The sequence below is a fragment of the Lycorma delicatula genome, chromosome 8 (assembly GCF_047948215.1).
Source record: "Lycorma delicatula isolate Av1 chromosome 8, ASM4794821v1, whole genome shotgun sequence".
NCBI classification, from domain to species: Eukaryota; Metazoa; Arthropoda; class Insecta; order Hemiptera; family Fulgoridae; genus Lycorma; species Lycorma delicatula.
In genome coordinates, this window is record NC_134462.1 from 89,365,435 (window position 1) to 89,478,291 (window position 112,857).

Here is a 112,857-nt window from a genome sequence, read left to right on the forward strand (position 1 = left end):
AAAATTTTTGACAAAATTTCCGTAATTTGGGATGTTAGTAAGTCCCACCACCAACAGCATTCATTTGTTAAAATATAAAAATATTTAAAAATGATATGAAAAAATTACCATAATATAAGATGTTAGTATGTCCCACCACCGATAGCATTCATTTGTTAAAACATAAAAATACTTTATATTGTTATGAAAAATTTCCATAATATGGGATGTTAGTAGGTCCCCTCACCACCAACAGCATTCATTTGCTAAAACACAAAAATATTTAAAAATGATATGAAAAAATTCCTATAATTTGGGATGTTAGTAAATCCCACCACCGACAGCATTCATTTGCTAATACATAAAAATATTAAAAATGATATGAAAAAATTTCCATATAAGGCATGGTAGTAAGTCCTACACTTCCAACAGAATTCATTTGTATAAAAATATTTTAAAATTATTGACAATATTTCCGTAATTTGGGATGTTAGTAAGTCCCACCACCAACAGCATTCATTTGTTAAAATATTTAAAAATGATATGAAAAGATTCCCATCATTTGGGATGTTGGTAAGTCACACAACCAAGAGCATTTGTTAAAAAAGAAAAATATTTGATATTGTTATTAAAAAAATTCCCATAATTTGGGATGGTAGTAAGTCCTACCACCAACAACATTCATTTGTTAAAACACAAAAATTATAAAAAATGATATGAAAAAATTCCCATAATTTGGGATGTTAGTAAGTCCCCCCACTTCCAACAGTATTCATTTGCTAAAACACAAAATAATTTTAAAATGATATGAAAAAATTCCCATATTAGGGATGGTAGTAAGTCCCAATACCGACAGCATTCATTTGCTAATACATAAAAATATTAAAAAACGATATGAAAAAATTACCATAATATAAGATGTTAGTAAGTCTCACCACCGATAGCATTCATTTGTTAAAACATAAAAATACTTTGTATTGTTATAAAAAATTTCCATAATATGGGATGTTAGTAGGTCCCCTCACCACCAACAGCATTCATTTGCTAAAACACAAAAATATTTAAAAATGATATGAAAAAATATCCTATAATTTGGGATGTTAGTAAATCCCACCACCGACAGCATTCATTGGCTAATAAATAAAAATATTAAAAATGATATGAAAAAATTCCCATAATTTGGGATGTTACTAAGTACCAACACCGACAGCATTCATTTAAAAATGATATGACAGAATTCCCATAATTGAGGATGTTAGTAGGTCCCCCCACCACCAACAGCATTCATTTGCTAAAACACAAAAATATTTTAAAATGATATGAAACAATTCCCATAATTTGGGATGGTAGTAAGTCTTCCCACTTCCAACAGCATGCATTTGTTAAAACATAAAAATATTTAAATATGATATGAAAAAATTTGCATTTGGGATGTTAGTATGTCCCCCCACTACCAACAGCACTCATTTGTTAAAACATTAATATATTTTTAAAATATAGAAAAGATTCCCACAATTTTGGATGTTAGTAAGTCCTACCACAGACAGCATTAATTTTTTAAAACATAAAAATATTTAAAAATGATATGAAAAAATTACCATAATTTGGGATGTACATTTGAGCATGATTTAGTCCTTCCACTTCCAACAGCATTCATTTGCTAAAACACAAAAATATTTAAAAATGATATGAAACAATTCCCATAATTTGGGATGTTAGTAAGTCCCACCACTGACAGCACACATTTGTTAATACATAAAAATATTTAAGAATGATATTTATGATTCCCATAATTTGGCATGTTAGCATGTCCAACCACGAGCAACAGCACTCATTTGTTAAAACATTAACATATTTAAAAAATATATGAAAAAATTACCATAATTTTAGGATGTTAGTAAGTCCCACCACCGACAGCATTCATTTGCTAATACATAAAAATATTAAAAAAAGATATGAAAACATTGTGTTTTAAATTGCTTTAATATTGGAAGGACAGGTGGAAGGAAAGAATTGTGTAGGCAGGCCACGTTTGGAATATGTAAAACAAATTGTTAGGGATGTAGGATGTAGAGGGTATACTGAAATGAAACGACTAGCACTAGATAGGGAATCTTGGAGAGCTGCATCAAACCAGTCAAATGACTGAAGACAAAAAAAAAAAATTCATTATAGCATTTATTATATACATATATATACAACATACAATAAATATGTGTTATACTACATATTCTACTCATGAAAATAATGTAAACAGTTCATATAAACATATGTCCTAAAATGCTTTGTTTGCAAGTTATACTTAGTGAAAGATTTTGCTCTGATTTAATCTACCCCTGTGAAATGAGGTCGTACTGAGATTTTTTGGACGTTAACTAAGGACCAGAATTAGTGATTTTTTAAATGGTTTTTGATCTGAAAAATGGAATTTTCACATCCAAAAAATAAATTACTTTTGTTTACATTAAAATACATTAAAAACTTTTGTTTACTTTGCTGACAAATGTAGTACAGTAATGTTTCTAAACAAAAATTCAGAATTAAATTCTCTAAAATCTTTATATGTTTATTACTCATTTAACAAAGTTATTTATGACAAATATAATAAACCAGGGTTTTTTACCTCAATTTATTGGCTTTCACCCCAGATTTCTTAAAAACTACTGCAGATACTTTTTGGGAAACTGTTATATTCAATTTTTCAGGTCAAAGACCACAAGAAATCACTAGTTATGCTCCTTAATTAACGTCCTAAAATTTCCTACCATACTGCTAGATATGAACTCAGTTTCAAAACATCCAACTCCACATTTAAACTGGTTTAAAAGTTATATGGTCCAAAATTTTCATCTTCTAGAACCAAAACTTATGCAATTACTGTTAAAATTATTTTGCCATTTATATTTGATAGTCTTGCGTTCTTTGGAAAACATTAATTATGTAATGGTAATGATAGCTCACAAAAGTGAAGTAAAATTTTTTCTGATTGTTGTAAGATATTTCAGTCAGGAGGAGATAATTCAAGTTAAACTTTTAAATTTCAATAAAGTGTCAGGTGAAACTGCTCAAATTTTGACTCAGTATCTTTGCAGTGTGTGAAAAAATACAAACTAGAAAAGTTGATTTATTATATTGCTGATAACACTAACAATAATTTTGGTGGTAAGAAGAGAAAATGAAGATGTGCTCAGAAAAGTGATTTAGATAGACCTATTTTAGGAGTTGGTTGTTCAGCCCACAATTCAGTACACAATTTGGTACAAACAGCATGTGATTCTCTACCCCTGGACATATAAGTTACTGTTATAAAAATTTATAAATATTTCACATATATACAGATGTAATGAAACTTAAAGTCTCATAGCAGCACAAGGTTCCTTAGTCTGTTACCTGCAGTAGAAAGAATTCTTTTCATTTTTGATGGCCTAAAATTACACTTCTTATCTTGTGACAAATGCCCAAAATTATTATTTGAGTTTTTGAAAATCTAGAAAGTGAACTATTTTTGAAATCTTTATATGGTACTTTACATTTATTTAATAATGTAGTTCTGAAATTGTTAGCTAATTTTATCGCAGCAACAGAAGCATTTCAGCCATATTCTGAATTAATTTGTTAACTTCAGGAAAGAAAAACCCACAAGTTTATACCATCTTCTACCACAGAATTGCTATGGACTTTAAAATAAAATAAGATTGTTCAGGAACAAAAATCCTTCTCAAGCGTAGACAATTTTTATAATTCTAGCATCCAGTACTTAAGAGTTGTGGAGAACCAGTTTTGATATTAAGTTTCAGTGGATAAATTTACAAACTAAAATTGCCTGATCTGATTTAGAAGGGAGTGCACAAATTATTAATGAAATTATAAAAGATTTCATAAATATTGATGACCTATTTGATGAACATACATTGTAGAACCAGGTAATTAAAGATCAAAGGGTTGGTTCAAGTTCTGAAAAGTACCAGATACTATTGAAGAGAAGTGGAAAGCAATTTTTAAGGTGTTTCAAAGACTGATATTTCATATTGCAATATTTCTAAAATAGCTGAGTTCACGATGTCTTTGCCTAGGACATCTGCTCCAGTTGAGAGAGTTTTTTCAATTATGGGGAACATTTGGTCTGCGGAATGGAGTAGACTTTCAGTATCTACTGTTAAACACCTGCTAAATGTTAAAATTAATTCTGAACTTACTTGTGAATTTTATGATGTAATTAAAACAAACAAACCATTTCTGAAAAAAAATCATTCTAGTGAAAAATACAACTTAATATAAGTTTAATGTAGACTTTTAAGTAATTTCAAAAATATGTTCTGGACTGGACCCAAAAAATATGGTAAGCCTATATATTGCAATGTTTTAAGTCGAAATGTTATGTAATATCAGTGTACTTATACATATGAATGATTCTAATCAACGTCTAGACAAATTTTAGTCTTGTTTTATTTTGCCACCGAAATTTTAATAGTGATAATAATAAGCAGTTTGAGTAACCTTAACGTTTAATCTTCAGAGCTGGTATTTTTTTATTGTTTTGTTGGATGCAGTGGTTTACTTGTCAAACTGAAGTGCTTAAACTTCGTCGGCGTTTATTTATAAAAATGGCGTCAATGAGGTATACTCACGGAATCGTGTGTAGAGTTCCGCTTTCATTTAGATCGCAAGGAGAAATTAATTTGGAAGAAGCTAAAAGACAACATGAAGCATATGTACGTCTTTTGCGCGATATAGGGCTCGATGTTATCGAACTTCCGCCTGATGAAACGTTACCCGAGTGTATTTATGTGGAAGATACGGCAGTTGTGTGTAATGGAATCGCCCTGATTACGCGCCCTGGTAATCCGTCACGTCTGAAAGAGGTAATTTTGAACCTTAAAATTGTACGTTTTAAGAATGTTGAATTTAATTCTGAAAAGGAGTCTGTTTTTGCAAAAGCTATTGTATTATGACCTAACCTTACAATGAGTTCGTTGGTTTTCCATAATCATATCATACAATTTTAATTTTTGAGTTACTTTCGTTACATCTCTTGTGTTAAAAAGTTCATTCTTTAGTATAGTATATAATTCAGTGAAATGTTATCGGTTATGATAAATAATTATAAGTATTATTTCGAGGTTGAGAATTCTAAGGTTCAAATTATAGTAAAGGCAGTTAGTTACTTTTATACCGATTTGAATAATAGATCGTGGATACCGGTGTTTGGCGGTTGGGTTTCAATTAACCACACGTCTCAGGAACGGTCAACCTGAGACTTTACAATCTTCTGAAGTAAGCTATTTAGGATACTGGTCGCTAAACTGTTCGAGGCTCCTAGCCGTTTGTGACATAGACATTTGGTCTTATGTTTTAGGGCGATCGAATGGGGTGGTGACGGGAGAAATGCCAAGCAAACCAATCCTCCGAAGTAATACCATACGGTGGTTTCGTAGGCAAAACAGAAAAAGAAAGTATAAAGTATGTTCTTGGTAGACTTATTACTGCCGAGTGTGAATGCAGATTAATTATTAAAATTTACTTTATGTTGAAGTTTGTATTTTCATAATTTTCCACCATTGGATAGGTTTCTGTTTTCCCCTATTAACTCTGAACATTGAACAACAAAGTGGTGGTGCTGAATGTTATTTATAGAGTTCTTGTAATTTTAGTCATTTTTTGAGATTTTGTGTCTTGAAAGAACTAAATTTTTCTTATGCTATTTCTGTCTCCTAGTTTTAATTGTAGCAGTTACCTCAGCTATAAACTTTTCTTTTTTTTTATAATGTCATACTTGCCTTCATTAAGGCTGATCAATGATCAGATTTTTAATGTTTAGATTATATTGATATGATGAGATAGTTAAACGTTTAAAATCTATTTAATGTTTAAAAAAGAAATGTTTTTCTGTTATTAGAATGCTGCTACTATTTTTTTTTATCTTGATATAATTGTTTTTATTTCATGTTTTTCAGTGAATTTCTTCAAAGTGAAAAATAACATATTCAAATAATTGTTGCTACTATTTGTAAATTTCTAGTTACTGAAAAAGTGCAATTTTATCTATTATAATTAAATTTAATATTCAAGGAAAAATAGCAGTTAGATAATGAAGAACATTTGTTTTGTCTTTTTAGTAATTACAAATATTAATCATAATCATTACATTAATGCTTTTTTCCTGTTGCGGTTTGTATTAAATTTATTCAGTAGATATAATTTTTTCAGATTTAATTAAAAAGTTTTCTTACTGAAATACAATGTTGAAAAATGTTTAGCTCGATTACCCTTAGTTTTTGCTTGAGATGGTATTAACCTTAACTTACATGCACTGTTATCTAGCTCATTGTTTTAAGAAAGAATCATGAAAATATGGTTAAAGTACATTGGATCATTCAAAATGAACCAAGAAATGTTTCAAATACCCTAACCCTGAAAATACGGAAGACAGAAGTTAAATACAGAATATTTTTATGTTTCCTGAGGCATAGGGATTATGTGTTAATGTAGCACTTTTAAAAGTCAAAATAAAAAAAATATAATTATTTCTTAGTTTAAGCTGGTTTTTTATTTTTAAAAACTTAATTTTATTGTCATTAATGTAAATATGCTGACTTAATGTTAAATAAGGCCGGTAAATCTTTTGGAAGATCTAATCTACATGATATTATTTTTGTGGTTTAATAGAAAGATGTGAGTGAGGGTGGTTTTTGAAAATGGAAAAATATCCTTAAAATTAAGTCGCATAATGAAACTCAAAAATCAAAGAGTGAATGTATTTTGTATAAAACTGGACTGTATAAGTGTATTAAGCTGGATAATACTATTTGTTAGTGAACTGAAAAAAAAAATTATTTTGCCTGAGAGAGAGCTATCGCCCATAAATAATTTATAGTAAATAAATTAATTATACATAAATAATTTACTAGTTGTTTTATTATTGTATGTCTGTAATTGAAACTGTTAAATTAAACTGAAGAGGAATATTTTTCTATATTTTACAAAAAGGTTTTCTCTATAAAATAAATGTATTGTAGGTTATTAAATTACTTTAAAATATTTTCCAGACTTAACATCCTATATAAAAATAGGGTATATTTCAGATTAAAACAAAATAATTTTCTTTAAATTAATTTTTAATTGAAATTATATTTTCCATATTACAGGAAACATGATTTCCAGATCTTAATTGTTAAGAACATCTGTATGTACGTTGAAGGTTATGATGGGATTCAAATCAGGCATGATTTGAAGCATGATTTCCAGCATTCACATGCTGGAAAGATTTTGCATTTCATTCCCACTGAAAGTTTTCATCAGGAAATACATTTGGATATAAAAATCCTATCAGATCACTTCCGACTATCTCTAGAAAAAGTAGTGAAAAAAGATTAAAAAGAAGTATATTTATAATGATTTGTAATTTTATTTAATTTTTATAGAATTAATATTTTAATTTTTTCTTTTTATTGAATTACCTTGGTTATATATTTTTAAGAATATATGGTAAAATTTATTAAATACAGTTTTTGATAAAAATGTAGGATTTTGGGTGTGTTTCTTGCTATATAATCAGGAAGTGAAAAATAATGTAAATAAAGAGAAAAATTACATTCATCCAAATAATGTTTAGAATGAAGGGTAATCTAATATATGGTATTTTATTTAATTGGAGTATGCAAATAAAATTTATAGTTTTTTGAGTAAAAATGGCTAGCGATTATTTTCTTTGCAAATTATTGTCACAGTTAGTTTTCTGATGTATCAGTGGCTTTATGCTTCAAGCCGGCATATAAAGATTTTCTTGGAAGGTGTTTTTGCAGGTGGGGAAGTGGGAAAAATAAAAATTTTTTTGAATTTTTAAAATTTTTTTTGGTTTATATAAACATATAATGATTATTTTACTATAAAACTTCATCATAAATTATCTCCACCCCAAAAATAAATCTTAGGTTTTTTTTTCATGTACAATTATTTCTCTACTATTTAAGAATAAATAACCAATGACAGGAAAGTATTACAACTTTGTTTTCAGATTTTAAAATTAAAAACCAAAGAGATTCATGTTTAAAACCTTTAAAATTTTGAGTTTAAGAGTAAAAAAATTAGGAAATTATATTATCACACTTTTTGTTATAAATACCTTTTAACTAGCTAAGAGTTGTGCTTTGATGCAGATTTGACGTGTTAGATGTTATGCATAAATGCAGATTTTGCATAAATTTTAATAAGTCAGTACAGGAACAGCTGCTGTTGTCTTTAAAAAGCAATATTTATTAATAAACATTAAATATTTATTATTAAACAGTAAACATTTTATTTAGTAATTAAACATTAAATATTTATTAATAAATATTTTGACATGTATTGACTATAAATAGAATGAATAATCTAATTAAATAAAATTTAAATTTTCTTTAGATACTGTTCCTGCAGCAATTTCTGCTCATTAATTGTATAACACAATTTAATCTTATTCCTTGAAAAAGAAATAACTTGAAAAAGAATAAATTAACTATGTTTATAAAAAAATATTATGTTTACTTTTTTGTGTGTAATTGCATCCCTTTAATTTTATATGATCAGACATTAAGTTTGATACCAAGGGTTAGTTAGTTTAACTAACTAATTAAATTAAATTTGTTACTATGTTGAACGTTAATTAATTTTAACATTGAAATTTTAATTTTTACTTTTGTTAAAAATTTAATTTGATTTTTATTAATAATAGAATAATATATTCTAAACATTTTCTTCTTATGAATTTGTTTATTCCCAAGCTAATACAAACTCATACTCTAATGTAAATATAACTTATATTAACATAAAACCTTTTTTTTATGGAATGCATTGTTGGTTTACTAGAAATTCATTCATTAATCATTTGTATTGTTAGTATTAAAAATTTCATAACAGGAATAAAATGAAAAATCTATAACAGAAAAATTATAAACTGCTTTTATCATAATTGATTCCTTGATAATTGAATCGGGTCTGAATCAGGAAAAATTAGTGCACGTTTAATCTTTAATAGTAAAATCTTAATAAAAAAGTGTGTCATTTGTCTTAATTATAATTATTGTAGCCAGTTCGAAATGAAATGCTACTTCTTCAGAAAATTATATAGGTGTTTTTAGTAATAATAAGTATTTCATGCCAGGGGACAGCAGAATGAGCAATGTATTGCAACAGATTATGCATGCTTGATGAACTAAACTCTGTAATAACAGCATACGTATGAGACATTCCAGTACATAAGCTGGTTAAAGTGTTTGAAAACAGATTGAAACATGTATGGTGTTGTATTTATGTTGGAAGAGAACATTTCAACACCTTTTATAAACTATTCCACTTATTGTAATATCCGTTTCTATAAAATAATGAAATAAAAATACAAATAATTAAGGAGGTTTTGTCATTACACTTCCATGATTCCAGTGTACAGCAACTTACTGCTTTCTGGCTGGAAAATGTATACCAAATAAGTTGATTTGAGTGTTATTTTCTGCCCTTCTTATCACCCTAACATTTGTAGTTAATATATTACAAAGTACCTCCATTCTCAAAACTACTTTTATCATCATAGCAGAAAATAACACTCAAATCATTATAATAATCCTATCAGAAATATAAAATTATGAAAATTTTATGTCAAATAAAAAAAAATATATATATATATATATATATATATAGTTCTAAGAGTATTAGCTGGTGTAAACTTTTCTGGGTCTATTGTTAAAATTGGGTTTGTGTTAATTATTATTATGAATAATATTATTGTTATTGTTATTCCTATAATGTCTTCAGTGAAAAAAGGGTGAAATGGGATTTTATCAATGTTATTTTTCTATATATATATGTTGAATTATGAACTTGAGAAAACAAAATTTTATGATTTTTTTTATTTATAATTTAATTAAATTTAATGATGGGTAAAATAATATATTTAACAAAAATTTATTTTATTTAATATTTTTTTATTAAATCAGGTTTCTTCATTCATGTGATACAAGTTACAGGTGTTTTTAAGTTAATTTGGATAGTCATATATGGTATTCATATTTAGTGTTTGCACTGTTTATATTCAGTTTATAATTAAAATAAGTGGAATAAATTATTTTAAGATTGTTACTTTCATAGTTTAAAATAGTTTATAACATAAATGTTGTTAAAGCTCATGTGCAGTTTAGGTACAAATATAAATGTAAATAAAGGTACTGGTAAGAAACATGTTTTGCTGACGTCATTTATAAAACAGTATGTGATGTCATAAGAATATTTTCATGTATGATGTCATGAAGTAAACTGCTTTACAATACTTGTTTTATGTAGGTTAACATCTTTTTCTTACATTCACATTCTTAAATGCATTATACACGGAAAATAATACAATAAATAGTTTTAAATAATTGTATTTTCTTAAATATATACCACCCACAGCTATTAAACAGTACCACATATTTGGTATTAGTATTTTGTTATCATTTTTTTTTTCTTTATTAAAATTATTTGTTACTTTGTATTACTGTTAAAACAGTTTTGTTGGTTAATGTTATGCAGTTTTTCTTAAGTTTGATACACTTCCCAATTTTTTTTCTATTATGCATCTTAAAATATTTTTTCATGTTATACAACTTTAACTATTTCTGTAATTTATTTTAAGTTTATATTTCTTAACTGCTTTAATCTTGAGTAGTTTCTTACATTACTAAATTTACTATCACTAGATGGTTTATTTTATATCTACCCATTTATTTCTTCTTTTAAGAATTCACTATAGTCTTCTTTTTTCTTCAAGTTTGAACTTGTCATTTGAATGTACAAATAATGTAGTAGTAACAAATAAACTAATTCTCTGCTTAGCTTTGATAATTTTTTCCATTGCCTGTTTAAAAAAAAGAGTATTTTTGTTTTAAAATCAAATCAAAGTTGTTTTACTGTTTGGCAAACTGGTAGCATCTCTGTGTTTCATCTGTAAGTAGCCCTGGATTTGAATCCTGCTCGTTGGGCATTTTTTTGTAAGCAGCAAAATATCGTATCATAATAAAAATATTAGGATAACTAGATATTTTACTTATTATTGCTTATTGTATATACAGTTGGCTTTCAATAATCCGACATTCTTTAGTACAACACTTACAGTATTCTGACACTTTTCATCTTAACTGCTGATTGGGTAAAAATAGAAAAAATTGTAAAAGATAATGTCAATGGTAAAAGTGATCGGAAAACATAAAAATTTGGCACATTCTTGCTAATGGAAGATGATGTGCTTTTCCTTGATTTATCCAGAAACGCTCTTTCTGGTTATTTTACTTCTCTTTCGGGTGAAATCATCAAAGAAAACGCTAAGTTTTTCTATAAAGAAATGATGAAGTAAGAAGAATTCTGTGCAAGTGACGGGTGGTTCGACAAATTTAAGAAGTGCTGTGGAATCCGTTTACTAACCACCACAGATGAGAAACTTTCTTGTAATTTTACTGCTGTCAAGTCTATAAAGAAAAATTTATAAAGACAGTCCAAGAGTTGGATCTTGGTCATGACCAGGTTTATAATACTGATGAGATGGATTATTTTGGAGGCTGCTACTGAAAAAACATTTGTCCATTTAGTTGAAAAGAGTGCTCCAGGTCACAAAATTTTGAAAAACAGAATTACATTTATGCCTTGTTCAAATGCGATTGGTACCCGTAAACTTGAATCGTATGTTATAGGCAAGTCCAAAATTCTTAGGGCTTTTAAAAACATAAGAATTCCTGTTAAATACAAAAATCAAAGTTGGGTGTGGACAATGGAAGTATTTTTTGAGTAGTTTAATGAGCAGTTTGTGTCATCAGTAAAAAAAATTCCTTAAAAACAGTTACCAGAAAAGTTTTGTTACTTTTAGACAACTGTACAGGGCACCCAGATGAGGAAGACTTAATAAAGATGGGTTAATCTGTATCTTATTTCTTCCGCCAAATGTTACGGCTATCATTCAGCCGATGGATCAAACTGTAATCCTGATGGTTAAAATAAATTACAAAAAAAGTGTAGTCTGTAGTGTAATGAGTAAATTGGAAAATACACCTATTTAATTGTTTAATAGAAATAAATCATAAAGACATTGTGTTTGATCTCACACAAGCATGGGAAAAGATTCCTGCCAAAACAATAGTGTGCTCTTGGAAAAATTTGTGGCCGACTCATCCGCTATCACATTTTTACAAAAAACTGGGGGGAAGTCCCAGTGGAAAATGAACAAATACTGATACCGAAAGTAGTGATTTCAGTCCTGATACTTAAATAAACAACATTAGGGAATTGCTATCCCAACTGTATAGTCAGGACGACTCAGAAGAACTGACAAGATAACATAAATGAATGGTTGACTGGAATTGTAGATGAAAATTATCTATTGATGATTGACTGGGAGATAATTGAAGACATACTAGATCACAATGAAGACAATAATGACAGCGACACTGTGAAACTTCGCCATCGATTGATTAGTACCGCAGGTCACAAAAGTGCTTTGAGTACGTTTAACGTGTGTATCAAGTGGGCTGAAGAAAATGAAGTGGCAGCTGCCAATATTTTAACATTAAAACGTTGGCTAGAAAATAATTTCAAACTATCCATTAAAGCAAAAAAAAAACCCAAAAAACTATTGTTAAGTAGGTGTTTAATTATGTTATTATTATTTTCTTAATCAAATTACATCAGTTACTCAAATTAATAAATGCATATGGAAAATACGTTTTCTATTGGTTATTTTATTGAAATTTGGGTAATTTCAGTAATCTGACACCAGGGCTGCTCGATATGTGTAAGATTATTGAGAGCCTACTACATAATATTTATTTAAAATCTGTTAAAATAATTTTTATTAAAATTATAAAACTAATCATAATGTTCATTTTACTTCTTTTTTATGATTTAACAGATGTCTTATGTTAGTATTTTTTTTATTATGTTTTTCAAAATAAATATGATTAAAATCTGCTTTGAATGGCTTCATCTTTGTTAATTAAATTAATAGATAAAAAATAAATAAACATTTTTTAAATGTGTAGTTTTATTTATACATATGTACATATGCATATCTAAAAGTTAATATAATAAATAAGTGTCTTGTCTGTTTAGTGTCTCTCCTGAACAGATGATCCAGGGGGGTCATTATTTGGTTTTTACCCCGATTTAAAATTAAGATATTTGTATTTGGGAATAGATTAGGAGTTCTGTCTTACCCAATAGGCATTTCAGTCATAGGCTTATTGTGCAGGTACTGGACATGAGACAGATTTCCTGGTAAATCTTATTTTCAAATATAAAAATTCTTTATGTGATGTCATATAAAGTGTTTACGTATTATGTAAACACCGATTTAAGATTTTTCTCTTAATCCTTTTCAACTGTTTATTTCATAAAATTAATTTTATTTATTACCGAGGTTAAAAATCGTGTTAGTAATTTTATTTTAAGTGTCAGATGCACCCCCTTCCCATCACAGATTTGACTTCAAAGATTAACAACTTGAAGCCCAAAATGACATACGTTTTCTTCTTTCATAATATTAATAATGCTATTAAAAACATATAAATGCATTTTAAATGTGTGTAAAACAGACATGTCTTGTTACCAATTTTAATATTAAGCAAGTACACATTTAAAATCTTTCTTCAATAAAAATTATGATTCATTTTAAATATTTGTTTGCAAAACTGTATCTTGTAAACATTTTATCTTGTCTGTGTATGTTAGATTATACGATAATTATCGTACTCTTCATTCTGTATACAGACTGCATAATGCATACATATATAAACACTTGCCCTTGACACATCCCCACTGTATAACTGCCATTGTAGATGTGTGTTTGTCTAATGTGTATTTAACTTTATAACACAACATTATTTCTCCTTGTGAGAACTACGCTTAGGAATAATCCCCACAATTGGGGTCAGTATAAAAACCAAAAGAACTCTTTTCAGTCGTTTAGTAGAGGTGATTTACATATTGCATTGTTTCTTAACAAAAGTGGTTCATTCATTTTTTACCTTATATTATCTATCCCAGTTTTTCTTATAGTTGTAATCTATAAGCACCTGTGATGCAATAAGCATTTGTCAGAATATTAATGTTCATTGTACAACCAGCCACTCTGATGAACAGAGTGAAAATCTCACTTTTAAAGCTGATCATCTCCTGCGTTTTGGTAGGCTTGGGATGTCGGTTTGCAACAGTACATTTGGTTGAGTGAAGAAGGCAACAGGAAACTTCTTTACATCTGACTTTCCTTAGTAGTATGGCATGAGATTCTTGTCATCTTGAAAATGGATATGCGAGTTTCAGAAATGTCTTAATTCATTAAGCAAAACTTATTTGATATAAAGGCATGTATAACAATTAATATTATTTCTCCTTGTCAGAACTACTATTGAGAGAAATTTCGGTAGTTTGGGGGGGGTGATGAGGCGGAGGAGGTGGGGGTGGTCATGATAAACCCCCTAAAGAACTTGTTTTCTGCTTTTAGGTAGAGACAATGTACAAACTGCATTGTTTCCTTTTTGATTAAGATTTTTAACACTTTACATATTTTTTAGTAATATTGGTAAAATGAATGAATAAATGCCAGACAGTTACTGTAAGTAGGATTCAATTTTACATTAATGAGAAATCAACATGCTACCTTTGAATGGAGATGGAGTGGCTAGAAATCATTGTTTAGGAGAAAAATTAATGCGGTTAAAAAGTTGTAGTAAAGCGGTTTGTGGCTTTGAGATGAAAATCAATGAATTGAGATGAGTTGTGTAAATAATATAATCTGTTAGAAGAACAAGATGACATTAGTGTCCTTCATTTCAATTTATGTTTGTATTTATTTCTAAAGTTATTTCTGTTGGTTGAAATAGAGAAAAGACATTGAAGATGATGTATAAATGCTGGATAGGTGGGGAGGAGTGGTTGAGTTGCACCTGAATAATGGAATGGATTAAGAGGTCAGTCATTTCAGGTGGAGCTTGTTAGTATTTGAGGGAGTCAAAAGCCCTTCAATCTCCCCTTGTTTTGTTTGTTATTGTTGTTTTTGAAGTAATAAGTGTCATCTGCCATAATTCTGTGTTTTTAAGGATGTTTCAAGATGTTCAGTGAATTATTGTGGAGTAAAAACCAAATGAGAGATGTTTTAAGTATTATATTTACACCAAAATATCCTTCATCAATAAATATTCTCAATAGTATATTTTTTTATTTATAAATTTTTATTTTTAGATAATACCTTACAACTCATCAATTCAGTAAGTACCATTTCCAGATGAAATTGAACTAGTTCCAAATCAGTGTTAACCAAATCCCAATAACCAAATTAAATCACTGAGATTTTTTTTGTCTTCAGTCATTGGACTGGTTTGATGCAGCTCTCGAAGATTCTCTATCTAGTGCCAGTCATTTCATTTTGAAATACCCCCTACATCCTACATCCCTAACAATTTATCTTACATATTCCAAACGTTGCCTGCCTGCACAATTTTTCCCATCTACCTGTACTTCCAATATCAAAGCAACTATTCCAGGATGCCTTAAGATGTAGCCTGTAAGTCTGTCTCTTCTTTTAGCTATATTTTTGCAAATTCTTCTTTCTTCATCAATTTGCTGTAACAACTCTTCATTTGTCACTATCCATCCATCTGATTTTTAACATTCTCCTATAACACCGCATTTCAAAAACTTGTTATCTTTTCTTCTTAGGTACCAGGTATTGTCCAAGTTTCACTAAAATATAAAGCTATGCTCCAAACATATACTTTCAAAAATGTTTTTCTGATGTTTAAATTAATTTTTGATGTAAGCAAATTATATTTCTGACTGTAAGCTTGTTTCACCTGTGCTATTAGGCATTTTATATCGCTCCTGCTTTGTCCATCTTTAGTTGTTCTACTTCTCAAATAACAAAATTCTTTTACCTACCTCCATAGTATTTTCTTGTTGTATTTTTGTATTCATTGGTTCATCTACTTTATTTCTCCTACCTTTCATTTCTTTTGTTTTGTTCTTGTTTATTTTCATGTGGTAGTTCCTGCATAGGACTTCATCCATGCCATTCATTATTTCATTAAATTTTTTTTACTCTCAGCTATGTTACGATGTCGATAGGATGCCCGTGTACAACAGTGTTGTGGTAGATTTTAGAGCGAGGGTGGACTGTATGTGTTCATAGGTGATAAATGAAGACAACACCTTGTTGATTACTGAAGGATTGTTTAATTGTATGCCGTCTTGGCGGTTTAAAATAATTTTGCAACATATAACTTAGCAAACATAAGCTAAATAAAACTTAAAATAATGTTCATCCGAACAAGAATTGAGAGAGTCCATCCGGAAACGACCGCCTTGGGTCAGGTATGAGTGTAGACTGGTTTAAGATGCTACATACTGTGCTGGAGGGAACAGCTAGTGATGTAGAGTAATGATGCTCTGATGACCATAGTTTGCTGTAGGCACCCTAGCCACTGCTAGGCTTCAGCACCTGATGGCAAGAGGGGTGAAACATAACATGCTAAAATTACAATACATGCTTCCAGTTGCACAGTACTCAGAAGATTGAGTGATGTTGATGTGGCCGTTTAAGTCTTCCTAACCTATGCTGTTAACAGCTACTGAAAGAGCTGCTGCTCTCTTTCAGGAATCATTCCTTAGTCAGGCTGTCAACATAATATCTAGCAATAAATCTAGATGTAATTTATCTGATACCTTGCAGTATCGCTCAGCTTTTTCCATGTCTACATTCTTCTATTATGATTTTTAAATTGGGTGTTGGCAAGAACTAAATTATTCATTGTGCAGAACTCAGTAAGTCGGTCCCTTCTTTCATTTCTTTTGCCCAGTCCATATGCATCCACAATATTTCCTTCCTTGCCTTTTTTGATGCTTGCATTCCAATCTCCAACTATGATTAAATTTTCATCCCCTTTTATGTATTTAATAGCTTTGTCAATTTCTTCATTACACACTCTCCCTCATCATCATCATTGGCACTTTTAGGCATATAGACCGTTAACAATCGTCAGCTTAGGTTTTAATTTTATCCAGATTACTATAATACTATCACTGTGCTTTTTGAAATACTTTACTCTCTTCCCTATCTTGTTCATTACAAAACCTACTCCTGTGTGTCATTTATTTGATGCTGAGTTAATTATTCTAAAATTACCTGACTAAATGTTGTTTTGCTCTTCTAACCAAACCTTACTAATTCCTAATACATCTACATTTAACGTCCCATTTCCCTCTTTATATTTTACAACCTATCAATCTTTCTTAGACTTCTAACATTCTGTGCTTTTACTCATAGAATGTTATTTTTTAATTTTCTGGTGACCTCTTCCTTAGCAGTCCCCACCTGGAAATCTGAACAGGGTACTAGTTTACCTCTGGAATATTTTACAATGGAAGGCGTCCATCTTTTTTACATGAAAATGCAGAGAGCTACGTTTTCTTGGAAAAAAAACAACTAATGGAATAGTTTTTCATTGCTTTCAGCTACTCAGTACTCAGAAGATCGAGTGATGTTATATGACTGTTATAAGTCTTCCTGACCTATGCCCTTAATAGCTACTGAAAGAGCTGCTGCCCTTTTTCAGGAATTATTTCTTAGTCAGGCTCTTAACAGATACCACTATGATATTGTTACACCTTCGGGCCAGCTACTCTGTATCACTAAGCACTCAACAAGCCCTCTCACCATCGGCAAGGTCTCATGATTCATAGAGGGGGACCACTAACTAATAGAATTCAAATTTATTTTAAATTAACCCTCACAGAAATTGTTATCTGAATTCGAGATTATCACCGAATTTAATTAGATGTACAGTGACTTAATGTTTAAATTAATCTTTTAATTTGTAGTAAACATCTTTTTTCTGTAATAAATAAGCCAAGTTTCTTCTTCGTAGAGAAGCTATGATATTTTGTTTTATAATGAAAAGCAGTAGTCAGTAGTTAATTTGTTACTGAATACTGTGCGGTCCAGTAAAAAAAAATATTGAGTTTTATAAAAAAGATTTTGGTTCCCAAATCTAGGGGCAATAATCTCCTAAATTGACTTCTTATTAATCCACCGTGTGACTTTAGTCTCCCTACAATTTCTGAAAAGTTTCCATATCTTTGGACTTCTGTTTTTTAAATTATGTATAATTATTCCATAGTATCTTGTTTTATCTCTTCTACATCTTTGAAATGATGATCCTTGAGAACCAATTTCATCTTTGGGAAATAAGTAAATCTATTGCACAAAGCTAGATCTTATGAGTATGGAGCTTGCCCTGGGATGCTATGTTTGGCTAAAAATACTGTGCTGGCCAAAAAATACTGGAGTGTTGTTATGAAAAACCAATTTTTTTCTGCATATAGCATTTCACAAATGGCAAAAAATGTACATTTTTATTATGGTTTGTTCCCATTTACCTTATTCATCATGAAAAATGCTCTCTTAATAGAAAAAAATATATTCACCATTGCCTTCATTTGGTTGTGAAATTGCTGAACATTTTCATTTTGGAATTTCAAGTAGAGAGTTGGCTATCTTTACTACAAAGATTGGGGTTTTGTCTCTGTAAGACTTTGAACCACAAAATTCTCATCTATTTTTTCCAAGTATTTAATGTAATTTGATGACCACTCATTTTTTTTTTTTAACAGTCGACTGAGGTAAGTTAGCTCCAGTCTGTGACTAGTCCCTCCATCATCATAATACTTCAAGATCAAGAGCTTTGTTACTCCCATTTCCTTACTTTAACTAGTTTGCTTAAGAGTCCTTGTACTTTTTAAACAGGAACAGATTTTATTATAGCTATAACGCATATACAATAGGCCAAAGTCAGATTTGCCTTTTTCTTTGAGAGTTATCATCTATATCTATACTGTTTTTTGTTTTTTTTTAATGAGATGTGCGGAAATCGACTGCTGTGATCATTTAGCCGAATAAAAATTTGTAGCGTATGAAAAATGCCATGCCTGACCGGGATTCGAATCCCGATCTTCCGCGTGAAAGTCTAAGACGCTACCACTCGCGCCACGGAGATCGGTATCTATTTTATTATATAAAGAGGAACAGGGTTTTTGTTTGTTCGGGATAAACAAAAAACTACTCGATCAATCGTAATAAAATTTTTACCCATGATTGCGTAACTGAGAAGGTGTTTAGATATATTTCATTTCGAAAAATTTCAGGGGGTTAAATGTATATATATATATATATATATATATATGTCTTTTCCGTCGTAATTGTAATGTTGAACGTCTAGGTAAAGTATGGTGAAACACCATACTCCGATGAGTTGAGGCGTTTAGTACTGAACAAAATACCACCTGCCCTTCCTCTTTCAGTCCGAACTCCGGAAAACGTAGACAGAGTGAGAAGGGCAGTTCTTTCTATCCGAAACGATCCGCTAGGCGATAGGCTGTAGCGCTGGATATGTCGCGTCGTTCGCTTCATCGCATCTTATACGGTGATCTCAAATTTCACCCGTACAATATAATAATCGTTCAGCAGCTAACTGAAAGAGATTTTGTGCAACGCAAAGAATTTTATGACATAATGAACGCCATTCTTACGGAAATTGCAAACGACCTAATAATGATGAGTGATGAAGCGCATTTGAATCTGGACGGCTAGTTCTGTACATTTAACCGAAAATAAATTATTCTCGAAAGACCTAGATGTAATAACAAAAGAAGAAATAGAATAAAGAAAAGAATATAAAAAAAGCAATACACTTTCCCGCTTTAAACCACAGTTACCGTTATTTACCAACTGAAATAAATAAATGGGATTTATTAATACCGGGTACACAAGGGGTATGCAAAAAATATCAGGTTATTAAACATAATACAGAAATGTTAGTAGATAATATAGTAGGGACACATTTTAATTCAGCTGGAACTGTAATACAAGACAGAAAAACATATCCGGGTATTATATTAGGACAGCTATATGCAGAAGACGAAACAGGTACCATGAAATTTAAATATTTTGTTAGAATAAGCACTTAACTACACTTAATACATCACATGAAGCCAGATTACCACAATACAGAAACAAAGGACATATTACATATTACAAAGGACAAGTTTTTCCATTACCAAATATTACAACAACTAAAAAGGATGACATATTTCATCACGTTTGTGTTCCATTTGAAATAGATACAGATAATTAATTGAAAAATAAATGTATATATTGTAAATATTTTATTTAATAGTTATAAATAATTATGAATATATTGTAAAAAAATATTATGTAACTTAAAATATTATATTAACTGTAATTAATTATATAGATTATCAAGACATGGAAAATAACAGACTAAATGTCAAGGACAATAAATGTTTAATATGGTAATCCGAGTTATTTATTTGCTTATTTTCCTACTCCTGTCATCCTACTGATGTAATCAATGTCTGTTATGAACCACGTGTTTATCACTAACACGATGTCCTAATGGAGGTTGCTTATTGTCAGTAATCCGTCTGTGACTCTGTCGGATGATGGCCAAGAGGAGGAGTGATAGTAGTCGACTCTCATCGGGTCTTCCACTATCACTTCTTTTTTGGGTTCTTCGTAACTGTACTACAGATGTTTCTAATAGACACACGAAGAACCCCAAAAAAAGAAGTGACAGTGGAACGAGAGGGTGATCCCGATCGGCGTGCGGCCCTAACTGCAGATTACCGCAGAGCGAGGGCTCGGTACTTTCATAGCATTAGGTCCTCCAAGCGTAACACCTAGCGCTCCATCGTTCAGGGCGTTGTTTATAGAGCCCTTGGACATAAGCGCAGTAAAGATATCCTCTTGTCAGCCTTGACAACCCGCGAGGGTTTGGTAATTGATAAGGACCGTGTCCTTAATATTTTGTTGAATGATTTGCTCCCGGATGACACTATGATGGGGAGGTTTCGTACCACCGGCGTGTCAGGCGGGAAGTCACGATTTTCGAGACCGACTTACCATCTTCTGGGATCACAGAGATGGAAGTGCGCCAGTTGATCTATAGTATGGCACGGCACAAGGCCCCCGGATATGAGTGTATCACAGTGGAACTCCTTGTCCGAGCGCTTTCAGTAATCCTTGATCCTCCTTGGTTACTCTTCGCCGGCCACTTTCCTGCGTGTTGGAAGGAAGCGTGGAAACTTGGTGTTCAAAGGTGGTGACAAAGATCCCCTACTGTTAGTTCTTCTTACCGTCCACTAACGCTCTTTTCTTGGCAAGGTTTTTGAGAAGGTCCTATTTTTGCGTATTAATGTTAGATCGGCCACTGATCGTTTGCTAATGGACAACCAGTATGGTTTCCGACCGGGCAAGAGCACTAAGGATGCCATACTAAAGGTGATGTATATAGCTTCCTCTAGTCCATGTAAATATGTATTGGAGATTTTTCTGGACATATCCGGGGGATTTAAGAACTTATGGTGGCCCTCTGCCGTTTCAGATGCAGAAGCGTAAGTGTACACGAAATGAACTAGAAGTGCTCTCAAGTTATTTCAGCAATCGGATAGTTTCCCTGCGTGACGGCGGCTCGGAGGTTCGTAAGGCCTTAACTAAAGATGCCCTCAGGGCAGTCTTCTGAGTGCCCCTCTTTGGATCATAGAATTCGATTCGATATTGCGTTTAAGGTTACCATGTGGCTGTTGTGTCATCACGTATGCTGACGTCGCGCTGCTACTGATTGAAGGGGACTCGCGTAACGAAGTAGAGTTCAGAGCTGCTTGTACTTGTGAGACACTTCGACTGTGGATTCTCCAACATAAGATGATTTTCTGCCCAGAGAATACCACAGTGATGTTGCTTAAGGGCCGATTGGCTGCTATCCGACGAATCCGGGTCCGGATGGCTGGGCTCCCCATTCGGTACGTTACGACCCAAATATATCTGGGTGTTATCCTTGATGAGAATTTTCGGTTCAAGGAACATCTACAGTATTTAGCAAAAAAGGCCGCTGACGCTTTTTGTGGAATTCGTAGTCATTCAATCCGATTGGGGGTTGAATTACCGTACCATGCATATCCTTTAAAAAGATGTCAGCGAAGCTATTATGCTGTATGCTACGCCTGTCTGGGCTTACCATATGGCTTTTAGGTATTGCGCGGACATTTTGCTGCGGACCCAGCGACTCCTCTTGCTGGTTGTTAAGAGGCTGTTATAGAACAGTCTTGCGTGAAGCAGTCTGTGTTATAACTGGAGTCAAACCAACAGCAATCTTGGCTAATGAGCGTAAGGAACGCTAAATTCCAAGGTAAATAACCTATCGACGTCAGAACGAAAGCAGGAGATTGAAGACCAGGGCCTTGCGTCTTGGCAGATCAGGTGGGACGAATCCCCCACAGGGGTACACTCATGGTATATTTCCTATAGTGTCTGATTTAGGTACCATTGGATGGGTCTCCCCCAATCGGTATATCATACAGTTTCTTTCCGGGCATGGTGCCTTTCGGGCAAGTTTGGCTAGGTTTCGTTTGGTGGAATCGAGTCAATGCCCGGGTTGTAGAACTGATAATACAGTGGGCCACGTCCTCTACGTCTGTCCCCGATACAAGCCAGTTCACGAGCTGTTAGGGAACTTGAGAGAATACATTCCTTTCTGGATCTCCGTATAACTAGATGATCCGCGAGGAGTGGTCTATAGTGGCTGGTTTTCTTCGCGCCCTTGCGATGTGTAGGTCTGCAGAGGGAGTTTAATCGAGGTACTCGATCGTGGTAGGATCCCGTGTAGTTAGGGTTCCGGCTTAGGCGTTGGATTGATTGGAAGTAGGCGCCAACCAATATTGGTATTCGTGATTCGCTTTGAGGCTTCCGCTGGTGGGGGTGGCCGCGCCGCCGGAGTATGTTAACCCTTGCGACCTGGGGCATGGCTTCCTTCCACCGGTGGCGATCTTGATCGTGACTTGGTAATGCCACGCGAGACACCATGATGGAACCGGGTGGGTGTGCGGGGTTTGTTCCCGGCTCCTGCGCGGACCGGAATGAGGTTGCATTCGGCTTGTTAGGTGACCTAAATTGGTCGACTTAATTGGGTGTAGGTCTGAATATCTATATTGCGTAAAACATAATTGGTATGATTGTAACACTGATTTAACTTTCAACTCGTTAGTTTTCTGAGGCATTCACAGTCACGAACGGTGCTGTCAAATCTGGACTAGGCGCGGGGTTCGCGCTTCTGCGGTTTCGGTCAGTTAATTTGAGGGAATCATGAGGGGCAGACTAGGTGGGATTAGACGGTTGATGGGCGTTACACGCATGTTCTTTTCCCTGATATGAGGAGTCTGTGGGGTGCTTCTTGTGTGTCTCCTAACAAGTATATAACCAGTTTCTTTCCATGGCAGACCATCGTGCTTTTAGGGATAGGTTGGCTCATTTCAGCTGATTCAGGTCTGTCTCTGTGGGGTGATATATTAAATGATGCCTTTCATGTTTTATGTCTGTTATCGGTATGATGAAAGATGATTAGAGGTAGTGAGGCAGCTTGAGGATATTGGGTCTATTTTAGATTTAAATGTTAAGTGGAAAAGCCAGGCTTTTCCAGTCAGTTGTGAACTTCATGAAATGCTTGGTTCTTCAGCAAGTTGCAGAGGGTGTATAGGATAGAGAGTTCGAGTTACCCAGGTGGTTAGGGTTTGCTTTGGCGTTCTCTTGTCGCCAAGATAGCTGTTCTGTAGTTTTATACTTTTATTTCATTGGTCAAAATTTTAATATTTTATTCCTACTCAGTTCTTTTCTTTAAGTAGTTTGTTTTTGGTTTTGTGTTGTGTTTATTGATTATATTTTCTTACACCGATGGAAACCGCTGATAAAGCCCTTCAGGGCTAGGTATGGAGGGCTGAATTATGTAGAATCAATTTTTTATACAATACCATATGTTGTACGGAGAAAGGTTTGAATCGTCTGGATCGGTACATTCACCGTAGCCGATTGGACTACAAAATAGCGGAGACCTTGTTACCGCAACAGTTTGTTGTGGCGAACACATTCGGAAGATCGTTCAGGGCAGTTTCACTTACATCATTCTGCCCTGAGTTCGTGAGATATAAGTTGCTGGTAGAAAATAGCCTTTTCTTATAAAGAGTTAGGTATACCTGGAATAATTCTTGTGACACTCCCCCCTCTGGAAATGATAATGTCAGGCTCAGTCTGTTATCACACCTCCCAGATAGTGCACTACGACAACTTTTGTGCATCTATAGTAGAATATTCTCTAAGCAGGTATTTCCAGATTCTTGTCAGAGGCACTGGTAATCCCCATACTGAAACTTGCTAAAGATAAATCATGCTCCATAAGTTATCATTCTATCTCTTTGACCATTATTCTGTGCAAGGTGATAGAACGAATGGTAAACCACCATCTAGTATGGTACCTTGAGAGAAACACCCTAATTGCCCCAGAAAAATATGGTTTGTGCCAGGGTAGATCATCTATTGATCATGTAGTTGCCCTGAAAGCTGCTATACAAAACACCTTTTTATTTCCCCAATGCCTCGCTGTATTTTTCGATTTACAAAAGGCATGTGACACAGCATGGAGAAGAGGAATCCTAGATACATTTCATGAATAGGGTGTACAAGGCAATCTCTTTGCATTTATCAGGGATTTCCTCAGTAGTCAGTCCTTTTGAGTTCGGGTTGGAACGACGGTATCTGAAAGTTTCACACTAAAAATGGAGTACCCCAGGGAAGTGTCCTTAGTATTATTTTGTTTGCCGCAGCCATAAATAGTATAACAAACTGCATGTGAAAACTGGTTGTGTTCTTTATTTGTAGCTGATTTTTCTATTTATGTAGTATGTAGAATGTTAGCTACAGGTGAGAGGCTGCTTCAAAACACAATAACCCGTTTAGAATATTGGCGTAAATCTAATGGAATTATGTTTTCTCCAGAAAAACAAAGTGCATTTGCTTTTCCCAGTTGAGGGGACATGTTGACTCTCAACTCTATTTACATGGTGATCCAGTTGAGGCATGCATTCGAGTTAGATTTCTATGAATGTTTTGTTAGACCAACAACTAACATGGGTAACACATTTGAGTGAGCTGAAGGTAAAATATCTAAAAATGTTAGATATGTTGAGGGCTTTATCTAATACCTGTTGGGGAGCCAGTTGTATATGCTTGTTGCGCTTCTATTGAGGTCTGGTCCATTCTCGTTTAGACTATGACTGCATAGCTTATTCATCAGCGCGGGGCCACTGCTCTAAGATGCTCGATGCAGTCCATCATTCATTCATCCGTTTTGTCATGGGTGCATTTTGCTCAAGCCCTGTGGTAAGTCTGTTGGTGGACAGTAGTGAGCCATCACTTTTAGAATGTGCAGAAGCATATTTATGTTCCTCTGGGGCTTGGATTAAAGCGCAACCAATTCATCCAACCTTTGGTGTGGTATTCTCCAACCAGCATATTAATCAATACCAGGAACAGTCAAGATCTACTGCTCTGCTAGGCATCAGAGCTCAGCGCTTTTTCTCAGCTTTGAGCATACAATTACTTCCAGTCCTTACTGTCGCTCCATGTTATTATCCTCATTGGCAGCCTTCTCATGCTAATTACTGCTTTGTGCTTTGTCAGTATAATAAAAAAGAACACAAATCCGGTTATCTTAAAAAATTAATTTTATAATATTAAAAATAATGAATCCTGATGTTAGAGTTTCTATGGACGGCTCTAGAAACGTTGATTCTGTTGGTTGTGGTTGGGAACAGAACATACATGTTTGGCTTTCCCAGCATCACCAGTATTTTCATTGTAGAACTGTATGTCATTAATAGGGCATTACAAAATTAATTTGGGCATTAGCCCAGAATTTTAACATTTCCATTTTTCCTCAGATTCCGCGAGTGTCTTACAGGCGATTAATGATGGTGTACCCCAGACATTTTGTTGTCTGAGATTCATTGTGTTGTTTCGCAAATGAATCACCGTAATACAAAAGTGAGCTTTTGCTGGATCTCCAGCCTTGTAGGAATTTCAGGCAATAAGCGCACAGATAATGTGGCAAAAGAACCTTGCTTTCAGCCTACTTTTACCAATCGTGTTGCTTCCAGTGATCTTGTCTGTTTACTGAAGAGGGTAGTTCACGATGAGTAGCAAAGTGAATGGTATAATACCATGAACAATAAACTTTGCTGATTTAAGAACACTGTTTCACCGTGCAGCTTCTTATGTAGAAATAACCGCATAGAGAAGGTTATTATCTGCCATTTACGAACAGGACTCACTACTCTCTCGTTGATATCTGTTGACGCAAGCAGATGCACCCCTTAGTTCTTGGTGTGACTGCGAATCAACAGTGTACAACATCCTTCTGTTAGATGGTATTGTGTTGTAAATTTAACCTAAAGGTTAATATATGAACTATTCTAGGAGATAATTAAATGTTATCTTATGTTTTACGTTTACTTAGGGCCATTTGTTTACATTGAAGTAATTGAATTACAGTAATGAGTTTCAGATACTCATACCGATTGCTGTAAAGCAGATGGTTTTTTTTTTGTTAATTGAGATATACCATGTGATTTATCTTGTTTATTACAAAAGTATTGTTTCTGGGCGATAATAAAAAAAACAAACTTGTATTTGAATTATTGTAGTATATTCTAGCCATTCATGCTATTTGCTGCATAGTATTTTTATTAATTACTTTAATTGATGTATATAATGTTATATATCTTTATTTATTATAACAAATATGTCGTGTTTGGGCCATGATAATGTGAAAGCGATTTTTGCTCCTCTCAAAAAAAGGTACACTCAGTCTAACAGATTACAGTTATTTGGAATATATATAGATATATATAACATTTGTTTCTTATCGTATCATGCGAGAACCAACCAACTGATTACTTTCAAATTTGCAGGATACATTTGTGTTATCCCATGAAAGCCATTGACTGATGCCCTAGCTATGTTGAAAAAAAACCTTTTTTCCAATTTTATGCTAACATCCAGCACACCGACCCCTGGCACATTGGGAGTGGTGAGTGATGCGAAATCTGTGGTGATGGGGTAGACTCTGGGAGGCCCCGAGGAGCCCCTGAGTTGGCTCTGGGATTTGTCTGTGCTAATGTGAGCCCAAGGGTCCATTTTTTGGTTAGATGGGCCTGCTAGTGGTTAATATCCAGCCAGTCCTTGAGTGAACAAAGTAAAGATTTTGCTTATAGGGTTGAATCTCATCTACATGTTACTGGCGGGGCATTTTCATGAGCAGCAATTTAATGTGGGTTTGTTTTGATTTTTTTATTTCTATTTCTTATTTTTTTAAGTAACAGGAAGCCACTTGATTCTTTACTTGTCTTGGTAATCTTTGCATTGGATGTTTAATATTCTTAAGACTGATGTAGTTACTTGTATGAGTAAATTTTGTCTCATGTTATTTACAACCATTTCATTTATGATATACAACAAATTATAGATCAATATTTATGTATTTTTAAATTATGTATAGAAAATGAAATGAGGTTTTATTTTAGTGATGTTAAAAGAATTGCAACATTGTTTGTTATCAGTTGGTAATAATAATTTATCACACATTGTTTATTATAAAATTATTGTGAAATAAACAATACAGCTATATTATTAAAATTGTGACTAATTAATAATCTTAATATTAATTTGTAGGTTTGTGAAAGTAACGTATGATTGGAGTATTCCTGTGAAAGGTTAGCTGTTGTTTTTAATGTAAGACAATTAGTGTGTGTCATTTAAAATTCTATACCATATTACTTTACCAGTTTATCATATAAAATAGAGAAACTATAAAGACCCTTTGTTTATGTACTTTGTGTGTGAGTGTGCGTGTGCATGCATGCATGCATTTGTGTGGCAGAGGAGAGAGAGAGTGAGAGAGAGAGTCAGAGAGAGAGAGAGAGAGAGAGAGAGAGAGAGAGAGAGAATGGTGCAATCTTTATGATTTAAAATTTATCAGTATTGTTAGAACTATATAAGTGTTATAAGATCTCTGTGTTTTCATTAAAATATATATTTCATCCATTTAAGATATCTTTTATGGTGAATTATTAATTTTATGCTGTTTTTAATATTGAGGATATATTTAAAGTATATTTAAATAATATATTATTTTGTAACAAAAAACAAAACAACTGCTTCATTATCATATTGGATGTGAAATACCAAAAAGCTTCACACAGTCTTGTCACACTGATCCCTTTGTTGAAACTTTTACTTAGGTAGTTGTTAAGATGTGATAAGTTGTATTATTGTAATTGGGGAGTCAATTTATGGGCTGATGTTTTGTTTCTTGATTATTAATATGTAAAATAAAACCAAAAAGATCTGCATGACTCTGTGACAGAGTGAACGATGTTTTCATCTATCACAAGGGTGGTTTTTGGTCTAAATCCTGATATAGAAATCTGGGTATTCCTAAACTTTATCTACCTTTAAATCAATTTCACTTTCATAACAAATCCGGTATTTTTAAAAACAAACTTAAAACTACTTTTAGAATAAAAGTATTTATTTTTCTTTCTTTTTAATACTTTCTAAAAGTATTTATTTTTTCATGGATTTGCACAATATGTCTAAAAATAAAATCTTTGTATATAGAAACTGACTACTTTTAAATATGTTTTTATTTTCTTCATCTTAATAATCAGTTGCTTAATAGAATTATGAAAACTGAATAGAACTGTGTGGTCTAAATTATCTAGTTCACGGAAATATGAGTTAGGTAGTGAGAAAGTATCTACTCTTTGCTCATTTTAATTAGAGTTGTAGGGTTGTTTGTCATTGTACTTGTTTATCAGGAGCTGTTATCTTGAGAGGATTGCAATTAGTGACCTAAGAAATGAGCTGGTGTCAGCCTTTTCTATTAACTATGTATAAGTTTTATGTCATACCTATGTTACCAGCTTAATGTTACCATAAAAACAATGAAACTCACTTAAGATTTACATATTATTTAAAACATTATAAAATACTTTTCTCTGGTTTAACAGATTGACTCATTTAAGTACAAACTTGTGTATAATTAATGAGCAGGTGATAAAGCAGAAATATGACTGATAAATACATAATGCAGATTATAACCTTGAGCTTGCAGTAATGCATGAATTTCAGTGAGGAAAGTGAGAGAGATGAAAGAATTCCAGAAATGATGCCAAGACCAGTTGATATAGAAGCCTGCATCTTAACTATCAATGATGCTGTTTGAGTTTCATTGATGAATAGTGCCTTTCTTTAAGTCAATTTTCTTGCCTTCATATTTTTTCAGTGAATTTTTATGTTATTTATATGGATAATAAACAGATTTTACAGTTAATTAAAAGTTTCACTTGTATATACATTTAACTTAAAAAGTTACTTTAATTTAATTAAAGAGTTAATTTCTTTTGTTATACAGGGGATGGTTGAAACGTAATGCACAGTCTTTCATAGCTTGAAAATGTAAAAGATAGTCAAATGAAACAAATGTGGTGTAAAAATATATTTTATTTATTACAAACTTTACATTTTTTTACTTCCTTGTACGAAGTAAAGAAAGTATTGTGATCGTGAAAAATTTCGGTTTTCAGATTTCAACAGAAATATCCATTTTGACCAACCCTGAATTCATTTTGTCTAGTTTTGGCTTGACATCTGTACATATGTATGTATCTCGCATAACTCGAAAATGATTAGCTGTAGGATGGTAAAATTTTGGTTTAGGACTGTTGTAAGATCTAGTTGTGCACCTCACCTTTTGATTGCAATTGACTGAACCAAAAGTGTTGAAAAACACCCAAAATAAAAAAAAAAATAGTTTTTTGGATTTTTTCATAACTGCAGTAATAACCCCTCATTGAGAGCTTTTCAATGATATATCATAAGTAGTACTAATTTTCATTGGTTTCATAGTTATAGTCAAATAAAATTTTAATTAATGAAATATTTGGATCTGAGGGGACGGCACATCGATTCAAATCAGACTACATCACCGTTTTTAATGTTTTATTTATTTATTTAAATATATTGATTTATAATTTTAAAAAATTATGATGAATAATAATCTAATAACAAAAAAAAATGAAAGAATATCAGAAAATTAATTTAAATTTTAAGTACTTTTAATTTAAAAAAAAAGTTTATATGTAATTTAATAGGTGTACAAGGAAGTCATGTGGTATCCACATCAGACTTTTTCCAGTACAGTTCACCATTTTAGCTAAACATTTCTCTTAATGGTGAACTAGTTTTCTCATTTCAATAGTGAAGAATGCTGGCGGTCTTTCCCTGATCTACAAGCTCATTGTATCTTTCAGTTCATCATCTGTGGAGAATTGAATACCCTTCATATCTCTGTTTAACTGTGGAAGGAAGTTGCAGAAAGAATTGCAGAAAATTGCAGGGCATCAAATATGGTTAGTATAGAGGGTGTTGGATTAGGTTTAAATTTCAACTTCATAAGAGCCTGGTGGTTGCATGTGTTGGGTCTGCCTGAGTATTATCATATTTCAGAATTATTGGCAATATTGTCGATCATATGTATCTTATGTAGTGTTTTAACATCTGTATGTATCATACAGAATTTACATTTTACTCAGCGTGATCACTTCATCGACCTCCTTTTGGTGCTTCCCATCAGTCAACTGGTCGACCACTGCGAGGTTGACTGTGGTCATCCTCAATATTCACTTGTGACTGACTTCTGTTACATTAAATTTTATTATTCACTTACTCACAGTACTTTGATCAAAGTTTCATCACCATAAATAGCTTTTAGATGATGATGAATGTAACTAGCGTTCACTTTTTCTGCTGTTAAAATTTAAGTCATTCCACAGTGTTTTTAGACATGTTGATGTATTCGATTTGATGATATTGATGACTGAAAAAAAATATGAGAATCATGATTTAACACGTTAACAGGAAATGTATGGTGTATATATAAATATATATATTTACCAGGTGTGTAAATATGAAACCGGAATTTTTGTATAGAAAATACATGTTTATTGTATGAAAATTATAAAAAATATTTTATTTGAAATATTGTCCATCGCTAGCTGTACATTTTTACCATCTCTCTGACAATTTATGAATGCTACGTCAAAAAAAACTAGCTCTTTTAAGGCAAACCAGTCATGGAGCCGTTTTTGTATATTTTCATAAGAAGTGAAGCGCTGCTCAGCAAGTGCGTGTACCATCGATGCAAATAAATAGTAGTCAGACAGAGCTAAGTCTGGTGAGTAAGCTGCATGCGAACGTATTTCCCAACTGAACACCTCAATCATTTCCTTGTCCGGTTTTGCTGTGTGTGATTGTGCATTATCATGAAGCAGAAGCACTTTGTGTTGCCTTTTTTGATATTCTGGCCGTTTTTCACACAATACTTGATTCAAATTGATCATTTGTTGTTGGTAGTGTTCAGTATTATCAGTTTTTCCAGGTTAGCTCATAATAGATCCTTATGATCCCACAAACATAGAGCATTGTCTTCTTTCCATAGCGATTTGGTCTCAATGTTTGGTTCTCCTGAAGTTACCCATGATCTTTTATGCTTAGGATTCTCAAAATATATTCACTTTTCATTACCTCTCACAATTTTATGGAGAAATGACGTTCTTTTGTATCTGATGAGCAGTATTTCGCAAGTGGTTTTTCGGTTTTCTTGCTGTCTTTCATTCAGATCATGTGGAACCCATTTTCCCATCTTCTGGATTTTTCCCATGACTTTCAAATGTATGGAAACGTGTTACATTTAATTGATCTGCAAGTTGTTGGTGCGTTTATGCATCATCCTCATCCAACAATGCTTGCAATTCGGCTGTCTTCAAACTTTTTCGGCGATCTTCCATGTTCTTCATCTTTTACGTCAAACTCGTCACTTTTGAATTTTTTTTTTAAACCACTCAAAACGCTGTGATTTACCAAGAGCATGCTCACCGTAAGTTTCGACAAGCATTCGATGCGATTCTGCAGCAATTTTCATTAAATGGTAACAGAAAATCAATACTGTTCACAAATCGTAGTTTGTAGGTACAAAACTTGACATGTTCAACGCTAAGTTGAAAATCTTTGTCAGCTGTCAAAGAAAGAAAATGGCGCCAATGATGTAGTTTGATGGTAACTACATTGACAGCTAGAGCCATCTACGGGCAAATTTAGGTTTCATATTTATATACTTGGTACACACACTTACATATATAGACATATTTTTATATAGATGAAAGTGTAGGTGGGAGAAGAAAAGTAACGGAGCACACTGTAGGCAAACACCTGCTGATGGCTGATAAAACTTTGTGTGCATAGATAGGTATATAGGTGAATGTCTCTTTTATATCATGTAGTTAGTATATTTCCAAAACCGAAAGAATAAATATCTGGTGCACTTCATTAATATTACCTTTCAAAAATTACTGAATTAAAGTTATTTTTTTGATTAATAAAAATGTAAGTACATCAAATTCCTGTTACATCATTAAATTCATCATTTAATATACAAGCGGAAATTTAATTTTCATGATAAAATTAAAAATATTAAATATTTTAAATAAATTCATTGATTTTAATTTGAATGCCGAATAGATTTTTAAATGTACTTTTTATTTGGTTAACTTTAAAAACATTCTTTGTGGTACTTCATTATTAAATACACAGTATTAAATAAAATTTGTTACAAATTCTACAATGTATTTTTTAAGGTTATATGAATATATTTTTTCAGGTGGCTGTTATATACGTTTCATATTTTCAGAATTCACCTATACACACTATTTTTGAATTGTTGGATATTTAAAAGACATAATTGCAGGTGCAAGAATGCATTAATTATTAATAACAACTCTACACGATTATGATATCTTGATAATTTTCATCACAAATAACACTCAGTTTCACAGTTATATACATTGTCATGTTGTTTACATTAAAATTAATATTTTAAATAATTAAAGGTATCATTTGTTATTAAATGTTTGTTTTGCTGATGATCTATAGAGCTATAATAATAAAACGTGCTATTATAATGTACATCAAATTTTTATTTCTCTCCTGTACTCATTTTATAATTTTAGTTTTTAACTTTAGGTAAACATGATTATTAATTTTAATCATGAGGCCGGTTTGTAAGGTTTGGGACGTTAAAGTAAATTATAAATTACATTAACAACTGTAAAAAAGTTTATAATTCATTATAAATGCACCATTAAAACATTTTAAGCTGTTGGAAACAAAATTTTGTTTGTCATTAGGGTGGATTCTAAGGGTTACAACGCTTTAAAACATCATAAACTATGTTTCAGAGTATGAAACAATGTTTATTCTACACGTTTAAATGATTTTGAGTTACAAAACACTTACATTTATAATTTTAACAATTTTTTTCATTAGGGGTGATTAAGAGTTGAAATGTTGCAATAAATTATAAACAATGAAGAGATTTTAATTCATTGTAAATGCACCATTAAAACATTTAAATTTGACTTTGAGAAATATTGCAGTTACACTATGAAAGAAAAATCACTATATTACCAGTTTTTTTTTATTATTTTTTTTATTTGTGGCATCGTTTTGTAACAGGTGGTTCACTTTGAATAAGAAAACAAGAATGCCTGTTTGGACAGATATTTTAGTGTGTTGTGTGGGATTAATAAATACATGCACCAACTCACTGAATTTAAGAACAGTATAATCTTTCAATTAATGAATATAATATAAAATAAAAATTTTATATATATATATATATATATATATATATGTAAAATGGTTTTTTTATAAGTAAGATATGAGAAAGAAGTAATATGGCTTGGCTTGATGGGCTGGATAAATAAGCCAATAAAACTCACAAAAGCTCTTGGAATGACCAGGAATATATGTATAAATAACAAGAAACGAATCTGAAGGGTGAGAAAACAGTGATAAGACCCGAGGTAATATATTGAGCTGAATGCTCAACCTTTGACAAGGGAGAAATAAACTTGAAAACAAAGAAAGGAAAATACTAAGACCTAGAAAAGCAGAAGGTTGTTAAAAATTAAAAAAGATCTATAAACTTTATCTAATATGATTAGGAAATGCAGACTTACTGTATACTGACTTTTGATGAGAATAAATTTAAATGGAAATCTTTGACCAAGGAAACATCAGAAAAGCAGAACTGCCGACTGATTCAAACAGGTCAAAGAAGAGCTAAAAGAAGCAACGATAAAAACACATGAAATCACAGACAGACATGTTCATACAAAAACCCAAAACATTTGGAGGATTCCTGAAGAAATGTACAGAAACTGAATATCCCATGAAAAGCGAGAACACTCTTCAAAATTAAAGAGTACCAGGAACAAAAGAAGAAAATTCAATAAGTGGAACTATTTATTGTCAACGGCCTGTGTAGACCGTTGTCAATTCCAAAAAAAAAGAAGAAAAATATGAGTGATAGTATGATCTTGTCTCGGATCACCATTTAATGATGTATAATTTCCATGATGTTTGATGTTAATTTCTACAAATTGTGGTTGTTTTACGGCAAAAACTTTCTTTCTTTTGGAAAGAATTTTAACATTTTACAGCTAATTTAAAACTTTTTCTGCTTATTTCAAAATTATTATATGTATGTTCGTGTTTGATAACATTAAATGTTATTTGCAAATAATTACAATATTGTTTATAAATAATTATGTAATTAAAAAAATTATGATCCTAAACAAGGTACGCAACCGTATGACAAATATTCTTAAAGAAGAGATTTTCTTTCATATCTTTTTTTTTTCAAGTTGTACAGTTTATAGTTTATACAATTTCTTTTTAGATTGCATGATTTAGTTTCTTTATGAACTAAGTTTTTTCATGTATTATTCACATTCTTTCTTTTTGCAATTCAGTATGCAAGGCATGCACAAAATTCATGTTTATACATGTATAATTTTTTTTTAACAAGGAATTTTTGTTAAATAAAGAAAACAGGGGAGACTTGTTTATTTCTGAGAAATTAAATAAATTCTATGAAGTAGGAAGTATTAGATTAGTGTATAGTATGAAGAACGTTAACTGATTCAGTTCGCATGATTAGCCACACAAAATTTTTTTTAATTTTTTAAATCAGTTGTAATGATTTTTCTGCATAAAAAATATTATGAAACTGAGGACAAATTTTAATTATTTTATGAAAGTAATAATTAAAAAAAAAGTAAGAATAAATAATTTTATAATCTTTGGTTAATAGAAACAGACTTCCATAAAATATCAGTGATGTGCATTAATTTTATTATTTAAAAATTAAATAAATTATTTCAATTTACTTACAGTGTTTTAAAAGAAATTATTCATTCTATTAGCATGAAAAAATTAAAATTACTACATACATTATTTAGTTTATTAATATTTTACTGTTTAGTCTTCTCATCTTGAATTGTACCAGTGATAACACTTTGATTAGGTTTATTAGTAGAAATATAAAGTTTATTTCAGACTTGAATTTTTTTGTTAATACAAAATAAAATACATTTTATTTGTTATGTTTTGTAATTCTAAGACAAATAGAATATTAAACTGTATACACTGGCGTGCTTTTTTCTTAATTTAGACTTAATTTCTTGACTTAGTCTTTCAAAAATTTAAATAAAATTTAAAAAAATTTAATTTCTGTGTTAAGACTTAAAATATTACACTTAACAGTTTAGTGTACTATTTTAAAATTAAGTAATTTATTAATAGTTATAAATAGAACTGTTATTGTGGTATATGTAAATTTTTTTTTTAATTTAGTGTTATATATTATTTCAAGGCAAGGGAGATTGAATGATAAACAGTTAAAGGAAGTTAAATTGTAAATAATCATCTATTTTTTTATCGCTATATATAATTATTTAATAAACACTTCACTTAATATGAATTATTTTGTTTGCAGTTAACTAGTTTCATTCTGTCTCTTAAGACATTTTCCTTGTCAGTTTATTTATATTAATAAATAGCTTAGAAAATTTCCTCCTTGCAGCAAAATTAAATTTCCTTATTAAAATTAATTGTACTATTTACTACCTTTGTTTTTTTCAGTGTTTTTCATAGAGAGTTCTGCATCATCAGAATGTAAATTTATTTATATATATTAGTGTTTTTGTATATTGTGGGAAAATAATTTTATAGCAAATTTCATTAACTGTGGAATTAGTTGTTAATAAGCTATTAAAGTAGAAAGCTGAAAAACAACTCACGTTTACATAAGAATTTTTTCTACGTAAGTTATGACATGTTTTATTAATAAGATAAAATATTTGGAAGCAATTTGTGTATTAAATTAACAGAGTAAGAGAGAGTGAGAGAGAGAGAGAGCACATGCACATGTGTGGTAGGAAGGGGAGAGTGATTTCACTTTGAACTTCATTTATTATATTTAACCCATGCAATGTGTACAACTTTTCAAAATATAAATATTACCATTATTTTTATAGTAAAAAAAAGATATTGTAATAATTAACAATTTTGATAGAGAACGAAAGTGTTGGTGTGATTAAATATCAAGCATAGTTGGTTAACAGCATTACCACTATAAAATAATTATAATTTAAACCAGTTTTAAAGATTAAGTACTAGTAATGTTATATTTCTTATCAAAAACTGAATTCTGAATTATTTATTGCAAAATTTTTTATAAAAATATTTATTTTTTAACCATTTTTAGTTATGATTTATTTTTTTTTTACAAAGACTGATGTATGACTTGAGTAGAATAGGAGTAACATCCAGATGGGAGGTTGATAGTTCAAGGCCTGCCGACTCGCATTAAATTTTAATGATATTGGTTTGTGAATTCTATCCCCCTTAGCCAGAGATTCAATTATTATTAAGAAAATATCCTACCTTGGTATATTTGGATGTAGTGCTTGTACGTATAATAAACTTTCACTTTAAAAACAAGAAATATAATTTTGTACATTGTAATTAAATAATATGCTACATTTCTTGGGGTCTTTTGGCTTATGCTATTTGGTTATAAATATTAGTTTTCAATTTAAAATAAGAAAGGTGTTATTATAAATGGGTTTTTTATTGCCTTTTTATTGTTTTTAGAAAGATTTTACTAGTTCAAATAAATTTTTAATTAATCTATATATCTCTTAAAATGGCTGTTTTTCTTTTTTTCTTGTCAGAAGCAAAAAAAAAAAAAAAAAAATACTAGCATCATGAGCTGTCAGAATTTATTCCATTTCTTTATAAATTTGAACTAAAATGAGGTTGAAGTTGCTTTGCCAGTAGGTGTGAAAAGAATTCTTTTATTGTAGGAAATGTGAATTAGTTCAATAAAACACATTTATATACTTTCAAAAAGGCTTAGTGGTTTTAATATGTAAATTATTGTAATTTGTCTACCTCAAATTGTTGTATTAATATAAGATTAATTAATCTACTCTGTAAGAAATACATTTATAAAATATAATTAAAATTACACAGGTGTGTGTATGCACACATGCACACACACACGCGCATATAACTTTCTCTGTTCAAGATTTATAGAGAGAAGGCCATAATAATCCTAACTTTACTCATGGCATGAATAAAGATTCATAGTGTTCATTCATCATTTCCCCTTCTTTCTTGTTGGCACACTTAAGTTCTTGTGTAATATACCCACAATAAAATAATATATATCTTAACTAGGATGTTCCTTAACTATGTGTTTTGATATGCAATTATTTTGTTGTGCTTTAACTTTTATTCCGTTGATGTATTGTATATAAAATGCTTATTATCTTACTATACACATATGTTAACTGATGATTGCAGTGTTTTATGTTTAAATTATCTTCATTGTTAATATCATGTTGTGATGATTATATCTTCTTTTAATGTCTTTAAATTTCCTGTTTATGCTCTAAGTGATAACTATTTAAATTTTTAGCAGTTATTTTTATTATAAATGAATGGTCTGTTTTGTATTATTTATAGTTATTGCATTTTCTGTTTATTAATTAAATTAAATTTGTTTATGATATAAATGTTTTCAATTTTATTAATATTTTATTCAGGTGGATACAGTACGAGCTATCATTAAAAAAGAACTGGATATGCCGATTGTTGAAATTACCGATGAAACTGCTAAATTGGATGGTGGTGATGTTTTATTTACTGGTAAGTATTCAGTTAATTGTATACTTAATCTGATTTAAAAATTGCTACATGGACTAACATATATTGTAATTAACATGTAATATGTAATTGTAACATGGACTATCTTTAATTTAAAATTTAACTTTACAAATGTATGTTTCCTAAACATTTATTGAACAGGTAAGATAATTTTTGAATCATAATGATTCACATCATCTAATTTCGACTGAAACCTTCTTTGAAGTAAATTAAATTTTACCTATCATTTCTATTGACATGCTTTTATCAGGAATTGAAATTGTTCCTGATGGAATAACTTCCATCAGTATTTTTTTTTTTAGATATTAATAAGTCTTTACACTTCAGATTAGAATTACATTATGAACTTTACGTACATTTTATTTATTCTTCTCAGTAGAAGAGACAACCAGCATCCTTATAAATGCAGTATATACTCATATACAATATTATCTTAGCGTAATGGTGTTCATTACCGAGCCACCTCTTTTTTTTTTTTGGATGAACAGAGTGAAGAGTGTTACTTTAGGATGAATATCATCTGCATTTTGATGGTCTTGGAATACTGATTGGCAACAGTATATGGGCAAAAATACATCACAAAGGCATATGACAGCTTACAACAGAGTTTATCGATGCCCTTTTGCAGGGAGGTAGTATATACATATTTTAAATCTAAAATGGCAGTTTCCAACATGGCCTCATTTTTGAGTAAACTCTTTAAATATTCTTGAGTGGTTCGATTGGTTTATTTGGATATCTATCACAGCAGTGATAGCATCCAAGTGGTGGGTGTTCCAGTCTCATAATTACGAGATTTGAGGTTTAAGTTATCATGTTTTTCTTACATATACCACTGTTGCTGATGGTGATTTTTTATTATATAGTATTTATAATAATGTTTATTAGAATTTAGAAAAAACTATTTGAATTTCATATTTGCTGATTATTTTAATTGAATTTATTAATCATTAACCCCAAAATATTTATGAACATATGGGAATAGGGGGTCACAGGAGAGTGAAGGATTGACAAATAGAAAGAAAACAGATTTTTTTTTGTAAAACTTAAATATAAAAAAAAAATTAATATATTTTCATTTTCAGTATGCTTGTTACAATGGATGATAATTATAAATAAAAAAAAGCAAATGAAACATAAATATTTTCAGATGGCAACAAGCAGTCCACTACTAGACCAACCCAGTGGTGAACTCGTCATCACAAATCAGCTGATTTTGAAGTCGAGAGTTCTAAGGTTCAAATCCTGGTAATGGAGTTTAAAAATGAAGTTTATCAGAAATAATGGCCCAAGTTGGAAGCTGCCATCTTGAATTTTAAAGTAATGATTCCTCTCCTATCACTCTACAAATAGGCATCAATAAACTCTGTTGTAAGATGACTGTCTGCCCTGGACAGTAATGTGGACAATGGTAGCACCACTTCTATTTTTCCAAATATGCCTGTCAGATATGCTTCTTATTCTTGGGGGATGTCATGGATTTGAATACCAGTGGATACCAGTGTTCTTTGGTGGTTGGGTTTCAATTAACCACACATCTCAGGAATGTGTCAACCTGAGACTCTGCAAAACTACATTTCATTTACATTCATACATGTCATTCTCATTCATCCTCTGAAGTAATACCTTATGGTGTTTCCGGAGAGCTTAATTCGAAAAATAAAGAAAGATTGCAACAAACACACTGAATATTAAAATTAAATTTATTTATTTTAATTTTTTCAAATTTTATAAAACATATCTAATTGTTAGATAAATAATTGTTATATTAAAATCAAATAACATTATTTTTGTATAACTTTTTCTCTAGATTCGTATAAATATTTTTGTAAATCTATATTATACAAAATCATCTGTGTTAGTAGTGCTTATATAAGAAAAAATAAAAGTAAAAAAAAGTACACATAGACTCAAACCCAAAATCTTTTGAATTTAAGACTGGATCCCTATAACCATGAGGTTAGTTGTAAACATATACATATTTTAATTTATTAATTTTTAAATTAATTCTTTCCCATTGACTTTTCAAGAAGATAATGCTAATATTTATGATTCATTTGTTTGATGTTGTGAAAGACTTTGAAGTCTAGTTTAGCTTTCTTGATTCAGCATCCATATGCATCTGCATCCCTTTGTTGTATATTTATATGCAACTTTTTGTAATGACAGGTTGTTAGGTTAGGGTGTATTTTAATCTGAATCCAATAACAGAGTAATGATCAGAGGGGCAGTAGTTTAAAAATGTAACTGGTTTGGCTGACCTTGAACTATCACCTCCACTGGAAGGCTCTAGTTGACCATCTACCAATATTCTACACACATAATAATATTAATTGTGATCTGATTGATAAATAGAATACTGCTGTTTCTATATTATAAATTCTGTTGTTTTCAAATATATTTTATTTATTAACTGGTATAAATTAGTTGGTAAATCTATTAGTAAATTTATATTGACAAGTAAAAAAAAATAAATTGAATAATATTTTGTTTGATAACCTGTGGTTCTGTTGGAGATTATTTTTTAACATTATATGTTATTAATAATTTTTTATTACATTTTTTAAAGTGACAATTTAATATTTATATGTATAGTTAGGAATGTCTTAAAATTTTATTATCTCATTAATATTTATATAACATTACAATCAACTCAGTTCTGTTTTAATATACAAATTTTATTAACTGATAATGTTTTGAGGCAATAAAAAATTTTAAAATGTTTTGCAATAATGTTGCTTTATAGTGTTATTGTAATTAATAACTGGAAAATATTTATTTAAAACTTAAAAAAAGATACTTTTATGGGTTTTCATTTGTGAATATAAATTTAAAAGGAATTCTTGTTTTACATTTAATGGCTTATGGAGTTTTAAAATTTATTTTTTATGGTTACTTATGTGTAACTCTAGCAAATCTATTCTGCAAAGGTAAAGAAAGTGTGGAATAAATTAGTTAAAGCCACCTTTATTTAGCAATCTTAAATGTTATCATCATGGAAGGGAAAAACATTTTGTTTAGGTAACATCTTGGTAATCCCTTATCTAATTTTAACATCTACATAACTGAAATCAGTTCAGAAAATTTTTTAAATTCTATGTTGTTTATCAAGCTTCCTTAACGATATGACAAGTTTCAGTGGGATTGAATGATTTGCAAATTTTTTGCTGTGTAATTTTGTGGGATTGGTTCAACCATAAAATTGCCATTTCTATAGATGTTTCTTTTTTTTAGATTCCAATATAACCCTTCATAAATTAAACCTATTATTCTCTTCTATTGTAACTGGATTTATAAAAAAAAGAAAATGAAAATATATAAAGCAATACACATCACTTAATAGGAATTGTTTTAAAATTGTGCAAAAGGCATTAGGAAAGTTTTGCAATATGACAGAACAGATCATCACAAGCAATTACAAGTTAGCAGGTGTTTAGACAGGTCCCAAGCAGCACTGTAGCCACTTTAGTCACTGTCTCAGTACCATTTGCTTTTTAGCTGTGTTAGTGAAAAAAGGTAGTAATTTTGTAAATCTAAATACCCTGGGTAATTTTGCACATGGGTTAAGTGTTTAGAGGAAATGACTCCTGTACTTGTATAGGAATGTCCTCTCTGTACAACAATATTTAGGTGGTATCGATTGTTTGAAAGAGGAAATTTTGGCCTTGAAGATCTTCAAGGTCAGGTCGACCATCTTTGTCTGTGACTGAAGGAAACATTGCTGCAGTATGAAAAAATGCTTGTCAGACAGGTATGTGACTTATCACTAAATAGAGGTGTCCTTGAGCATTAATGCTTCAGCAATTCATGCTGTTTTGTGAGGTCACCTTCAGGTTTGAAAACTTTGTCCCTCTGGGTGCTGCATAACTTGACCAATGATCAGATTTGATGTTGTGTTTTGTGGTACTGTTAAATACTGAAAAATTTTTAAAATAGGAATTCTTCCTATGTGAACAGTAGTAGTAGTAGTAGTAGTAGTAGAGTGCCTGGAGCCGTCATGACCGCTGTTTCTGGGGAGCTGTCTGTTAAAGCAGGCGGAAACCCGGGAAAAAGTGGTGGTCCTCTGACCTTAGAGTGCTGCACGCAGGAGCTTGGTCCGCTAGGAAAAGATGTCAGCATTGCCTGCTAACGGGGATTATCATTGATGATGTGCACGCTGAGGGTCTCTGCGGATCTACCCGTGTGCCCGTAATGAGTACATTCATGCCATCAAGGAAGCCAAACTCAAGTTTTGGCAAGACTTCATGCGTGAGTTGCAGCGCAATCCCTGGCAGCTCACGAAGTCACGTTACCGGCCAAAGCCATTGCATGTGCTGTCCATTGTCCATTGTTTGATGCGGGTTTGGTGGTTGTGACCACACTTTAACATCTGTGGTGACTTACCAGGTGTTCCTGGATACTCTGTTCCCAGATGCTGCGGAGGGTGAAGCAGAAGTCGGCGTTAGGGCGGGTGAGACACCATTCCCTGGCATACGGGCTGTGGAACCCATAGATATAGACGAAGTGGTTTCTCGAATGGCACTGGGGATTGACCAACTTGACATGGATATTTTCTATCATCTGCTGCCTGTCATAAGAGAGTCACTTGGCAGACTGTTCTCTGGGTGCCTAAACTGGGGTTGCTTTCTGACTTGTTGGAAGGAGGCTTTGGCTTTTTTATCATACAGTCATATGACTGTATGATAAAAAAATTGGCTGCTCAGAAGCGGCAAATCAATGTGGCAAGATCCACATTGTCAGACCATGTGGGAGTTACTTGATGCGGTTGGTTTGTTCAACTGACATCAGTAGTTTACCTAAGGGAAAAGACTCCTACCACGCTGCTGTCGGAAGCTAACTGAGAGATATGGCTGGGTATTAACCAGATTAAGGCTCCAAGCGCTTTAATGTTGGACTGGTACTTGCTGGCATTCAGCGGCCTAGGCGCGACAGTAAATTGCGGTCTTTGACGAGATAAATTAATTATTGATACTCATATATGTTTTAGTAGTTGATGGGGTGCACCTACCTATTTTAGTGATATATGACAAGTGGGTGTGGGACACGCAAGCGAATGGTGTATGGTACCATGCTTATTCTGCTCATGCGTTTAGGTTAGCTCTAGGAGCTAATTAGGACACTGGTCACTAAACTGTTTCGAGGCTCAGTAGCCGTTTATAGCGCAGACATTTGGTCTTATGCTTTAGGGCGACTGAATGGGGTGGTGGCGGAATAAACCACCAAGCAAACCAACCAAAACCAATGTGAACAGTATTGTGACAGGTGATAAAACCTGGCTATAATATTATGACATCCTAACCAAGGCTCACGACAAGGTGTGGGTGTTCGAATGTAAGTAACCCCTGTGGCTGTTCAAAAATCCTGATCAGTGAAGAAGAAATCCTGGCCGTGTTTTTTAGTGAGAGTAGAATTTTAGAGCGATCTGTGTTGGAAATTTTGAAGATAGTTACAGGGTAGTGGTTTTCTGTGGAATTCCTCCTAATGTTAGCTCTCGAAGAAGCTGTGCCCAACTCAAGGATGAAAGTATGGGTTCTTTATCACGATAATTCTCCAGTGCAAGGTACAAACATATTGAAAACAAAATACAAGATTAAGAAAAGTTGTGTTTGTTGAAGAATGGTTAATTTTCCCAAAAGCTGCAAAATAATATCCTTATTACATTCATCTCATCCAATTTTGACATTATTGATGATTTTAAAATTAACAGATTAATATTGATATTTTTAAATTAAAAATTTTTAAAATTAAATTCCTCGAGTGACAGGAATACATTAATATTTCAACTTTTGGTTGAATTGATGTGTGAAGTGGTTGGTCGATCTGATATTGCTACTAACATTATCTAACAGGATAAAATGATGGGGGAATCCTGAAGTTAAGTAAGTTCCTGCCTATTGTCCTAATATTGGGAAAATCAATTCGGTTATGCAACAGACCTATACACAATAGAATTTGGTTGGAAAAGTTGGATGATTAGCCCAGCTGCTCCAGTTAAATTGGATAATGGATAGAGGTTTAAGTTTTATTACAGTCTACTTTGTACGTTTAGTACAAACTATAATTTGGAATTGTCGAACCTAGAAAGTTAAAATTTTCTTTTATTATCTAGATGTGCAGAATCGTGTTAAAAAATAAATAAACTATGTTGTATGTTCTGAAATAAATAGAAAACAGATGTTAAAATATTACTGCCAATGTAATTCTTGTATACCATTTAATAATAAGTCATTTTCTGAATAAAAAAACATTTTGAAATTTTTTTTTGAATGATTCTGGTATTAGATTTTTCTGTTAACAAAATATAATACATCACCTAAAAATGTATAAAAAAAGTCAGATAACTAATTTCTTTTTTTTTATTAGTTTATAAATAGAATATTCATTTTAAGGAAATAAGATTAAAAATTTTATTTATAAGGTGATAAATGCATTATAGCTAGAATTTGAAGAGGGATAAAATATAATAATGTTATATCAATTGATGGAATGACTTAAATTGGGCGTTATTAAAGGAAGCCAAGAGTTGTCATAATAGATATAGAATCAGAGCATGAAATTAGGCGTGACTACTAAGGCCTACTGTCATCATGTAATGCTTCACCAATTAGGGTCATTCAGCCAACCATATCATATGTATGCTTTTGTATATATTTTTTATTTAATAATATTACCTATTAACCTATTGAAGTTTGATGAGTTTATAATTCTGTTGAACTCTTGTAAAAACTGGGATACTTTCTGTTAAAGATTCATTCTTTATTATTAAAACATTTTCTGCGTAGTTCAAAATTGTCTTAAAGGATCTAAAGAATCTCTAAATTGTCTTACCAGAAAAATACACAAATTACACAAATATTAAACAATATTTAATATTACATTGTGTAATATTTAATGTTACACAAATATTTTTTATATTTTTAAGGAATATATTTATATTCCTTTAAAATCCTTTACCAATAAAAGGTTTAATTTTCTTAAGAATATTGGCTGAAATTATTATATTACTACTCTCATGTAAGAATAGAATTCAAAAATTATAATTAATAAAAACCAAATTAAATAAAATAACAGAAATATTTAAGATGAAATTATTATTTGTCTGATGTAGATATGAAATACAGAAAAAGAAAAATATAATTTAGAGACTTTTTACTACACCAGGTAATAATAAAATATTTATACATAGATACATAGTATTTCTGTATTAAAATAATGCAAAACAGATTTAATAATCTGTGTGTTTCTTTTACTTTTTTGTGATTATAGATTATTTTTGATGAAATTTATGTTTAGGTAGGGAATTCTTTGTGGGGTTATCAAAATGGACGAACGAAGCAGGTGCAAGAGCAGTGGCTGCTGCATTTCCAGAATTTCCTTGTACAACTATTAAGGTAAACTAAATTTTAATTATTTTCTGATAATTTTAGTTTTAATTTCCATTTTTTTTTTGAGATACTGGGGTATATATTTTTTTATAGAATAAAATAAATTGATTATTTACTGTAAATTAATTTGTTGCTACATTATTTTTTATAGATTTATTTATTGTACACTACCTGCCCCAGTCTTTTTTGTGATTGAGATACATGTTAAACATCTGACATACAAATGACAGTAGTCTGAATTCCTTTCTCTGAGAGTAAAGATGTTTCTTGTACAGCCAGTCCCTACAGTGGACAGAGTCAAGATGTACATTGTAGGGCTAAATATAAACTGCACTTCAGAAGATTTGGCATGATGATAAGACACTATATTTTGCTCGGTGAAGAAGGTAAAAAGAAACCACTTCTTTCCTCACTTACCTTATTGTAAACTTGGCATGAGATACTTATTACTATTGTGAATAGCTGTCATTTTCAGGAATTGCTTTGTCTTGTGTCAGGTTATCTGTTACCATTACAGGCATCCTGACATCATAAATCAAACATACATCTAACAAGATAGGTGTTAGATGTAAGGCATCTAACATACATAAATATATTTGAACCTTGTAAGTATGTTGTTGTCCAGTGTCTAATGCCACCTTAAATTTGTCTAATTTTCAAAAAAGATTTTGCTTATTTTTTATAAAAAAAATTGTCAGTTAAATTTTCACGTATTAATTTATTCAGAGCATTAACCTGTTAATATTTTATTGTTAAATTAAATTAAAAATGTTTTCAGTATTACAATTGAAAAATACATTTTGATCCGAATAATCATTGTGATAAGGTAGGGTAGCATATACGAGGTGTGATAAAAAAATACGGTGAATAATTTTTATTAAAAAAAGTAATAAGGTTACATAGAATTCGATTTAATCTCCTTCAAAGTACTGTCCTGGGCTAGCAATGCACTTATCCCAACGTTGACTCCATGACTGGAGGCATTTCTGGAAGGCGTCTTTCGGAAGGGCTTTCAGCTGCTTGGTCGTGGCCCTCTCAATGTCAGCAATGGTGTCAAAACGTTTTCCTTTAAGCACAGTTTTAATTTTTGGGAAGAGCCAAAAGTCGCATGGTGCTAAATCCGGTGAGTATGGCGGATGTGGACAGACAGGAACACTTTTTTCGGCCAAAAACTCGCGAATGTGAAGCGAGGTGTGACACGGCGCATTGTTGTGGTGAAGAAGGAAACCATTGGCCCATTTTTCTGGTCGCTTTCTTCGTACATCGTTTCGCAAACGTTGCAGTACACCCTTATAAAATTCAGAGTTTAAGTTGTTCCCCTTGGAACGAACTCTGATCGCACTATGCCCTCACTATCGAAAAAAACAACGAGCATGACCTTGATGTTGGATTTTGACTGACGTGCCTTTTTAGGGCGAGGAGATGAACTGGTTTTCCATTGGGAACTCTGCATTTTCGTTCAGGGTCATAGCCATAGACCCAACTTTCATCTCCAGTTACAATTTTGGCCACGAAGTCCGGATCTGCATGAAGACGACCCTTCAACTCTGTGCAAATTGACACACGATTTTCCGTCTGTTCATCACTCAAAAGTCTGGGAACAAATTTTGCACTCACTCGTCTCGTTTGCAATTCATTACTTAAAATGCTTTGAACGGATCCGTACGAGATGTTAAGGTCTTCCGATAGCTCTCGAATAGTCATTCGCCTGTTTGAACGAACCATTGTTTCCACTTTTTCACATTTTCAACTGTTTTTGAGGTTACTGGACGTCCCGCACGCTGCTCGTCTTCAACAGACTCATTTCTGTTTTTAAATCGGTAATACCACTTGTACACAGTCTTCAAAGTTATCACATTATCGCCGTACACTGATTCTAACATTTCGTAAGCTTCTTTGGCACTCTTTTGCAATTTAAAACAAAACTTAATGTTAATGTGTTGTTCAAAATCCGTGTTGTGCGACAGACACGATAAACAACCTCACTCTAGCAGCTCTGGCACTCGAAGTGGCCACTCTAGTGGCAACAAGCTCGAACGTGTTACAACTTGTCCCTGCCTGTCTCAGTTGATCACGCTATTGGACAAATTACAGCATATGGATTTAGCGTCGGCAGTTGCCGCTATAAAAATTCATTCACCGTATTTTTTTATCACACCTGGTAGGTTTTGAAAATATACATTTTTGTATATTTTATTTGTTTTTAGAAATTAAAAAAAAATAATTTTAGAAAGCTTTAAAAACATTTTTGAATATATGTGCTACATAACATTACAAAATTTTACAAAGATTTATTAATATGACTTGCCCTATACTTCTATTTACATATGTAAATAGAAGTATAAAATAAAAATACTTCAGTGAAGTATAAAAATACAGTGCAGTGAAATACTTCTATTTCAGTGCATAAATAATTTTTACTTCATAGAATACAACTCAAGCATAATTAATTACCATCAACAAACTACATTTATCTAATATTAAAACAATAGAATAATGATTAACTGACAAAATATAACTATAAACATCCTCTTACTCAGCATTTTTGTGTGATTTAAAATGAACCTACGAGTTTTACATTAAGTTAAAAATTAAATTACTTAATTAAAGTCTGACTAAACACAAATCTGTATGATTTCTTTCATGTAACTTTATATACAGAAAAATTTAGGGTTAAAATAATTCATCCCTGCTGGGAATTGAATTACAAGCCAACATATTAAAGTAGGTTGTTTGATTTTTTGTGATCATGAGAAATTTATATCAGGTAAATTGTAAGATTATAAAAACTGGTATTTTCTGTTATTGAAGTAAATAATTTTTTAAATGTATTTACTTTGCTCAGGTCCATAATTTTATTACTAGTTTCTAGAGTTTATAAAATCACAATCTTTTGTAGGAAATGAGTATTTCATATTAATGCTGTAAAATCTGTAACTTGAATCCATGCATGGCCTAAGGATATTTTAACTTACATTCAGTTATTAAAATATTATACTTTAAAAATATTGTAATGTATAAATTATTGTAATTTTTACCGTTTTAATATTAAGAGCGTGTAGAATTTCTATATTTTATAAAAAAATTATTCTGTTTTTAAATTAAAACCGATGTTATTGTCTTAAAAGTTGAAGTTACATTTTTTTTAAATTTACAAAAATACAACAAAAGATAATGTGTTACAGTTCTTAGTATCAATTATTTCATTCCCTTATTGTATTTTACAGTAACTAAAATTTATTATTTATACTTAAAATATTTTTTCAATAGAAAGAAATTAAAAATTGTGTCTAATAAAAAGTTTATATAATTTAAAAAAAATATATTTTATGATATTATCAGAAAATTAAGTTAGGTGTACTTGCTGTAGTAGTAACTTGAAGAATAAAAAGAAAAAATCTACTTTACTTAAATAATAGTTGAGTAATATAGCTAACAAATAATAATGATTAATACCCAAGTCTTGAATACTTGAGCTGCAGTCAAAGTACATACAGTACTTTGGAAATCAATCACTGTGAAGGTTGTCAGTTAGTTACCTTCCCTTCTCTACCAATCTTGATTATCTCTTTCCCCACACTACTTAACTTATAATTAAGTGGCTGTATATTATAATTTGTTATTGCTTAATTTTGTAAGCTCCAACTGTTTGGTCATGGCATACATAAATTATGTGGTTAATTTCTATTGCTAAAATTTAGTGAAGATGCTAGTTGAATTCCCATTTTTTTTAAGTCATGTATTTCAAAAGATATGAGTCCTTCTAAGATATTAGATTTACTTGTAAATAATAAATGTTTTAAATTTAACTTTGTTGGATTCATTATCGGATGAAAACATTATGTCTTTTGTTTTCATTATTATTTTATGTAAATGTTTCTGGTGTTAAATTGAACACATTTCATATTTTAATTTCTATTTCATTTGCCCTTGTAACTTACAAAGTGCTTCTAGTAGTACACATCAAAGTACTAGAAAAATCATTTCTAATCGTAAAAGTAGAGCGTAAATATAAAATCCTATCAATATATAAATAAAAAATTATTTGTGTTTTATGTTTAGAAATGTATGTTGTTTAAAAAGAAAATTAAAAATAAATATGAGGTGTGATTGGAAAGTTTTAAGACTGGGCTTTTAATTTCAAAATGGCAAACATCTGGGTTTGTAATTTCAAAATGGTAATACTTACTGGCTATTGTGACGAATCTCCTTCAAAGTAGTCACCTTCTGATTGAACACACAGATTCAAACAGTGTTTCCACTTTTGGAAACATTTGTGAAAATTTTCTTTCTTAAGGGTGTTAAGAATCCTCTCTGTATTTGCCTGGATATCTTCAGTTGAGTCAAATCGGTTTCCTTTCAGCAACAATTTCAATTTAGGAAACGGTAGAAGTCAGCAGGATCTAAATCAGGGTTATTGAAGTACAGGGATTTGGCCAAAAATTATGCGATTGAGAATGCACTATGAGTCAATGCATTGTAGTGATGGAGAATCCAATTCTTGTCTGGAGTGCAGGTTTTTTCTTCCACACATTTTCATGCAAATGCTGATGGACACTGTTATTGTATTCCTGGTTTATCATCTGCCAATAGGACAAGTTTGTGATGTACGATATCCATTGTAGAATCAAAGAAAACCACTTCACATTCGACTGACTTGTCACACTATTTTTCAATCATAGCAAATTGGGACCCTTCCCTGCAATGATTTTGTCTTTATTTCTGGGTCATACCCATAAACCCCATGATTCATCACCTATTAAACAAGTCAGTCAGGTTCAGCTTGATTAATTAGTTTTTTGGGAAAAAAGTCGGGGTTGTTTCTGCTGGTCTGATAACAATTTTAGAATGAATTTCATGGACACGATTCATTTTCAAATCTTCAGTTAAAATTGACTAAACAGTGTAAAAACTTAAATTCAGTTCATCACCCATTTCCCTAATTCTAAGTCTATGGTAAAAGTATGTTAAATCGTGAATTTTCACAATGTTTTTGTTGGATTTTGAAGTGAAACGCCGGCTGGATGGGGGTCATTTTCAACTGATTCATAGCAATCTTTGAATGAGTTGATCCACATTTGACTGATAAAAATATTTGACTGGTTCAGACATTTATCCTTGAAAGCTGTTTTTAAAAGAGGTCAAAAGTCTTTGAAGCTGATTTCCCGATTTTCAAAGAAAATTTGACATATACTTGTTCTGTTTTTTATCCTTTTTGTGAAATCAGTAATCTGTCTAGAACCAAAAACATGTCTTCACTTACCAGGATGCTACTTTCTACTAAATGGAGATTTTGTGATGTTCTTTTCTGGACATTTCAAGGACAAGTAACAAACTTTCCCTTCCACAACCATGGGCAAACCTACCCTCTCCTATTGAGCAGTGGCGGCAGCACCTGTCTTAAAACTTTCCAGTTACACCTTATACTTGAACATATATATGTATGTACTTATACATATACGTATATATATATATATATATATATAAAAGTATAATCAACAAAACTGTTATCCCAAATCAAAACCTAATCACAGTGTTAATAATTTTTAATTAAGAAATGTGAAGCTTGCGTTAATCTGAGGAATGAAATTAAACTGTATTTTAAAACATGGTAGATTTTTTAAAAATAAATAACATATTTTACGTATTATATAGAACATACAAAGATAAAAGAACTACTGAGTGGCATGGATGTGTTCCTAGAAGAAAAATTCAGTCAAAAAGTGAGAATATATGAAGGTAATGATGTGTGATATAAATGAGATAATGAAGAATTAAATATTAAGATAGAGAAGCATAATATACCACAATTTCAGAATTTTGTCATTTAGAGAGTAAAATTACAAAGTTTGGATGAATGTAATCTAGAAGTGAAATGCAGATTAACAAAACAAGGAGAATGATCATGCAGAAACAAAGTCTGCTAGTGTCAAACTAAGATGTAAACATTTCAAACATATTCTTAAAAATATTTGTTTTGAGGATTGTAATGCTTTAGACAATATATAAGGAACAGGAAAAGAAGAGAAAAATAGAGATCCTGCGTTTGAATAGGGTGTTTGGGACATTAATACTAGGTCAGTCAAATATAAACCGAACTTTGATTTTTAATGCAGGCTGGAGCAGAGGAAAAGCATGTTTTTTAAACTGCTGGTACCCAGCGGCGATTGCGGTATTCATCTTTGTTGGAGTACAGCTCAGACTACGTAGTTTCAGTCGCTATGCAGTGTTGGAGCATAGAACTCTTTGTGGGAGTACAGCACAGACTACATAGTTTCAGTCGCTATGCAGTATTGGGGCATAGAACATCTTGTGTTTGCTGTCAACCAGTTTTTTAAGAAATAATTATTCTGCGGTCATGGTTCAGTGTCTTTTCTGCCAATGTTGAATATCAAGGTGCAATTCCAGATTAAAACACCATACTCCAATGGGGTGAGGCATTTAGAAGTACTGGATCTCTGATGAAGAAAAAACCAACTGGTCTTCCTGTGCAGTCTGAACTTTGGAAAACATAGATTAGAAGAACACTTATTGCTAGTCCGAAACAATCCACTAGGTGACAGGCTGTAGCGCTGTGTATATCACACTGTTCACTTCATCATGTCATACGTGGTGACCTCAGATTTCACCCATACAAAATAATGATCATCCAACTGCTAACTGAAAGGGATTTTGTACAACGCAGAGAATTTTGTGATATAATGAATTCCATTCTTACACAAGATGCAAACGCCCTAGTAATGATGAGTGTCGAATCCCATTTCCATCTGGATGGCTATGTTAATGTACAGAACTGTTGTTACTGGGTATTGGAGAACCCCTGTGAACTACACCATAAACTCTCCACAGCTCAAAAGTAACAGTGTGATGTGGTTTCTCCAAGAGAGGGATTGTTGGTCCTTACTTTTTTTGAAAAGGGGATAACTGCAGTTACAGTGATATCAGCGTGCTACATCGACATCTTAAACAACTTTGTGCATCCAGAAATGGAAAGGCATTGGGTGAACATGAGAGAAATGTGGTTCCAACAGGATGGTGCCACAGCTCACACGGCAAGAGCATTGATTGAAATGATTTGACAAATGTTTGTTGGACATGTCATTTCACGATTCAATGATGTTTCTTGGCCCCCACACTCTCCTGATCAATCGATTTGTGACTTCTTTTTGTGAGGCTATCTGAAATCAAGAGTGTACGTGAACAAGCTACAAATAATCAAAGACCTTAAAATTTCCATTCGTCAAGAAATTGAAGCTCTGTCGAATGAAATGTTGGAGAAAGCCATGCAGAGCTTTGAGGAGGGGCTCCAAATTTGCATTTGACAAGAAGAATATCATCTTATTGACATTATTTTCTGAACCTTATTAAGGTATGTTGATTTCAAAACTGCATTAAAAATATTGTTATTTAATGTAAACGTTTTTACATAATAATGTATATTGCGCAATCAACAATGAACCTCGTGCTCTGACATGATGCTACTGACTACAGAAATGCGAATACCAAGGTAGCTGTAGCATCTATTTCCTCCCACATCTGTGCTGCCAATATCCCTCTGCACCAGCCCACTCACATTCGAGTGAAAGCCTTGAAGATAAAAGTTTGGTTTATAAGTCGGTTGACATTTATGTAATGAAAACTATTTCTAAACACATTTTCTGGAAACAATTTGTTTTTTAGTTATTGCTAGTTAAGTATTTCACCCAGACTTTCTCAAAAAGTAAAGTGAAACCAAACTGAAATTCTTGGGACTCAAACAAAGAAGCAAATTTATTGGTTTTGTGTGTTCTTTGGCCTGAAAATTTGAATAAAACTGGTTCAGACTGCACCTTGTAGTTTCTGAGAAAACTTTTCAAAGCCCAAAAAAATTGGTGTAAAAGTAAGTTTTTTCTTTAAGTTTGCCGTAAATTAAAGACTGCAAGATTAAAATATTATAATAATGTTTAAAATAAAAGACAAAAACTGACGCTATAGTCAAATGCAAAATTCTTACTATAAATGAACATTTAATTCATATTGAACTGAAAATAAAACTGTAGAATGCATACAGTTTTGTCAATAAAATATGTTTGTATACAAATCAACCAAACTTTAAAATCTCACTTTATTTCTGTATATTTTGTAATTGTTGGTTGAAATTGTACTGTAAATTTACTTCCACAGTAGTATATGATACAATGATCTTATTTTTATTCTGTTTAGCTCAGAGGTCGGCAACCTTTTGCTAATAGAGTGCCAACTAAGGATTTAAAATCATTCGGTATGCCAACAACATTCGTATTTTTATACAAGTCAAGGTCAATATACCTGTTCTACAATATATTTTATACAGTAATATAATACAATAATATTTTAACCACATTGAAAGAAAAAACTGTTTTTAAAATTTTTTAAAGTTTTTATTATTAACGGGAGCCTTGCCCTTGCATGGTCTTAGCCAGTTACCCAATATCGGCAACATACTTTGCTGCTTTGAGTTTTACACAATTTTCTAAATGTTAAGTTGTTAGGCAAGTTTGTTGTGGACTTAACACTGCTTTCATGTGAGAGAAAATTTGCTCACAGGAGTAAGTTGAACCAAAAGCCGAAAGAAGAGCAAAAGCAATTTTATTCAAAGAGATGAAAGATCTTGGGAGGGATGTCCAACAGTTGAGAATAGCAACAGACTTTTCTAAATTTTCGTCTTCCAGAGACTTCCTTAGTACAACAGATTTTGATGTCCATAATTCTGAAGACCTAAATTCAACCTGTTGCATTTCAAAATCATCAATATCCATCCAACTAAAAAGTTCCAGTTGAGTAGTTGTCAAATCAAGTATGTCAGGCTTAATGAGATATGAAAATAAGGGTCCATGAATGTGGAAATCTGGACTTTCGTTTATCAAATTCTGCTTTGAGTGCTTCGATGTATTCCTGAAGCTCATCTATGTTTACTTTGAATTAATTTGAATGATTCTTCACATTTGGGAAGTACTTGAATGCTTTGATGTTGATGTCATGTGAAAAAATGTTGAGTTTCATTATGAATGTTTTCCAATAGCAGAAAAGACCAAGTACTGTTTAACCCTGCCCTTGTATTTTTAAATTCAACTCATTTAAATGTGTGTTTGTCAGTCAGAAACATCAACTTTAACAACCAGTTTTCATCTTTCAATTCAGGAGAGTGTTAATGTTTTTCATCAAGAAACACTTTATTAGCTTCAATACAACAAACAAATCTAGTTAAAACTTTACCTTGACGAAGCCCATTGAACATTGCTGTATAACAGAAAATTTCCATATTTACACTTAGTTTCTTGTAGAAAAGTCTTGAATTGCCTGTGAAGAATGAGAAACAAAAAAGTTGAATATCTTACAATTGTTGTCATCATAGAGACCAAATTCAGAAATGAAGTCTCCAAAAAAATTGATGTGGACACCAAATGACTTCCTTGTACCCCTATTAAATTACATACACACATTATTTTTTGCACATAAGCTCTTCTGCTGTATAATACAATGAAAATGTAACAGTTTGTGGTTAATATCATTTTCAAGAAGTTTACAAATCCTTTCTTCTTGCCAACTATTACAACACCATCAGTTGTCACACAGAATAATTTATTCAAATTGATGTCATGTTTGGCAAAATAACTAATAAATGCAGTCAAAGTGTCTTCTGCTGTGGTTGTATCATCAAAGGGATAATAAGCAACACAACTTTTCATAAATGTGATTATTCTCATAATATCTTGCAACTATAGCTAGGCATGACAAATCATTTAAATCAGTGCTTTCATCAAGAGCGACACTAAGTACTTGGGAATGTTTTAATCCAATTGTTTATTTAGTTGTTACATTTTCAGGTAAGTCAATTATGCGCCTCTCAATTGATCTTGCAGAAACTGATATTTCTCAAGAGAGAGTATAATCTCCGTATTTGGTAAATCACTGAACAAAATATCAGCACTGCTCAAAACAGTTTCCTTGATGTATTCTCCACCTGTAAAAGGTTTACCTTTTAAAGCCACACATTGAACTATTTTGTAACTACATTCTGTAGCTTTATTCTTCATTCCAACTGCTTGGCTCAAAATACCAGTTTCTTTTCGAAACAGAAATAGTTTTTTTAATGGTTTCACTTTTCTGTTCTGAGGTTTTAAAACTTAGATTGGTGTTTAGTTTGAAAGTGTCTTTGTACACTAGAAGTACGACACACAGCACTTGCGCTACAGAAAACACAAACAGCACAATCTTTTTGTTCTACAAAAACATATTCTTTTGTTCAATTTTCTTGAAATTGACGATGATCAAGTTCCGTTATCTTTTCTGCCACATTTAACACAAATGGCATTCTGAAAATATATATAAATCAACAAACATCAATGCTGATATTTATCTGTAAAATTTAACTGAATTAAAATAGTAATAAAAAATTTTTAAATGTATCTAAACTTTAACTTTATTTAATTTGGGCTTATTGTTTTTACAATTCAAATATATTTATTTTAAAATTCGCCAATTAAAATCCCTTATAAAAAAAAATTGATTTGGACACCAAATGACTTCCTTGTACCCCTATTAAATTACATACACACATTATTTTTTTTTTTAAATGAAAAATACATAAAATTTTATTTCATTAATAACTTCTGAATTAATAACTTCTATTTTTTCTTATTTTTTATTTTTTTATTATTGGTATATTATTTATAATAATTTGTTTTACAATCAGAGGTTAATTATTATTAAATCAATATATTTAAATTTAAAAAAAAAAAAAAGTTAAAACAAAAGAGATGAAGTCTGATTCAAATCGATGTGCCTTCCCCTTGTAAAATCCAAATATTTCATAAATTAAAGTTTCATTTGTCTATAACTCTGGAACTAATGAAAATAAGTATGATATGTCATTGAAAAGCTCTCAATGAGGGCGTATTACTGCAGTTAAGAAAAAGTAAAAAAACCGAATGTTTTTGGATTTTGTTTTTTTTTTTGACACTTGGTTCAGTCGATTGCAATCAAAAGGGGAGGTGTATAACTAGATGTTAAAACAGTCCTAAATCCAAATTTTCAACATCCTATGGCTAATCGTTTTTGAGTTATGTGAGATACGTACAGACATCACACCAAAACTAGTCAAAATGGATATTTCTGTTGAAATCTGAAAACCAAAATTTTTCACAATCACAACACTTTCTTTTCTTTGTACAAGGAAGTAAAAAAACTTAGAAAAGTGTAAACTTTTATGAAACCTATTTTCACCCACAGAGTAATGAACGATCTTTAGCTGTGACAAAAAAGAGATGAAGTCTGATTGAAATCGATATGCCTTCCCCTTGTAAGATCCAAATGTTTCATTAATTAAAGTTTCATTTGGCTGTAACTCTTGAACCAATGAAATTAAGTATTTTAATTGTGATATGTGTTATGGGATTTGGTAAAGTTTTGAGTTTCCATACTCCAAAATATATTTTTCAAACAATATCAATTTAGCTCCATTGATGCAAAGTAGAAAGAATAAAAAAAATTTTGAGAACTGACTCGTGATGCGGCTCTTTTACAGTCCTGACTTTTGTGTCAATCATAACCAAATTATTGATATGTTAAACTTAGAGCTTCTGTGTGCCATTAGAAATTACTTGGCGTGCCATAAGTTGCTGACCCTTGATCTAGCTCATTATGCTTGTATAGTTACATTTAAAAAATGTTTAATATGTCTTATGACTGGTTTAATGCACTTTTCATTTGTTTTCCTTTCTATGCTGATATTTTAGTGTCAATATATTTGTTCTATCCACATGTTTAATTATTTGCCTAATATATTTTGACCTCTTCCTATTCATTCTTTAAATAAAACTTCCAATACTAAAACTTTAATAACTGCAGTTGCTTCAGCATGTAACCTACCAAACTCACCTGTTCAAAGAATTTGTCTCAAATTTTTTTTTCTTTTTAGTTTCTTAAAACCTTCTCATTTCAAACATTGTTGTAAATTATGGTTTTATTTCTTTTAATACAGCTTTATAGCTTTCGTATCACTAGGCTGAAACTAAAATTTTCATATTTTTGTTTCAGATGATGATTGAAGTTTTCAAATTAAACAAAGTCAGATGTAATGTGTATGTAACTTTTTCTGTTTTGTTTAGATGAGCATTTTTTGTATGCTTGCAGGTGACTGATCCAGTTCATTTAAAATCACTGATATCTATGGCAGGTCCTGATGTGTTTTGTGTTAGTACAGGATTAGCTTCACAGGATGTTCTAAAGGTATCTGAGAAGTATATATACACATACTGTAGTAAAGGTTATCAGAGTCTCTGTTGATTATATGACCTGGATAAATAATTATTGTTTGCCAAAATTTAATTTAAAAACAATAGAATGCATTAATTCCACTTAATGAAAGTATAATGAAATTATTTAAAGTAATATTATTAATGCTGTTTCATTAGTTTTAAAAATGTAATCTATTAATAGAAACAAATTTTTTATTTCTTTTCAACATCATGCTGTAAGATATTTATAAAAAGACAAAAAATACGTACTATTTACTTCAAATATACTTTCATAGTTAATAGAATTTCAGAAAAACTGCAGGCAGTATGTTGTACGAAGGAAAAAATAATTTTTCGTAATTTTTATACTGTTAAAAAAACTCTTTTGAATTGTGGAAAAAGTTCTGCTTTTTTATGATGCTGCAGAAATATAACTATCAATTAGAAAGCTGCTGAATCTGAACATGGTTTTTTTTCAAGGATGAATAAATAACCAGATAGGTAATTAAAGCCCAAATTTCATAAATCAAAAAATGCAAGAACAAAATTTCATTAACAAAATGCAGAACTACAAATGAACTGCAATCCAAGAAAAATTTTCCCCTCTCAAAAAAATATAATGAAAAACAAATTTTTAAATATGACATTTAAAAAATAGAAACTTAATTTTAGAGTTGTAAAGGGTCAGATAAAAATTACAGAAAAAAGGCAAGAATTAAACCAAGATGGATATAATCCATCAGTCAGAAAAAAATAGTTGACCAGATACTAGAACAAATATAAAAGAAAAAAACATGAAAAAAAGACAATAAATGTATACATACATACACTGATCAGTAAGAAATTATACATATTAAAAAAAAAAGTCTACATGAAGTTTGATGAATCATACGAGTAGGAAGAGGAATGAAAAGAACTGGTTTTATAAAAGTGAACAACTGTGCTTTTCAATTATTTTAATCTATGAAAATTTTGGTCAAATTAATTAATTCCTATGATGAAATAAAATCAAAACCAAAATTTTGCAGTTATTCATAGAGGGATTAACACATCAACTAGACCATTTGAAGTTTTTATTGTTCCTTTCATTAGAAAGTTATGTTGAAAATAAAAATTGTGTGGGAGCAAGTCATTTTGTATCTAATGGTAAAATGGTTTATTTTTAAACTTATCTCTAGGTTCCTAAATGATTTTCTACTATAATTCAATTGAAATTGTTTCTTTTTTTTATGTGAGCTCGAAGCTTGTGCTTGGGAATATGGAAATGAAAATTTTACTGTGTATGAAAAATGTCTTGCCTAACCGGGATTTAAACCTGGGATCTCCAGAAAAAACCCTACTATTATACAACATTGATAAGCAATAAATAATTTATTTTCTGTATATTTTTATGAACACTATTACCGTATGTATACAGGTGCAAAAGTAAATAGCTATATAATAAGTTTATTAACAGGAAGCTAAGTAGTCCTAATAATTTTTTATCGTGGATATTTCTTAAAACAAAGAAGATCCAAGTCCCAACTCTTTTACATGTAATAGGATTCTTTTCTCTGTTATGGCCGTTGTGGTAGCAGATCATACACGGCAAAATCTGGTCGGATTTATCTTTTTTTTCTGCAGTTAGTACTGTAGACAGAAATTACCATTTTAGCAAAATGTGAAATGTCACAGGAAGTTCACCAAACGTTTTGTTAGCATTTGCCATGTGAAAGTAGTATCCTCCTGTAGACCTAGAAAAAGCTTATGACATGGTGCCTGTGAAGAAATTGTTCAAAGTTGTTAGTAATTGTGGCCTTCCTTTGACATATGTAAGAGCAATTTATGACTTGGGAATCAAATAAGCGCTGTTAAGGTGGGACAACTGTCAAAATTTTTAAAGTTAATAAGACTTTACGCCAAGGTTGCTACCTTTTTACCATTCTGTTTGAAGCAGTACTTGGATAGTATATTGGAAGAATGATACAAAAATGTAGAGATGTGAGTGGAGGTGGGTGGTGAGTAAATTCTGCAAACAACAGTATATATATATATATATATATATATACTTCCAAGTTGCCAGGTGTAAACAGGTATGTTATTATTGTGAATTATTTACCCTCGTGTTTTTAAAAAAAAAATTGAAATTTAATTTCTTCTGTACATTAGTCGTATTTTTGTTTACAACATGAAGCAGCACATGCATTCCTTCTCTCTCATTTACACTGATCCAGACTGAAAATAATTAGTTCAAATAATGGCAACTGTAAAAAAATGTGACCATTTTTTGACAGGCAACCATATGTTATCGTGTACAGAAAAAATTAAACTTCAGTTAAGTATATAATTTTCTGAAAAACACAAGCGTAAATAATTAACAATAACATACCTGTTTACACCTAGAGGTTATGGCTGACTGAGAGCAGGCAACCATTTTTTTTACATTCTTCACATCATTTTCTTTCAAATGACGTTTAATTCACTTTAAAAAAAATATATTTGCAATTTGTTAAAATAAATTAATTACAGTACATTTAATTAAAGCTAATTGGGGCTAATTTTTGTTAGGCAACCCAGCAATAATGTATTAAATTATCATTAATCATTCATTTAAATAGAATTTTATTAAAAAAACATACCTGCAGAAATCAGCTGCTGGATCTTGTACTACTACAATGGTATGGGCAGGTTCAGAGAATGGAGGAGTGTAGATGGCATAGGAGATTGTTGAATGGACTCCAGGAGAAAAGAGGAAATGTGGATGACCTCCAAAGTAGTGGATGTCTGGAGTGATGGAGAGAAGGAATTTGGAGGAGGAAGGTTGGTGGGATAGAAGAATTTGGTGGTTAGGATGTGAGGGACTGCTTTTATAGCTGTAAACACTCGCCTAGAAGAAGTTATCCAGTTACTGCCATTCTAAGTGACTAGTGAATATTTTATTCTAGTCTTTATCTGCTGCAGAACTATGGCATTTCTTGTTGATAGGTCAATGATATATACTTTTTACATCGTTTCAGATGTTTAAGACAGTTATATACCTCCTTGATTTACAGTATTCATAATGGTGTTATATTCTATTAAATTACTGGGTTTTCTTCCTTGTAGTTTAGTCTTTCTGTTAAGTTTTGCAGTATCCTGCATAGAAATATAGATGAAAGAAGCCTGACATTGTGTCTAATCAATTCATTGGGCATAAGTACATTGTTTAAGTAAGAGATTTCCATTTTTTCAATTTCTCATTAGAAGATTTCTTTTATTTTCTCTGTTTGTATGGCATACATTTTTTTTTTTACTGTAAAAACAGTTCAAACAGTTAAGGGCGTAGGTGGCAGTCATATATAAATAATTTGTGGAATTTTTCAAAATATGGTTCTGTTACATTATCACTATTTTCATTGGCAAGCTGTATTCAGAATGATGTGATTGTGTCCACAATAATTCCAAGATAAATTTGATATATAACAATAATCTGATAATCTGATTGTTTTTTCTTATATAAAAAGAAAATAATTGTATTCCAAATCTAGCTCTCTTTGATGGAATATAAAGAAGAAACTTTATATTACCTGAATATAAAGTTCCTTCAGTAGAATTAGGCTTTTGTCAATACAAAGATTGGCAAAAGGTTTGAAAACTTCTCTTCACATGTTATTGTAATTATCTTATCAAACATGGCCCATTGGTATGATTATACAATAAATGATTAAAATTTAAAACCCACTTACCAGCAAATCTTTATATGCATTCAAGGCTTTCAGAAATGAATTCCATCTTCAGGAACTTAAAAATTTGTTATATTATTCTTAATAAAACTAAAACTTTGTTGTCATAAGTAAAATCGTTATGTAAAGTGTATAAAATATATAACAGTGGTCATGTATTTAAAATTGTGTCGACTTACCGTCCTGTCATTATTATGATAATGGTGGAGATATTCATAATGACAGGACGTTAAGTTGACACAATTTTTAACACATGATGAGCGCTGTTATATATGTTATACACTTTACATAACAATTTTACTTATGACAACAAAGTTTTAGTTTTATTAAGAATAATATAAAAAAATTTTAAGTTTCTAAATTTTAAATTGAGATGGAATTCGTTTTTGAAAGTGCTTGAGCGCATAAAAAGATTTGTTGGTAGTGGTTTTTATAATTTAATTCTATATTGTTATTGTAATAATTTATTAGTTAAATTTTTAAAAGTCAATTCCATTATCAGCATCTTCACCATTGTTGAGAAAATGTAAATATTTTAGAATAATCATGAATCTATTTTTCAAATCGTATTAGCATAAAATGTGTGATTTTCAAAATATTAAATATTGCTCCTGACGTTCACAAAGATCAACATGTTCGTATTGCTGATAAATTTAATATTTCTTTCAAAGTTTATGTACATTATATTTTATTATTTATATATATCTAATATGTTCCAGTGTAGTAAGAGTTTAACCTTCGTTGATTTTATCTTAATGTGTTTCTAATTTAGATTTATTTATTTAATATTTAATTTTGAAACTTAAAATTTTTTAGCGTATTGCAAGAGTGGCAACGTTCAGTTACCAAACGTTAACTGTACCTGAAAATAAAGCCGCCAATGTTTTATACATTAATGGAACATTAATACATCGTTCACCTGATGAAATTCCAGAATCAAATAAGGTACGTGTATTTCATTATAAAATGTAAATATTATGTGTGGTCTTTAATTATTTTAATGCTTTAATGCAATCATTTTGTACATGACTGCTCAAAAAGGAATGTAATGTTTTTAGGGTGTATGTATGTATGTGTGTTCCACCATAGCAGCTCAGCGGTCGAACCAATTTAGATGTATGACCCTGTTGGAAAAAAAACATTGCAGGGAGTGTCATAGACTATATAAATATATATACATGTATGTAATTGTAATAACAAGACCAAAAAAAAGATCATATATATGATTCTAAATGGATAATCAATATTTTCAATATTGATTTATTTGTACCGAAAATAGTTGTATTTTAAGATCTGCTATGATATTGAATGAATAAATTACAGTAGTAACATTTATTAATTTATTTTATAATTATTATTAATGTTGTTATTTATTGTTTATAAACATTTAAGAAAAAAATTATGATCGGCAGTATGTTCGGCCATGTAAGCATGTTATGTTACTGCTAAATATTAACTAATAATCACTTTCTTTTATTAATAAAATTAATAAATAAATAAAATTACAAATACAAAGTTAAATAAAAATGATCTATGCTTAGAAATTAAATTGAATAATCTGTAAATTAATTGACAACAGACTGCTTCTAGCGGGTGAGAGTCGTGGAGGGAGCTGTGTGCAGCCGCCTGGCGCACTACCATTGATCCATTTTGTGTCAAAATCTTATTGCTGAATATTAACTGTTCCCTTTCGTTTATTTTTACGTGACTGCCCAAAAAGGAGTGTAATGTATCTAGGGTGTATGTACGTATGTTTGTTCCACTGTAGCAGCTCAATGGCTGAACTAATTTAGATGTAGACCCCGCTTTGGAATCCTTACATTATCGGGAGTGTCATGTTATATACATATGTATATACATATATATGTTTAAATAAATTTTAAAACATTGAAAAAATCTATCAGATGAATGAGTTGTTTTTGAATAACACACATCATGTTTGAGATACGAGGTTTCTGAATCGTTCAGAATGAATCATTGAGATGGGAGTTATTCAAAAACAATTCATTCATCTGATAATTTTTTTCAAATCTATCATCTGATAAATCAAATAATCAATTTTATTCGTGTAACTATTGTTTTATAAGACTGCCCAAAAAGGAGTGAATTGTAATTGTTATAAGTGTAATTGTTATTGTTTATATATGTATGTATGTATGTTTGTTTCACTGTAACAGCTAAACAGCTGAACCAATTTAGACGTATGACCACACGTTAGAATTCTTATGTTACCGGGAGTGTGATAGACCATATATATAGCCTATGTTCTATATATAACATATATATATATATATGTTTAGATAGATTTTAAAATATTGAAAAGAAAATATACATACAAAATTGTCATGTGCACGCTTTTCAATAATACTATATTAGAAGGTCATGAAGACATTGAAGATGATGAGTGCCCCAGATTCCCCAGCACATCAACAACCGAAGAAAACGTGGAAAAAGTGAAAGAAATGATTATGAATGATCGCTGAATCACAATCAGAGAAGTTGCTTGGGATATCAATTGGCTTATGCCATTAAATTTTTTTGGATGTTTTGGGTATGAAACGTGTGACAGCAAAATTTGTTCCGAAATTGTTGAATTTAGAACAAAACAGCAGGGAATGGAAGTTACTCAGGAGTTGCTAAATAAAGTCAACAACGATGCAGAACTACTGAAACGTGTCATAACAGGTGATGAAACATGGATTTACAGATATGATATCTAAACTAAGGCTCAATCATCCCAGTGGAGGCATTCTGGATCACAAAGACCGAAAAAAACTCAACAAGTACGGTCAAATGTGAAGGTTATGCTCACTGCGTTTTTTGATTTTAATGGCGTAGTGCATCATGAGTTCTTGCCACAAGGTCAAACGATCAATAAGGAGTATTACCTACAAGTTCAACGCCGTTTACGTGAAGCAATCTTAAAAAACACCCGGATTTGTGGTGAAACAATTCATGGCTTTAGCATGATGATAATGCACCTGCTCACACTTCATTACTTGTTCGTCAATTTTTAGTTAAAAACAACACTGTAATGATACCCCAGCCGCCATATTCACCAGAATGGCCCCGTGTGACTTTTTTCTATTCCCAAAAATAAAGAAAACCTTAAAGGGCCGTCGTTTTACAAGCATAGATGAGATTAAAAGCGAATATGGGCTGAAAGAGCTAAACACTATTCCAAAGGTCGAGTTCCAGAAGTGCTTTGGGGATTGAAAAAAGCGCTGGCATAAGTGTATAATATCTAATGGGAACTATTTTGAAGGAGATAACATTAATGTAGAAGAATAAATAAAATTCTTTCCAAAAAACAAAAATTCCCGTTAATTTTTGAACACACCTTGCAGTTTTATATGCATTATTATCAATTTTTATTGATAATATTATGTTAGATAATTATTATTTCATTAGAGGTAAAAGTTTTCAATTTTAAGTTAATGTGTTGTAATGATAGTTTATGACACAAAATGGGGGGAAAAAGTGAAAAATAGGTGGCGTAAAGATAACCGACAACTATCTTGAATTTTTGTGCTCCTTTTAAAAAAAAAAAAATTCCTTTTAAAATTTTTAAATGACTTGAGAAATGTACTTGTCAATTATAGATTATACCATTGCCACTAATTTGATCAATTTTATGGGTCTGTTTTTTATTTATTCTCTATTGAGGATATCAATCTTATGATGTATATGACAAAATTAGTATGTTTTGGGAGAAATAAATTTAAAATGATAAATATTTTCATAAATTTATTGAATGTTTTTAATCATAGCTATTTGTTTATGTTTATGCAAAACACAATTCTTTTCCTGTTGATAGAATGTGTTCGATTTTATTTTTTTGTATTATTTACTATTGAACTTTTACAAACAATTGCAACTAAAAGATTTAGTGAATTTTTGTCTTTATTTGTAAGGCATCATTACATAATGTTACAATAATTGTGTTAACGTTTACATATTAAATTTACATTTATTCTTATTGTAACTAATCTGAAAAAAATTACGCAGATAATAAATGTAAAGAGAGATTAATTCAGTTTGTCTGTTTTTTGCAACTCAAAAATATTTATTTTCTTTTTCTTGTTTTTTATAGTTTTTCATTTTTCAAAAATATCTTTTAGGGATTATTGATTTCTAAGGATTTCTTATAATTCATAAACTTCTTATAAAGATTCATCAGGATTAAATTTGCCAAAATCTCATTTGACAAATTCATTATAAAATGAAGTTTGTATTCATCATCTACATGTTCATCATAGTCTTTTTTATTCCATATTTTGAATTATTTGTTGATAATTCTTTGTACAGCATGTCTAAAATATCATCTAAAACTTTTATCATCTTAAAAATCTTCATGACCTTGTTGAAACAGTTTCTATCACTCATAAACCCTACATGTCGACATAATATCCAACAAACACCTTATCCTACATCTTCATCACTTCACTGTACTTTATTCTATTTTTAATGCAAATCCTTTGTTTTGTCATTTTCAGATGAAATAGATTATTATTCATGATAAAATATGGCCTAATTACTTTGCTGTGAAATTTGAACTATGCGTGTAATATGGATGAAAATATTGATATACATTATAGGCATTGTTGTCATCATTTAGGCAAAAGTCAAATAACAGTTGAAAAGAAATAGTTACAGAATTGAAAAATCCTTGTTAGCTTTTGATCACGCCTCATAAATAACGGCATTATTAATAGTGTAATCCTGTAATGTATGTAATGGTGATCATGTAGTTCTTTAACTTATCCCTGAAATGATTCAAAATAGAAAAAAAATACAAATCTGTTACTTCAGTTATTTATACCTAATTAGCAACACATAATGAGCACAAGTAATAAAACCCTTGAATGGGACAACTGTTTTTCAAAATTGTTCTGAAAGTTGATACTGTTTTGTCTTTTTAAGAATTTACTAATCATAAATGTGAATTAGTAATCTGAAATTACTTTTAAGTTCTTAACTCAAAGGAGTTAAGTTTGGTGTATCTTATTCTCTCCCAGGACATAGGAGTTAAAATTAATAAATGGGTTAAAAATGTTTCCTGCATAAGATGTATAAAAAAGCTTTTCACTTAGGGAGAGATAGATTCATAAAAGAAGAATTTTTAGTTCCTTAGATCTGTTTCCAGTTTAATACAACATTTTAATTCTTCAACTTAGATTTGTGGGATTGCTCCCACTTCCTAAAGAATCTTTTGAATGATTTAGCGGGAGAAAAATGTATCTATATTGTAGGTATATAACTGTATATTTGGTGTTTGATGGAATCCTCTACCATTCTCATGAATTCTCACTCTTCTTTCCTCATCCCTCCCCAATACAGTCTGTATCATTCATTTACGCTTTGTTTCTTTGTTGCCTTTCTTCCATTCGCATCTCTTTCGCTCTTTTAGATGGCTTCGCATCTTCCATCCTGTTAGTATGTCCAAACCATCTAAATCTGCTTTTATCAGTCCCTTCACTTATCATGTTTACATTCATTGCATTCCTAATGTTATAATATCTCTGCTGCATAAGTGACTGTAAACACATAGTGTGTGATATACCATGGCAATTTTGCGTTCTGTAGGATTAATCTATTCCACAATAAATGCTTTTATTCTTTGAAAAGAATTACATTCTTTTCCCAACCTATTGATGTTATTATAACTGGTTCTTCCATCTGTTCAAGAATTTGTGCTAAATTAAGTGAATTTTCTCGTTTCTTTAAAACAGTACTCTCCATGATGGTAACTTTGGAGGGTAAGGTAAAACCCAAAATACAGTTTGAATTTGAATCTAAAGATACTGCTTGCAATCTCTTGAAAATGAAGGACCATTCAATAAGATTTCAAACACACCCAAGTTTAAAACTGATTAAGAAAGAATTTAAAATAAAGTTTAGTATGAAATTTACTATGTTTGGTTTAAAATATGATTAATAATTTTAGGAAGTATGGTTAGATGTGTAGAAGCAGTTAATATTAAAACATTATTCATTTTGCAGAAACTATTAAAAATGAAGAAAAACGGTGTTTCATTTTTAGTTCACAACCAAACTAATAATTCTTGCATAAATGTGTACATTGCAGATATCACATCTCATCTAGTTTTTGCTGCTACATTAGTAAGGCAAAATAAATCAGTAAGATACATAACAAAAGAATATATTCTCAGTATTAAATGTGAAAAATGAAACTATTACTCATTAATATTGTTAGTTACTAAGTAATTTACAACTAATAGTACTAATCAGAAGAGTAACAATAGAATCATTTTTATTGAAGTTAATTTTTAATATGAAATTATTGTTTTCTGTCATTTCAGTAGTTGAAAGGAAACCCTGATTTCATTTTCCATTCCTCCAATATAGCTTCTCATGTTATCAGAGCCATATTTGAGGAAAATCCTGATCATATGAATAACAAAAATAAAAAAAAATATTTGTACAAAAGTTTATCTTTAAAAATATTATTTACTACTTTTTATTTTTTTGATAATCAAATGTAGTGTAATATTTATCTGATTATAGAGAATATTTGTGTGATTATAATACAATGATTTGTTTATGATCTTCCTCTGCTTATTTGAAATGTCAAGGATTTGTAATTAAAAGGGAAAATTTCTCCTCGCTGAATATATGTTCTATAATAATTTTTCAAATTAAACAATTTAAATAAATAATCTAATTTTTATTAGTATTGGTAATATCATATGATCAAACAATTGATATAATTTTTATTTGAAATTTTTAAAATTCTATGTTTATAGGAGAAAAACAGCTGTTTAAATTTGAAGTATTTTTTTATGCATCTTATTTTAAGTTTTAATTAAAGCATGTATTAATTCTAATTTTGAAATTACAGAGTCAAACAATAATGTTTTTCCATGATTTTTTGTTGCTAATTGTTTGTTTACTATTGTTAATTGGGTTTATTTACAGTAGTAAAGAAAAAGATCGGTTAAATGTGACACGCACTCAAATCATTAGACAGAAAAAAATTAATGTGAAATGTAAAAAAGCAGCTTTAGGCGATAGCCCTTATTCAGCAACACTGCAAAAATATGATACTCGTGAACATGTTTGTAGTGGAACTGTTGTTAGTAGGTATTCTATTATAACAAGTGGATATTGTTGTTCAAAAATAAATGTACACAAAACAAGATATTCTGCTGCTTTAGGAATCATAAAGTCTCAGGATGATTTTGGTTCACGTTATGAAATTAAAAACTACATTCTTCATCCAAATTATTACACTCGTGCTAATGGATATGATATCGGTTTAGTGTTTGTTTGGGAAGAAATTTATCCGACTAAAACAATCAGTATTATTCCAATATCGACTAGTAAGAAGTTAAAAAAAAAGAAATGCAAATTATCGGTTTGGGGATCTAAATCTGTACTCGAAAATAATTTGGAACTGTTATTGTATAATATTGATTTGACAGATACTAAATCGTGCGATGATTTATGGGATACATTTGATAATAGTTTAATGTTTTGTGCAGGTTATGGTGCGATTGGAAATTGTGTGGGATTTGGTGGTGGCTCAATGGTTTGTGATGATGTATTATATGGTGTTGATCTGTATGGGATGGCTGAGTGTGAAATTGAAGATAATTCAATTTTTCAAATCATTGCACCAGTTAGTAATTGGATACAGGGTTTCTCTCCAGAATCTAGGAAAGTGGTTGTAAATTCAAGTTTTATATCAAAGATTAACCTAAAAATGTGCCTTTTATTTACTTTTACGTTACTTAGTCTATTTTATTATTATTTCATTTAATGTAGTAACTCTTAGAACTTAGTAATTCCAGTTATTAGTTGTAATTTCCAGATTTAAAAAAATATAATTTTTTGTTGTATCAATAGGATTTGTCTTCAGGTATATTGATAAAGATTTTTAAAAAGTCACAGTTAATGTTGAAAGAGTGTACTACTTACTTGCAATTATTAGTCATAAAATATTTACTTACTATAATGCACCAGCACTTATCAGATAAAAACAATAGGTACAAGAATATAAGTACAAGAGTATATATGGTGGTTCCATTACATGTTTTGAGTTGTGCAGCTGTATTAGCATATGAATTTTTTTAACATACTTTTGTTGTATCTTATAAAGTAACATAAGTGCTATACGATTTAAAAATTTATTTAGTTTATTATTATAGGTATTATGATCACTTAGGTTTGGTTTTATATTTGGTTTTATATTAATTTTTTCATTCTAATGCCTTTCAGTTTTGAGCTCTACTTGTATTTTACAGAAATATTTGCATTAAAACTAAGTTATATTCATTGTAATATATTTAAGTATTTCATTGTAATGTACATAAACACCAATAATAATTTCTAATTAATAATTCAATAAATATATGTACCAAAATATAACCACTTTTATATTTAATAAAATAAAAAATCTATCTTCACCTTCATTACAAATTTAAAAGAAATTCATTGCTATTAATTTTTTTAATTGGTTAGAATTCTTTCTAATTGGTTAGAATTATTTTCTAGTTTGTTAGGTTTCATTGCTGAAAAAATTAACCTACCACTGCCTACATTTTGAACTTATTCAAAAATTTAACTGAAATTATATATTGCTTTTATTGCTTATTTTAAAAACGTCCTTAAAACACAGTGTTGCATTATCTGTTCTGTTAATCAAAATATCTTTCTTTTTTATTACTATTGTTTTTATCTTATTCATTTCCATGTAACTGCCTGTCAGTAGACTTGAGCAATGTGTTAAACTATAGCGTGGTACCAACTTTCCAATACACTCATCATAGAACGAAGCCGCCTGTGTTTTCAGCCATGTTTCTATGCTGGTCTGTAGCTCGATGTCTGTGCCAAAATGTTGTCCTCCTAGCCAGCGTTTCATATGAGCAAAGAGGTGAAAATCTGATGGAGCCAAGTCCGGGCTGTATGGTGGGTGATCAAGCACTTCCCAACGAAAACGCTGCAGGAGCTTCTTTGTCACAGCTTGAGTTGCAGCCGAGCATTGTCATGACGAATGTTGTCTGATGACAACATTCCTCTCTGCTTATTCTGAATTGCCCTTCGTACACGAAGGACAGTATGAGGCTGCAGTAATGGTCATTCCACATTCCATGAATTCCACCAAGAGAACTCCATTCTGGTCCCAGAATACAGTAGCATACACTTTCTGTTGGAGAAGGTTCGCTTGAACTTCTTTAGTTTACTGGGAGAATGAGAATGCATCTACTGTTTGGATTGTTCTTTTGTTTCTTCAGTTTCGAAATGGACCCATGTCTCGTCCCCTGTGACAGTTTTGTTCAAAAAATCTTCTCCTTCATTGTGATAGCGCTGGAGAAACATTAGGGAGACGTCCATTCTCATTGTTGTGATGGTCGGACAGCATCTTGGGAACCCATTCCTCACACAGTTTGTGGTACTGAAGTCTCTCACTCACATTGGTGTAGAGAGCTGATCTTGAAATTTTCGGAAACGAATCACTCAATACAGAAATTGTGAACCGACGATTTTCTCGAATTGCTTCATCCACTCGCTCAACAAGATCATCTCATCGGTTGACACTCACTTCCTTCCCTGACCGCCTGCATCATAAACATCTGTACATCCTGCTTTAAAGTTCCTGCACCATTGTCGCACTTTGCTGTCACTCATTGAAGTTTCATCATACACATTACTTATTCGTCTATGAATTTCAGCTGCATTACACCCTTCAGCCTGAAGAAATCGAATTTCTGCATGCACTTCACTCTTGGCAGGAGATGCTATTGTTGTAGACATGTTTACGTGTTCAGAACTAAACGAAGTGACGCAGCGTGATTGAAGGCCATACTAGAGATGCTGTTCAACACATGCACAAAGGTTCATCCAATTTTTACACGGGTTTTTATCTCATGACCGATCGGACCTTGAAAAAAATAACCCTCGTATAAATAAATGACTTCATTAATGTCTAATTCAATGTAAACATGCAGTATTGTAATGAGCAGTAGTCAGAACAAACAAATTTGTTAATATGGTACAGTAAAATTAAAAAAGAAAATGTTGCCACATGTTATATACATAATTATTATTTACAAAATTTAAACATACGAATAAAAACTGAAGTCAAAGAAGGCTGGTAGAATTTAGAGCTAGTGTGGACTGTATTTTTGTTGAGGTGGTAGATGATGAAATGAAGCAATGCTATGTTCTTGAATCGTTATATTTTATTTCTTGTTATCCTTGACATTTTGATTAAATTACAATAGTTACATTAAACTTAAGAATGTATGACACCTTAGTCATAATTGAACTTAAACATTATCAAGAAACTATGAGTCCTCTTGGACTGAAATGAAAACATGACCGCACTGTGCGGGATTCTTATGTAGAATATAACTAACACTAATTGTCCATACGGACGAAATGAAAAATGTGACCGCATTGGGCGGGATTCTAACGTAGAATGTTCATATTAGATTAACTCAACATGGAATGGAACACAGAGCTCACCAATTATAATTTCATTAAATTATAATTTTAAGACACATTATCATGAGATGAAACTTAATATAAAAAAAAAAATAAAAGTAATACATACAAAAATAGTTACATAAACCTTAAAAGAACGAACAATTAAGTTACCTTTATACAATGTTACCAAAGGCCGAAAAAAGGACTACAAAGAAAATAACTTAAAATTAAACAAATATATGAAAATGATGTTAAAGAAATTTCATTAATTACATTCGGCATGACTAAGATTTTCACAAAAGTCTGAATTTGGAAGAAGAATTAATTTATTAATAGTTCTTTTTACTATTCTATTGTTGTTAGTTTTTACATCAACTAATCTAATTAATCCATTATTACCTGGATATACTTTCACAACTATTCCCAATTTCCATATCAGTGGAGGGAGATTAATTTCCTTTATTATAACTACATTACCAACACAAATGTTATTATTTGAAATTTTATACTTGTTCCTCTGCCGCAAGGAATGCAAATAATAGATAGACCATGCTTTCCAAAAGTCTTTCAATATTCTTTGTATAAACTGCCACCTAGTAAGCTTATTTACATTAATGCTTGAGAATGTGACGTGGTTGATGCATCCGGCATGCAACCACGTGACAGGATGTCAGCGGGGTTATCGTTATCCCATGAAGGAACGGGTTTCCATAAGCATTCCTTAGTTAGCTCTTGAATTTTGCAAACTCTATTTGCAATGAATACCCCCATCGATTAGGAAGCGATGACAACCAGTAAAGTACCACTTGAGAATCCGAGCAAAAGTGGAATGAATGAAACCTTACACCTAAAATACACTTAACCTTATTAAACAAAACGAGACAAAGGAAGAGCGGCGTTCAACTCAAGCCTTGGAATAGAGATTTGCTTGACAGGAACAACTCTAGATTTTGAACACAGCAAGTGGATTTCAACGTGTTCATTACTGTCAACAGATCTGATGAAAAGAGAGTACCATATGCGCTACTACTTGCATCACAAAATCCACGTAATTTGATGAAAGAATCAGAATTGTTGAACATATCTATAACGTTGGAATGGCATTTATGTAGCAAAAGTTTTGCTGTATCTCTTCCTTACGAGGAAGAGATACAGCAAATCTGCCTTTGTCATCACGAAAGGTATTTTCAACAAAATGTTTATCGCAGAAAGATTCCTTCTTAGTCTGTAAACGATTTTCTATCTCTTCAGATCTCCAAAAGGACTCTGAGGAAAGTTGTTCATTGCTGATAAAAAGTGATGCTGAATCTGAATTATTTTTCATTTTATTAGATTTAGTAGGGATTTCACCAGAGACTATGAAACCAAGATGAGTTTCTTGAAGTGTGGTATGATTAGAATTATGAGTTAATTGAACAGGCTTAAGTAGAGAAAGATAATATTGAGCTTCTAGGAGAATGTCAATTTCCCCAGTCATATTAAAATGAGGATTGGCTAGAAAAAGGTGAGAAGGAATTTCCTAGTCAGCTATGTTTACAAAATGATTGGGTAACAAACCTGTAATGGATTGCAGTATGTGACATTTCAAATTAAAATTAAAGTTTTCATACCTAGAATTGATATTTAAATCAACACTTAGCTTAGATTTGATAACAATATTACCTAATACCTGTGATTGGCATTAAAACAAGTTTGGTTTGAGGTCCAAGTTTAGCAGCAAACCTTTCAGTACAAAATGAAATCATCGAAGCGGAATCAAGCAAGACCCTGGCTTGGATGAAATTACCCTTTTTGTCTTTAACGTTAACTATTGCTGTTGCAAATAGAACAGACTTGTTAGGTTCTGATTTTACAATATGTACTATTGTACAATATGAACTATTAGCCGAAGGAGCTTGGTTTAGCTTAGATAATTGCTGACTCTTGCAGCGTTTATCTAAATGAATTAGCCTATGATGGTTTCGTGAGGATTTTTTACATTTACGATTGCTTTGACATCTTTTTACAATATGCTGTTTATGTTTACTTAAACAATTAAGACATAATTTTTTTGAAATACAAAGTTTTTCCTTTCATTAACAAACTTAAAAATTTATCACATCGATACAATGGATGGTTGCTAGTTTTACATAATGCACACATAGAATTATTTACATAAAATACATTTTTACTGGAATTAGGTTATGAATAATCATATTTTTTGCCACTAAAACCTACATTAGGAGGCTGTACCTTATCATTAATTGAATCGTGTCAGTGGATTCAAGTAGTTTACGCCTACAAGAAAGAAATGAGTTGTTCTAACCTTGGAAATTCATTATTTTCCAATGTTTTTCCTGTCTCTTAAAGTATTTAAATTTAAATTTTGAGTAATTAATTGTATTATAATAAATTCTAAATAATCAATATTTAGATTCTTCAATGCATTAATATTTGAATTAATTTGATCAATGAAATTAGTTAAATTTTCCTTTTTTAATGGTTTTAGAGTAATAATTTCCATAGCATGTTTAGCTGCTATTAGTCGTTTGTTATAACGAGACTTAAGTCAGTTTATAGCAGTTTCATAATTTTCAGATGTTACTGATAAATTTTTTATTACATCTAAAGCATTACCTCTTAAGAAATTTGTAAGGTAGTGAAATCTTTCAACATCGGAAAATTCTTTGAGGTTATGGACTAAACTATTAAAAAGATCAAAAAATTTATGCCATGCTATCACTGTGAAAGAGCCCAATTTGTATAGGTTTTAATGTAATTTGATTGGGTTTGTCAATTATTTTATTTGACTCAATTGTGTCTGAAATTTTAAAAAGATTTTCTAGTTTTTTATGTTTTAATTTAAATTTATCAAAAATATTATCATATATATATATATATATATACCTATCCTCTAAATCTGTATCTGTTGCATCTTTATGCAATTCTATTTCAGATTGAACTTCAAAAAAAGGTTTTCGAATTTTAATAGTTGATTGAATTTTATAGTGAAAGAGTCATAATCATCTGATTTGGAATTAAATTATTAATGAATATTTTTAATTTTGCTTTGCATTTTTTCATAATACCTTGTTTCTTAATTAAATCATTAAATTCCATTTTTACTGGAATTACAGTATTAACAGAGATAATATTAAATTTATAAGAAATTAAATTATTATAAAACAATACTAGTTAAAGTAGATAAGGTTAAATACAAAGTAATATTATTAGATTATTGTCTATGACTAAAGTTGAATGAACAAGATAGCTTGAATGTACATTCGATATGATTTTGTCAGCTGGCATCGGCCTATCTTCAGGTTGACGAACAATACGAAACTTGAAGTGCGAGTGTGAGCATGCGTATGCCATACAGTTCTAACAAAGCTTACTAAAACCGGTATTGAAGTCTACAACATTTACCTGCAATCGTAATGGTCTTGCACATAACTGCATGTTACAACCCATTCGAATATATTTCAAATATATTATTTTAATATTTTAGCTATATTTTAAATACACTGTTTTATGAGATGAGTGTTCACACAGTTTTTCTGAAACATGAAATAATTATATTTAACACTGCTTTTATGTTATATACATAATTATTATTTACAAAAGTTAAACATACGAATAAAAACTGAAGTCAAAGAAGGCTGGTAGAATTTAGAGCTAGTGTGGACTGTATTTTTGTTGAGGTGGTAGATGATGAAATGAAGCAATGCTATGTTCTTGAATTGTTATATTTAATTTCTTGTCGCCGTTAACATTTAGATTGAATTACAATAGTTACATTAAACTTAAGAATGCATACACCTTAGTCATAATTGAACTTGAACTTTATCGAGAAACTATGAGTCCTCTTGGACTGAAATGAAAACACGACCGCATTGTGTGGGATTCTTACGTAGAATATAACTAACACTAATTGTCCATCCAGACGAAATGACAAATGCGACCGCACTGGGCGGGATTCTAACATAGAATGTTCATATTAGTTTAACTCGCCGGCCAGTACTAGTAGATGATAGAGTGCAGCACCAACCGGCTCAACATGGAATATTAGCAGAATATTGCTATTAATATTTCATTATCACTATTAGCAGAATTGTGCTGACCCCTACTAATTACAATAGAACAAAGACAACATTTGGCATATACCTAAACATTGTGCATACTGACATAGGACGTGGACTTGCACATGGTCAACACGAAAACAATTATAAGACTAGAGATCTAGGAAAAGGATAAAGTAAAATAAGTTTTTTAATCAGCACAATTGCTGTGTATAAATTCTGATCTGTGGTGGAATGGTAGCCCACTTCTGTCATTCATCTATAACATTGATTCTCAAACTTTTCTAGCTAAACTTACCATTTATTAAAAATAATAATTGCTATTGTTGTTTTTAGGATTTTGTGTCGAGATATTGAAATCTTGGATTGAGACTGTAACATGATCTTGGGTTAAGCTGAGAGTGTGTGATGCATGTTTTAGTTAAAGTAGTTTAAATACAATCATTTATTATCATAAAATATAGGTGTCCCTTTAATTTTTGTCCTAATGTAGGAGTTAGGTTTTAGTTTGAAATATCAGGAAAACATAGTTTATGCTTTTTTTTTAATTCGCCATCACCTTCCTAGACGCCCCTAATTTTCTTCTATCGCTCCCTTGAAGACCACCAGCACTCACAAGGGGGCATTATCGCCCACTTTGAGAACGAATGATCTATAAGGTCATGGTTTAAATCAATCAGGCTTATAAAAATTTTATTTTACCTGTACAGTTCTACACTGGCTAAAACGAGTGTTTATTCTCTTTTTGACTGTGTAGTAAATTTTACTAGTTGCTGTTAAGCAACTAGTAAAATTCGTAATAATGGTTTAATATTTTGATTGATAATTTTCTTGTAAATTATAATGCAAGTATATGTATAATTTCATATGTTTAAAAATTAATTTGGTAGCTGTTTTAAAATATTCTATATAAAGATTATTAAGATAAACAATTATTTCTAGTTACTTCATCAAAAACTAAAATTATTTGAAAGGTTCAAAATAACTCCAAAGCTATTTTAACAATTGTCTTTATGTAGTTGTAATTTTAAAAGGTTAACAATATTAAAACCTATAAATTAAATTCCCAGTATTTTAACTTAACACAAACTACAAATTCACATTATTTTATTTAATTGCTCAGTAAAATACTGGTTGCCCAGTTAAAAAACTAGTTGCATTTAGTTTAAAAAACTAAATGCTCAGTAAACTCGAAAAATGCTCAATAAATGCTAAATGTTTGGTCATTTTGCTACATTTAATTAAAAAATTTTTTAGCAAAAAAATATGAATATTTAATACTCAGCTTAGTTCATCTTAGGACAGGGGTTAGGTTTAGGTTGCATCGCAGTTATCCTCAATACTTTACCCGACTGCATCTATATATTTCACTTAAATTCCCTTCAGTATCTGTATACTTTTTAAAGCTCTGTATAATCTTTTTAGGTTCTTTTTTGGGATCTGACAGCCACTTTTTTCAATTTCTTTAAGGTACTTTAAATTTTTTTAAAGTTATAAATATAATCTAATCAAACTTAACCTACACTTGCTAACCATCACTCGCTAGTCAAGGTTAGTGAACAAAGCAAGTAGGTTAAGTTAGATTATATTTATAATTTATTTTCTGTGAATTTATCATTTTACCTGTAATTAAGCATTCAAAAACAAGCTATTTTACAAGAATTAAGTTGAAATTTTTTTTAAAAATTGGCTGCTGGATTCCATTACCTCTATTTTTAAAACTTTTAGCGCTGAAGCCTTGGCCAGGTAATTATTTACATTTTTCCATAATTTGTCTCCCGCCTTTTATATCTAGTAATTTCTTCATAGTCACTTTTCCTTCCATCAGATATTTCATTCAGTATGGTTTTAAGTAATCATTGTTAGTATATAAAAAATATTTTTGATGCTGAGGTTTGCGAGAGGAAACAGCTGTAGATGCATACAGTTTTGTGACCAGAGTTGCCAACCATTTGGAACAAAAATTGCTTTTTTACAAATAACATCTTATTTAAAAATATTTTTCTTTTTTACTTACTAAAAGAATGAAATTTTTTACTTGGCCCATTCAGTTTAATAGTATGCACTGTTTATTTAACAATTTGAATATTTTTGTGAAAATTTTTAAAAAAATACTGTACAACTTACAAATAAAATACTGAGCATTTAATGTTTTTTACTGACCAGGGTATTAAAATACTGAACAGTTATGTTTTTTAAAATACTCTCACTCATGATTATTTAACATCTTTTGGTATAAATAAATGTAAATTATTTTTTTAATAGCCTGTTATAATAGAAAAAAAGATTTGAAATATTCTCAGTAAATAATAACAGCATTTCTAAATATTCTTTTATAAAATGATTTTTATTATTATTAGCCTTAATTTTGAAGTCATCTGTAATCGTCAGGAAGCCAGAGTTACTCATTGTTAGTCAGTATTTGATAGAAAATATTCCTAGCATATTATGGAGTTGTAGCCTCAAAACGTTGTTGAACTGGAAAACGTGACTGTTTTTAGGATTATTTCTTTTATCACCAAACAGGACAGTCTGTAATAATGTCATTTTACTGTGCCTTAGTGCTGTATGGCCTTAAACATTCATTTTATGTTAACTTCATATTTATATATAATACTTAAACTAACATATATATTTTTTTTAATTTTATTGACATAAACCACCTAGTATAGAATATACTAGGTGGTTTAAGACATACCTTAATTTTATCATGATAGTCCTTTTGCTGGTCCCGCAAAAGGACTGATTGTATAATACAATCCGTCATGATTGTATTCATTTAATTAAATGCATATTAAATAAAGATATTAAAATTGTTAAAAATTAAAGATAATAAAATAAACAACAATGCACATGGTATAATGTTAGTTGTAGTAGGGGGCATGAAATCTGAAGCTTGTAATCTAGCAGCTAATATGATGTATATCAACAATTCTATGAACATTTCTCATATCAGTGTTTTCAAAATTGAAAACTAAATCTGTTAATGATTCAGTCTCAGTAATTTTGCTATTTACTTTAAAAGTAATCTTATTTAACAAAGAAATTGTTATCCCAAATCAATGTTAAGAATAATCTAATAATTTATTTTATAATATTAATTACAATTAAAATAAAATTATCCTGAATTATCTTACTTGTAATTATTGTTTGAAAATGTTATAGATATTTCTAAATCTAAATTATGGTAATTTCTGGTCCTGTGGTTAAAAATTACAAATGATGCATATATTGACAAAATTGATAAACGCAAAGTCAACATGTCCTTTTAAATAAATAATTTTCTAAGTATGAGTTATTGTAAAAAACAAACCATTCTAATTAGCTGATTAACAGTAATGACATGCATCAATAGCAAGCATCATATACAATATTATACAAAATAAAAACAAGTATTATATTTATTCTGTTTAGATAATGCATTAAAGTTGAAAGCTTTGTGTAATAATAATGTTCAGTCATTTTTGCTAATTTGTTGAATGCGTTTTGCCAGTGTCGTGTTTTGTTTTTCTTGATTTATATTTGTATTTATTTAGTATAAATTTTTATTTAATCTGTAGTTGTAAGCAGGATGCATGAACTTCAATCCACTGTGACTTGTAAAAAATTAAGTTGGCAAGCTCAGGAGTTAATCAATAACGTGTATTAATTCATGAAAGAAAGAGAAAGTAAATTTAGAAAGTTGGGAATAGACAAGTATATTAAATTCAAAAATGTGAAGAAAGTGTAAAATATAATCGTAAGATCAAAGAGTAAGGATACATAAAAAGGAGTTATAATAAAGTTACAAGGAAATCATCAGAGGCTTCTACTTCTTTCAGTATATCAATAAAATATAAAATCAGTGAAAACCGGTAGCAGGCAGTAACAGTCTACTGGCATTAGATCAAGGTGGCCACTTTACTGGTCTGTTTTGACCAATCCAATCATTGAAAAACCACATCTGCAATCTAGGAGGAATATCTTTCAAGAGTTCCATCAGATTTATTTTGCAAAAAATGCAATTACTGCTCTCCACTGAGCCCTAGCAGTAAAAAAAAAAGGCCTATGAGATTATCATCAAGGAGATAATTAAACAAAAAAGTGTGTTGGAAGTGACTTGTAGCAGTCTAATGGGGATTTTTTTCCACCCAAGTGTGAGTTTTGATAATTTACAATGCCATTTCATGTAAAACGGGATTCATCAGTAAATAGAATATTACTTAGAAAATCAGGATGATCTTCATGTTTCCTAATTAATCATTAACAAATTTTTTCTTGTACACGTGTTGTATGGAATGAGTGTATTTATTGCTCCTGTAACATTTGCCTTGCACTTGATTGCAAAACGTGAAAGCGATGTGTTAACCTTCTGGTGCTTGAGGTGGTAGATAATTGTAACACATTCAATATTACTTCTTCAGTGCTGGCATTTCTCACAAACCTTGACCACCATCGAATTGTGGTTTAAGCATACTTGTTTCTTGACCTCTACTGTTCAAAGCCCCTAATGTTTTACTATCTGATACTCTTCAGTCTGGATAATTTTCCTGGTATTCATGCACAGCAGCAATCCACTTTTATTTATTTTACCATAAATTAACATGTTCATCAACTTTCCAAATGAAAACAAAAATGTAGTATTAGCCATTTGAATGTCTGACTGAACAGTAACAGCACACACACTGCTCAAGTGAATATTCAAATGCTAAAAACTAAACTTAATAGTTGATTAGCTGTTACTGCCATCCTATGAAAAACTAAAAAAATTTAATATTTTTTAGGATGTTTATTAAATTTATTTTTATAATTTTTAGCATTTATTTGTAAATTGTTCTATTTAAAATCTTATCACATTTCGATCCAGTTTGCATGTTTTGTTTCTAAATAAATTAAAATTTTTATATCAATTTTATTAGAATTAAATTTCCTACAGTTAATTAGAAATTTGTATTTGTTTATTGGCAAATTAACAATTATTTTATTGTAATCCTAAAAAATTGTATTTTCTGACAAAACATTTTTGAGATAGTGTCTAAGAGAGATAGAGGTCTGGAATTACTTTTATTCAATTTTTTAGATCAAAAACCATAAGGAAGCACCAAATTTACCCCTTGATTTGTACCCCAAGAATTATAGTACGGTTTAATTTCACAGAGGCAGCAGAAAGCAGAGCTAAATGTTTCATGAGCTGAAACTCGCTGAAGAACTGTTTTCTGACCTATGTTTATAACTTGTTTTCTTATTTTTGGCTATTGAATCATCTCCTGAGAGGTTTCCATGCAATTTGGAATCACCTGTATAGAAAACCTACATCTAATAATATAACAATTCATAAAAAATTAGATCAGTCTTGGTCTCATAAAATTAACACTTGCACAAATATGATCATTAGAATCAAATACACACGTAATGACAAAGAAAAGTTAAACAATGAAATAAACATCATAAAACATATAGCGGTTGAAAATTGGAATGATACTACTTTAATTAATAATATTTATAAACAACTACTATCAAAACACTGTAACAAAAGAACTATCTTGCGTACAATACATAAGACACAAAAGAGTGGAAAAAAAAATATAAATATATTTATAAATAATATATTTATATAAATATATATATTTATAAATAATATATTTATATAAATATATATATATAATGTATTTATACACTAATAATACAGAAAACTTAACTTACCATGTAATGATTATGATGCTGGATAACCAGCATCCTATATAAATAGGAAACACAAATAGATCCTTTAAAACTAGTTTTCTTGAACTTTATAGAAATTATAAAAATAATAAATAAGGTTTAAAATCTAATGTGACAGACCACTTAAACAATAAACCTATTTCTGATATTATTACAAATTTAGAAATAAATAAAGATGACATAAAATTAAATATATTGGAAAAATACTATATACAGTATATAATTAAAAAAAATTTCAATTTTTTGATAAACCATCAGACAGTGTTTGAGGGAGATATTATAAAAACTGCAACAGATAAAAACTCTTGTTTAAATTAATACGCAGTTATCATTAACTGAATACACAGGATACTGTGAAAACCAGTTATTGGAAATAAATATGGTAAGTTTCATCTTATTAACTGTGTTTTGGTGATTTATATATATATATGGATGTATATATTTACCATATGTATTAAAATATACACTAATCTATACTGTTATTAAGTATTAAGAGCTTTTACAAGTAGAATTCTTTTGTATTATTTATGTCCAATATTAAATTTTTCAGTTGAACTTATTTAATGAAAACACTTGTTATTATTGAATTTCATTACCTTTTTTGAACTTTTAGCTTTTTAAAAATATTGTAACTTCAATAATGTTCTTTTACCTTTTAAAAGAAGTTATTAATCAATTTTGGTTGTGAAACTCTGGTTTCCGATGGCATGGTTTGTAGAGTTTTTTCTTGGGTTTGATGTCATCACAAAGCTTGAAGCTTGTGCATGGGATATGGAAATGAAATCTTTATAGCATATGAAAAATGGCCTGACTGGGATTCAAACCTGGAACTAAAGGCTGAGATGCTACCACTCCCCATAAAGATATTTACTTGTTTAAAATTTCCTTTGCTTTATTGCTCAGTTTTACTTCTAAATTATATCCATTAACATATATCATATTCCTTTTTTTTTGGTATATTTTATTTTTTAAACTTTTTAATTGATTTTTTATTATTTTTTTTCAGGTATTTGCAGAGAAAGTTGATTTTTCACGACATACGTTGCTGGTATCAGAATTAGTGAAGGGTAATAGTGCTAGCAGTTTGAGTTCATGCTGTTTATTGTTACGTCGTGCTCGTCATATACGTAGCTTGTAAGAAATGCTGAAATTGATTCTTCAATAATTTATTGTAATTTTCTTATTTTCTTCCAAATTTTTATTATATTTAAATATGGCAAAACATCAGTTGTCAGATTGAATTGAGATAGTCCATTAAATGGACGTTTTAGATAGGAAAGGCTTTGCATAAAATTTATTGGAATTAAAAAGTAAATCCATAAATTTTTTAAAAAAATAATTATTTTGTAATGTAATTTTAATTAAAAAAGCAGAACATTTTGTATTGTATTTCTTTTTTAAACCAGTAAAGGTTTTTGCTAATAAGTGATGAGTAGTAAACAGTTTGTTTAGATTCTTTATTTTTTTGAGGCCATTGCTTGCTCTCATGAATTTTTATTCTAATTACTAAAACAATGCACTTTCCATGCCAAAATTGTAATAATATTGCTTATTTTTTATATTTTTACCAGAGCCTAAGTGTATGTGTTCACTTTTCTCATGTAATGAGAAGCCATTAATTAGATAGTTTTTGTTTTCAGAAAGTATCAGCTTTGTTAGTACGAGCAATTCATGTGTAGTAATTTTAGTAACAGATCTAATTTTTTTTTTTATCCTGGTGCTACCTTGGAACTTTTGAAGTACATCTTCCTGTTCATTTCAGGTTTCATAGCGAGATAAATAATATTTTATATCAAGTTAAAGAAACATATTACTGTAGTAATCGTTATGTAAGATTATGTATATTAGACTGTGTTTTAAAATTTATCAAAGAATCTGCAGTAATATTTAATATTTTTTGTATTTTTATTTCCAAGATTTGACATTTTATTTTTCAATTTTTTAAAATATTCAAAATTAATATTTCATTTAATTAGGTTATTTTTTTAATAACAGAATAAAATAATATAAGGTTAAAATTGGTAATTAAGAAATAACAAATATTTTTAACGTTAAAATAGCTGGCACTTTGTTTTAGGAAACTTTTAACTAAGTTGTGTGGTAAGGGTTTAAAAGTCCAGTTACTCCGGTCATGAAAATTTCATCATCGGTGATCAGCTACTATTATAGCATTACAATGCTGAGATTCGGGTTCAAGTTTAGTTAAAAGTTACTATTATTTTTAATTGAATTCAAGCACTGATTTTATCAGAGTGCTTTGAATATTGTGGTTCAGTTAGTAGCACTGTCTCAGGAATTGTCTGCTTGAATGTGGACAAACTAGTTTTAGTCTGTAATCTGGGCTTGTGAACCATCATAAACAATACAAATCAAAATTAATAAAAGTAAAAGAGAAAACAATTTTTTGTGTAACTGTTATTGTTAACATTACAACTACTTATGACATCTATATGTAACTTTTTAAATTAATTAAAATTCCTCTGATTAATCAATGTTGTCAATGGAAGTAGTAAATATTCTGTAAGTTCAGTACAATTTGGTTCATTGAACCAAAAAAGAAGAAGAAAATCTTTCTGAAGTATGTGCAATTTGAGATAATAGCCAAGTATTTATAAATTTATATTTTTTAGCTTTTTTTTTTTTTTTTTTTTTTTTTTTTTTTTTTTTTTTTTTTTTTTTTTAGTATTATATATTATACTTTTTGATTAATAAGTAAGTTATAATATATTTAAGAAAGCACACATTGCAGCATTACCATTTCACATTTAGGATAAAAAAAAATTTAATATTTTTACATTTTTGCACATGAATGAAAGTATTCGTACAGAAATTGTTTAATTTTTATTTAGATTTTACAATTATTTTATGGCATTCCTTTGTTAAAACTTTTTGTTATAGTTTTTCCAATCATTTATTTTTTTATGACATTCCTTTATTTGAGTCTCTTATTTTATTTTATTTTATTTATTTTTTATTTTTATATTTATGGATTGAAAGTTTAAAAAACTGTAGAAAATATTTTTCTATAAATATTATTATGTTTATAATTTTTGTTTTGTTAAGGCATCAGCTTCTTAGGGCCATTTGCCACAGAAATCTGTTTGTAGTTATCAGAAACTTTTGTTATCTGTTATAATATTACAGAAGTTGTTATTGTAATTTTATTGTGTAATTTTTATGAATATATTGTATTATTAATTTATCTTTATTTAAACAAAAAATTATGCAATTTTTTTTTATAATTGTACAAGATTGTTACCCATTATTATTTATGGTTGTATGGGTATAAAATTAGTGTTTTTATTTAAAAAAATTTCATTTTATGTTATATTGTAGAAATTTTAGATACCTACATCATTTGGAATTGATAATCATTGAAAGTGTAAATAATTTATCATTTGATTATAAATTCAGATGCAAAATATTATTCATAATACAGTAAGTATTGTGGTTTATAACCAAAATATTACTTTTAACGTGGCGCTTATTCTAAAAACTGAAATTACCAGAATCTTAACTGAAGATTTTGTAATTTGGGATTCTTTTATAATTTTTTATCTTGTCTGTTTAGTTCTTAAAAGTATTTATTGTGTTGGTTCAGCATAATTTTGTTAACACCATAAATTCTCTCACGTAACAATTCTGTTCAATGACATCCTCTGGTTGGTGCACATTTTAGAATATTTTTTGATTTTTTTTTTTAATATAAACTGTTATTAATTAAACCTCACCCTAGTGTATGACTTCCTGTAGAAGGTTTTGAAATCTCTAAAGCAAAATTTAATTTAATTTTACAGATTGTGAAATTGTGTATATATACAAATATATATATAGCCCATTGGGCTAGTCTAGTAGTAAACTCATCATCGCAAATCAGTTGTTTAACAGCTAATTTTTGATGTGTTTTTCTATGTTAACAGAAACTTAGCATGATTATAGAAAATTGAATTCATTTATGAACATTTTTTTAAAATGTTTTACAAAACACATGGTAGTCTTAACGTAATTATTGTAGTAACAGTGTAGACATTATACATTACAAGAATACATATATTTTCTTAAAGTTGCTACATAGTTAAAACCTTGAATGATGAGTTGTAAGAATTTCTGATGTGTAATCATTTTAATTTTATTATGCATTGACTAATTTTTTATTTACTGACTAATAAATCCATCATAGTCCTTGAAAATAAAGTATCCCATTAAATACATAATTATTTATTGATAGAAATAGGTAGTGTATTTCTTTAAAAAAAAAAGAATTTCTTTATTTGATGTTATTTTTCAGTAGGAAAATCAATCATTCTCTTTTTCTGTGTTACTGTAGTTGAATGCATTTTTTATTTTTAGTCTTAGTAAAAGAAAAAAAGTAGTAAAAACATCTTCACAAGCATATTTTATATCGAATCCATTTTAAAATAATTATTTTTGTATAAAATTTGATGGAGAGTTCTGTGTGTATCTAAAAAAAAATTATCATTTGAGTAACAAAATTCTTATTAAAATGGTTATTTTAAATTAATAAAGCAGCAATTTTTTAGCATTATTTAACATTAAAATATTGTGACAAAAATCTCTGACAATTTTTGATTCCAAAAAAAATCCTATGCAATATTTAGTAGGGAAAAAGTTATTCAATTTTTTAGGGTTTTGTTTTTCTTTTTTCCAAACTGGTATCAAACCCTTATATGCATACGTACAGCACCTGTTCTTCCCATCGTAACCTCAGTCTTCCAATCTTTCGCCTTACTCTTGGAATTTTCTCCAATGTACTCCAATGCATGTTCAGGTAACCTACTATCTTCCATTCTCTAGAGATAAATCAGCCAGTTATTTCTGTGTTGTTTAATTGTTTCATTGACAACCATCACCTGGAGTTCATTCGTAATTCTGTCTTTCCTGTATGAGTCCAACCTAATCACTACTCCCTTCATTGTCCTTAAAAATCTCATTTCAACTGTCTAAGCAGTTGAAATCGCTTACATTTTTTGATCATCTAGGTTTCATTCCCTTAAAGAAGAGTAAGCAATGCTAATGCTTTATAAAACTTTGTAATGGTATCAATTCAAGCTTTATTTTTTTAATTTCTAATAACCGTTTCACAAACTTGTTGAAATCTATGAATATTATTATTATCTGTATCATTACTTTTTAAATAAGAAAAATCACATCCTAACCAAGTAAAATGTGTCTTGTTCCAAAATCTGATCATTTATGATTATTTTAGATAGGCAGGTTCATTGCCAAAAAAGCCATAACTTTGGTTTTTGTGGCGGAAATTTTACAGTTGTATTTTCCAGTTATCTTAGTAAATTTGCAGACAAGCAATTAGATTTCATTGTATGATTCACCTAACATAACCAAATCATCAGCTAACAAAAGGGAATTTATAAAACGGTTATACTTATTTGCACACCAAAAGGTGCTTGTCTTATCCATTCTACAGTTAAAAGAGTTAATATACAAATTAAAAGGTACTGGCATCAAACTGCAACCTTGTCTAACCCTTTTATTAACATTAATATATATCTTCTTCGATCAACAATCTACACTCGTGTTCTCCTGTTATAACTCTGAATAACGAAGATAAGATGTTGTAGTATTCCTATCTCCTTCATTACTTCCCATAATTTTGTTCTCTCAACACAGTCAAAGGCCTTAACCAAATCCTCAATTGCCAAGTGAGTTTCTAGTTGAAAATCATCTCTTTTCATTTAACTGCTGCTGTATAAAAATTTTATCAGTACAGGAGCAGCTTTGTATAATTCACATTGTTCTTCTGAAATTAATGACTCCACTAATATTTGAATTCTTGTTATTATTTTAGAATGTATTTTATATCCTATACAGAGCAGACTAATACGATGATAGAGCAAACATTTCAGTTCAGTTTTTTATAAACTGGAACAATAATTCTTTCCAACCATTCTTGAGGAATAACCCCCACTAGTGGGGGCATGGAATAACCCCATTCTTGAGGAATAACCTCACAAATTAAGAAAGTGGAGCATCCAAAGTTTCATTCATTGACTGGCATATATAAATAATTCTAATGGAATTTAAATAATTCAGATCCTGGAGCTCTCCTGCCTCGTATCTTTGAGAGGTGAATTTACTTCCACAATGGCTATTAGATCAATTTTTTCATCGATTAGTACCTGTGGGTCATACCTTTGGTGGGCCCATACCAAGATTCCTGTAAAATGATATCCATTCTTCTTCCATATATTATTTAAGAAAACTTTTCTCTCTTTTCTGTTTTAGTATTTAATAGCTTTATAAGCATATGATTGTCTACCATGTAAATCATCTTCTAAATGACTTCCAGTTTCTAAATGCCTCCCAATAAAATCTAAAGATGACTTCTAAATGTCTCACAATAATCACGATGAGCTTTTTCCATGACCAGTTTAGCATAATTCCTGTTTATTTTATATTCCTCATAGTTTTGGGCTGTTCTGTTATGAAGAAACTACATGTATGCTTTCTTTTTTAAAGCTGTCTTGATTTCCTTATTTCATATCTTGAAACCTTTTTTCTTTCCATTACTTCTTCGTCTTCTTAACACTTTCTCTGCAGCTTCTTCCAAAGTATTTTAATGTTAGATCACTCAGTCTCCACATCCCCACCTGTGGGGGTCGATAAGGTTCTTTGTATGATGTGATATATTTACAATTTTTAATGCTTCCTTCTTCAAGAAGACCAGTATTAAAAACCATTTTTGTGTCTTTAGTCAACTTCAGTGTTTTCCTCCAACTAATCATCTGTATCATACTCAAAACCACTAAGTAACGATCAGAGCCTATTTCACTGTCTTTGAAGTAATCCTTTACATTTTTTATTGACATTTATGTAATTAATTAATGTCTCCAGTCCCCTTTCTTCCCAAGTGTATTATTTATTAATCAGTTTCTTGTTTATACCTTATTTTCAACAATGGCATTGAAATCTTCGGCCAGTATATTGTAATCTGACTTGTTAATTTTACTTGGTTCATAATGGAGTTGCTCATAAAATTTCTCACATTCCTTTATTTTGCCTTTCTCAGGTGTTAGTGCTCCTACAACTGTCGAGTATCCTCTTGTTATCCTAAGTGAAACAATTAATAACCTCCTATTTATAAAATAATAACTATGAATTCAGCTCCTGAGATGATTTGAAATCAATATGGCAGTTCTGCTGTTGCCCTTTGAATTTACTGTACGCCAACATAAAACTTCTCCAACATCTGCACAATTTCTTCTTTGTCTCTAGTATATCAGTTCTCCTGTTAAGTGGTTCATTTTCCAGTTCAGTTTCTTTATAAAATAACCTGACATTCTACGTAGCAACCTGTATTATTTGTGACATTTCTTTTTGATATTTTTATAATCCAGATCTGTGATTATTTGACGTATCTGCATGTTTTTCCCTTATTCCTGTCCAATTTGAGGCTTCTCTTGGGTTTGTCAGTAAGAAAAAATACTATGGCAGTGGCATGAATGCTGCACAAGGAAGGCTTGATAGGGCTGCTACCACACTGCCTTCAAGCTTGCAGGCTTGTTTAGTGGTCTGCTCCTCTAGATTCTTCCGCCCTGTTTACCGTTGGGAATTTCCAATTTCCTATATGCTATTGAGCTCATTGAGACATTTTCCTCCTGTAATCCTAGGCAGAGCCCTGTAACTGGTTGCTACCATCCAGAGTCGGATCGATGCAGGTTTTTTAACGAGGTTGCTACACACTCCTCCTCCACACTTCTCCATCTTCTTGAGAAATGTGCCTGTTCTTGGGAGCGGCCTGTGGAGGTGTACTTTTAAAAATAAATTTATATATTTATTTAAAAAACAATTCGTTTTTATTTTAAAAAATAAAATAAAAAGTGGTATATAAGGCTTCAAGTTAATAAACTTAATTTAAATAATGAATTTGCTGTTAATTCTAACCGTCTTATTGAATTTCTGCCATGATTAGACAATATTTTTTATTAGATTATGATATAAGTTCATAGAAAAATGTTAGGATATTTATTTAAAACATCATATTTTTTAATTCAAACTTTTTTTTATAATTTTTTAACTGCCATATATTTCTGAAATTATTTAGCATTTATTTATGTTTTCAATTTGGTGCAAACTATTTTAAAATTAATTATTTTATTTAAAAAAATTTAATTTTGTACTTTTTATTTATATATCTGTATCATACAGCTCTGTACAATAGTTAACTTGAAAATGAGAAAATACTTTTTATGTAGAAATGTAAAAATACATTTTCTACTGTTTTATTGGATTACAATAATACAAATGTTTATTAATAAAAATTATTTTTTTATATATAACTAGCATTTCACCGTTATTTTTTCCAGTTTACCTAGAAATAGTCAATGTATTATAAGATTTATTGTAAAAGATTCATTTTTTATGTATTATAAAATTTATTTATAAAAATATAAATAAATAATAATATAGTTAAATGATCTTTCTCACTGATACATCATATTTCCCCTCATAATTTTTTATCATTTCTCATTGTCTTCTTGCAGTTACAGTATAACTGGGTCTAATATAATTTTGGTGTATAGTCTACCAATTAATAAATATAATATGTGGCGTGTGGATATATGTATGTATGAATGTATACATGGTTCAAAAGAATAAAGATCATATTATCAAGTTTACTAGAAATAATTGTTATTTAGTGTTATATCATTGTTAGTGTGTACCAGTAATATTGTATTTATTTATAAAAATGATGTTATAATTCAATGTCATGATGATAATTATAATTACTGATTATTGTAGACCAAAATCCGGCAGTTCATATATAGTTTAGATTAATAAAGTGTATTATAAAAAATATACATATATTTATATATATTATAAATTATTTATAATTAACTATAGTAATAAAATGATAATAATTTAAGTTAATGGTGAGGAAAAAAGTTAATCAATTGTTGATATTTGTGGGAGCAATTTTCATTTTTAATATACCATTTATTAGCACTTAATTGTATTATACTTATTCTATTATTTATTAATGTGTATCGCACACCGTGGATTATAATTTTTCTTGTGTGGACAACTTTTTAACTGTACATTTTTTAAAAAAATGATAAGGAGCCAATAATATGGTTCTTTATGACATTTAATCATTTTCTGATTGTCGGCAGTAATTTTTGGTGCAGCTACTTTTTGTGGTATTTATGTAATGAATTGGAAGTAGAATTGTAAAAAAATAAAATTTTCAATAATTTAAAAAATTAGAATAATTTTAATAATCAACTAAAAGTTTTAATAATTAGTAATCTTTAATAATTTGATAAAATCTCTAAAATTATCTAAGTATATGAAAAATAACAAATTTATGGAAGTTATCAATAAACTCTTTATAAAGTGTGGAATAGAAATATGTCCTTCAGTTTGAGTTATTAACTGTTAAATTATAATTATTTCTTCTGTATATTTACTCAGACTATGTCTGTGTATGTTATATTAGCTAAGTATTTACTCTGCAAAAAAAATTTAATAGTTGCTGGCTTTATTCCAGTTCTTGCCTTAGTAGAACAGATCTGCCATTTTGTTTCCTTACTTCAATTGTTTCTTTTTAATCACAGTTTGTTTTTTCAATACCTGTTTTTTACTGTTTATTTGTTCTTCATAGATTTGAAAAAGCTAAAAATTTGAAGTTCATTAATCGATTCTGATTCCTCAATAATTCACAAAAGATATGATGTATTATTCTTCATTTTCTGTCTATGCCTTCTGTCTAATTTTAGAAACTGGAGTAAAACCTTTGGAGGTTTAACTCCAGTTTCTAAATTTGTGCAAAACAGATTTCCTTTTCATCAAAAAGTACTTCCTTTATACTACAAAAACCCTTTGATAAACCTTTTTTATTTCATTTTTTTATCTCTACATCCTCTTCTATTTATTTTCTAAAATTTTGGTATTTACTCTATAATATTGTTTTTCTTTATGAGAAAGGTAGCAGTCCAGATTTTAATAATCATCCTTCCTATTTTTGTTAACCTATTAATGTAATTGTGTTTAGAGCTTCTTATACACCTCCAATTCATTTGGTAATTGTGCAGTTAGTCGGTCCAGTGAAAGCAATGCCTTAATCATGGGACAGCGAATTAATGCCACATCCAGAGATTTTGGCCACAGGCCAAATGACTGTTCACATGGCAGTCTTATAAGATTGGTGGTGGGTCACCACATCCCTGCTTGTGATGTATTTTTATTATTGTTAATATACAAGTCTTTTTTGTCCTAATGCTATGATCACTTAAAAGCAGCACTTTTATACCTCTTAATTTGTTTTTACTGTCTTTATAACAAAATAAACATTCTAAACTATTCTTGCTCTTTTTTATACATTTTTATTTTTTACGGATGACCTTACATAATTTAATGATAAAATAAAAGTAATCATTTTACAATAATACTGATGACTGATGAAAAATTAGTTTCTTGGTCTAGCCTAGGTATTGAATCCATAAAGTGTATAAGGTGATAGCTTTATTGGTAATATAACTATCATTGTATATTTATGCATATAACTATTAAGTTATTAGCTACAGTTTACTTTTTAAAAATATGATAATTTTTAACTGTATTTTTATATATATATATTTTTTTTTATATTTAGTTATTTAAAAAAAAAGAAAAACATTTAATTTATTACATTAGTGGTATTAATCTATATCTAGTTATTGATATGTACACACACACACACACACACACACACACACACACACACACACATATAATTAAAAATTATTTTATTAATTTTTTTCTTTTAATTTGCAATGTTTTTGCTGAGATTTAGAATGCATACAATGCATTAGAAATCATTCTGATTTCTCCTTGTATCATTTTCTTGTACAATTGCTTTATTCTTATACTGAACATAATTTTCATGTTTAGTAATAATATTATAATCGTAAATTAGTGATCTTAAGATCTTAACATACCGAACTATTATGGTGCTTATTCATAAACAGTCGACAATCTATATTGTTTAATATGATTTAATTAACATTCCTTGGAAAATTAGATTTTTTAGTGTTTTTATTTATTTGAATTTATATTATGTATAATGTGTAAAAAGTTATAATTGTGTAGGCTATAAAAGCGTAGCTTGGCTGCTATGTTTAATTTTTAAATTGTAACATTAATTTATTAATTAATGTAAAATATTAAATATAGTAAAATGTAAGTAGTATATATATATATATCACCAGTAGTTGATACATAGTCTGATGTGAGTTTATTTTTATTTGTGCATCACTTGATTTTCGCAGTTTATTCTTGAAAGTCACTTAAATTAAAACAAATAATTAGTTGGAAACATGTCAGTTAATTTTTATCAGTTCCAGCATAATTGTGAGAATTTTGTGTTATTTAGTTAACCAATAATCAGTTTGCGATGTTATTGAATCCTGTGTCAAATCTTTTTAAAGATATAGTTGTATTTAAATATTTTGAATGAAAGTATATTTTAGTCCTTTGGGTTCAATGCTATTATTTCAGGTATGATCAATCTGGACACTGAAAAAGTGTAAATGCTTAACTGTAAATGAGCTTTTGCAGCCTTGTAATAGTATAATCTCTGATTAATTAATAAATTTAATTATTGGTATATTTAAAACTTAACAGGTTAACTGTCATGTGACCCAGAAAAGGGTCAGTCACATCATTTATGTTCTCTGTTGTAGGACATTTTTGTCTTGCTTACCAATTTTGCTAAAGCTTTTTTTTTTAGTAATAATAGCTAAAATGTATGATTTTTTAAAATAAAAACAATTTATTGTTGAGATCCATTTTTTAATCACGTAGTATCTCCTTATATGATATGATCCATTTTCGTTGTATTGAAAAAGTCAGATTTTGTAAATGAGTAAAAACTACTTTATTACTAAGAATATATTTTGAAAAATATTATAAACGAAGATCACTAATGTAAAAAAATTAAGTTAATTACTTAAGAGTGTCAAAAAAAGTTTTACACAACATTTACATAAAAAAAAAAACTGCAAAGAATTATTAAAAATACAAAAATAAAATTCAATTGTATAGTTTTTACTATGATAATACACTATTATGTTTCCTATAGCGATATAAGTGCCAAAAAAACAGTTTTTACTCAACAGTTTACCACATCCATTACACTTAGTATTTACTTTTTTTGAATAAACAACAGAAAAAGCATGGCTTTTCTCTACAGAAACCTTTCTGAAGCACAAAATACATCTGCCATGATTACATTTTACTAAAATGTGTTGTAATTCTGTCACTTGGTTTTGAGGCAAAGGTTTATACAGCAAAGATCTAATTAAACTTTCTTTAAATTTAGTAATCTGCATTTTATTTCTTACAGTTTTTATAAACAAAAGTGTTGGTTAAAAGGTATCTTCTATGCTTTGATGATCTGTAATTACAGAATTGTCGTATTTGATTTTGGTAATCGAAGCTTTTGTCTTGTTTCTATCACAGATATTATTTATGACATTCTAATGGCTTTATTTGTGTTATTACCAGCTTCTAGCTACTGTGTTTTGAAGTAATGCTGTTTAGCCTATTTTATAATTATGTTTAACACATTTTGATAACGGTTATAAAAATTAACTTGATCCACAGAAGGAGGAAGGAGTAAAAACTTGTTTTTTATTTTTTATTTAAGGCTACATGTAGTTTATCTCTTATCCTAATTGATGTTATAATGCCAGCTGTTATCCAGGGTAAAGAGCTCTTTTAGGCTGAACCTTGTAGCATTTTACAATTTTACTAAAGAGTTATGTAATGTAATGTGTTTATATGTGTTATGTGTAATGTATTCACAAAACAATTTAAAGCAAGATTTGGATTATTGCACTCTAGAACTGAATTCCAGTTCTCAGAAGCTAAATCTAGATTTAGCTAATTTTCAGTACGGGTCATAACAGTACAATTTTCTATACAAAGTATTACAGGATACTGATCAGTAATTTTGTATAGTTTGTTGCTGATGAAATAGAATCAAGTGATTTAGTTGTTTTTATAAAAATGTGATCTAGACATGACTCAGTAGTACCTTCACTTCTATTTATATTTACAAAGATAGAATAACTATAGTAATTTTGAGTAGTAATAAATAATTTTGACAACCTAATAAGTTGCATAATTCCTCAATGAATGTAATTTTATTGGAGATCTGTAACAAGCAAAAATAATATAAGATTCTTTATGCAGATTGATTTGAACTGAGGTGAAATTTGCAGTTTTTAGTGTACAATTAACATTTTGAATAGATAAATTATTTGTAAAAATGGCAATACTGTTGAAACTGTTAAGATTAGGGAGAATGTAATGAAAAATAAAACCAGGAATGCTATAAAGGATGTACTGTTTCATTTGCGTTTCAGTGAAAATAACATCAAATGTTAAACCAAGAATGTCAAACCATTCAGAAAGCACAAGAATTCATCAAAGTTCCTACAGATACTCCTATTATTAATACGGATAATTTTAAATTTTAGGTGTGTTGGGCGATATCAGAGATTAAATTAAAATTCTTACTTTTTAATAAGTTATGTAGATTAGTATTAATATTTAAAAAAGTACTACGGGAACTAGACATAAAATAAAAATATCACAAGTATGATATTAAACAGATTACTTCTTATTTAAATTCACTGCCCTTGGAATGTCAGCGATAGTGTATACATTAATAATCTTGGAACATTCATCTTTACGTATTTTTGCTTGTCCATCTTTAACACAAACTGATACCCAACACTTCTGAGATTTCTTGTCAACCATTAAGAGTTGTCTGCTGTGTTCAGTAAGATGTTCGTTGATGAAAACCCTTCTGTTATCACTGAAGTCAATTAGAAGTTCACTGCATGTTAAGTTCTTACGTTTTTTGACTTTCTCCAAGATTTCATGTTTCTTCTCTTCTGTCTGCTGAATAGTCTGACTAAAATTATATTAGGTTCATCTTTATTTTTGGGGCTTCTATTGTCAGGATTACCTTTATTTTTGTGACAGTATTCAATATCCTTAACTCCAACATTAACTCTGACAGCGTTGCAAACCTTGGTAACAACATCATAAACATCTTCATTTTTAATTTGGGGGATTCCACTGACTTCAAAGTTGAAATTTTTTGAATAATGTTCCAGTTTTTTGAGCTTTAATTCAAGGTCATCAGTGACCTTCAATTGTAATTTTTTATTTTCTTTGACTGCATTCATTTCAGCAACCATTGAGTTGAAGGCATTGTACTTTGAGGACATAAAATTGTTTTTTTTCAGTTCCTTATGCTCCTCCAATAACTGTTTTAATAATTGGTTGTTTAGGGCTACGTTACCTTTGGTCGAATTCAACTACAATGTAAATATCTTGTTGCAGCACTTTTAAAAGTTCAGCTTTGCTAACAAAGCAAACCCAGCCAAATTCTTAACTATTTACTAGCGTTTCCAATATTTTATGTTTAATTTTTGAGCAGTTTTTGTGAAAGTTATTGTTATGCAATGTACACAATAAAAGCACCACCAACACTAATACTCTTGTTGCACTGAAAACAAAGATTACTAGACACGTCTGCCATAATTACTATCAAATATATGTGATTAATGGGTTTATCCAGAAGAAATGCAAGCTTTAAATAGTTTGATATCGTATTTGTGGTGTATTCCTTTTATATATTGTCGAAATGACAAAGTCCTAAGAAAGGTACCATTGTCTCATCAATACATATTTTTTCATTTAGGACTATTCATCGTTTAAATTTTTCAATGAGAGCATCGACTAGAGATTGAATTTTGTGAAGCCAATCCCCTGGCCTGGCTTGATTATTCTCTGAAAAGTGGAAATTGCTTAGCAACATTTTAAATCTGTTTCTACTCATAATTTCTGACAACTTGGAGATAAATGAGCCATCAGATTACCAATTATCTCAAATTGCAGGCATGTGTACTAAAGTTGTTCACAACATGTGAAAGTACTAAACTTATCCACAACAAGAAAATTTTTCACTTTTTGATAGGCTGTATCAACAGATTTGTTGAGCCTGGCATTTTTAGAAAGTTGTAATACTCCAGTCTTTTGTTTAGTGTAGAGATTTGTTTCTCTGACTAATATTCCAATGATGTCATCTACTTTATTAATGAATAAAAATCCCTAGGGGAACCATTCATAAAGATATAAACTATCCAAACTATCTAAACTATCTTATATAAACTAACTTGTATAAACTATCTAAACTTAACCCAGTCAATTCTTTATGTGGATTAAAAATAACATTATTTTTTCGTAAGTTAACTGTAATGTCCCATTGTTTCCTTGGCTTTGAATAGGCTGATTACCTTCAGAAATGTGGATTCATCATCCACTTCCATTTCAGGTTGGGGATTATTTAAATTTATTTCTTTATTATTTACAACATTTCCCATATTCCATATCATTCATATAAAGGGACCCTCCTCCATTATGATATTATCTACGAAATAAAAGGGAGCTTCCTCAGTAATAACATCACATTCATTGTCCGTGACAACATTCTTCATGATGAAACATTATTTACATAATTTCTGTTGTCATTCTTATCGTGCACATTATTTACATCATTATAATTATTTCTGTTGTTATTTACTACACCACTATCATTATTTACTAAAGGATAATTATTATTTACATACCACCTCAATCATTTAGATCACTGTCATCAGCAACTGAGATATCAGAACTCATATTGTTTAATAGTCCTCTAATTTTATCATCAAAAACAGACATAATTTATTTATGTTCAGTACAATAAATCACAAATTTACCTATTTATATAACATACATACAAATTAGGAAACAATAAACATCATGAAAAGAGTACATGTGCAACCAAGAACCACAACAAACGTTATGCTCTTCTTTTTCACTTCAGAATAGTGAAAAAAAATGGTGGGAAAATAACGTATGTCATTACCAACTTTAATAGAGAATTAATATTTTCTAACATGACAAGTAGTATTCTTGTCATTGATGAATTAAAATCTCATAGTTACAATGAAAACAATACCGAAAAATAATCTTTATTAACTTAACTAAAAATTAGCATATTTTAATGCTAAATATATCAAAATTTTCAGTAAAAAAAGCTGCATCTGATGATAGCATCAAATGTATTGTTTTATGTATCTAAAATAAGACACAATCAAATAAAAATAGGAAGGTCTGGCCCAGAAGTGGGACAGCAAAAAGGCTAGAAATACATGACTCAAAAGTAGATCGCACAGCAGTAACAACTTGTTCAATAAAGATAGCGTGGAAGTTAACCTGTTAATATAAAAATATAGGTATGGTAACAAAGAAAACTTAGTTTTATTTGTTTTAATTTCTTAAATATTAATTTAGAATTAACCTTTATCAAATAAATGTTACACCTCTGGATAGACCATATGAGTAATATGGTGATGAATTAAATTTGCATAATACTGTTTATCAAACATGATGTAATCATTTTTATAAAAAGAGAATTTGACCTATAAAAAATATTGTACAAATATGAAAGTATAGTGGTTATTTGAGCACTGATATTGAAAGTAAAATGTACAGTTACTTTCAATTTGTAATTGAAAGTAATATTGCTAACAGCAATAAAGTAACAGCAACTGTTCTCTATTCTACGAATAGAGAACAGTTGCTGTTCTTTATTCGTGGTCACAGAAATAATATTTTAGTATAAACTGTAAAATTACTAAATGAAATTATTTTCATGTCAATCTCTCAAGATATAATACTAGTGCTGCAGCTATATTGTGTAAATAGTTGACAGAACAAATTCGTTTTTACAAAATATATTGCTCAGAAAGAGTTAAATATTAATTCTGTTAATCACTTTAGCAACCTTTAGTTTTTTTAAATTTTACCACAAAAATGGTTGTTAAATGATTAAAAGCTTTATCCAAGCCTTTCATATGTAAGTTTAGGTCAGCAACAGTTTAGTTAATGAAAGACAAGTTTGAGGTGTTTAAATTTTGTGACATGGTTAAAAAAATTAAACTAACATGGTTAAAATAATAGTTAACAGGTTAACTATTTTATTTTATAATTTTTACATTATTATGGTTTATGTAGTCTCTGAGTTATTTAAACAAAACAGAATAATTATTATATTATAAATGGTTTCCAATTGTTAAAATTATTAACTTTTGTCTTTACCATCATTTAATTTTAGGCCATTAGAGTCATTATTTTTGCAATAGTGGATATTTTAAGAATAGATAATTACATGTCTAGTAATCATATTAAGATAACTTCTTAATAATGAAACACTTAAAAAAAAATTGTTTATTACTGCTGGTTACAAAATTTAAACTTCTTAAACATAGGTGTTTTCTTTCATTAGCCTGATTTTAATGGAGTCACAGAGTCTATTATTGACGGTATTTTCATTGAAAAGGTTTTTTTACAGTTTAAGCAGTTATATTATTATCTCTTGCCTTTTAACAAAATGCTTATTTTACCAAAACTTTTGATTTTCTTATAATCATTTAATAAATAGACAAAAAAATCAGTTGCTACAATTTTAAACTGCCTGAATCAAAATATGTAAATAAATGAGAATGCTTATATTTTAAAGTTACATATATAGTACTGTTAGGTATATTTTAGTTTTAATAATATTATATACATATATATATTTATTTATTTATGTATTTGTGTATGTGAGGGTCATTCAGTAATTAAAGAGACAAATTGCCCTGGAGCTAAAATAATTTATTTATATTTAATCAATGTACTATTTTTTCACTTTTTAACATAATCTCCAGCAATATTATTACACTGATTCCATTTCTTAATCAGCTTATTTATACTTGCTGCAAAGAAATCTTTGTCTTGATATCAGAGCTAATTTGGCTGCTCGATCGAGTGCGTGAACCAAATTTCTGAATCTGTGATTCCGCTCATTACTGAGCAGGATTACTATCTCAACGATATGTCATCAGTAGGATAGAGCTAACCTGTCTCATGACGGTCTAAACCTGCCTCATGTTCTGTATTGACTGGTGAACAGTCTGACGCTTGGTGAATTCTGCTTCGCAATGATAGGAAAAGCTGATATCGAAAAGCACCGTCGCTATGAACGCTTGGCTGCCACAAGCCGACGGTTCATTGGCGACGGCCAATTATTTTATACAGTAATACAAAACCAAAACTATATTTCAGATTGCTCAGAAATTATTGTACTGGAGTTCATTACTAGACATTTTTATATATTTAATTATTTAATCTTTCATGGCTATTACAGTGAGATGCATATAATTTGTATACAAATTAATGTGTGTTAATTTTTTTGTGATCCTGTTACTTATGGATTGTTAATAAATTATTTCTAATTTATGTTCCAATTTTTTCAGAATTTGAATTATTAATACAAAACTATATTTACTTTTCAAGAGATTATTTTTAAAATTAGGTTAAATGTTACCTACTCATGATTTTTAAGTATTATTGTCATTGTGTCATTGATTGCACCGTAATGTGCATTCTACACCTGCCGTTCAACCTATCCAGGTTCGCAGATGTTGCTGCCGCTGCTGCTCCCTATGTCTATTGAAATTTTGATTATACTAATGTTGATGACTATTGGTTGCTGCTCTGTGACTTGTGGTCTGTCCACCATGAATGTTTGTTGCTTTCTGCCAGCAGTTAAAATTTAAGTTAGAACCTTGCAGGACATATGTTGTAATACCTGCAAGTACAGATTTTGTTATACCAGTATATTGAAGATCTCTAGCAGAGGTCAGGCTCCAGACTTCTCTCCAGGAAACAGTTGCTGTTGTGACTGAGACAGACGCCACTCCGCAGAGATGCTTAATCTGGTCGATTAGTAAAGAGTTGCTGATGTAATAACAGCAATAACAACTCTTGTATCTATGATTCCTTGCGGTCGGTCTAGTTCCCGACACAATATGAACACCAATCACTGTTGCTGATTCACCGTTGCTTGCAATTATATCTGGCTTTCTGAGACCTTCATCAGTTGGAAAATGATGTTCCCGGCAGACATCGAAGTTCTTGTTATGCAGTGGCCGTGTGAAGGTGTTGGCAAGTGCATCATGTCACAGCACTTGTCCATCATGACTTCTGAAGCAACCTTGGATGATGTGCACAGAAGTCTCATCTACTTTGCAACCTTCTCTATAGCTAACATTTTTGTTCTCTCTACAACCCTTTGAGGTTTGGACCACAGATGGTAGACAGTTAATTGCCATGTGTACAAACTGCACATAGTCACGACCTGGAATGGCTAGAGCTCTGGTTGCAATCGAAGCCATCGACGCTGAAATCTTGTGGGCTCTGTACAGTTCATACCCGTCGATAGACGTGCTCAACAACTTACGCCAGTACAAAGCGTGCTTAGCAGGGGAAAGAAGAAAGGCCTCACCTTTTTTAAGGCAATACTGGGCAAAGGAAATCCTAACTTGTACCCAAGCTGAATTGAAAATGACTGGAGACAAGAAATCTTGAATTCTTCAGGGCAGACAGATGGGAAAACAGAAGAGCAGGAATGGCAGTGAATACCTAGCACACCATCCCATGTAGAGGTATGAAAGAAAGGGATTGGAATGTCGCATGGTAGCTTCAGCCACCTCCATGTAGGTGCTGTGTCCATCTTGTCAAGATTGGCAAGAACAGCTTTTTGCACCTACCCAACAATATGGATTTAGAAAAGATTGTAAAGCAATCAGTGTTTTCTGTAGTTTAAGTGGACACAGGTGAGTCATTGGAGGTACTCATCAAGACTTTTCTGGGATCCAGTCGGGCCAATCGAGTCAAATTTAACACCTAGATACTTCTATTTCTGGACAGCATCTATCTGTGGAATTGAACCAGTTGGCAGTCGAAACTGTTTCTGTACTAGAACCTTAAAAGTCTTTCACTTCCCATTGTGAACAAGAGAAAATACAAAGCATTATTCACATTCAGAGTCAGCCCGAACTGCACAGCAACTCAAAGGCATTGAGAGAGGTCTGCAAGCCCCAGACTATGGAGCAGCAGCACATCATCAGCATTTGTCACTGTTGACAACTTACAGCCTGAAGTCTCAACAAACACATCACTCGGAAGCTCTGAGAACCAGGTCAACAACATAGGAGAATAGTAGTGCCGACCTTGCCAAACAACCCACAAAACTCAGAAAGAGGGGAAGGTACACCATGAAGTGTGAAGCTCCTATCATGTAGCACCTTGAGTGGACCAGACAAATGGACATCTGATGGGGCCAAGTCAGGGCAATATAGGGGTGAGATAATGCAATTTGTCAATGGCTTCTTGAGTTTTCTAAGGCTGGGCTTTATCGTTAAGAATAATGATGCCCTTATGATGAGTTCCAGGATGTTTTTTTAATACTGCTGCCTTCACTTTATTGATAAGCGTGTCACAGTAATATGCACTGTTTATTGTGCACCGGTCTTCTGGGATGAGAGAGTTATGCAATTTTCAAGGACTGGAATTGAAATTTCAATTAGATGTCCAGATATGTGCTCATCAGTTACTGAATTTCTACAGTTTTAATATTTTTCTATCTACTTATAAAAATTTCTGTGGTTCATACAAGAACCGCTCATATTTTTGGTCATACAAGAGTAAATGTTAATCAGTTTTCACTATTGGAAAGCAAAAATTTGACTCCATGCTGTTCAATTAAACTTACAGAGGACTTTGCTGTGCAAACTTCCAGACGACTCGCCATGGTAAAACGAGATTTTGAGGTTTTAAACAAAACAATTCAACTTAAACAGCTGATCAAAAGTCATTACAGGGTTACCAGCTTACTGTTCTGAAAATATTATAACCCTTTTACCTGCTGTTTTGCTTCCACATCTATTTCTGTTTCTATTTATTATTGAATGACCCTTGTCAAACATTGCTTTGTTAATTCTTAATTTTCACAGTTTCATTTTTATTACACTTCCTGTATATATTGTATGTATTTCTATATTGCAGTAAAAAAATATATATTGTGCTGTATTTATAGAATAATTTTTAATGTTTATTTTTGGTCATAGTTGAATTTTTATTAATTCATGATATTTAGTTATTAGTTATTTTTATATATGTACAGTTTATCATATATTTTATTTCAGATGTATTTTTTTATTGCTTTTTTTTAATCTCTGTTTTTTTCATTCTCAAAAAAACATGGGAGCTATGGAACTATTTTTAATGAGTATTTTCTTACTAAATTATTTTTTTTACTATTATTATTATTTGTTTATTTTTTTTTTGCTATTTGGGTAAATATAAAATTAATTGTTTTTTTTAATTTAGTTTTAATTGGAGGCTAATTGTTTAGCTTTGTATTAGTTATTTTTGATATTTTTTTATATGTAATTAAATTCACAATGCATAATAAATTATTCATTGTTTTTTTTAATGGTTAAATAATGGTCATAAATTAATTAGTATAAATAAGGAACAGTAGACTCAATTCTGTTATAGAATTATTTAAAAAATTATCTTGTGTTGTACAACTTCATTTAAAAATGTCATTTAATAAAACTTTTTAATTAATTCTGTTATATAATATAGTTAAATTTAATTTAAATGTTCTTTTACGTCTGTTGTTATATTATGTATGAATGTTTTTTAAGATTTATCTCTAAATGATTGGGTCTTCCACTATTTTTATCAGTAATTTTTTTACCTTATTTTATATTTATTTTATAACTAATTACATAATTTTTTATTTTAATTTTATTTCATATGATATAAAAATATTTTTCAGTACAGAATCTTGTTAAATATATATATATATATTTACTATTACTATTTTTTTAAATGATTAAATCACTATAGGATGCCTAAAGGAAGATTAAGTTTGTATAATGAAATCATATACCACGTGATTACGTATTCATTTTTTGTATGGATAATAGTTATGAATTAATCTATTGCTGCCAATGAATTAGATAAGACCTCTTTATACCAGACAAAATAGAAAAATATTATTTCTAAAAATCTAGATTTTATTAATCTTTGAAGTTTTAATTTTATGAAATACTCTTTTTTTTATGTAAAAAATTATTAATAATTTTTTAATGAACTAATAATTATTTTTTCGTAAAAAGCTATTAGTAGATATTTTGAAAATTATTTTCAATACATATTTTGTTAAAAAATAAATTCTAATTTGGTGCGGGTGTAGTTGCTACTGAAAAAACTTGTTTATAAATTGTACTCCATAGTTTAGATCAGTGTATAGAAATATTCTTTGCTTAACTGAATTATTATTTTTCACTTAATTTTTTAATTTTTTAAATGAGTCAGTAAAATCATCTCATATAGATGGAAAAACTTCTACATACCAGTAAGATATAGGTAAAAAAGGAAAAATTTATAAATTCATTTTTGCGGAGAGGAGTGAATATTAAATAAACATTTTGGTAATTTGTGATCTCAATAAAAAAACTTCAACTCTGTAAGGAAAATTTTTCACTAAAATGACCGACCAGAAAAGATTTGATATTTTATTCAACCAAAACACCCCACTCCTCTTTCTATTTTTTTCAAAAGTTTAATATGTTCTTTCACTCTGAAGGTATTACCTGTTTACCAAAGTTTGAAGGAAACTGGTCAACGGTGTGTCCAGATTTATAAGACCAAGTATAGGCCAACATACATGCATTATGTACTTAATTATATAAGTGCAAATGACTGTCTGACAAAAATAGATTTTTTGGAACTTGGAAGAATCAGAATAAAAAACATTTACAATCAGTAAAATAACAGTCAATATGAATTGAAATATTCATGATTCTAATAGTACAGTAAATAAAATGTGCTGTTTGTAGCAGCTATTTAAAACAAAGAGGGGGAATTTTACTTTTTTTTAATATATTTTCTATGTGGAGTTATTACATAATAACTATATATTTTGGTATAATAACTATAAATATGGTATAAATATTTTTATTGGGTGTCAATGCGTTTACGGCAGTTATGGGTTAATTATGTCTTTTAGATATTCTAAGTAAAAAAATAATCCGTGATACTCTGTGTTTAAACTACAATAATAATTAACACCAAAACCATATTGTGTTTTATATTTAAGTGTTTTATATGGTTTACTTTAGAATTATATAAAATTTAAAATTATTGTTTATTTCCGAAGCTTGTTCACACTTAGCTTTTTAACTATATTACTTGATATGTATCTTTTTAAGTGGCTTCCTTGAGTATATGTAGACTAGACAAAATTTACATTTAATAAAACTAAGAATTCAGAAGAAGTCTGTTACTTCTTATTTGTAAATTGTTTTTGATTATAAATTGTAACTTATAAAATTGTCAATTTTTTCGTGAAAATGTTCTTGATGCTGCATTGAATGAAACGAGTTGAAGTTTAGCTTAATTTATAAGTGGTACGCAAGCATCTAGCATACACTGAAACTGTTTATTTTTTGTTTCATTATTTGTTCTGTGTCACTCTTTCTAAGGAAGAGTAAAGTGATTGCCATGGTAAAAAAACTTCAAGTCTGGTAGATCAGGTTCTAATATCTGAAAGAATTGTAAAATTTTCTTATTTTTTATACCTGATTTCTTTTTTTATGAAGTGTCACAAGATGTTTCATACATTCTTGGACTAAATTTTTTATTTTATTAGAACACGATATAGTTTTTCACTGATAAACTTGCATACTTAATTCATTCATATCTGCAGTCCGTGTTAAGTTCTCTAACAGTTTATACTGTTTTCAATCTTTGTATGTTGCTATGCTTTTTGAGCATATATTTTTGGTCTTTGTCGCTAAAGTAAAAGTTCTTTAAGGGAGTGTGTAATGTGTAGATTGATTAAAAAAAAATCCAGTTGTAAAATTGTGATTCAAAGATATAAAAAGGGGATATTTATAAATTTAAAAAAAATTTCTATGGCCATCGCTTCTAGAAATATATGATGAAAATATTTTTCAAACTTTCTGTAGGATATAAAGTGAAATTTCATGAAATACAAATTACATTGATATTTAAAATTATATTTTGATTTTTATCTCATGCCAAGGTCATTCATTCACAAGTCAAGAAAGGCAAAGATATAACCCTTTTCAGTCACATTATTTCTACTCTTTCTGCTCTATGTTCTTGTTTTTTTCTGCCAGAAATAGTAATTGAACACATTGTGTTTTAAAGACTGTTTATAAAAATGAACATAAACGCAGATACAACAGATGACTGTTCTGATTCTGTATTTTAGTGTTTTACTTGTATTTATTCAAGTATAGTATTTCTCAAAACACTTGTGGATGAGTCCTGGCTTCTTGGTATATGTCTTGCAATAAAACACAGTTTCCCCTTCTTATTACTACAGACAGCACAGTGTAGGTGAAGTATGGTTTGTTATTTAGTCCTTCTTGGTTAAATGTAAATGGTCTTTCTCTATTCTTCTTTTCCTGTTAACGATGTCCCCTACCAAGACTTTCATAAGCTCCAATCTATATTTCTTGTGGTTTAACTTAGGATTCTGATTTGCCACATCACTCAGGTTATACAGAATGAAACTGTTTACCACTGCCACCTCTAGCAACCAGAAAAACCTTTCAAGCTCCCATTTTTTTGACTTCCTGATGAAGCTGTTTGATGAATGGTACTGATTTGACATATCAACCCCACCCTTATGTTACACAAGGAAGCATGAAGTCATGTTTCACACATGACTTCATGCTTCCTGAACTGCTTTTCTACATTGTTTTTCACTGTGTCAGTGGCTAACTCCTTGATGACGATTATCTCTCTTTCGCACTTCTTTATTCATATTAGCACAAATGTAGGCAATATCGTGTTTACATGCAACTTCGTCGTCTCTTATCAACTGGTTCCCCATTATCTATGAGGTTACCTACTCCCAAGTAATTGTACTCGGGAAACAAAAATGATGGCATTCCACATGATCAAATTACTAAAAAATTAACTAAAAATTTAACCAACAAAACTAACAGATCAATATAAAACTGTTAACAAAATAACTAATAAAATAAGATACACAATAAAGAGAAACACAGAGCATCTAAACCAATTTTTCTTATAGCAACTTTTCCATATTGGACCCTTGGACATGTTGGAGTAATAGAAAGTGTGCACAGGGAGTCAGCAGGGGTGTCCCAAGGCTCATAAGACCCCCATTGTTCCCTTGGATGCTGTATTCTAGCCGGTCTACCATGCACAGAAAATGCTCTCTTGAGCACCCCCTGTGCAGGGTCAGTGAGGAGGAGCCTGATGACTTCATATGAGAGAAGTCAGGCTCAGCTCCATATTGTCCTGAAACTAGCACAATACATGCGTCTAACATCACGGGGTCTCCTAGCAGAGTAGAACGGGTGAGGTCGACGTATGCAGAGCTCGCCAACTGAAGGAACATGCCTGGCCACTATCTCCCACTAATTACCATAGTCATGGCAACAACTGCTCCTTCCCAGATTACAGTGCGAGGCACCACTAGTCTTCCGACAACCAACTGTTCTGACTTTTGTCTTTACGCAGGACACTTACTGACACTCCTTGCATTGGTTGACTCTTCCCCTGCTTTCCATACAGCATAAACCACCAGAGTAACCCTTGCATAGTACTTGTCGTCATAGTGCAGGAACTCCATCCAACCATCACAGGAACCTACTTCTGTGCTGTAAGAGCCATCTGTACATACAAACAGTTCCCTGGGTTTGTTCACATTTTTGCTGGACTCAGATTGCCTGCTTGTCTCTGAACAGTCAACCAAGTTTTAAAAACGTTAAATTCCATTAGTAGTTAACTTTTCTAGAGGTGTAACACCATGCTATTGCTGCAAGAATGGTTTCCCTGTTTTGTATTTCTTCTTATTTTATTACACAGTTTACATTTCTGTACCCTAAAAATTACAAATTATTTACCAGATATACAGCAAATTATACAAACATTACAGAGTCTGATTATCCTTTAATTCCAGTGGTAGTAACAGCGAATTATGCCTCTACTGTGACACACTACTACATACTGGAGCTAAGCCCGAGATTTGCAGGTTGACTTACTAACACAACCTGTGCCTTCAAGCCCGTGATCAAGGTTCACCAGGCGGATGATATATGCAGTTCCATACAACATAAACAATAATATAATTATGGGATAAACCCAGCTAAATAAAATACTGAATCTGCCCCCAAAGGGGTTTTTTGGTTAAATCCCAGATTAAACTCTGCCACAAAAATATGTCTGTACATATATGACTCTTTACAGAACTTTTTCCTTCATTTACACATTTATCTTTGTAAAGATCATACATCTATTTTAAAGATAAACTAAACTCCAGAAATTTCCAAAAAATCACAATACTTAAGCTTTTAACAACACAAAGTGCAACAACAAATTACTTAAATCAAAGTAACATAGATAGCACTGTCTAGTTTGATGAAGGTACAACTGTGTGACTAGGATGCTTATATAGGTGGGGTGGGGTTTAGTATTACATTGTTTCATCTACCACATGAAACTGTGTCTCTAAAAGAAAAAAATTCATTTTATCACCTGGAACTTTGTAATTTCATGTAGTTCGCTTGTTACTCACCAGATAGCAGCAAACATCAACTGGCAGCATTAAAAAGCCCAGATGGGGAACCCTGTTATACTAATAACTTGTTTTTTTTCAATTTTACCTATTGGAACCTTGTCATTCCAAAGAGTCTATATATATATTTTTTGAGTTATTTATATAACCAAAAAAAATTACAGTATTTAAAACTCGCTGCTATTGATGTTGATTGTTGATATTATTGATAGATAACCCAATAATCTTTATACAGCTGTTGCAACAGATATGTATATTATAGAAAACTTGATCTGTAACTGTAAGGGTACATTTTTAAAATCATTACTGTTCAGCTGTTATTATAGCTGTGTGTAATAATAATAATAATAATCTTTTGTGTTTTTGCAGAAGTTACTGGGATAGAAAGTAAAAAAAATATACGCTCTCACATTGGGAGCTTCAATCCAGTGTTAGATGTTTGTGGTCACTAATAATCACTGAATTTTATTGAACTGTAGTGTAGCTTAAAAAAAAATACTTATTTGATTCTTAACATCTAACTGATAATAACATATTACATAAGTTCTTAGTTAATTGTTTTTTATATTCAGCTGTAGTTATTTACTAATGAATATTTTATTTAAATTTTATTAATACTTGACAGGTTAGAAGTTTCGAGGGTCATCTGTTCCTCTCGCATTAATACTTTTCATGTGGATTACATTTTTTTTTTTTTTTATAAATATTAAAGAGTAACTTATTTGCACAAGGGTATTGCACAATTTGACTTAAAACTATGGATAAAGTATTTACTAATCTGATAAGCCTGAGACCATTCTGATCCTCAAAACCCAGAAAAGGAAATTTTATGGAATTTTTATTCTGGTGGATTGTGAGGGTCACAAAATACCTTAAAGTTTTGTTTAGATTATATTTAGACAAATTAAGAAGTTATAAGATACTGGTAATACATTATTTTGGTTTGTAACATATTTAAAAGCAGTAAACTGAAGAGAATAATGAACATGTAAAACACGTATACATATGATAAATAGTTGAAAATATTTTTAAAAGTGGGAAAAAATTATAACATAAATTACTGTTATACTATATCTATAATAACTAATATATAATAACATAAATCAACATTACACTAAAAGTATTTCACGAGTAAAAACTAGCTTACATACAAAACAGAAAATTGATTAAATACATAATTCAGTCTCTGTACTGTCTACTTCCACAGATATTTAGCCTAACCATTTACACTATGCTTTATCATAAAATAGTACATACCATATGCATGCCATACTTCTGACAGGAAGAATAAATTTTTGTAGTTTGTCTCTGAGCCACTTGTCTTTATGTGCATATTTTTGGTAGCATAACCGAATCTTTGCTGCTGTTTATTTTTTATGATATAATGTATCAGTTGTCCGTCAAAATTTACAGATTCATCAGGCTGGATATTAAACAACGCTTCTATTAATTCCTCTCTAAATTCTGTAATGGTAATTTTTCTGTGAGTAACATCTTTAAAACAATGTGTATGCATTTACAACACATGTTCCAATTATGATATCAAAGGCTACCTTTCTGTACCATTTAACTGAGCAGCATAGGAAATGAGAATATGCTGCCATTTGATGTGCCTGGTCTCTAAATGATTTCCCTTTGTTGTATGTTTTTTTATACTACCACCATGCTTAACGACATGAAACATTTCTTCTCCATCTTAGTTGCTAGTTCTAGGAAGTTCGTTGTACCACTTTTTTAGGGAGCCTTCCATTCCAAGACGACCACATTTGCACCATTTTGCAATGCAAATACTTCTCCTTTTATCAGTAATATCTGTACATCTTTAGGATTGTCTACCTTTCTCAGAGTTCCTACTATATGTGTAAATCCTTCAATTAATTTTTCTTCCAAACCTACGCTCAAATACCATTTGTCTGTTACTAATGTGCGACCAAAATTTTAAGGTTCTATGAGTTTCATAGCAATGTTTGCTGCAGCATGTTTTTTTCTAACCATCTCCTTACCTGCATATTTATTATATCTCAATGTGTGGAAATCTTTGGTACATCTTTATATATTTTAATTCCATAATTTTGCATCTTTGAATTGAATTGACAAAAAATTAGATGGCCTCTTCTAAATGATACAACTGATTCATCAATACATATTATCTCCTCAGGAACATACCACATTTTAAATTTTGAAACAGTTACATTAATATTAAATCTTGTACTTTGTACAGTCTGTTTCCAGCTTGTCTGTTGTCATTGTCTCCACAATGAAATGTACAAAGCAGAAGCTCAAAACGTGTATAACTCAGTACTTGTGGAGGAATTCATGTGAATATTTTTTTTGCTCCAATAATTTCTTAATTTTGCTATGAACAAGGCAAAGGCTCATGAACGTCATTACTACAAGGAATTTTCTCATTTCTTCTCAGTCCATTTTTTAACACGAGCAAATTTTCTTATATTTGGAACAATCTTTCTGGATTTAGCATATTTGTTTGTCTCGGAACAAGAAAATTGATAACTTTATCATCAATCATTAATGAATAAAAATCATAAGGACCGCCATCAATTAATGTATCGGATAAATCTGGATTTATACTGGTCAAATAAACTGATTAACAAGGATAACCAGGTTTTACCCACTGGTTAACTGATTTATTTGCATTAAACTGAAATTGATTAAGATTGTTTCTATTTACAGGATTCCACTGTTCATTAGCTGAGAAATTCAGTTCAGTTGCACTATTATTTATTGTTTTATTATTTATTAACATATGATAAAATATCTTCTTCTTCTTCGATAGATGTGTTTGAACAAGTAGGTAACTCTGTCACACCATATATGTCAGGATTAAATTCAAAAATTTGGTAAAGACAGTGAAAAGTTATTTGACTGATTACTTAGAGGAAGAAGTTCTCTGTTCAGGTATATCTGTTCTGCCGCGTATGCCTGATTAATCAGTACAAAAAATCTGTAAAGTTGGTGAATGTTCAGAATCATTTTTAGTTATGATATTACTTGTTATTGTTAGAACTTGGAGTTGAAGAAATAATACTGTGGCTTAAAACTGTATCTTTCCCAATAATATTGTGATAAACATTAGACTGAATGGACGCACTTACTGTCTCTTCACTTTCAGATTCACTAGAAGAGCTGTTTGGCTTGAATTCAGGATTTTTATCTTAGTCTTAGGGAAAAATACATTACAGTCTGAATCTTCATTCAATGTACTATATAATTCTTCATCACTTAATTTACTCATTTTACCATTAAACCATCTAAATCACTGATTCTCAAACTTTTTCACCCAACACCCAGATTGAGAATCAAAAATTTTCTAGAGCCTCAAAATTTTTAAACTTATATCATCTGATAAAAATAATAATTGCAATTGTTGTTTTTAAGATGCACTCTTAAAAACAGCAATTGCAATTATTTTTTTTAAATATGGCATATTGTATTTCTGAGTTGAAACTTACACTTTAAATTATATAAATTAAAATGCATATTTAATCATATTTGGCAATATTTTTATTAAAATTGCTTTCAAAAAAATTATAATTGTATCTATATAGTTACATAACAACAGTAGTGATAGCATATTCAATATAACATTACAATAATTAAAACAAAGCTTTCAATTGTAAAATTACAGTTACATTAATGTGAAGGATGAATTTGATGTGCTTTAAAGAGTTTGTTAATTTCAGGCTTGAATTTACTTACAAACAGCTGTAAGTCACCACATTTAGTAACACGCAGAGCTGAGTTCTCTTTTTGGTTAGCAATGTTGCTACAGCACTAAATCCATTAATTTTTTTTTTATTCATCTCCAAGCCTCTTGGTTTCAGAGTTAAAGTAGTTTGAATACAATCATAAAATATAGGTGTCCCTTTAATTTTTTGTACTAGTATAGTAGGTATTTAATTTTAGTTTAAAATATCAGGAAAACATAATTTTTGCCTTTTTTTAAATCAGCCATCGCCTTCCTATACTGCCTGAACGCCCCCAATTTTCTGTATGCCTTCCTAACCCCCTTGAAGGCCTCCACATCCACAAGAGGGTGTTATTGTCCACTTTGAGAACGAATGGTCTAAATGAACACAAATTAAATAAAAGCAATTAAACTTCCATGCACCCGTAACAAAACCATATAAACCATAACTAAACCATAACTTATTATGCAAAATCATCTGTTTTGAAATCAAAATCGGTTTGACCAAATGAAATAATAGATATTTGAAAATTTATTATGTAAAAAATATCTCTAGAATCAAATTATAAAATTCTTCAAGAATAATTTGTAATGTATATAAAGTTCTTAAAGAAGGTGAAATAGCTGTAAAGTTCGTCAGTATGGAGAAAAAATATAAGAAGAAAATTTCCTGGGTTGAGCAGCCTAACTAGTCCCTTGGGTTACTTACTTTCAGTTCATCATAAGAAAGCACTGAATTTAAGGGATCTAAATGGAATCATAACCAACTGAACTAATTCAATTGAGGGGCACAAATGCCCTTTAAACTGCTAACCTGTTAAATCAAAAAGTTAGTTTTAATTTTATGTAAAGTAATATTTAATTTTTTTCACATTACTATTTTTATTTATTTTGTTTTTTTGTTTTAAAATTTAGAGTTATTTAATAAACGCCTATTGAATCTTATTAATTCCTATTTTATTTCATTATAGTTTTA

At 30.3% G+C, this 112,857-nt stretch overlaps 1 protein-coding gene across 2 annotated transcripts; it reads left to right on the forward strand.

The window, feature by feature from the left end:
• Positions 1–4,583: 4,583 nt before the first annotated feature.
• LOC142328760 (N(G),N(G)-dimethylarginine dimethylaminohydrolase 1) lies at positions 4,584–83,039 on the forward strand. 2 transcript variants are annotated; one of them, XM_075372781.1, is made up of 6 exons: positions 4,584–4,841; positions 37,942–38,044; positions 45,356–45,453; positions 57,601–57,696; positions 62,222–62,350; positions 82,622–83,039. In XM_075372781.1, exons 1-6 carry the CDS (start codon positions 4,584–4,586, stop codon positions 82,751–82,753), a joined length of 816 nt encoding a protein of 271 aa, XP_075228896.1. In that variant the 3' UTR covers positions 82,754–83,039. The 2 variants fall into 2 exon arrangements, with proteins under 2 accessions (XP_075228896.1, XP_075228895.1); XM_075372780.1 differs by lacking the exon at positions 82,622–83,039 and adding an exon at positions 68,911–69,644.
• Positions 83,040–112,857: the final 29,818 nt, after the last annotated feature.

Coding starts and splice junctions, on each gene's coding strand:
- LOC142328760 (XM_075372780.1), top strand. CDS start 4,584: ATGGCGTCAATGAGGTATACTCACGGAATCGTGTGTAGAGTTCCGCTT. Junction 45,454..57,600: donor TTCCTTGTACAACTATTAAG/GTAAACTAAATT, acceptor GTATGCTTGCAG/GTGACTGATCCAGTTCATTT. Junction 62,351..68,910: donor AAATTCCAGAATCAAATAAG/GTACGTGTATTT, acceptor TGTTTTGTGCAG/GTTATGGTGCGATTGGAAAT.